Here is a 133,384-nt window from a genome sequence, read left to right on the forward strand (position 1 = left end):
AAGCGCTATACACATACACGTTGTTAGTTAAATGGAGGGGAGATTTGGATAGCATTATCGGTAAAATCTATCTGCCCCAAATCTATCTCCGCTAGCTTTTAGCTGGCCTGGGCGATTGAGAGGAAGATTAATCTAAACGTCTGTTCCTATCCTGTAAAAACGATGCAGCTAATCTACTTTGATTTGCAGCCATTTGGAATTCTTTTTGATGTATTTATGTGACAGAGAAGTGGCAAAATAATCCTTGGATTTAGATCTAAAGTCAGTGTTAATCAAGGGAGCAAATGAGCCTCAGAATGTAACCTGAGGCCACATTCGTACAAACCTTGTGGGACATTAAAATAAAAGCTTTATGGTTTTCTGAGATCCCACCAGCCCACAGAGTGGCAGCAACCGCAGTGTCTGAAAGCCACAGTTTCTGATCAAACCATTCATGTTCTCAGCTCATTAAGTAGCTGGTAGCTTCGTGCAGAGGTTACTGCTGACTGCTCACACAGCCTCCAAAAACAAGTTCTGAAACCAGCAAAAAGAACAGCTTGTAGCTACAGCCCTGAGTTTGCACATATACAGCTAGTGAGCGATCTATCTGTGGGGCAGTCCCTGAGGGAGACAGCGGGAACACTTCGCCAAGAGGAAGGAGCAGTGCTCCGAAAGCTCGTGATACCAAATAAACCTGTTGGACTTTAACCTGGTGTTGTGAGACTGCTTTCTGTGTTTACCCCAGTCCAACACCGGCATCTCCACATCATAATAGGGTGACCAGAACTGCACACAGTATTCCAAGTGTGGCCTTATCAAGGTCATGTATAACTTCAACAAGACGTCCCAACTCCTGTATTCAATGTTCTGATCAACGAAACCAAGCACGTTTGACTAATTTGGTGGAATTCTTTGAGAACATTACATATGCAGTGGACAATGGGGAACATGTGGATGTGGTGTATCTGAATTTCCAGAAGGCATTTGACAAGATGCCGCACTAAAGACTGCTACGTAAGATAAAGGTGCACGGTGTTACAGGTAATGTATTAGCATGTTTAGAGCATTGGTTAACTAACAGAAAGCAAAGAGTGGGGGTAAATGGGTGTTTTTCTGGTTGGCGATCAGTGATTACTGGTGTGCCTCAGGGTTGAGAACGCAATAGTTTACGATTTACATAGATGATTTGGAGTTGGGGACCAAGTGTAGTGTGTCAAAATTCACAGATGGGTGACAGAGCAAAGAGTGCAGAGGAGATTGAAAGTCTGCAAAGGGATATAGATAGTCTAAGTGAGTGGGCGAGGGTCTGGCAGATGGAGGACAATGTTGGTAAGTGTGAGGTCATCCATTTTGGTAGGAATAACAGCAAAATGGACTATTATTTAAATGGTAAAAAATTGCAGCATGCTGCTGTGCAGAGGGATCTGGGTGTTCTTGTGCAGGAATCTCAATGAGTTGGTTTGCAGGTGCAGCAGGTAATTAAGAAGATAAATGGAATTTTGCCCTTCATTGCTAGAGGGATGGAGTTTAAAAACAGTGAGGTTATGTTGCAGCTGTATAAGGTGTTGGTGAAGCCACACCTGGAGTACTGTGTACAGTTTTGGACTCCTTACTTGAGAAAGGATATACTGGCACTGGAGGGGGTGCAGAGGAGATTCACTAGGTTGATTCCGGAGTTGAGGGGGTTGGCTTATGAGGAGAGACTGAATAGACTGGGGCTATACTCATTGGAATTTGGAAGAATGAGGGGAGCTTTAATAGAAACATATAAGATTATGAAGGGAATGGATAAGATAGAAGCAGGGAAGTTGTTTCCACTGGCGGGTGAAACTAGAACTAGGGGGAATAGCCTCAAAATAAGGGGGAGCAGATTTAGGACTGAGTTGAGGAGGAACTTCTTCACCCAAAGGGTTGTGAATCTGTGGAATTCCCTGCCCTGTAAAGCAGTTGAGGCTACCTCATTGTTTAATGGCATGGATAGATAAATTTTTGAACAGTAAAGGAATTAAGGGTTATGGTGAGCGGGCAGGTAAGTGGAGCTGAGTCCACAAAATGATCAGCCGTGATCTTATTGAATGGCGGAGCAGGCTGAGAGGCCAGATGGCCTTACTCCTGCTCCTAGTTCTTATGTTCTTATTTTCTTATGCTCAATGCCTTCTTCATTACTCTGACTCCACTTTCAAGGAGCTATGAACACATGCCCCTAGATCTCTTTGTTCTATAACTCTCCCCAGTGCCCGACCATTAATTGAGTAAGTCCTGCCCTGGTTCAATCTACCAAAATGCATCACCTCACATTTATCTCAATTAAACTCCATCTGCCATTCATCAGCCCACTGGCCCAATTGATCAAGATCCTGCTGCAATCAGAGATAGCTTTCTTCACTATCCAATCTTGGTGTCATCTGCAAACTTACTGAGCATGCCTCCTATATTCTCATCCAAATCATCAATAGAAATGACTAGTGGGGTATTTGGAGACAAGTGTGAGAATGTAACCAGTGACAACTTTGTATTGGATATAATGTGACCAATGGGGACAAGATGTAATGGTCAGCTGACCCAGAGAATGGAACCAATTACAGAGTGATGTAATAGCTGACCAGATCATTCACTATAAATAAGGAACTGTGTAGAATTGTGGAGAGCTTGGAGTGGCCCAGGCCGAGGCCCCAGGTTTGGAGTAATGATGTATTTTTATTAAACCCTTTCTTTAATTTATAAGTTGGAGTAAACTTTGTTGTATTTTCATTAGCTGCATTTTGAAGAGTTCCTTCTGAAGAAACAACAAGACTCAGGCTGGGTGGAGCATTCTGAGAGGAACAGGTGACTTTAACTATGGAGGAATGTTACTCTAATTTGTAAGTGGCTGGAACTCTAACCCCGCCTCACCTGCCACGGACTCGGAGTGGGCGAGAGTCCAACAATGCAAATCTTCGTTGACCTCGGGCAGGGATTTCCAGTATCGCCCGAGCGAGACTGTTAAATTCCCCCCCAGTGTGTCAGACTGAATACTGGTGTGGGTTGCTCCAGATGCACTGCCAAGTTTCCAGTCCAGATTTTCTACACAGAAACACCTGGGGTCGTGGTTGGCACCATCAGCCTGGTGATTGGGTCCTGTTAGAGTTGGCAAGGCATCATCTTTATAGGGTGCTCCAATCAACATTGAAACTATATTCCTCCCCTCCCAGTTCCATTCACATAAGAACATAAGAAATAGGAGCAGGAGTAGGCCATCTAGCCCTTCGAGCCTGCCCCGCCATTCAATAAGATCATGGCTGATCTGTCGTGGCTCAGTTCCACATTCCCGCCCTCTCCCCATAACCCTTAATCCCCTCTCTTATCAAAAACCCATCAACCCGCATCTTAAAAATATTTAGCGAGGCAGCCTCCACCACTTCAACGGGCAGAGAATTCCAGAGATTCACCACCCTTTGAGTGAAGAAGTTCCTCCTCAACTCCGTTCTAAACCGCCCCCCCTTTTATCTTGAGGCTGTGCCCCCTAGTCCTACTGAGCGGGAAGAGTCTCTCCACCTCTATCCTATCCATCCCATTCATCATCTTATACGTCTCAATGAGATCTCCCCTCATTCTTCTAAACTCTAACGAGTGCAAGCCTAGTTTATTCAGCCTCTCCTCATAGCTCAACCCCCTCAACTCCGGTATCAGCCTAGTAAACCTCCTCTGCACTCCCTCCAAGGCCAAAATATCTTTGCGCAGGTGCGGCGCCCAAAACTGCACACAGTACTCCAGCTGCGGCCTCACCAATGCCCTATACAGCTGCAGCAAGACCTCCCTACTTTTATATTCAATCCCCCTCGCTATGAAGGCCAGCATCCCATTCGCCTTCCTGACCACCTGCTGCACCTGCAAGCTGGGTTTTTGCGACTCATGCACAAGGACCCCCTACGAGCATCAGGGTGACCCTAACCCACCCCACGATAACATAGCGGACACTCTCCACTCCCCCCCCACCCCATATACAGGAATCAGCCCCCCAACCCCCCACAGACACACAAAGGGAACAACTTTTTCATGAGACTCACCAGAGGCCACACCTCTGATACTGCCAACCTATTCCAGGGCAGTACCTGAGAGAAGTGCTGGGGGGGCAGTGCCCGGGCATGTCTCTCTCCCCCCTCCCCACCCAGGGGCTATACTTACCTGGGCACCCCCAGCAGGACTCCCCCCCGCCCCCCAGTTAATGATAGGATGTTGGGAAGACTTACAGAGCAAAGAGATCAAGGGGTACAGGTTCATAGCTCCTTGAAAGTGGAGTCACAGGTGGACAGAGTGGTGGAGAAGGCATTCAGCATGCTTGGTTTCATCAGTCAGAACATTGAATGCAGGAGTTGGGACGTCTTCTTGAAGTTGTACAAGACATTAGCAAGGCCATACTTGGAATACTGTGTGCAATTCTGGTCACCCTATTATAGAAAGGATATTATTAAACTAGAAAGAGTGCAGAAAAGATTTACTAGGATGCTACTGTGTCTTGATGGTTTGAGTTATAAGGAGAGGCTGAATAGGCTGGGACTTTTTTCTCTGGAGCGTAGGAGGCTGAGGGGTGATCTTATAGAGGTCTGTAAAATAATGAGGGGCACAGATCAGCGAGATAGTCAATATCTTTCCCCAAAGGCAGGGGAGTCTAAAACAAGAGGGCATAGGTTTAAGGTGAGAGGGGAGGGAGACAAAAGGGCTCAGAGGGGTAGTTTGTTCACCCAGAGGGTGCTGAGTGTCTGGAACAAGCTGCCAGAGGCAGTAGTAGAGGCGGGTACAATTTAATCTTTTAAAAAGCATTTGGACAGTTACATGGATAAGACGGGTATAGAGGGATAAGGGCCAAATGAGGGCAATTGGGATTAGCTTAGCGGTTTGAGAAAAAGGGCAGCATGGACAAGTTGGGCTGAAGGGCCTGTTTCCATGCTGTAAACCTCTATGACTCTACGACTATGACCCTCAACTGAATCTAATTCTTATATACCAGTTCTGTTCTTGCAAACACCACACCATGTTGGCGAGGTACGAATATTTAGTGAGGAATTTATTGAAATTAGCTTCCTGTCCTTTTTACCCAGGAACTTTATTTCGTCAGCGAGATGGAGTGGGGAGAACGAGATCTCGCTGTCGAGAATCGACTTTCCTGAATCTTGTGGGATTTTGGGCCCAGGATTCCCAAGTCTCTCCTCCATTGGCCGTTCCTCAACCCGTGTCCGGGTCCATTGCAAACACTCTGATAGGGATTTAAATCCATGTGATTGGTCGATCACTGGGGAACATGGTAATTAAGATGGTGGAAAGTGAAAGTGGGGCCCCAGCCTTTCGTCACCTCACCATCTCCATCTTGCACTGAAAACATTTATTCATCTCCTTTCACAACCGTTAGACGTCGCAAAGTTTCACACACAATCATTTTCAAATGGAGAAAGTGCAGAACACAGCAAGCTCCCACAAACAGCCATGGGATGATGACCAGTTAAAGTATATTTTTGTGGTGTTGTTTGAGGGATTGTAGACCTTTGTGGATTGGGATATTGGCCAGGACTCTGAGAATAATTCTCATGCTGTTCTTAAAAATATCACTGCGGGATATTTAATGTTCGCTCACTTGATAATGTTCTGTCGCCGTTCCTTCACTGTCGCTGGATCAAAATTCTGGAACTCCCTTCCTAACAGCAGTGTTGGTGGACCTACACCTCAGAGACTGCAGCGATTCCAAAAGAAAGCTTCCCGGGACAACTAGATTGGGCAATAAATGCTGGTCCAGCAGCAACGCCCACATCCTGTAACTGAATGAAAAACACGAGCGTAGAAATCGAGACTGGCACTCCAGCACAGGACAGGAGTCACATAGAAACATGAGACAGGAGGAGGCCATTTGGCCCTTCGAGCCTGCTCCGCCATTCATTTTGATCATGGCTGATCATCAAATTCAATATTCTAATTCCCCCCTCCCTCCCCTATATCCTTCAATCCCTTTAGCCTCAAGAGCTATATCTAGATTTCTTCCTGAAATCAGACAACATTTTGGCCTCAACTACTTTCTGTGGGAGTGAATTCCACACATTCCCCACCCTCTGGGTGAAGAAATTTCTCCTCACCTCTGTCCTAAAAGGTTGACCCTTTATCCTCAAACTCTGACCCCTAGTTCTGGACTCCCCCACCATGGGGAACATTCTATCTGAATCTACCCTGTCTAACCCTGTTAGAATTTTATAACTTTCTATGAGATCCCCTCTCACTCTTCTAAACTCCAGTGAATATAATCCTAACCGATTTAGTCTCTCCTCACATGATGGACCTGCCATCCCAGGAATCAGCCTGGTAAACCTTTGCAGAACTCCCTCTATAGCAAGAATATCCTTCCTCAGATAAGGAAGCCACCCCTTCCATTTGAATGAACTGAGATATTAAACCTAAATATCCACCTTGGTTCCTGCCTCTGAATGAGAAACTTTGGGGTTTGAGCCTTGGAACCGCGGTAGAATTTTACAACAGCAGACAGAGATCCTTTGGCCCATCGTACCTGTGCTGGCTATTTGAAAGTATCCAGTTCATCCCAGTTTTCTACTCCATCCCCGCTCACTCAGCACTTTGGTTTCTTTTTAAGCTTTTATCCAATTCCCTGATTGAAAATCATTCTTTCATCTGCTGCCCTTTCAGCTCCCAACAAGTAACTGTGTGGAATAAGAATCCTCTCACTCTGTTGCTAATTACCTTCCGCCTGTATCCCCTGTCCCTTCCTGCTGTTTGAGTGGATCGTTCCGCTGCCACTCCCAGTGCAGTACCGAGGGAGTTCTACACTGCCGGCAGTGCTGCCTTTGGATTGAGATGTTGAACTGAGGTCAGCTGTCGCAGGTAAAGATCCCACGATTACAACCTTGACAAAGAGCAGAGGAGTTCGAACCAGTGCCCTGGGCCAATATTTACCTTCAGTCAGAATCACTGAAACAGACTCTCTTCCCATTACCCCATGTCCCTGGTCCCTGGCTGTGCACTAACCGACTGTCACATTTCCATAGGTTACAGCCTATCTTGTTTTGTTGGGTGGCACAGTGGTTAGCACTGCTGCCTCGCAGCCCTAGGGACCCGGGTTCGATTCCCAGCTTGGGTCACCATCCGTGTGGAGTTTGCATGTTCTCCCCGTGTCTGTGTGGGTTTCCTCCGGGTGCTCCGGCTTCCTCCCACAGACGTGCTGATTAGGTACATTGGCCATTCTAAGTTGCCCTTAATGTCCTGAGATATGTAGGGTAGACCGATTAGTGGGGTAAATGTGTGGGGTTACGGGAATAGGGTGGGATTGCTGTCGGTGCTGAGTTGATGGGCTGAATGGCCTCCTTTTGAGCTATAGGGATTCTGTGATTCTAGTGGAGAGGGGATTTGAATAAAGAATATTGAGTTATTATTGTCACGTGTATTAGTATACAGTGAAAAGTATTGTTTCTTGTACAGACAAAGCATATCATTCATAGAGAAGGAAAGGAGAGAGTGCAGAATGTAGTGTTACAGTCATAGCTCGGGTGTAGAGAAAGATCAACTTAGTTCCAGGTAGATCCATTCGAAAGTCTGACAGCGGCAGGGAAGAAGCTGTTCTTGAGTTGGTTGATTTGGAAGGTGGTATTTATGTTTGATGTGGGTGGGGTAAGGGAGCAGTGTGGGTGTGTTGTGGGGGAAGTGTCCTCTGAATCAGAAGCTCGGTATTGGCGCTGGGTCCTGGGGGTCGGCGGGGGGGGGAGGGAGGGTAATCACAACAGGCCGACCGGTTAAATCTCAACCTGTGGCTCCCTCCGACACACGCCAATGGCGGGAGAGCTCCCAGCTCAGCCAAGCGACGGAGTCTCAACCATCAATACCCACACCTCCAGACTATGACACGCACGTTGCCACAGCGACTTGGATTCCCCGAGTGAACTGTGTCTCACCGCCAGGTATCACCGTGACAACGTGGCAAGTGTCTGACACGATCGAGGGCACCTGTGCCACCAGCTCCACCTATTGGTAAGCCACAGCAGGCCCAGGGGTGAGACTGGGGAGAGCATTCGGGTAAACGTGCTGATGGTTAGGTGGAGATGAGTTTCGCTTGTCGTCTGGAGCAAGGATTCTGTCCCTTTAATTCCGAGCCACAGGATTCCTCGCTGAAAATGGCAGTAAACGTGGGGGCGTCCAGAACTGTCAATAGCGCCGAGCGAGAGAGCTTTACAGACAAGCCTTCCCTACCCACACACAAAACACACTCTCAAAATCACATTATCACTGCTGAAGTGTTTTAACCTGCATTTATATTCCTCTCCCTCAAGTATTCTTCCACCACTCTCTAGCTTTAAGTGGCACAGCCTGATTCTCCATAAAATGGGTCTGGTCTATTTCTGCCCACATTCTGTCACTATTCATTTTTCAAAATGTGAACCGAGGATTAGTTGCGATGCTTCTCCACCCACCACCACCACCCCCCCCACTCCCGCCCCCACCTCCAGTCTGTGTCTAGGTTTAGCTGTTGTGCAGCACAGGGAGGTTTGCAGAACCAGCGCCAGGTTTTGGATGTCGATGGAGAACATTAACTGATATCAGGGCACTGACTGCAACGCAACTGAGCGACACACTGGGCATCACAGTTAATAACAAATAATGAGCGAGGAGTCAATCAAATTAACAATTAACATTCCTTGTCAGCGCGCAGCCTTTTTATTCAGGGAAACAAAACGCAAAGAAAGAGATTTCGACAGCAGCGGATTCACTGCAACAGCTCAGCTTGTCTTTATCAGGGCCACACCCCAAACCGCGACAGCTCGGAAACCCACTTGTAAATTTCCCTCCAGGTCACACACCTTTCTGACTGGGAACTGCATCACCGTTCCCTCACTGTTCCTGGGTCAACATCCTGGAATATCTGATTTAACAGCACTTGTAGGGGTCTAAGTACAAGGGACACCACCATCACCTCACAAGCAGCACTTAGGGATGTATCTTGCCAGCTGTATCCACGTCAGTTGTACAGCAGCGAACTGGATATATCCCTGGACCACTAAACCAAGGTGTTGCGAACCAGGTCTAACAGGCCCGTGTGTTCAGATCTCAGAATAGGTGCTTTGTGAATCTGAATTCACCTTAAATAATCTGGAAATAAAAATCTGATCTCAGTCCCATGAATCTGTAGTAACCCAGCTGGTTTACTAATACCCTAATGGGAATAAGACTCATTGTCCTCCCTCGAAACGCCAAACAAAGCACTCTTCCAAGAAGAAAGCACAACTTCTGGAGCTGGGAAAGAAATACTGGCCTTGCCAGTCCTGATATTGAATAAAACTAAAAGAAAACAAAGGATGAAATGCCCAGAGTCCTGAATCAGGGCTCCACAGGGTTCCTCCTCTTCAATGAATCTGAAAGGTATTGGGTTGGGTTGGGGTTGGGTTGGATTGGTTTGGAGTGGCTTGGATTGGATTGGGTTGGATTCAATTGGGTTGGATGGGGTTGGGTTGGATTGGATTGGATCAGATCATGTTGGATTGGATTGGGGTTGGGTTGGGTTGGGTTTAGGATTGGGGATGGGACTGGGTTGGGGTTAGCATTGGGGTTAGGTTGGGTTGGGTTAGGAATGGGGTTGGGGTTAGGTTGGGTTGGGGTTAGGAAGGGGGTTGGGTTGGGTTGGGGATGGGGTTGGGTTGGGGTTGGGTTAGGGTTGGGGTTGGGTTGGGGGTTAGGATTGGAGTTGGAGTTGGGTTGGGTTGGGTTGGGGTTAGGATTGGGGATCGGGATGTGTTGAGTTGGGTTGGGGTTAGGATTGGGGATGGGGTTGGGTTGGGGTTAGGATTGGGGATGGGTTTGGGTTGGGGTTAGGATTGGGGATGGGGTGGGGTTGGGTTGGGGTCAGGAATGGGGTTGGGTTGGATTGGGGTTAAGATTGGGGATGGGGTTGTGATGGGTTGAGTTGGGGTTAGGGTTGGGGATGGGGTTTGTTGGATTGTGTTGGGTTGGGTTGGGGTTAGGATTGGGGTTGGGCTGGTTGGATTGGGATTAGAATTGGGGCTGGGGGTTTGTTGGGTTGGGTTGGAGTGGGTTGGGGTTAGGATTGGGGTTGGGCTGGGTTGGATTGGATCAGATTGGATCGTGTTGCGTTGGGTGGATTGGGTGAAACTAAAAGACTCTGAAAATTGGTAACTTTTACAGGATGAGTTGGATTTTTTTCTGTGATCTCAGGATGTCCCAAGCACTTTTCCGACAAGGAGGCACTTTTCAAAGTGTGATCAATGTTGTGATGTAGCGAAATGCAGTAGCTACATTGTGCACAGCATGATCCCACAAACAACCATGTGATCATGACCAGAAAATGTGCTTTAATTATAAATGCAGGTTGGGACACCATAGGTTTTCACCCATGTTTCTTTGCCTGAGGAGGGGGCGAAAAACAGCACCGCTGACAATGTGGCACTCTGGGTACTAAACTGGAGTGTCAATAGTCAAGTCTCTGGAGTGGGTCTTGAACCTTTAGACTCTGAATGGAGGTGGTATCCACTGAGGCAGGACTCCCACCTGCCCACTGACATTGAACTATTCCTACACCCCTGACAGCAGGTGTTAGAGCGTGAGTCAGTCCCTCAGCAGAGGTCAGAGATACACATATCGGCCCACCTCCTCACAGTGCCCTTGGGGTCATGGGAGAGGGAGGCAGATTGAATCCGTTCTCAGAATAAGACGGGAACAGAGAAATCACTGACCGGGTGAAGACAGAAACGAGCAAGCAGGTCGCAGGGAAGCGTCTGAACAGTTGCCTAGAAACACAAACAGTGAATGAGAATGGGCAGCTATGAATTAACTGCAGCACACGTTATAAAACCGAATAATAGGACTAAACATGAAGGAGATGAATAATAACAACATTAGAGAGTTCGGAGTGCACAGAGTCCCAACCCAATCAGCGCCATCAGCGTTTCTAAAGAGATGGAAACGAAGAGAATTCTGTGCCCTGCTCAGATAGAAAATCTCTCAACACCTCTACACTGCCAGAAGAGGTGCTGGAAGCAGGCACATTAGCAACACTAACAGGTATCTGGGTGGGTGCATGAATAGAGGGGGAATGGAGGGATTTGGACTGAGTAAGAGCCCAAAGTTGTTTGAGTTCATTTATTGCATCGTGATTGACACAGTCTTGAAGGCCCAAAGGGCCTGTTCCTATGCTGCACTTTGCTGTTTGTTGATCCTCTTGGGTAAGTATAAATGTGGCAGCCCTTGGTCCGAGCCGACAGGAGTTTAACTATTTTGGATCCAATGCTGGCTTCAGCCCAATGCTGATTGATGGTGGGTCTCAGTGCTGGTTTGCCATTGACGTTCGAACTCTCTGCAGTGACTGGTGGCTCAGACGTAAGTCCAATACGGTGAGGACTCCACTGATCCCAAATCGAGACCTGATCTCCGATCGGGGGGGGGGGGGGGATGTGTCTGGGTAACAGTGAAGAAGGTAGAAGGAGACGCCTCAGTGAACAGCTTTATAAAGAGGGTCCTTTTCGCTGCCGTGGATTTCCATTCACAAACACAAGACTCTCCCAGCAAGGAATATTTGGATGTCACATTCAAAACTGTCACATGATTCCCGAGTTTTCTGCAGTCGGTGAAGGAGAAAGGAAAAACAATGTCACATCAATCCTGATTTTGGAACCACAATTTACTCTGTCGTCACAACAAAGAACAAAGAAAATTACAGCACAGGAACAGGCCCTTCGGCCCTCCAAGCCTGCAGTAATTGAACTAAAACCCCATACCCTTCGGAAACTATATCCCTCCATTCTCATCCTGTTAACATATTTGTCCAGTCGCCCCTTAAAAGTCGCTACCGTATCCGCTTCCACTACCTCCCCCAACAGTGAGTTCCAGGCACCCACCACTCTCTGTGTAAAAACTTGCCTCGTACATCTCCTTTAAACCTTGCCCCTCGCACCTTAAACCTGTGCCCCCCCCACCCAGTAAATGACTCTTCCACCCTGGGGGGGGGAAAAAGCTTCTGACTCTCCACTCTGTCCCTCATCATCTTGTAGACTTCTATCAGGTCTCCCCCTCAACCTCCAGTGAGAACAAACCAAGTTTCTCCAACCTCTCCTCACAGCTAATGCCCCCCGTACCAGGGGCAACATCCTGGTCAATCTTTTCTGTCCCCTCTCCAAAGGAACACATTGTTCCGAGTCTGGAGTCACAATTAGGGGTGGTAGGCTCCCTTCCCTAAGGGGCATTGGTGAACAAAATAGGTTTTTCCAACAGTCTGGCAGTTTCTTAGTCACCATTTACTGGAACCAGCCTTTTATCCCTGATTTAATTAACTGAATTAAAGATCTCTAACTGCTGCGGTGGGAATTGAACCCATACCTTCAGGGTCATTGCTAAATTAGCTCGCTAATTAACTGAAATATTCTATATTGAAGCTGCAACGTAGCGATTCTTCCCTGAACAAAAGCTTTGGAGCTTGAAGAGTTACTTGAGCAAGGAGAAGTGTTGTGTTCTGAGGGAACTACCCACCCACCGGCACCACCACCCCCCCCCACCCCGCCCCCACCACCACCACCACCACCCCCCCCCCACCCCGCCCCCCACCCCCCCCAACCCCCCACCACCATGACTGACTGAATCAGCCTCAGTTGACCTCAGTACCCTGCTGTATGAGAGGAAGACTATGGGGGCCATCGCCTGTAGCTGGAAGGTGTGTCGCACTCACAGATTTTGGGCAGCAAATGAATCCAGGTGCCCCCTTTCCCCCCATGGTTGAATTGCCTGCAGAAGATTATTAGGGAAAAATCCAGCCGGAAACATCCTCCCCCCCCCACAACCCCACACCCCCATTCCCTCAGAAGGATGGCGGGTAAATGTATCTTCAATGCTGGGGCCCAGCTCCTTTTGTGCTTTGTGCCCCACAGGGAGGGAGAGAATTTGGTGAATTAGTCTCACCGTCTGGGCCCCTGCGTGAGGCGAGGTCCCAGGTGAAGGTTGAGCTGCTCCGTCAGGAGGCAGAATCAGAGAATATGAAGGGGTCAGAGAGGCAGGAACAGCCCCTCAATACTGAGCATAAAATTCCACCCGTGTTCAAAACAACATTTTTTGAAAAGGAATCAAAGGAATTAAAAATCTGTTATTAATAAAAGTCCAGACCAAACTGGGAAAACTGTGGGGACGAGGATATTAGCCTCGAGCTGCCTCAATCTCTCTGCTTTACAGATTCCATCATTTACACTCCCATAAATGCAGATAACAAAAACCATCGACACCCCCCTCACTGCCACCCCCACTCCAGCCCGATTTCAGACACAAAACTCCCATTTCTCACTGGCTGCTGCGATTCTATTTCCAGATTAGTGCAGGTTAGTACACCCAAACCCCACTGTGTACACCCAAACCCCACTGTGTACACCCAAACCCCACTGTGTACACCCAAACCCCATTGTGTACACCCAAACCCCACTGTGTACACCCAAACCCCATTGTGTACACCCAAACCCCATTGTGTACACCCAAACCCCTCTGTGTACACCCAAACTCCACTGTGTACACCCAAACTCCACTGTGTACACCCAAACCTCATTGTGTACACCCAAACCCCACTGTGTACACCCAAACCCCTCTGTGTACACCCAAACTCCACTGTGTACACCCAAACCTCATTGTGTACACCCAAACCCCACTGTGTACACCCAAACCCCACTGTGTACACCCAAACCCCACTGTGTACACCCAAACCTCATTGTGTACACCCAAACCTCATTGTGTATATCCAAACCTCACTGTGTACACCCAAACCCCACTGTGTACACCCAAACCTCATTGTGTACACCCAAAGCCCACCGTGTACACCCAAACCCCACTGTGTACACCCAAACCCCACTGTGTACACCCAAACCTCATTGTGTACACCTAAACCCCAATGTGTACACCCAAACCCCACTGTGTACACCCAAACTCAATTGTGTACACCCAAACCCCACTGTGTACACCCAAACCTCATTGTGTAGACCATAACCCCAACTTGTACACTCTAACCCCATCCTGTACACCCCAACCCCATCCTGTACACTCTAACCCCCATCCCGCACACTCTAACCCCCATCCCGCACACTCTAACCCCAATCCCACCCTCAATCGTTCCGCCCTCCCCCGACCTCCCCCCGCAATATAATCTCCGCTGTCCTTTAGTGTAATGTGTGGATGGTAAGCCATTACTGGACCTGGATAAAATCCATCAGCTGGAGGCTGCAGCCGCCACCAACAAGGGGTTCCGTGCTCCTCCCCACCAGGAACACAGTGTGCCCTGAATGGGCAGTTCTGGTTTGCAGTGAAACAGGCCGCGTGCTGTGGAAGAAACACCAGAGGTTATTCTAACCCTCGGGCCTCATTCACATCTCACTGATCAGATTATTCAAACTATCGGGAAGGACAGAGGAGAGATCTGCCTCTGGGGTCATCTCACAATCTGCAAAGGCTCTGCGGCTGTGGGAAAGGTTAGGTACAATCTGTTCGAGCATCGCTACACAGTGCCTACAAACAGCTGTCAAAGGGTTTTTTTATTCATCGTGGGCCATTGGCATCGCTGGCTGGGCAGTGTTTATCACCCATCCCTAGTTGAGGAGGTGGTGGTGAGCTGCCTTCTGGAATCGCTGCAGTCCCCGTGCTGGGGGTCGACCCCCAATGCCGTTAGGGAGGGAATTCCAGGATTTTGACCCAGTGACTGCGAAGGAACGGCCGATATATTTCCAAGTCAGGATGGTGAGGGGTTTGGAGGGGAACTTGCAGGCGATGTTCCCAGGTATCTGCTGCCCTTGTCCTTCTAGATGGAAGTGGTTGTGGGTTTGGAAGGTGCTGTCTGAGGATCTTTGGTGAATTGCTGCATCTTGTAGACAGTACACACTGCTGCTACTGAGTGTCGGTGGTGGAGGGAGTGGATGTTTGTGGATGTGGTGACAATCAAACGGGGCTGCTTTGTCCTGGATGGTGTTGAGTTTCTTGAGTGTTGGAGCTGCACCCATCCAGGCAAAGTGGGGAGTATTCCATCACACTCCTAACTTGTGCCTTGTAAATGGTTGAAAGTTGAGTGAGTCAGTATTTAAGATGGACTAACCCATTTAAATCTCAATGTTTTACTGGGGAGCACTCTCTTACAGTTTAAGGTTAGAAATCATAGAATCATAGAAAGAGGCTATTCGACCCATCAAGTCTGCACCAAACACAATCCCACCGAGGCCCTACCCCCATACTCCTACACATTTCACCCATTAATCCCTCTAATCTTCACATCTCAGGACACTAAGGGGCAATTTTAGCACGGCCAATCAACCTAACCTGCACATCTTTGGACTGTGGGAGCAAACTGGAGCTCCCTGAGAAAACCCAGCAGACACGAGGAGAATGTGCAAACTCCACTTAGACAGTGACCCAGAGCCAGGAATCGAACCCAGGTCCCTGGAACTGTGAAGCAGCAGTGCTAACCACTGTGCTACCATGCCATAATAAAGGTTGATTTATTAGTGTCACAGGTAAGCTTACATTAACACTGCAATGAGGTTACTGTGAAAATCCCCTAGTCACCACACTCCCTCGGGTACACTGAGGGAGAGTTGAGCTTGGTCAATGCACCTGACCAGCACATCTTTCAGACTGTGGGAAGAAACTGGAGAACCCACAGGAAACCCACGCAGACATGGGGAGGATGTGCAGACTCCACACAGACAGTGACCCAAGCAGGGAATCGAACCCTGGCACTGTGAGGCAGCAGTGTTAATCATTGTGCTACCGTGCCGCTCCACATTTTGGAGTCAAAAGGCTGTGAGTTCAAACACCACAGGACTCGAGTCACTCCCTGGGCAGTGACGCCCACTGCTGTTCCTCTTGTGTGGAACTCCAATCTTCCAGATAAAACACTCATTTACACACCCGTTATCATTTGTTACCGGAATCTTGTGTACACACTGACTGTTTCCTTCACAGCAGGCAATACAACAACAGCAAGCTGCATTTGTATAAGGCCTTTGGCAGAGTAAAATGTCCCAAGGTGCTGCACAGGAAGATAAATTTGATGCTTCGTCACACAAGGAGATATGAGGAAAAAGGCAGAAACTTTGGCCCTTGGGAACATCTGGAAAGGGAAGAGGGAGGCAAAGGGTTTTGGGGAGTGAATTCTAAAGCAGAGGCAGTACTCAGAATCAGAGACCTCCTGAGGTTAGGAGAGGGTTTAACCAGTCCAGCATTGGAGTAAATCTAAACGTGGACAATTCACAGAGGCTGCTCTGCCCTGGGGGGGGGAGGGTGGCAGGGTGGGGCGGGGGGAGGGGGCGGGGAGATGGCTGCTGGCGATTTACAGTGAGAAGTCTTAAACCTGGTGTTGTCAGCCTTCTCACTGTGTTTACCCCAGTCCAACGCCGGCAGCTCCACATCATTGCTGGTGAGTTAACCCAAGGGTCAGCGCGCCCCAGGCGAGGGGCATAGTTGAGAATGCCCTCACCCGGAACGGGAAATTGAACCCACTGTGTTGGAGTCGCTCTGCATCACTAACCGGCCACACAGCATTACGGCGCTCAGGTTTCACTCCCTCCTCCACACCCCCCACCCCTCCCCGCATCCCCCCCCCCCCCCACACAACCTCCCCCCCTCACATCCCTACACCCCCATCCCCAACCCCCCACCCCCACACCACCCACACCCCCGCAGCCCCCACACCCACAGTCTCACATCCCCCCACCCCCAACCCCAAAGCCCCACAGCCCCCACTCCCCACAGGGCCAGTCTGTCATGCGTTCTTTGCTTTCACAGGGCACTGACCCGTGTCAGCACGTTCTGCCACTTCACCTTTAGTCAGTCTTTAGTTTTTAACCTTACCATTAACACTCCCTTTGTCTTGTGTCCATGACACCTTTGACAATCTCTCCTGAGCTGCCACCTATTGCTGACTCTCTCTCTTGCTCCACCTTCTCTTCAACATCACAAAATCCACCTCGTTCCTCCCTCTCTTCAACTGCGAGGGGTTAAACTTTGCTTCTCTCTCCACAGATGCTGCCGGACTGGCTCAAGCCTCCCAGTGTTTCTAGGTTTTCCCTCTGCAAGTTCAGCAATACTCCAACCATCTGCCCCCCCCCCTCCCCCGGGAGACCTCCACAGACCGATTTCCACAAAGGGTTAACCCAGCATCTAAACATAAGGAGCAATTCAGAAGAACTGAAGCCGCCCTCTGCCTGTCCCCCAGCTGAGTGGAAGGTCACTCTGGGGCAAGGTCGCTGAGTCCCAACAAGGCCAGAGTGCTGATTCCCCACCGGGGTACAGTGGTTAGCACTGCCACCTCACAGCGCCAGGGACCTGGGTATTGTGTTAGGATGAAGGGGCCAAAGCTTGAATTTAACCAACTCTTTGCACATTCTCCCCATCTCTGCATGGGTTTCTCCGAGTGCTCCGGTTTCCTCCCACAGTCCAAAGATGTGTGAGTTGGGTGGATTGGCCGTGCTAATCTCAAAGATCTTCACACGACCAAACTCCTTGTTGACTCTGGTCTTGTAAGCAGCAAGAAATCAGCTAATGACTGATTCAACTGTTTGACTGGGTCTTTGGATCACCTGATGGTGGCTTGTCCCAGCTGTGTGAGTTTGTCCATCTACAGTCACTCCCACCACTGTGTTTATCTGCTTTTTCGATGACTTCCTGTAGTAACTTCAGTGAGGGCGGCACGGTGGCACAGTGGCTCGCACGGCTGCCTCACAGCGCCAGGGACCCAGGTTTGGGTCACTGTCTGTGTGGAGTTTGCATGTTCTCTCCATGTCTGCGTGGGTTTCCTCCAGGCGCTCCAGTTTCCTCCCACACTCCAAAGATGTGTTGGTTAGGTGGATTGGCCATGCTAAGTATTGACCCTAGTGTGAGAGGATTACCAGGGTGAGCATGTGGGGTTACGGGGATAGGACCTGGGTGGGATTGTGGCTGGTGCAGACTTGATGGGCCAAATGGCCTCCTTCTGCACTGTAGGGATTCTATGATTCTGTGAGGCTTAAGTGGTGGGCCTGATGGACTATACGCTCCCTGACTGAGGTAATGGTTGCCTGCCCAATCAGAGAGTCTCACCTGTAGATAAATTTTGAAATTGTCTACTGTGTTTTTATTGGTTTATCTCTCTGTCTACTCGCTTAGCTGGCCTGCCAAACTTTACCCTCCAAAGATCTGTGGCCCATGTCCTAATTTACACAAAATCCCATTTTCCCATTGCCCCTGTGTTCACCAACCTACCCAGATGTCCAGCCCAGCAATGAATCCATTTTAAAACTGCCACCTCTCCATACCTGCCCCCCTTTCCTGTCCCTGTAACCCCCTCCAGCACCCTACAACTCTTCGAGATCCCTGACCTCTTCCAATTCCTCCCTCTTAAACATCCTCAATTTTAATCGCTCTACCATTGGCGCCATGCCTTCAGCTGCCTGAGCCCCGAGCTCTGGAATTCCATCCTTGAAGCTCTCCATCTCCAGCTCTCCCAAGTCCAGTAAGCCGCTCCTTAAAACCCAGACTTCCCTGAGCACAGTTTTGGTGGTGTGTGCTAATATCTTCTTTAATGTGGCAACCCCCCGGTTCTTCCCCATCAAGTTCCCAGTTTGTTTGATGGTTGATCACACGTCAGTGAAGAGGAAAGGAATCTAGAAAACGTGGAATTTTCGTCAGGATACTAAAGGCAGCTCCTGTCAGGCAGCACACAAACTCCGGCCAATTCTATTTCTGGAGCTGGCTACATATCAGCAGTCAGGGGCTCACATTCTGGAACTAAATCGCAGAGTGCAACATCAAACAGCAGCTTTCCACCAAGGGAGAGGCCACGGAACCAGCAAGTTTCATCCTTCCCTCTTCAGCCGGGTTTGCTACTCTGAGTGTTGTTCACATTCCCATTTTCAGGAGGTCGTTCCCTCCTCTGTTACCCCTCCCTCCCTCCACATCTCTTTTTTTACAAAAATATTCCATAATATTTACAGAAACAAGCCCCTGAACTGGTGTTTGTATTCTACATGAACCTACTCCCACCCATCCCCACTACACCCCTACTCCATTACACTCCATCTCCATTACATCCCAACTCCATTATATCCCATCCCCATTACACCCCATCTCCATTACACCCCATCTCCATTACACCACACTTCCATTATATTCCACCTCCATTAAACACCATCCCCATTACACCCCGTCTCCATCACACCCCAACTTCATTACATCCCATCCCCATTACATCCTACTTCCATTACACCCCATCTCCATTACAGCAAACCTCCATTATATTCCACCTCCATGAAACACCATCCCCATTACCCCCTGTGTCCATCATACCCCAACTTCATTACATCCCATCCCCATTACACTCCATCTCCATTAAACCCCATCTCCATTCCACCCAACTTCATTACATCCCATCCCCACTACACCCCTACTCCATTACATCCCATCTCCATTACATCCCATCGCCATGACATCTCATCCCCATTACACCCCATTCCCATTACACCCTGTCTCCATTATACCCTATCCCCATTATATCCCATCCCCATTATACGCTGTCTCCATTACACCCCATCTCCATTACACCCTGTCTCCATTTCACCCCATCTCTATTACATCCCAACTCCATTACATCCCATCTACATTACACCCCATCTCCATTACATCCCAACTCCATTACATCCCATTGACATTACACCCCATCTCCATTACACCACAACTCAATTACTTTCCATCCCCGTTAAACCCCATCTCCATTACACCCCAGCTTCATTACATCCCATCCCCATTACACATCATCTCCATTACACCCTATCCCCATCTGCAGTTCTTTTTACCCCTTTCGCACACATATCTAGCCTCTCTTTAAAAGTATATTTTCTGCTCATCTCCACTTCTCCCTTTGGCCGCAAGCTCCATGTTCTCAGAGTAATCAGGTTTCTCCTGAATTTCCTGTTGGGTGTGTTTGTGAATATTTATAGTCACAGGTTCCAGTCTTCAACCAAACTGCAAACATTTTCTCTGCACCAGCAATCAATCATTGCAAATAATCTCGAATATGATTCTAAGCTCACCCTTCAGGCTCTTTTCTACAGCAGGGAGAGCGCGCCAGTTCAACCCTTCCAGATTGCTACAATCTCATAGCTCTGTTACCATTCTAATCATTTTAATGAATTTCCTCCCATCAAACTTTCTGCAGTGGAATCAAATTTTATTCATAAATCCCCACCCCAATTAAACACTCACAGAGTGGGAACCAGATGCAGAGTGAAGCTCCCTCTACATTGTCCGCATTCAAACACTCCCAGGACAGGTACAGCACGGGGTGAGGTACAGAATAAAGCTCCCTCTACACTGTCCCCATCAAACACTCCCAGGACAGGTACAGCACAGGGTTAGATACAGAGTAAAGCTCCCTCTATACTGTCCCCCATCAAACACTCCCAGGACAGGTACAGCACGGGGTTAGATACAGAGTAAAGCTCCCTCTACACTGTCCCCATCAAACACTCCCAGGACAGGTACAGCACGGGGTTAGATACAGAGTGAAACTCCCTCTACACTGTCCCCCATCAAACACTCCCAGGACAGGTACAGCACGGGGTTAGATACAGAGTAAAGCTCCCTCTATACTGTCCCCCATCAAACACTCCCAGGACAGGTACAGCACAGGGTTAGATACAGAGTAAAGCTCCCTCTATACTGTCCCCCATCAAACACTCCCAGGACAGGTACAGCACGGGGTTAGATACAGAGTAAAGCTCCCTCTACACTGTCCCCATCAAACACTCCCAGGGCAGGTACAGCACGGGGTGAGATACAGAGTAAAGCTCCCTCTATACTGTACCCCATCAAACACTCCCAAGACAGGTACAGCACGGGGTTAGATACAGAGTAAAGCTCCCTCTGTACTGTCCCCCATCAAACACTCCCAGGACAGGTACAGCACGGGGTTAGATACAGAGTAAAGCTCCCTCTATACTGTCCCCCATCAAACACTCCCAGGACAGGTACAGCACGGGGTTAGATACAGAGTGAAACTCCCTCTACACTGTCCCCCATCAAACACTCCCAGGACAGGTACAGCACGGGGTTAGATACAGAGTAAAGCTCCCTCTATACTGTCCCCCATCAAACACTCCCAGGACAGGTACAGCACGGGGTTAGATACAGAGTGAAACTCCCTCTACACTGTCCCCCATCAAACACTCCCAGGACAGGTACAGCACGGGGTTAGATACAGAGTAAAGCTCCCTCTATACTGTCCCCCATCAAACACTCCCAGGACAGGTACAGCACAGGGTTAGATACAGAGTAAAGCTCCCTCTATACTGTCCCCCATCAAACACTCCCAGGACAGGTACAGCACGGGGTTAGATACAGAGTAAAGCTCCCTCTACACTGTCCCCATCAAACACTCCCAGGGCAGGTACAGCACGGGGTGAGATACAGAGTAAAGCTCCCTCTATACTGTCCCCCATCAAACACTCCCAAGACAGGCACAGCACGGGGTTAGATACATAGTAAAGCTCCCTCTACATTGTCCCCATCAAACACTCCCAGGACAGGTACAGCACAGGGTTAGATACAGAGTAAAGCTCCCTCTACATTGTCCCCATCAAACACTCCCAGGACAGGTACAGCACGGGGTTAGATACATAGTAAAGCTCCCTCTACATTGTCCCCATCAAACACTCCCAGGACAGGTACAGCACAGGGTTAGATACAGAGTAAAGCTCCCTCTACACTGTCCCCCATCAAACACTCCCAGGACAGGTACAGCACGGGGTTAGATACAGAATAAAGCTCCCTCTACACTGTCCCCATCAAACACTCCCAGGACAGGTACAGCACGGGGTTAGATACAGAGTAAAGCTCCCTCTACACTGTCCCCATCAAACACTCCCAGGACAGGTACAGCACAGGATTAAATACAGACTAAACCTCCCTCTACACTGGCGTATTGGAATCACTGAACAATGAGAACAATATTTACTTGAATCTTAGAATCCCTACAGTGCAGAAGGAGGCCATTCGGCCCATCGGGTCTGCACCAATCACAATCCCACCCAGGCCTTACCCCCATATCCCTACATATTTACCCGCTAATCCCTCTAACCTACTCTACGACTCTAAGGGGCAATTTTTAGCATGGCCAATCAATCTAACCTGCACATCTTTGGAGGAAACCGGAGCCCCTGGAGGAAACCCATGCAGACACGAGGGGAATGTGCAAACTCCACACAGACAGTGACCCAAGCCAGGAATCGAACCCAGGTCCCTGGAGCTGTGAAGCAGCGGTGTTAACCACTGTGCCACCATGCTGCCCTGATACAGTGCTGGGAATTTTTTGACTGGGAATCAGTGCTTGAATAGGTGAATGTTTAGGCAACCTCACACTTCCATCTGTATCTTTTAAAACCCAAAGTCTACCCAAACCATTGAGTTTAATGAGTTTGATTCAGTTTGGATTGGCCAGACTTGCTCACGTCCTTTTGAATGACTTCAGTGAGTCAGAATTACAAAGGAGGATTGACAGTATTTACTGTGTCACATGCATGGACCTACGACACTCACATTTAAATTGATTCTCAGTCACACTAACAAACCAGTCAGAATCCAGATTAATTGTGAGAATCTCACACAGCCATGTTCTCAAGTTCCTTCCCTCTCCAGCAGAGAGTGAGAGATACACACAAAGACAGAGAGAGAGAGACAGAGAAAGACAGACACAGAGAGAGAGACAGAGAACATAGGAAAACTACAGCTCAAACAGGCCCTTCGGCCCACAAGTTGCACCGATCATATCCCTACCTACTAGGCTTACCTATAACCCTCAATCCTATGAAGTCCCATGTACTCATCCAGAAGTCTCTTAAAAGACTCTATGGAGTTCGCCTCCACCACCACCGACAGCAGCCGATTCCACTCACTCACCACCCTCTGAGTGAAAAACTTACCCCTAACATCTCCTCTGTACCTATTCCCCAGCACCTTAAACCTGTGTCCTCTCGTAGCGACCATTTCAGCCCTGGGAAATAGCCTCTGAGAATCCACCCATCAATACCTCTCATCATCTTATACACCTCTATCAGGTCCCCGCTCATCCTTCGTCTCTCCAAGGAGAAAAGACCGAGCTCCCTCAACCTATCCTCATAAGGCATGCCACCCAATCCAGGCAACATCCTTGTAAATCTCCTCTGCACCCTTTCAATAGCTTCCACATCCCTCCTGTAATGAGGCGACCGGAACTGAGCGCAGTACTCCAAGTGGGGTCTGACTAGGGTCTCATAAAGCTGCAGCATTATCCCCTGACTCCTAAGCTCAATCCCTCGATTGATGAAGGCCAGTACACCATACGCTGCCTTAACCACATCCTCTACCTGCGAGGCCGATTTAAGAGTCCTATGGACCCGGACACCAAGGTCCTTCTGATCCTCTACACTGCTAAGAGTCTTACCCTTGATATTGTACTCCTTCATCCCATGGGACCTGCCAGAATGGATCACAACACATTTATCTGCGTTGAAGTCCATCTGCCACTTCTCCGCCCAGTCTTGCATCCTATCTATGTCCCGCTGCAACTTCTGACATCCCTCCAGACTACCCACAACACCACCAACCTTCGTGTCATCGGCGAACTTACTTACCCATCCCTCCACTTCCTCATCCAGGTCATTTATGAAAATGACAAACAGCAAGGGTCCTAGAACAGATCCCTGGGGCACTCCACTGGTGACTGACCTCCATGCAGAAAAAGACCCATCCACAACCACTCTCTGCTTTCTGCAGGCAAGCCAGTTCTGGATCCACAAGGCCAAAGCCCCTTGGATCCCATGCCCTCTCACCTTCTCAAGAAGTCTTGCATGGGGGACCTTATCAAACGCCTTGCTGAAGTCCAGAGAATGACAGAGACATACACACACAAAGACAGACAGAGAGAGAGAAAGACAGAGAGAGAGACAGAGAATGACAGAGACACACACTCACTAAGACAGACAGAGAGAGACACACACACAGAGAAAGATAGAGAGAGACACACACACACACACAAACACACACACACAGAAAGAGAGGGAGAGTGGCTGGATTTTCCCATTCTGTTGACCACGGGAATCGTAGCATTGCAACACAGACAATGAAAAGGTCCATTAACCTCGGGTGAGATTTTCCGATTTTAAGAACATAAGATCATAAGAAATAGGAGCAGGAGTAGGCCATCTGGCCCTTCGAGCCTGCCCCGCCATTCAATAAGATCATGGCTGATCTGTCGTGGCTGATCTGTCGTGGCTCAGTTCCACTTTCCCGCCCTCTCCCCATAACCCTTAATCCCCTCTCTTATCAAAAACCCATCAACCCGCTTCTTAAAAATATTTAGCGAGGCAGCCTCCACCACTTCAACGGGCAGAGAATTCCAGAGATTCACCACCCTTTGAGTGAAGAAGTTCCTCCTCAACTCCGTTCTGAACCGCCCCCCCTTTATCTTGAGGCTGTGCCCCCCAGTCTTTTTTGAGCGGGAAGAGTCTTTCCACCTCTATCCTATCTATCCCATTCATCATCTTATACGTCTCAATGAGATCTCCCCTCATTCTTCTAAACTCTAACGAGTACAAGCCTAGTTTATTCAGCCTCTCCTCATAGCTCAACCCCCTCAACTCCGGTATCAGCCTAGTAAACCTCCTCTGCACTCCCTCCAAGGCCAAAATATCCTTGCGCAGGTGCGGCGCCCAAAACTGCACACAGTACTCCAGCTGCGGCCTCACCAATGCCCTATACAGCTGCAGCAAGACCTCCCTACTTTTATATTCAATCCCCCTCGCTATGAAGGCCAGCATCCCATTCGCCTTCCTGACCACCTGCTGCACCTGCAGGCTGGGTTTTTGCGACTCATGCACAAGGACCCCGAGGTCCCTCTGCACCGTCGCCTGCTGCAGTTTTTCGCCACGTAAGTAATAGTCCTTCCTACCATTCTTCCTACCAAAGTGGACCACCTCACACTTGCCAACATTAAATTCCATTTGCCATTTCCTGGCCCATTCGCCCAGCCTATCTAGATCCTTCTGCAGACTCTCCACACCCTCCGCACAATTTGCCTTTTGGAACGAGTGTGGCCAGAAAATCCCGAGACAGGGAGAGAGAGACACACACTCAGAGAGAGAGGGAGAGAGACACGCACGCAAGAGAGAGAGAGAGTGACAGACATGCACACAGAGAGAGAGAGAGGGAGAGGCACACACGCAGAGAAAGAAAGAGAGAGACAGAGACACTGAGAAAGGCAGAGAGACACAGAGAAAGACACCGAGCAAGACAGAGACAGAGGGAGACACACACAGAGGAGAGACAGACAGACAAAGAGAGAGAGAGAGATAGACAGACAGGGAAAGACAGAGAGAGATAGAGAGAGGCACAGGGAAAGACAGAGGTAGGCACACAAAGGGGGGAAGGGAAACACATGGAGAACAAGATAAAGGAAACTCAAGAGATATATGGAAAAAGGGATAAATATATTTATATTATATGTGATAAATAGAGAGAATATGAGAGATGAAGAGAGTGTGAAGTAGGTAAAGAGAGAAAGAATGAATTAAATATATCAATATATATCTGAGAGAGAGAGATTCCTGATCTCTCAGCATGTCTAATCCTCCATTCTCCCAGCTAGTAAATGGTAGACATCGAAGCTGATCTGATTTTGGCCTTGGAGGGAGTGCAGAGGAGGTTTACTAGGCTGATACCGGAGTTGAGGGGGTTGAACTATGAGGAGAGGCTGAATAAACTAGGTTTGTACTCGTTAGAGTTTAGAAGAATGAGGGGAGATCTCATTGAGACGTATAAGATGATGAATGGGATGGATAGGATAGAGGTGGAGAGACTCTTCCCACTCAGAAAGGACAGTAGGACTAGAGGGCACAGCCTCAGGATAAAGGGGGGGGCGGTTTAGAACGGAGTTGAGGAGGAACTTCTTCACTCAAAGGGTGGTGAATCTCTGGAATTCTCTGCCCGTTGAAGTGGTGGAGGCTGCCTCGCTAAATATATTTAAGACGCGGGTTGATGGGTTTTTGATAAGCGAGGGGATTAAGGGTTATGGGGAGAGGGCGGGAATGTGGAACTGAGCCACGACAGATCAGCCATGATCTTATTGAATGGCGGGGCAGGCTCGAAGGGCTAGATGGCCTACTCCTGCTCCTATTTTTTCTTACGTTCTTATGTAATTGGAATTGTGTGACCTTTATCTGAGTGTGTGTGCTGAGAAATTCTATCAGAGGTATAACTCACATCTTGAGCTGTTGGGACAAACAAGGATCCAACTTTAAACAGAGTATAAACAGATAGAAGTCTACAAGATTGAGAGGGGCATGGACAGAGTGGATAGTCAGGAGCTTTTTCCCAGGGTGGAAGAGTCAATTACTAGGGGCGCACAGGTTTAAGGAGCAAGGGGCAAGGTTTAAATGAAATGTACGAGGCAAGTTTTTTACACAGAGAGTAGTGGGTGCCTGGAACTCACCGCCGGGGAGCTATTGGAAGTGGATACGATAGTGAGTTTTAAGGGGCGTCTTGACAAATACATGAATAGGATGGGAATAGAGGGATATGACCCCCGGAAGGGTAGGGGGTTTTAGTTCAGTTGGGCAGCATGGTTGGTGCAGGCTTGGAGGGCCGAAGGGTCTGTTCCTGTGCTGTAATTTTTTTAGTTCTTTGTTCTTTATTTCCAGGGAACAACTGCAGGGATCTGGGTTCGATTCCCGGCTTGGGTCACTGTGCTGAGTCTGCACTTTCTCCCCACGTCTGCGTGGATTTCCTCTGGGGCGCTCCAAGTTCCTCCCATACTCTGAAGATCGGCCATGTTAAATTGACCCTAGTGTCAGGGACATTAACAGGATAAAAGAGGGTTACGTGAATAGGCCCTTGGTGGGATTGTGGTTGGCACAGACTCTATGGGCCGAGTGGCCTCCTTCTATGGATTCTATGGAACAGGCTCTAATCCTGCAGTGGGTTGATAGTGCGCAGCACACCAGGACGGCTAGAACACACTATCAACCTTCCTGTAGGAGATCGACTACTGATAACGTTTGCATTGAAGCTTTACACAGATCTTAAAAGAACCGAGGGCAGCAGATCCTCAGGGGTGGGCGTCCTTTAGAAGAAGATAATTAAGTTCTGCAATATTGCGACACCCAAAAGCAGCCAGTGGCAATGCAGGAGCGATGACACTGATTTCCCTGCAGCAAGATCCCACAATGCAATCTTGGTGATGAGAGACAAACCCTGGGGAAGATGTAATGACTTCAATCAGGCCATTGAGGTGGGCCTATTGGAGTATGAGCTCCCTGATTAAGGAGTCAATTGACAGGCCAAACAGGGAATCTTTTCCTTGCATTTAATCGGGAGTGTCAGTTCCTCTGGCGCCCCCAAAGATAGACTGCTGACTGCGAGCACTCTGTGTACTGCTGTTGGAATTGTGAATGAAGAGGTTCCGGTAAAGGGATTTCTGCCTCCGAAGGTTTATTACAGGAGGCCTCCCAGGGAGACAGCCACAGCCAGGTTTTGACATCCCGACTGGACAACAGAGCCACCTCCCCCCATCCCCCACCCCCCCACTTCCCCACCCCCGCCCACAAGGTGTCAAATCCTATTTCGTACTCAGGTCATCCGAGTAGGAATTGGGCACTAACCCTGTGATCCAGTTCATCTTCTCGAAACCAATGAGCTCCCTCTGAACTGGTTTCTGTTGCTGATGTAACTTCAGAAATTAAACCTACAAAGCGCTGAAAGTCTTTGTGAAGGAGTCGGCGATTACAGGGAAGGAGTTACTGGATTGGATAGAAGCCATTGTTAGGATGAGATTACCAATCCAGAACTTTGGCCTCACCAATTAGAAGTTACGAATTCAAATCCCATCACAGCGCCAGGGAGTTTAATTCAATTAATTCATAAAATCTGGAATATAAAGCCGATCCGGGAAACTACCAGGTTGTCAGGAAAACCCATCTCCCTCTACCAGCCCTGGACAGTGTCTGACTCCAGATCCACCACAATGTCGCTGACTCCTCACCACCATCTGAAACGGCCAAGCAAGCTTCTCAGCCGTGAAGGAGATATCTCACAACCCTCACCCCCATGGCTATTAGGGTTGGGTAATAAATGCTGACCTTACCCACGGCGCAGACGGTAACGATCACTCGGCAAACTTCCACCAACAGCGACCTGATCAAAGCACATCATCTATTTTTTTTTCACATGATGTTGAACATTGGACAGTTCACCGGGAAGGAGCAACTGGGAGGTAATGGCCTAGTTGTATTATCATACAGGTTTACAGCATGGAATCAGTCCCTTCAGCCCAACTTGTCCATGCCAGCCTTTGTTTTTTTTTAAATCTCTAAGCTAATCTCAATTACCCATATTTGACCCATATCCCTCTATACCCATCTTACCCATGTAACTGTCTAGATGCTTTTTAAAAGGCAAAATTGTACCCGCCTTTACTGCTACCTCTGGCAGCTTATTCCAGACACTCACCACCCTCTGTGTGAAAACAACTGCCCCTCTGGACACTTTTGTATCTCTCCCCTCTCACCTTAAACCTATGCTGACTTGTTTTAGACTCCCCTACCTTTGGGGAAAGATATTGACTATCTAGCTGATGTATGCCCCTCATTATTTTATAGACTTCGATAACATCACCCCTCAGCCTCCTACACTCCAGAGAAAAAAGTCCCAGTCTATTCAGCCTCTCCTCATAACTCAATCCATCAAGTCCCAGTAACATCCCAGTAAATCTTTTCTGCACTCTTTCTAGTTTAATAATACCCTTTCTATAATAGGGTGACCAGAATTGCACACAGTATTCCAAGTGTGGCCTCACCAATGTCTTGAACAACTTCGTCAAAATGTCCCAACTCCTGTATTCAATGTTCTGACCAATGAAACCAAGCATGCTGAATGCCTTCTCCACCACTCTGTCCACCTGTGACTCCACTTTCAAGGAGCTATGAACATGTGCCTCTAGATCTCTTTGTTCTGTAACTCTCCCCAGTGCCCCACCGTTGACTGAGTAAGTCCTGTCCTGGTTCAATCTACCAAAACGCATCATCATGCATTTGTCTAAATTAAATTCCATCTGCCATTCATCAGCCCACTGGCCCAATTGATCAAGATCCTGCTGCAATCCAAGATAACCTTCCTCACTGTCCACTATGCCACCAATCTTGATGTCATCTGCAAACTTACTAACCATGCCTCCTATATTCTCATCCAAATCATTAATATAAATGACAAATAACAGTGGACCCAGCACTGATCCCTGAGGCACACCGCTGGTCACTGGCCTCCAGTTTGAAAAACAACTCTCTGTAATAACCCTCTGGCTTCTATCAACAAGTCAATTTTGTATCCATTTCGATATCTCACCCTGGATCCCATGAGATTTAATCTTATGCAACAACCTACTGTGTGGTACCTTCTCAAAGGCCTTGCTAAAGTCCATGAAGACAATGTCAACTGCACTGCCCTCATCTACCATCTTGGTTACCCCTTCAAAAAACTCAATCAAATTTGTGAAACATGATTTTCCACTCACAAAGCCATGCTGACTGTCCCGAATCAGTCCTTGCTTCTCTAAATCCCTGTAGATCCTGTCTGTCAAAATACCTTGCAACAGCTTACCCCACCACAGATGTGAGGCTCACCGACCTGTAATTCCCTGGCTTTTCCCTGCAGCCCTTTTTAATTGCTAGACTATTAACCCAGAAACACAGCTAATGTTCTGGGGACCCGGGTTCGAATCCCTCCACGGCAGATGTTGATATTTGAATTCAATAAGAACAATCTACTGATGACCATGAAGCCATTATCAATTGTTGTAAAAATCCATCTGGTTCACTACCCGGACTGGTCTACATGTGACACCAGAGACACAGCAATGTGATTGACTTTCAACTGTCCTGAACTGACTAGGGATGGGCAGTAAATGCTGGCCAGCCAGCGATAGCCATGTCCCGTGAATGAATTTTTTAAAAACTCCCCAGTTTGTCCTAACAATTATGAGCCATGAGATATTTTACACACACCTGAGCAGAGATCCAGAGAGTTCAATATCTCACCTGAAAGACAGCACCTCTGACAGTGTGGCACTCCCTCAGTACTGACCCTCTGACAGTGCGGCACTCCCTCAGTACTGACCCTCTGACAGTGCGGCACTCCCTCAGTACTGACCCTCTGACAGTGCGGCACTCCCTCAGCACTGACCCTCTGACAGTGCGGCACTCCCTCAGCACTGACCCTCTGACAGTGCGGCACTCCCTCAGTACTGACCCTCTGACAGTGCAGTGTGCCCTCAGTAGTGAAGAGGGATAAGGACTTGAGTGTTTGCTGAGGGTATGGTGAGTTACAGGGTGTGCTGGCGAGAGGAGTTTGTTGCAGTAAATTATGCTGCGTGCGAATGCTGACACTCTGAGGTTAATGATTTTATTTTTGTGTTGTTTTTTATCCTGGTCAGATGACACCTTTAGGCTGTGACCATAAAGAGCAAAAATTACTCCTCTGGTTGATGCGATCCACATTCATTCTCACCTTGCTTTCAATCACTTTCATGGTTATCCCTCTCTCCCTGTCTATTCAGACCTTGTTTTAACACCGTGTCCCATCCTTTCCTTTGAACATACCTCTGTCTGATCTCTATCCTTTTCCCGCAATCTTTTCCTTTCTCTCTTGTTTACACCTTTTCTCTCTATCTGGGGAGCTGAGCTCCTGAATCTGCTTGTACTTCTGCAGCCGTTACCTGTCCTCACGTGGGGAAGTCCCTTTGGACCAGATCACAATCTGTGTGGAACCAGCGGAAGCTGAAAGAGAAACTCCTACAGCAACAACAAACATCAGAATGCTGCTGGCCTCTAAAGAACAGAACCTGTATTATATCAAATGTCTCTCCAAATTCATTCAGGTGGTACGCCGGTTCCATGATGGCCAGAGTACTGGATGGCGGAGAATCCTCTGAGCCATTCCCGGTCATCAAACAGGGCTGTGTGCTCGCACCCACACTGTTCAGCATGATGTTTACTGCCATGCTGAGCGATGCCTTCCAGGACAGTGTTGCTGGAATTAGCCTCAAGTTAAGAGTGGACGGGAAGCTCTTCAACCTGAGGAGACTTCAAGATATTACCAAAGTGAAGGAGACTGCTCTGAGAGATTTCCTCTTTGCCAATGATATACTGGCTCAGAGCCAGAGATGCAAGTCAGTATGGACAAATTTTCCACGGCTTGTGACAACTTTGGACTCACCATCAACATTAAAAAGACCAAAGTTATGCACCAGCCTGCTCCTCATGCACCGTATACAGAACCCATAATCATAATCAAAGGGCAGAAACTACAGGCAGTGGACCAGTTCACTTATCTTGGCAGCACCCTTTCCCGAGCAGTGACTATTGATACAGAAGTTAACTACAGAATAGCAAAGGCAAGTTCTGCTTTCGGTAGACTGCGCTCCACTGTATGGAAACATCGAGGAATCAGCCCAGCAACAAAACTGAAGGTCTACAGCGCCGTGGTACTCACTACCCTCCTGTATGCCTGTGAAACATGGACTGTGTATCGAAGGCATGCAAGACAGCTCAATCATTTCCATATGACTTGTCTTCGCAGAGTATTACGCATCCGATGGCAAGACAAAGCGTCACTGTCCTTGAGGAGTTTGCATGTTCTCTCTGAATCTGCGTGGGTTTCCTCCGGGTGCTCCAGTTTCCTCCCATAGTCTGCAAAACATAGGTGCATTGGCTGTGCTAAATTGCCCTTTAGTGCATGAGTGTGGTGACTAGGGGATTTTCACAATAACTTCATTGCAGTGTTAATGTAAGCCTACTTGTAACACAGATAAATAAACTTCATAAACTTTAAACTAATGACATTACCCAAGTGTTGAACTGTCGCAAAGCCCTGACAGTTCTGTAATATCTTTAAGGGATGGCACAGTGGTTAGCACTGCTGCCTCACAGCGCCAAGGATCCGGGTTCGATTCCCGGCTTGGATCACTGTCTGTACAGAATCTGCACATTTTCCCCGTTTCTGCATGGGTTTCCTCTGGGTGCTCCGGTTTCCTCCCACAGTCTGAAAGACCCGTTAGTTAGGCACATTGACTGGAAGAGGCACCAGAGTGTGACAACTAGGGGAATTTCACAGTAACTTCAATGCAGTGTTAATGTAAGCCTTACTTGTGACACTAATAAATTAACTTTAACGAAGAGGAGGGCCTCTACGTGACTCCAGTCCCACATTAATGTGGTTGTTCCTTGAACTCCCCTCCAAAGGCAGGATCTGGATATTGATTTGGATGATCAGCCATGATCAGGATGAATGGTGGAGCAGGCCCGAAGGCCTCCTCCTGTTCTGATTTTCTACGTTTCTATGAAATGGGTCAGCAAAGAGCTTCATCAGCAGAAGCCATACCATCCTGCCCAAGGCATGAGGGGTGGGTAACCAGCATTGCAGCGGCAGAACGTGCCACTCCCCTGGCCAAGCTCTTCCAGTACGGTTACAACACTGGCATCTACCCAACAATGTGGAAAGTTGCCCAGGTACGTCCTGTACCTGAAACAGGACAAATCCGACCCGGCCAATTACCACCCAATCAGTCTACTCTCGATCATCAGTAAAGTGATGGAAGGGGTTGTTATCGAGCACGATCACTGCAGGAGTTCCTCAGGGTTATAATGAACCATCTTCAGCTGCTTCATCAATGACCTTCCTTCCATCATAAGCTCAGAAGAGGGACGTTCGCCGATGACTGCACAATGTCTGCAAGTTCTCAGATACTGAAGCAGTCCATGTCCAAATGCAGCAAGACCTGGACAAGAAACCAAAATGGCAAATAACATTCACATCACACAAGTGCCCTTCCAACATTCTGGGGATTCCTATTGACCAAAAACTGAATTGGACTGAGTCATATAAACACACTGGCTCCCAGAGCAGGTCAGAGGCTGGGAATTTTGTGGCAAGTAACTCACCCCCTGACTCCCCAAAGCCTGTCCACCATCTACAACACACAAGTCAGGCGTGTGAAGGAATACTCCCCACTTGCCTGGATGGGTGCAGCTCCAACAACACTCAAGGAACTCAACACCATCCAGGACAAAGCAGCCCCGTTTGATTGGCATCACATCCACAAATATTCACTCCCTCCACAACTGACACACAGTGACAGCTATTAGATACACTGCAGGAATTCACCAAGGTTCCTCGGACAGCACCTTTCAAAGCCGCAACCTCTACCACCTAGACAGACAAGGACAACTGATACATGGGAACACCGCCATCTGCAAGTACCCCTCCAAATGCTCACCATCCTGACTTGGAAACCTATCGCTGATCCTTCACCGTCACTGGGTCAAAATCCTGAACTCCCTCCCTAACAGCACTGTGGGGGCACCTCTTGTTTTGTTCATTTGTGAGACACGGATGTCTCTGGCTGGTCAGAATGTATTACCCATCCCTCTTCGTCCTTGAACTGAGTGACTCATAAGAACATAAGAAATAGGAGCAGGAGTAGGCCATCTAGCCCTTCGAGCCTGCCCCGCCATTCAATAAGATCATGGCTGATCTGTCGTGTCTCAGTTCCACTTTCCCGCCCTCTCCCCATAACCTTTAATCCCCTCTCTTATCAAAAACCCATCAACCCGCGTCTTAAAAATATTTAGCGAGGCAGCCTCCACCACTTCAACGGGCAGAGAATTCCAGAGATTCACCACCCTTTGAGTGAAGAAGTTCCTCCTCAACTCCGTTCTAACCCGCCCCCCCCTTTATCTTGAGGCTGTACCCCCTAGTCCTACTGTCCTTTCTGAGCAGGAAGAGTCTCTCCACCTCTATCCTATCCATCCCATTCATCATCTTATACGTCTCAATGAGATCTCCCCTCATTCTTCTAAACTCTAATGAGTACAAGCCTAGTTTATTCAGCCTCTCCTCATAGCTCAACCCCCTCAACTCCGGTATCAGCCTAGTAAACCTCCTCTGCACTCCCTCCGAGGCCAAAATATCCTTGCGTAAGTACGGCGCCCAAAACTGCACACAGTACTCCAGCTGCGGCCTCACCAATGCCCTATACAGCCGCAGCAAGACCTCCCTACTTTTATATTCAATCCCCCTCGCTATGAAGGCCAGCATCCCATTCGCCTTCCTGACCACCTGCTGCACCTGCAAGCTGGGTTTTTGCGACTCATGCACAAGGACCCCGAGGTCCCTCTGCACCGTCGCCTGCTGCAGTTTTTCGCTGGAACATTTTAGAGGGCAGTTAAGAGATGGGTAATAAATGCTGGCCAGCCAGTGATCGCCGCACTCTGGGAAATAATAAATAAAATCAGCATGGTGATACAGGGATATAAACTGGCATTTTCAATTTACGGGCCGTATTTAATCATTTGGATTCTAAGTGCTGGGCAGGCTTGAAACTGGGAGTGTTTCAGATCCGACTTTTAGACCCCTTCTCAGGTGCCCCCATATGCAGTCTGCCTGGAAAAATTATCAGTGAGTTTGAATGACTCCTGCAGAATCCTGTGGATGGGGTTTAACACACCCGAAATCCAGCAGCTCCCATCGGTGCGTCCTACTGCACACGCGCAGAAAAACAATGATGGGATGCGGCTCCTCTGTCACATCGCACCTGGGCCAGATAGTTCCTTCCCCCTGAACCCCCACAGACGTTGACCCACCCCCACAACATTACTGACCCCATTACCCCCACCCCCGCCATCCAGACCGATCACACTCACCCCCTCTCCCCCCGTCCCCCCACACCAAAGAGCCATTGGAGGTTTGGCGTTTAGCTCCTCACTAACTGCACCGTTTAGATCGGACTTCTGGGGACCGTGTCTGTTTCGCGCTGATTTCGGACGGGTGGTAGAGGGGGGAGTGCCGGGAAGGTTGGGTGTGCAGCTCATTAAGTCAATTTAAATGCGTGCAAATGTATTTAAATGGCCGTCGCGCCCGTTTTGGGCGCGGTCCCGAACGCTGCCATTTTTGGGCCTTGGTAAAGGGGGATGTGGCGTGGAGGTGGGCGCGGATTGTGATACTCGCCTCACACCCAAATTTACCAATGTTTTTTGCACCCGGAAACGGGCGCAACGTGATGATAAAATCGGGCCCAGCGGATTTGGAAAGAAGGAATCTTTCTCCAACTGCCCCTCCCTGACGATGCTGTACATCAGCGCTCAGGCCTGGGATCTCCACAGCTTCCAATCGAATAGAACATTCGAAAGAAGAAACTCACTGGTTCAGTCTGTGACACCCTCATCTCACAGTTAAAGCTCTCACAGCCTGTAGGTATATAGCCGAGGTATTTCGGTAAATATGTAGGTATGTAGCCTGTAGGTATATAGCCGAGGCTAACACTCGCATTGCTGCATTACCAGCTGGTCATCGCCATTACAATAATACCTTACATTTATATATAACACACAAGGAGACCATTCAGCCCATTGCATCCATGCTAGCTCTCTGTAAAACAATCCAGCCAGTTCCTTTCCCCTCATTATCGCCACAGCTCCAGTACATTTAGTTCCCTCAAATGTATTTCCAATATCCTTTTGGGATCTTTGGTTATCTCTGCTGCCGCTGGCTTTATCAACAGTGAGTTGCAGGTTAGAACGGAGATTCATAGAAGAGTTACAGCACACAAAGAGGCCAATCAGCCCATCGTGTCCATTCCAACCAGGAGCCCTTTCTAATCCCACCATCCTGCACCCGGTCCATATCCCTGTCGCTCACAGCAATCCAGGTCCTTTATAAAACACCACCAACTCAGGAAGCAAATTCCAGGCACCCAGCAGCCCCTGTGTAAAAAAGTTCTTCCTCATGTCCCCTCTACACCTGCTGCCACTTATCTTGAATCCATGTCCCCTAGTTCTAGAATTTTCCACCAAAGGAACCAATTTCATCCTGCCCACCCTCTCTCCTCCCCTCGTAATTTTGTACACCTCAATCAAGTCACTCCCTCATCCTTCCAAGGGAAAAATAACCCCAACCTAGCCAATATCTCCTCGTAGCTACACTTCCCTAGCCCTGGCAACGTTCTTGTGAACCTCCTGTTACCGTTCGCTGTGTGAAGAGAACTTTCTTCCTCAGATTCCCCCGCTTTTCATCTCTATGTCGATACCTTCAACCCTGGTCCTTGTTCCGTGGTGCTGCTTTTAGGCTGAGATGTTATACAAAGAACAGCACAGTACAGCACAGGAAACAGGCCCTTCGGCCTTCCAAGCCTGTGCCGCCCATTGGTCCAACCAGACCATTCGTTTGTATCCCTCCATTCCCAGTCTCTTCATGTGACTATCCAGGTAAGCCTTAAACAATCCCAGCGTGTCTGCCTCCACCACCCTACTTGGCAGCGCATTCCAGGCCCCCACCACCCTCTGTGTAAACAACGTCCCTCTGATATGGGAGTTATACCTCTCCCCCCCCTCACCTTGAGCCCGTGTGACTGTCACCTCGGATCTGGGAAAAAGCTTATGTTGAGGCCCCATCTACCTTCCCAGAGAATCTGTAAGATCCCACAACATCTCTGAAGGAGAGGAGCTGGGAGTGATGTCCTCGTTGTTCAGGCAAGCAGAAAGGATTGACAGGCGTTTGATGCATCGCGCAGAGTTCTTGCTTTCATAGCTGGGATTTTCAAAGGAGGGTCAGAGCCTGACACCCTAAGGAACTCTGGACCCCCACATCACCTCACAGCTGAACTGCGTTGCCCTCGCGACGCTATTCTGAAACGTGAATGGGTTGTTGGGACCGCAGGCGAGGCCAGTGTCCAATGAGAGGTGCCGAGCACCTGGAGGAGCTGTCGGCCTGGCACCAACAACAGGGATAGGCGGCGGCCATATTGGCGACTGATGTGTAGAAGGTTGTTCAGTTTTATTTGGAAAAAAAGATGGAAAATACAATTCTTTTCTTGATAGCTGCCTTAAAAAACTTCTGAAGGAACTTAAGTGTAGGGATAGGGATATTTTGCTACAATTATATAGGGTATTGGTGAGGCCACACCTGGAATATCGTGTGCAATTTTGGCGTCCTTATCTGAGGAAGGATGTCCTTGCTATAGAGGGAGCACAGTGAAGGTTTACCAGGCTGAATCCTGGGATGGCAGGTCTGATATATGAGGAGAGATTAAGTCGGTTAGGATTATATTCATTGCAGTTTAGAAGAGTGAGAGGGGATCTCATAGAGACTTATAAAATTCTAACAGGGTTAGACAGGGTAGATTCAGAAAGAATGTTCCCCATGGTGGGGGGAGTCCAGAACTAGGGGTCAGTTTGAGGATAAGGGGTAAACCTTTTAGAGCTGAGATGAGGAGAAATTTCTTCAGCCAGAGGGTGGTGAATGTGTGGAATTCACTCCCACAGAAAGTAGTTGAGACCCAGAATGTTATCTGACTTCAAGAAGAAATTAGATATCGCTCTTGGGGCTAAAGGGATCGAGGGATATGGGGCAGGAAAGGGGGATCAGGATATTGAATTTAATGATCAAAATGAATGGTGGAGCAGGCTCGAAGGGCCAAATGGCCTCCTCCTGCTTCTAGTTTCTACATTTCTATGACCATTAATTTGATTTGATTTGATTTATTATTGTCACATGTTTTCGCATACCATGAAAAGTATTGTTCCTTGTGCGTTACACAAGGCATTCCATTCATAGAGAAGGAAAGGAGAGGGTGCGGAATGTAGTGTTACAGTCAGAGATAGGGTGTAGACAAAGATCAACTTAATGCGAGGTAGGTCCATTTAAAAGTCTGACAGCAGCAGGGAAGAAGCTGTTCTTGAATCAGTTGGTACGTGACCTCAGACTTTTGTATCTTTTACCCAAAGGAAAAGGTGGAAGAGAGAATGCCCGGGGTGTGTGGGGTCCTTAATTATGCCGGCTGCTTTGCTGAGGCAGTGGGAAGTGTAGACAGAGTCAATGGATGGGAGGCTGGTCTGTGTGATGGACGGGGCCACATTCATAACCTTTTGCAGTTCCTTGCGGTCTTGGGCAGAGCAGGAGCCCAGACCAAGCTGTGATACAACCAGAAAAAACACTTTCTAAGGTGCATCTGTAAAAGTTGGTGAGAGTTGGAGCTGACATGCCAAATTTCCTTACTGAGAAAGGTGACATGTTGATGGGCTTTCTTAACTATAGTGTTGGCATGGGGGCGACCAGGACAGGCAGGATCCCCCCCACAACTCCCCAGAGGCCTTTAACAATAATGCTCGCAGAGGTTGTAGGATCCAGTGCTGCCACCTGGGAACACAGTTTTCAATCACACCCACAGCTATCCCTGCCCCCACCAGCAAATGAAAATCCTGGATTTAAAAACTGGGAATTCATTAGATCTGGAAAATGATTTTAGATTGGCGGAGGCTGGGGGAAGGAGGGCGGCAATTTGTTATGCGGGACAGCTGGGGAGTCACAGAGAGCGAAAGGTGATCTTATATAAATGGGCACAAGTACAAAACCATTCAAATGAATGGCGGTGGAAAATAAAAGTCTGGCAGTGAAAGTTGGGTACAATGTGGCAGTGGATGGTGTTGAGTTGTCTGGAGAGGGGTGAGGGTCTGGAGAGGGGTGAGGGTCTGGAGAGGGGTGAGGGTCTGGAGAAGGGTGAGGGTCTGGAGAGGGGTGAGGGTCTGGAGGGGGTTGAGGGCCTGGAGAGGGGTGAGGGTCTGGAGGGGGGTGAGGGCCTGGAGAGGGGTGAAGGGTCTGGAGAGGGGTGAGGGTCTGGAGAGGGGTGAGGGCCTGGAGAGGGGCGAGGGTCTGGAGGGGGGTGAGGGTCTGGAGAGGGGTGAGGGTCTGGAGGGGGGTGAGGGTCTGGAGGGGGGTGAGGGTCTGGAGAGAGGTGAGGGTCTGGAGAGGGGTGAGGGTCTGGAGAGGGGTGAGGGTCTGGAGAGGGGTGAGGGTCTGGAGAGAGGTGAGGGTCTGGAGAGGGGTGAGGGTCTGGAGAGGGGTGAGGGTCTGGAGAGGGGTGAGGGTCTGGAGGGGGGTGAGGGTCTGGAGAGGGGTGAGGGTCTGGAGAGGGGTGAGGGTCTGGAGAGGAGTGAGGGTCTGGAGAGGGGTGAGGGTCTGGAGAGGGGTGAAGGGTCTGGAGAGGGGTGAGGGTCTGGAGAGGAGTGAGGGTCTGGAGAGGGGTGAGGGTCTGGAGGGGGATGACGGTCGGGAGGGGGGTGAAGGGTCTGGAGAGGGGTGAGGGTCTGGAGGGGGGTGAGGGTCTGGAGAGGGGTGAGGGTCTGGAGGGGGTGAGGGTCAGGAGGGGGGTGAGGGTCTGGAGGGGGGTGAGGGTCTGGAGGGGGGTGAGGGTCGGGAGGGGGGTGAGAGTCGGGAGGGGGGTGAGGGTCTGGAGGGGGGTGAGGGTCGGGAGGGGGGTGAGGGTCTGGAGGGGGGTGAGGATCTGGAGAGGGGTGAGGTTCGGGAGGGGGGTGAGGGTCTGGAGCGGGGTGAGGGGTTGATAACATTATTCACACACTGAAGCTGCCTCTTGCACTGAAACAAAACCCTGTGGTCATATCGTGCCTCAGGACATCACAGAATCACCAAACTCCTACAGTGCAGAAGAGACCATTTGGCCCATCAAGTCTCCACCATTCAATGAGATCATGACTGATCTGATGTGATAACCCTCATCTCCACTTTCCTGTGCTATCCCCCTAACCCTCAATTTCCTGACTGATTAAAAATCATCCTTGAACATATTTAATGACCAGCCCTCTGCGGGAAAGAATTCCACAGATCCCCTACCCTCTGAAATAAAGTCCCTCCTCATCTCTGTCTTCAATGGCCCCTTACTCTGAGATTCTCTCCTCTGGTCCTCGACTCAGAGCAGCTGAAGGCACCAAAGGTGGTGAAATCAAAATCTAAGAGAGCTGAGTGAACAGGGCTGAGACACACGGCCCGATTTTACCATCAATCAGCTGCTGTATACGGCCAAGAAAACTTGGTAAAGTCGGGTGTGAGGTGAGGAGCGCGATCCGTGCCCACCTCCACCTGGTAAAGGTTCTCCCTTTACCAAGGCCCAGAACAGGCACAAAGGCCATCTAAACGCATTTGCATCATGCCCAACTTTATACCAACACTTCCCCCTTTGCCACCGTGTTTACCCATCTGGAATCGGCGTGAAGCAGACATGCTCCATATAATTCCAATTGGGATGCTCCATCAGTCAGAGTTAGTGAGGATATAAGTGCTGAGGTCCAACAGCTCTCTGCTTTAGATCAGTGAGGGAAAGAGGGGGGTCCACTGCCACTCTGCCAGAGATCAGTGAGAGGGAAGGGGGAGATTTGTTCGTAAGTTTGCGGACGACACAAAGGTTGGTGGATTTGCAATTAGCGATGAGGACCATCAAAGGATACAGCAGGGTAGAGATTAGTTGGAGACTTGGGCAGAGAGATGGCAGATGGAGTTTAATTGGAACAAATGTGAGGTAATGTATTTTGGAAGGTCTAATACAGATAGGAAATATAAGAGTATTGATAGGCAAAGGGATCTGGGTGTACAGGTACACAGGTCACTGAAAGAGGCAATGCAGGTGGAGAAGGTAGTCAAGGAGGCATACGGCATGCTTGCCTTCATCAGCCAGGGCATTGAGTTTAAAAATTGGCAAGTCATGTTGCAGCTTTATAGAACCTTAGTTAGGCCACGCTTGGAATATAGTGTTCAATTTTGATCGCCACACTACCAGAAGGATGTGGAGGCTTTGGAGTGGGTACGGAAAAGGTTTACCAGGATGATGCCTGATATGGAGGACTTTAGCTATGAGGAGAGATTGGAGAAACTTGGTTTGTTCTCACTGGAACGATGGAGGTTGAGGGGCGACCTGATACAAGTCTACAAGATTATGGGGGGCATGGACAGAGTGGATAGTCAGAATCTTTTTCCCAGGGTGGAAGAGTCAATTACTAGGGGACATAGGGTTAAGGTGCGAGGGGCAATGTTTAAAAAAGATGTACGAGGCAGATATTTTACACAGAGAGTGGTGGGTGCCTGGAACTCGTTGCCGGGGGAAGTAGTGGAAATGGATACGGTAGTGACTTTTAAGGTGTGTCTTGACAAATACATGAATAGGATGGGAATAGAGAGACATGGTCCCCAGAAGGGTAGGAGGTTTCAGTTACATTAGCCAGCATGATCGGTGCAGGCTTGGAGGGCCGAAAGGCCTATTCCTGTGCTGTAATTTTCTTTGTTATTTGTTCATACTGTTCATTGTGAAGGAAATGAGAGAGTGCAGAATGTAGTGTTACAGTTACAGTTGGGGTACAGAGAAAGATCAACGTAATGCAAGATAAGTCCATTCAAAAGTCTGACAGCAGCAGGGAAGAAGCTGTTCTTGAGTCAGTTGGTCCATGACGAAGGAAGAAGGTGGAAAAGAGAATGTCCAGGGTGCGTGAGGTCCTTAATTATGCTGATTGCTTTTCCGAGGCAGCAGAAAGTGTAAACAGAGTCAATGGATGGGAGGCTGGTTTAAATGATGGGTTGGGCTACATTTACGACCTTTTGTAGTTTCTTGCGGTCTTGGGCAGAGCAGGAGTCATAGCAGACATGCCAAATTTCCTTAGTCTTCTGAGAAAGTAGAGGCATTGTTGGGCTTTCTCAACTATAATGTCAGCATGGAGGGACCAGGACAGGTTGTTGGTGATCTGGACACCTAAAAACTTTAGAGTTCTTACTGTGCCCACCCCAGTCCAATGCTGGCATCTCCACATCATAGAGATTTACAGCATAGAAACAGGCCTTACGGCCCAACTTGTCCATGCTGCCCTCTTTTTCACCGTCCCAGCAGAGAATAGAAACTGGTGGGTCACTCTTACCCAGAAGCAGCAGATATTTTAAAATGAAGCTTGTCAGATAATGACCAATATCAGCTCTGCCTGTTCCCATCCTTCCATGGAAAGCACTCACATGTACACACCAGAACTCTGCAGGTATTCTGCCAATGGGAGAAGTACATGTGGCTGGTCCATATCCACCTGCTCACCGACACACACCTGAGGCAGGTGACAAAAACCACAGACACTAAACTCTCCTCATGTCCAGACAGACAAACTAGGAGAAACTTACCTTTTCATATACCAGCTCTCCTTGCTGGAGGTATCCCATTGCCATTCTTCACATTGCGACTTGCACACTGATTGCGGGCAAAATATTTTGGGTGGGATTTTCCAGCTGCGCTGCCCCAAGTCTGGAAAATCCCACCCAAGGTCATGGCCTGCCGAATTTTCTGTTCTACGATTCCCGTGACGGGTGTGATGGGAAAATTCCGCCCTTTATCCGAGTGGGATGGGGTTGGGGGGGGCGGGATTAACAACATCATCGCTAAGCCTGGTCCCAACCTCATGCCTGCGCAGGTGTATGGGTACCTGGGGTGAGGGGGGAAGGTACCCTAACTGGCCTCTTCTCCTGTAATAACCCCCCGGACCTGCATGGGGAAATCATTGATTAATTGAATACGAGCTCCATGAGGATTGTTAATTAACTAACCAGGTGGAGCCCTGTATAAAGCAAGACCCTGAGCAGGTCCTCTGTTGTATTCTGTCGCTTGGGACCTAAAATCGTAGAACCTGACAGTACAGAGGCAATTCGGCCCATCAAGTCTGAACTGACCACAAATCCCCCCAGGCCCTATCCCCCTAATCCCATGCATTTACCCTAGCTAGTCTCCTTGACACTAAGGGGCAATTTAGCATGACCAATCCACCTAACCCCATACATCTTTGCACTGTGGGAGGAAACCGGAGCACCCAGAGGAAACCCACACAGACACAGGGAGAACATGCAGACTCCTCACAGGCAGAATCAAACCCGAATCCCTGACTCTGTAAGGCACCTGTGCTAACCACTGTGCCACCCTCAATGATTCTATGACCAGTTTGTGTTCACCCTCAGGCTTGTGATTTTTGCTTTAATTTATTTTGCACAATAATGGACTGGACAGCACGGTGGCACAGTGGTTGGCACTGCAGCCTCAGAGCATCAGGGTTCTGGGTTCAATTCCGACCTTGGGTCACTATCTGTGTGGAGTCTGCACATTTTCGCTGTGTCTGCGTGGCTTTCCTCTGGGTGCTCCGGTTTCCTCCCACACTCCAAAAATGTGCAGGTCAAGTGATGACACGATGATAAGTGGAAAAACAAATTGTGCGGAGGGTGTGGAAAGTCTGCAGCGGGATCTAGATAGGCTGAGCGAGTGGGCGAGGACCTGGCAGATGGAGTACAATGTTAGCAAGTGTGAGGTTATCCACTTTGGCAGGAATAATAGTAGGAAAGGATTACTATTTAAAGGGTGAAAAGCTGCAGCATGCTACGGTGCAGAGGGACCTGGGGGTCCTTGTGCATGAGTCGCAAAAACCCAGCCTGCAGGTGCAGCAGGTGATCAGGAAGGCAAATGAGATGCTGGCCTTCATAGCGAGGGGGATTGAATATAAAAACAGGGAGGTCTTGCTGCAACTGTACAGGGCACTGGTGAGGCGCAGCTGGAGTACTGTGTGCAGTTTTGGTCGCCGCACTTGCGCAAGGATATTTTGGCCTTGGAGGGAGTGCAGAGGAGGTTCACTAGGCTGATACCGGAGATGAGGGGGTTGGACTATGAAGAGAGGCTGAATAGACTGGGCTTGTACTCGTTGGAGTTTAGAAGGATGAGGGGGGATCTTATAGAGACGTATAAGATAATGAAGGGGATGGATAGGGTAGAGGTAGAGAGATTCTTCCCGCTCGGAAAGGACAGCAGGACTAGAGGGCACAGCCTCAAGATAAGGGGGGGGCAGTTTAGAACGGAATTGAGGAGGAACTTCTTCACTCAAAGGGTGGTGAATCTCTGGAATTCTCTGCCTGTTGATGTGGTGGAGGCTACCTCGCTAAATATATTTAAGACACGGGTTGATAGGTTTTTGGTAGGCAAGAGGATTAAGGGTTATGGGGAGAAAGTGGGAAAGTGGAACTGAGTCACTTCAGATCATCCATGATCTTATTGAATGGCGGGGCAGGCTCGAAGGGCTAGATGGCCTACTCCTGGTCCTATTTCTTATGTTCTAAGTGGATTGGCCTTGCTAAATTACCCCTTTGGGGGATGAGCAGAATAAATGTGTGGGGATTACAGGGATAAGTTCTGAGTGGGATTGTTGTTGGGGTAGGCTTGATGGGTCAAATACTCTCCTTTTGCACTGTAGGGATTCTAGGATTCTATCCTTGATGCCTGGGGTTATTATATCTCCCTAACCCCAAAGGTACTGAGGCCAAAAGTAATCTTCCTCACCTGGAGATACCTGAAACCCCTTCTTGATATTTTTTGGTGTATCTGTACACACTTCTGAACCAGCTGAGAGTGGATTATGTATTTGGAAATTGCGACTGACACACGATGACTGGGATTTGATATTAATTTAGTGGGGCCAGTAGGAGGTTTGATTCTTTTTGCCATCGAACCCTCCGTCGGGGTTTGTCTGTACGACTGGGTGTGCGTGCTTCGCCGGTGAAGGGTCTGTGCTTCCTATCTGTGTTAATTTATAAAATAAAAAGATAAAAGCAAGCAGAATTGTCTCCCTTTTTTTGGGAAGAGGTACAGACAGAAGCTGGGCTGCACATGACAACCAATGTGAGGTGGATCAGAAGGGGAGGGTTAAGAAGTTTACAGCAAACATTGGTAAGGTGATTGGCCAAAAGTGGGTCAACTCCTCCTCCCCCACATGACTTGGCTCTGGTTCCCCTGCAGTCTTAGAGTGACAGAGAGAAAGGCGTCAATGTGTTCAGTGGCTGGCAAACCACCATCAGCACACAGAGACAGACAGACAGACAGAGAGAGAGAGACAGCGCGAACACACAGACAGACAGAGAGAGCACACAGAGACAGAGAGAGCACACAGAGACAGAGAGAGAGAGAGAGCACACAGCGATACACAGACAGAGCACACAGAGACAAACAGAGAGACAGACAGAGAGAGAGAGAGAGCACACAGACAGACAGTGAGAGACAGAAAAAAACAGAGGCAAACAGAGAGCGCAAAAAGAGAGACAGAGAGCACACACAGACAGCAGACACAGACAGACAGAGAGCACAGACACACAGCCAGAGGATCAGTCTCAGTCTCCATCCCTGACTCCAGCTGATTTTCTTTGGGGGGGTGGAATGGAAGCGAATTGAAGGGTTCGGTTCACAGACTCAATCTCAGGGATTCTCTGATGTGTCTGTACTCTGATCTCCCCGTTTGCAGTTTAATAGAATCTTTAATTATTTAATTACAGTTTTTTTTCCCTGCATTCTGGATAAGGGCTGTATTTTTGGGGGTTTCTTTTTGGAAAATGTCCCGGCCGATCTCTTTAAATTCCCGTTTCCTGCCTCCGACACACGGAGTCCTGAAATCCCTGCTGGAAAAACCGGTGAAACTGCCTCTGCGCCGAGAGGAAGGTAAAGATTCAACCCGGGGAGAGGGAGAGGGGAGAGGGGCTGGGGGGGAGAGGGGAGAGGGGAGAGGGGCTGGGGGGATGGGGGATGGGGGAGAGGGGCTGGGGGGGAGAGGGGAGAGGGGCTGGGGGAGAGGGGGTGGGGGAAGAGGGGAGGGGGAATGGGGGGAAAGGGGAAGGGGAGAGGGGATGGGGGGGAGAAGGGGATGGGGGGGAGAAGGGGATGGGGGGGAGAAGGGGATGGGGGGGAGAGGGGCTGGGGGGAGAGGGGATGGGGGGAGAGGGGATGGGGGGATGGGGGGAGAGGGGATGGGGGGATGGGGGGAGAGGGGATGGGGGGATGGGGGGAGAGGGGAGGGGGGCTGGGGAGAGGGGATGGGGGAGGGGGGTGGGGTGAGAGGGGTGGGGGGGTGGGGGGAGAGGGGATGGGGGGAGAGGGAATGGGGGGAGGGGGGAGAGGGGCTGGGGGAATGGGGGGAGGGGGGAGGGGGGAGAGGGGCTGGGGGAATGGGGGGAGGGGGGAGGGGGGAGAGGGGCTGGGGGGATGGGGGAGGGGGGTGAAGTGAGAGGGGTGGGGGAAGAGGGAATGGGGGGAGAGGGGCTGGTGGGGAGAGGGGAGAGGGGCTGGGGGAAGGGGAGAAGGGATGGGGGAGAGGGGCTGGGGATCGGGGGGAAGGGGAGAGGGAATGGGGGGAAAGGGGAAAGGGGAGAGGGGATGGGGGGGAAGGGGCTGGGGGGGAGAGGGTATGGGGGGAAGGGGATGGGGGGAAGGGGAAGGGCGGAGGGGATGGGGAGAGAGGGGCTGGTGGGGGGAGGGGCTGGCAGGAGAGGGGAGAGGGGCTGGGGGGCGTGGGGAGGAGAAGGGTTGGGGGGAGGAGAGGGGCTGGGGGGAGAGGGGCTGGGGGTGGGAGAGGGGAGAGGGGCTGGGGAGGAGAGGGGCTGGGGGGAGAGGGGCTGGGGGGAGAGGGGCTGGGGGGAGAGGGGGAGGGGCTGTGGGGGAGAGGGGCTGGTGGGGAGAGGAAGAGAGGGGCTGGGGAGAGGGGCTTAGGGGAGGAAGGCTTGTGTGGGAGGGAGGGGGAGAGGGGGCTGGGGGGGAAGAGAGGGGCTGGGGGAGAGAGGGGAGGGGGAGAGGGGTTGGGGAGAGAGGGGAAGAGAGGGGCTGGGGGAGAGGGGAAGAGAAGGGTTAGGGAGCCAGAGGAGAAGGGGTGAGGGAGGGAGTGGGGGGGCTTGGGGAGAGGGCCAGTGACAAGGAAGGGGAGTCAGAGGGGAGGAGGTGAAGAGCCAGGGGAGAGTGGGAGAGGGAGAGGGATGTTGGAGAGGGAGTTGAGCTGGGGTGGGACAGACAGCTGGAGGGGGGGGGGGGGGGGGGCGGTGGCTGCTGGGGTGGGGGGGGTCAGAAGAGTGATGGTGGTAGCTGAGAAACAGGGTTTAGGAGAATGGGGAGGGTGGTTGAGCTATGGAGGCAGGGGCTGTGCTGGGGATGTGAGTGTGGAGCAGTGTGGAGGGGGCTGGGGGGGGTGGTGGTGGGTGTAGGGCAGTGTTTGAATGGGGCAGTGTGGAGGGGGCTGGGGGGTTGTGGTCGGTGGTGGGTGTAGGGCAGTGTTTGAATGGGGCAGTGTGGAGGGGAGTGGGGGCTGGTGGTGGGTGTAGGGCAGTGTGAAGGGGAGTGGGGGGGGGTGGTGGGTGTTGGGCAGTGTTTGTATGGGGCAGTGTGGAGGGGGCTGGGGGGTAGTGGTGGTGGGTGTAGGGCAGTGTTTGAATGGGGCAGTGTGAAGGGGAGTGGGGGGTGGTGGTGGGTGTAGGGCAGTGTTTGAATGGGGCAGTGTGGGGGGGTGGTGGGTGTAGGGCAGTGTTTGAATGGGGCAGTGTGGAGGGGGCTGGGGGGTGGTGGTCGGTGGTGGGTGTAGGGCAGTGTGAAGGGGAGTGGGGGGGGGTGGTGGGTGTAGGGCAGTGTTTGTATGGGGCAGTGTGGAGGGGAGTGGGGGGGGTGGTGGGTGTAGGGCAGTGTTTGTACGGGGCAGTGTGTGTGTGTGTCCCTGTTGAAGAACCATAGCGTGTTATTACAGTTTGTGATCTGGAATGTGCTGGGACCTGGTTGTGATGCTGTGACTCTGAGATGATTTTCACTGTGATGATTTTCTGTGTTAGAACACTGTCTGGGTGCCTGTGTAGCGTGTGTAGGTTTTTGGCGGTGTTGAGGGGGTTTAGTGACGGGTGCCATCTTGGTAAAGGAGATCAGAAACCAGGCCCTGATTCCCACAGTGCCGGCTCGCTCCGATTAGAGAAACTACAAACCATTCTGGTGGCCAACGCTTCGAGTAAAACCCCCTCCCCTGGGAGCGGCTGTTTGAGAATAAACACAGTGTCGGTGTCAGTTTTGAGCGCTATTTGAAGGGACTCTCATGGTTACTAATGCAGGAGCTGTAAAGTGAACCATGGAACATATCGGGAGAGTTTACACAAATTGTAAATGCCTGGGCTGTCACAGAGCATGCTTTTGGGGCTTTTGTTGCAGCCTCAAACTGAGCATCGTGTTGGGTCTGGACATTGGACTTTGGGAAGATGTGAAGACAGAGAGGGTGCAGTAAAGATTGACCAGGATAAGGACCTGAATAGATTGGAAAAGCTAGAACGTTTACTTGGAGCGTGGGTTGGTACTTGGGACTATGATGTTGTAGCCATTACAGAGACATGGTTAGAACAGGGACAGGAATGGTTGTTGGCAGTTCCAGGGTGTAGATGTTTCAGTAAGAGCAGGGAAGGCGGTAAAAGAGGTGGAGGAGTAACATTGTTAGTAGCATAAGATGGGGACAGAAACTGTCAGGTGTGGGCACAAACGAAAAGTGGAGCTTGTTCAAGGAACAAATACTGCGTGTCCTTGATAGGTATGTCCCTGGCAGGCAGGGAGGAAATGGCCAAGTGAGGGAACCATGGTTCACAAAGGAGGTTGAATGTCTTGTTAAGAGGAAAAAGGAAGTGTATGTAAGGATGAGAAAACAAGGTTCAGTTGGGTCGCTTGAGGGTTACAAGGTAGCTCGGAATGAGTTAAAGAAAGGGCTTCAGAGAGCTAGGAGGGGGCATGAGAAGTCCTTGGCAGATCAGATAAAGGAAAACCCCAAGGCTTTTTACTCATGTGTGAGAAATAAAAGAATGACCAGGGTGAGGTTAGGGCCGGTCAAGGATAGTAGTGGGAACTTGTGCATGGAGTCAGAAGAGATAGGAGAGGCGATGAACGAATAGTTTTCTTTAGTGTTCACCAAGGAGAGGGGCCATGTTTTTGAGGATGAGAGTGTGATACAGGCTGATAGGATGGAGGAGGTAGATGTTCTGAGGGAAGATCTATTAGCAATTTTGAAAAACCTGAGGGTCGATAAGTCCCCTGGGCCAGATGGAATATATCTTGGGATTCTTTGCAAGGCAAGGCATAAGATTGCAGAGCCTTTGGCTTTGATCTTTGGATTCTCACTGTCCATGAGGATAGTGCTGGAGTGGTGAATGTTGTTCCTCTCTTCAAGAAAAGGAAATAGGAGTGACCCTAGTAATTATAGACCTGTTAGTCTTACTTCGATCGTCAGTAAGTTAATGGAAAAAGTCCTGAGGGATAAGATTTATGACCATTGGAAAGATGCAGTTTAATCCAGGATAGTCAGCACGGATTCATGGAGGGTAGGACTAGGGGGCACAGCCTCAAGATAAAGGGGAGGCGGTTTAGAATGGAGTTGAGGAGGAACTTCTTCACTCAAAGGGTGGTGAATCTCTGGAATTCTCTGCCCGTTGAAGTGGTGGAGGCTGCCTCGCTAAATATTTTTAAGAAGCGGGTTGATGGGTTTTTGATAAGAGAAGGGATTAAGGGTTATGGGGAGAGGGCGGGAAAGTGGAACTGAGCCACGACAGATCAGCCATGATCTTATTGAATGGCGGGGCAGGCTCGAAGGGCTAGATGGCCTACTCCTGCTCCTATTTCTTATGTTCTTATGTTCTTATAAGTCCTGCCTCACAAGTTTGATTGAATTATTTGAGGAGGTAGCTAAGTGCATAGATGAAGGTAGAGCAATTGATGTCATATATATGGATTTTAGTAAAGCGTTTGATAAAGTTCCCCATGGAAGGCTCATGAAGAAAGTGAGAAGGTGTGGAATAGGGGGAAATTTGGCCAATTGGATAAGTAATTGGCTGTCTCATAGACAACAGAGGGTGGTGGTGAATGGAAAATTTTCAGACTGGAGACCAGTCACCAGAGGTGTACCACAGGGATCAGTGCTGGGTCCCCTGCTATTTGTGATTTTTATCAATGACTTGGAGGAGACAGCTGAAGGGTGGGTTAGTAAATTTGCTGCTGACACCAAGATTGGTGGAGCAGTGGATGAGGTGGAGGGCTCTCGCAGGCTGCAAAGAGACATTGATAGGATGCAGAGTTGGGCTGAAAAGTGGCAGATGGAGTTTAACCCTGATAAGTGTGAGGTGATTCATTTTGGTAGGACAAATTTGAATGAGGATTACAGGGTCAACGGCAGGGTTCTGAGGAATGTGGAGGAACAGAAAGATCCTGGGGCTCACATCCACAGACCTCTGAAAGTTGCTACTCAAGTGGATAGAGCCGTGAAGAAGAGCTATAATGTGTTAGCGTTTATTAACAGGAGGTTCGAGTTTAAGAGCTGTGGGGTTATGCTGCAACTGTACAGGACCTTGGCAAGACCGCATTTGGAATATTGTGTGCAGTTCTGGTCACCTCACTATAAGAAGGATGTGGGAGCATTGGAGAGAGTGCAGAGGAGATTTACCAGGATGCTGCCTGGTTTGGAGGATAGATCTTATGAGGAAAAGTTGAGGGAGCTGAGAATCGAAGAGGATGAGAGGTGACTTAATAGAGGTTTATAAGATGATGAGGAGGGGTAGATAGAGTGGATGTTCACAAAGGAGGATGTAGCTGTTACTAGGGGGCATAACTATAAGGTTCATGGTGGGAGATATTGGAGGGATGTCCAAGGTAGGTTCTTTAGTCAGAGAGTGGTTGGGGTGTGGAATAGACTGCGTGCTGTGATAGTGGAGTCGGACACTTTAGAAACTTTCAAGTGGTTATTGGATAGGCACATGGAGCGCACCAGAATGATAGCAAGTGGGATAGCTTGATCTTGGGTTCAGACATAGTTTGGCACAACAGTGAGGGCCGAAGGGCCTGTAACGTTCTATATTCTATGTTTCTCCTTGGGGAAGAGAAGGTTGAGAGGCAACCTGTCCAAAATTGGTAGGGTTTGGGGCAGGATAGATGGGGAGAAACTGCTCCCATTGGTGGATGGATCGAGAATCAGAGGGCAGCGCTTTAGGTGAAAGGGCAAAAAGACAACAACAACATGAGGAGAAAGTGTTTGATATGATGAGTGGTTAGGAACACGGGGGGATCTCATAGAGACTTATAAAATTCTAACAGGATGAGACAGGGTAGAGACAAGGAGGTGGGGGGGAGTCCAGAACCAGGGGTCACAGTCTGAACATTCAGGGTAGACTATTTAGGACAGATGTGAGGAGACATCTCTTCACCCAGTGAGTCTGTGGAATTCATTCCCACAGGAAGTAGTTGATACCAAAACATTGAATATATTCAAGAGGTGGCTGGATATCGCACTTGGGGCAAATGGGATCAAAGGTTATGGGGAGAAAGCAAGTTGGATGATCAGCCATGATCGTAATGAATGGCGGAGCAGGCTCGAAGGGCTGAATGGCCTCCTCGTACTCCTATCTTTTATGTTGATTTGAAATGCGCTCCCTGAGAGTCTGCTGGGGGCAGGTTTAATCATGGCTTTCAAAGGAGAATTGGGATCAGTAACTTGTTGGGCTCTGAGGAGAAGGGGATGGAGTGGAACCAGCACAGAGCGGATGGGCCAAATGGCCTACTGTGCAGTAACCGTTCTGTGATCCAACGTTTGAAGGGCTCTGTCCCTGAGTGGGTGGGGCAGTGCTATGGGAGGGAGGTGAGGGGGGAGGTATGTGGAGATCACAGTAAGAAATGTGCACTTTATTATCTTTAACTCGAGTTATCTAAGGTTCCAATTTTTCACCTTTTGCAGGTTTCAATAAAGACGAGAAGGAAAAGCAGTTGGAGGATGAAGCAGCTGGAAGCACAGTCCCACAGTTGGCTTTTCTGGGACCCACGCTGTGGGACAAGACACTGCCTTATGACGGGGACACTTTTCAGCTGGAGTACATGGACCTGGAGGAGTTCCTGTCCGAGAATGGAATCCCACCCAGTCCGTCCCAGCAGCAGCAGCAGCAGCAGGAGCCCAGCCAGCACCCATCCCTACAGCAGCCTGCCATCTCCCAAGGGCCACCCATGGACCTCAGCAAGGCAAGCACCTCCGTGCACTTGAGCCTCAGTCCTCAGAACCTCCTTCAGAGCCCCGTCCGAGCAGGTAATCCCCCGAACCCTCAGCAGCTGGTAAATACTGCCCTCCCCTCCACCCCCCCCGCAGCAGCACTTAATCTGATCAAATGTAACAGACGAGCTTATTGCTATAACCTCAGCGTATCCCAAAGCACCTTACAGCCAATGACGTACGTGTACAAGTGTAGTCGCCGTTGAAATGCGTGAAAGACAGTGACCAATTTGTGCACAGCAAGATCCCACAAACAATGATATGATAATCAGGTAACCTGTTTTCAGTGAGGTTGATTCAGGGATGAATATTGGCCTTGTACAATAATTATGACTGGAGTTGTATCAGTCCCCGAAGACGGCAGGCTGGGTTTAATATTGTGTTTGAGAGACTGCACCTCCGGCAGTGCAGCACTCCCTCGGTGGTGGGATGTAGGTTACGTGCTCCAGTCTCTGGGGTGACCCACCACCTGGGGACTCAGATGAGCCTTTATCAGTTGGGGTATACATTAGCAAAGCAGAGAGATCATGATGGAGTTGTGTAGATCTTTGGTGAGGCCACAGCTGGAGCACTGTGTGCAGCTCTGGTCACCACATTATCGGAAGGATGTGATCGCACTGGGGGGGGGGGTGCAGGGGAGATTCACCAGGATGCTGCCTGGGATGGAACATTGAAGCTACAAAGAGAGGTTGGAGAGGCTTGGGGTGTTTTCTCTGGAGCAGAGAAGACTGAGGGGGGGACCTGATCGAGGTGTCCGAGATTATTCAGGACATGGACAGAGTGGATAAGGAGCAGCTGCTCCCCTTAGTTGAAGGGTCAGTAATGAGGGGGACATCGGTTAAAAGTGAGGGGGTGGGAGGTTTAGGGGGGGATTTGGGGGGAAACCTTTTTACCCAGGGGGTGGTGAGGGTCTGGAATGTGCTGCCTGGGAGGGTGGTGGGGGGGTGGGATACCTCACCCTTTAAAAAGTACCCAGATGAGCACTCGGCCCGTCGTAACATTCAGGGCTGGGGGGCCACGTGCTGGCAAGTGGGATTAGGGGGGGCAGGTCAGGGCCTTTCATGCGATGGTATAGACTGGATGGGCTGAAAGGCCTCTTCTGCACTGTGTGATTCTGCGATGGTTGATACCCTCTGGCCTCGCCGTTCCAGCTATGCTGCTGGACTGAGATAAACTGGTTCACTGTGTAGAGTGCAGGCTAAGAAATATAACCCTTGTGTTTCTAACCAGGAGCAAATTGTGTTGCCCCATTCCAATCCTCACAGCAATCGGGGAGCAGTCATTCCCTTTGCAAATTTCAGGCTGGATCTTCAGCAATGACACATCCCGTGTTTGCTTTGGGATTGTTTTGTGGAGTTATTGGTTGCGTTTGTGCAGGATAATAGCTTCCTGCCCCAGTTCTGTGCCGAGGCTGGGCTCTCGCTGCAGCTCAAGCTTCCTCTGGGTCTGAGGAGCTGTGTGAACAGGAACAGCTCCCCCCTGCTTCCCACAGAGGTTTCTGCAGCCGTGCCTTTGGGCTGTGCTTACCTGCCCATCAGGGTGCCACAGGACAGTGAAACAGGCCGGGTGTGTGGGATTCTCGTTCATTCTGCTTACTGTAACTGATGCTGACCTTCTCTTGTTGTTCTGTTCTGTGTATAGTGTGAATTCACCCTAGCATTACATAGTATTTTTATTTATTTACTAATTCTTCATGGGATGTGGGTATCATTAGCAAGACCGGTCTATCCATGGTGCTGTTAGGGAGGGAGTTCCAGGAGTTTGACCCAGTGACAGTGAAGGAATGGCCGATATATTTCCAAGTCAGGATGGTGAGTGACTTGGAGGTGGACTTGTCGGTGGTGGTGGTGTTCCCAGGTATCTGCTGCCCTTGTCCTTCTAGGTGATTGAGGTCATGTCAACATATGGTACAATACAGTGGTTAGCATTGCTTCCTCACAGCGCCTAGGGACCCAGGTTCAATTCCGGCCTCAGGTCACTGTCTGCGTGAATTTGCAGTCTCTCCCTGTGTCTGCGTGGGGTTCCCTCCGGGGTATCCCGGTTTCCTCCCACAGCCCAAAGACGTGCGGGTTAGGTTGATTGGCCGTGCTGAATTGACCCAAGTATCAGGGGGATTAGCAGGGTAAATATGTGGGGTTACGGGAATAGGGTCTGGGTGGGATTGTGGTCAGTACAGTCTTGATGGGCCAAATGGTCTCCTTCGTACTGTCGGGATTTTGCAATGAATTCAGAGCAGGAGAAGGCCATTCAGCCCCTCGAGCCTGCTGCTCCATTCAGTGAGATGGTGGCTGAGCTGATTGTAATCTCAACCCCACATCCACCCACTCCGAAAACCTTCGATTCTGACAAATAACCCATCTATCTTTGCCTTAAAAAATATTCACTTACCCTGCCTTCCCACTCTCTGGGAAAGAGCGTTTCAAAGATTCACAACCCTCGTGAGAGAAATGAATTCCTCATCTCTGTCTTAAATGAAGCCCCTTGTTTTTAAATTGCGTCTTCTTGTTCTAGTCTCTCCCACAAGGAGAAACATTCTTACTGCATTTCACCCTAAGTCCCCTTGGGATCTTGTTTGTCTCAATAAAATCATTCTTCTAAATTCCAATGGATACAGACCCAACCTTCCCTCGTAGCCAAGACGAGGAGTTGTCCAATCAATCCAGCAAACCCTCCCCGAACAGCTTCTACCGTGTTTATGAACTTTCTTAAAACAAAACTCTGCACAGTATTGGAGGGATCTTGTAGTGAGGCATTATGAGTGGAGCTGAGGAATAAGGGTGAAATCACCATGTTGGTTGTGTACTATAGACCTCCCAATAGCCCGCAGGAGGCAGAGGGGCAGATGTGTAGTCAGATACAGGAAAGGTGTGAAAAAAGGATAGTTGTGATGGGTGATTTTAACTTCCCCCATATTGACTGGGAATCCCTCGCAGCCGGGAGCTCAGAGGGGGAGCAACCAGGGAGGGGGTAATTTTGGACTTGATTTGGGGAATGAGCTGGACTAGGTGATATTTCCGTCAGGGAGCATTTTGGGCTTAGTGACCATAATTCCGTAAGATTTCGGGTGGTCATGGATAAGGAGAAGAGTAGCCCTCGGGTGCGGGTGTTTAACTGGGCGAGGGCCAATTGAGGCAGGAACTGGGGAATGTGGATTGGGAGCGACTATTTGAGGGCAGATCCACATCTGGCATGTGGGGGGCTTTTAAAGACCAGTTGACCCACAAACATGAAGAATACAAATGGTAGGGTTCGGGAACCATGGATGACGAGGGAAATTGTAGACTCAGAAGGAAAAAGGAAGCTACAACGGGCCTAGGCAACTAAAAACTGATAAAGCTCTTGAGGGGTACAGTGAAAGTAGGAAGGAAATGAAACACAGGATTAGGAGGGCTAAAATGGCTTTAGCAAACAGGATCAAGGAGAATCCCAAGGCTTTTTATGCATTTATTAGGAGTGAGAGGATAGCAAGAGAAAGAATGGGCCCGTTCAAGGACAATGGATGGAAGTTATGCATGGAACTACAGGAAGTGGGGGACATCCTTAATGAGTACTTTGTATCAGTATTCACTGAGGAGAAGGACACGATGGATGTTGAGGTCAGGGATAAGTGTGTGAACACTCTAGAGAATGTTAATATATCAAAGGAGGATGTGCTGAGTATTCTAAATTGCATTAAGATAGACAAGCCCCCGGGGCCAGCTGAATCTATCCCGGGTTACTGCAGGAGGCAAGGGAAGAAATAGCTGGGCCCTCAACAGGTATCTTCACATCCTGTTTGACCACAGGCGAGGTTCCAGAGGACTGGAGAATAACCGACACTACTGCCTTGTTTAGGAAAGGAAGCAGGGATAATCCAGGAAATTATAGACCGGTGAGCCTGATATCAGTGGTGGGGAAGCTTTTGGAGGAAACTGGACTAGTTAGTGACAGGCAGCATGGTCTTTTTACAGTAAGATCATATCACATCAACTTGATTGAGGTTTTTTGAAGAGGCGCCAAAGAAAATTGATACAGGAAGGGCTGTGGATGTAGTTTATATGGACTTAGTAAAGCACTTGGCAGACTGGCGCAAAAACTAAAATCACGTGGGCTTTGGGGTGGGCTGGCTAGATGGATACAGAACTGGCTTAGTGATAAAAGACAGAGAGTAGTGGTGGATGGGTGTTTTTCAGAATGGAGATCTGTAGTTCGTGATGTTCTGCAGGGATCGGTGCTGGGACCCCTGTTTGTAGAATATATAAATGATGTGGAGAAAAATGTGGGCAGTCTGATTAATAAGTTTGCGGATGACACGAAGATTGGTAGAGTTACCAGTAGTGCTGGGGATTGTCAGAGGACACAACAGGATAGAGAAAGATCGGAGACTTGAGCACAGAAATGGCAGATAAAGTTTAATCTGGACAAATGTGATGTGATCACTTTGGAGTATCAAATGTAGGTGTGAATTATACTGTAAATGGCAGAACCTTTAGGATACCCTTAACATACAGACGGATCTGGGCGTGCAGGTCCACAGTTCCCTAAAAGCGACAACACAGATGGCCAAGGTGATTAAGAAGGCATATGGCATTCTTGCCTTCATCAGCTGGGGTATTGAGTACAGGAGTTGGGAAGTCATGTTGCAGCTGTATAAAACCTTTGGTTAGGCTGCATTTGGAGTATTGCATGCAGTTCTCCAAATGCGGTCACCACACTACCAGAAGGACATGGAAGCTTTGGAAAGAGTGCAAAGGTTCACCAGGATGTTGCCTGGTCTCGAGGGTGTTGGAAATGAGGAGAGGTTGAATAAACTCGGATTGTGTTCACTGGAAAGACAGAGGCTGAGGGGAGACCTGATAGAGGTCTACAAAATTATGAGAGGCACAGACAGGGTGGATAGTCAGAGGCTTTTTCCCAGGGTGGAAGTGTCAGTTGCACAGGGGGCACAGGTTCAAGGTGAGAGGGGGGGGATGTTGAAGGGAGATGTGCGGGGGGAGTTTTTCCCACAGAGAGGGGTGGGGGCCTGGAACGCGCCGCCAGAGGAGGGGGTGGAAACAGGCACATTAACAACATTTAAGGGACATCTGAATGGGTACAGGAATAGGGAGGAAATAGATACGGACTGAGAAAAGGGCAGGTTTTTTTAGTTAGGGCATCACGATTGGCACAGGCACAACACCCTGTACAACTATAGCAAAGCTTCTTTAACATACGTATCCCATTCCCCTTGTAATAAACAAGAACATTCCATTTCGTTCCTCATCGCTTGTAATACTTGAATGTTAACATCCCCTGATTAACGCATCAGGACACCCAGATCCCTCTGCACTTGAGTTCTGCAGTCTGCCTGTGCCACTTTTCTATTCTTCCTGTTCAATGAACACGTTCACATTTCCCCACATTATACTCCACCTCCTAAATCTTTACCCATGCTCTTAACCTATCTCTGTCCCTTTGCAGACTCCTTATATCCTCCCCACAACTTAGTTTCCTACCTATCGTTGTGCCACCAGCAAATTTAGCAAACATTCATTTGGTTGCTTCAGCCCAGTCATTGATACAGATTGTAAATATTTGTGGTTCCTGCACTGATCCCTGTGGCACCCCATTGTTACAACTCGCCAACCTGAAAAAAAAGACCCATTTATACCTACTCTCCGTTTCCTGTTAGTTAACCAACCCTTTATCCATGCTAATATATTTCCCGTACACCATGTGCTCTTATCTTCTGTAACAGCCTTTGCTGCGTCGCCCTGTGAAATGCCTTCTGGAAATCTAAGTATAGTACATCCACAAATTCCCCTTTATTCACATCGTTTACTTAAAGAACTCTAATGAATCAATTAAACCTGATTTCTCTTCCACAAAACCATGTCGGAGTCTGCTTGATTGTGTTGAGATTTTCTCAGTGTGCACTCTAACAGCCTCAATATCAGATCCCAGCAATTCCCACACAGCAGGTGCTAAGTTAACCGGCCTGCGGTTTCCTGTTTTCTGTCTCCCTCCTTTCCCGAATAGAGGAGTCACATTCGTTATTCCGGTCGGATGGGACCTTTCCAGAGTGTAGGGAATTTCAGGAAATTAAAACAAATACACCCACGATCTGAGCAGCCTCTAACATACTAGGATGATTCCATCGGGACCTGGGGACTTGTCAGCTTTTATTTGTAATTCTTTTCTTAGTATTGTTTCCCTGGGGATTCTCATTGTTTTAAGCTCCCTCCCTCTCGCCCTCCCTCTCGCCCCCCCCCTCGCCCCCTGACTGGCAGTTATTTCTGCGATGTTATTTCTATTCTCTACAGTGAAAACAGACACAAAAGCCGGAGTTTTCACATTTTATCTGCCACAGGAACCGTAGCAGGCTGGACACGGACCATGCAAAGGTCTGTTGACCTTGGGTGGGATTTTCCAGCCTTGGGGCAAGCATTGGTCGGAAAAACCTGCCCAAAATATCTGCCATTTAATCCTTTTCCATTATTAATTCCCTATTTTCTCTCCAGACTAGAGGAACGACACTCCTGTTAGCTGTAGAAACGCTTGCTATTTTTTATATTTCTCTCGATGGCTCTCTTTCTCACTCCTTATTAATCCTTTGGTCATTTTTTTGTTGTTCTTTATATTTTGTCCATTCTTATATGACCTGCCACACACACAATCCCTGCAGTGCAGAAGGAGGCCATTCAGCCCATCGAGTCTGTGCTGACCACAGTCCCACCCAGGCCCTATCCCCATACATTTATTCTGCCGATCCCCCTGACACTAAGGGTCAATTTAGCATGGCCAGTCAACCTGACACGCACACCTTTGGAGTGTGGGAGGAAACTGGAGCACCCGGAGGAAACCCACGCAGACACGGGGAGAATGTGCAAACTCCACACGGACAGTGATCCAAAGCCGGAATTGAACCCAGATCCCTGGCACTGTGAGGCAGCAGTGCCAAGCATTGTGCCACCCTGTACATTGGACAGGGAAAGTACTCACCTTTGCAGAGCCATACACTTACACTGCCTTTAACTTTAATTAGATGATGCATCCTTCCCTTAAAGTTATTCTTTTTGACTGGAATGTTCCTTTTCTGATTATTCTGAAATATTTCCTCAAATGCTGCATCTCTACTGACCTTTCATTTAATGTCATTTCCCTGTTCACATTGGGCTGTTCTGCCTTCACGTCCCCCTAATTGCCCGAACTTAAGTTTAAAACACTAGTCTTTGAACCACTCTTCAGGTTCTGCTTTTTAATTTAGCCCCTAGCTGCTCATAATCCCTCATCAGAACCTCTCTCTGAGCCATGTCACTGATTCCTCAGATAAGGACACCAAAACTGCACACAATACTCCAGATGTGACCTCGCCAACGCCCAATACAATTGCAGTAGAACATCCCAATCCCTATACGCAAGTCCTCTCGCTATGAAGGCTAATACACCATTTAGCTTCCTTACTGCCTGCTGTACCTGCACACTTACTTTCAGCACCTGATGCACGTGGACTCCAAGGTCTTGTTGAGTATTCACCTCTCTCAATTTACACCCATTCAAATAATAATCAGTCTTCCTATTATTGCCACCAGAGTGGATAACTTCAAATTTATTCACGTTATAAAACATCTGCCGACACACCCAGCCTGTCCCAATCAAACTGAAGTATCTCTGTATCCTCCCCACAGCTCACCCTCCCACCCAGCTTTGTGTCATCTGGAGATAATACATTCAGTTCCTTCTTCCAAATCATTCCTTTCCACCTCAGGTATTTATCCAGCTTCCCGGCGATTTGCCTCAACCACACTTAGAGTGGCAAGTCCCACAGTCTCACCACTTGTTTGACAAAGAAGATTCTCCTCAATTTCCTGTTTGATTTAGAAGAAATTTTTTATGGATAAAGCTTGAGGGAAGGTCCAGAAATATCACCATAAAGTTGACAAAATCGACGGGGGGGGTGCTGCGGTTAGAGAGTCGGGGCCGGGGTGGTGGTGGGGGGTGGGGGGGGGGGGGGGGGTGGGGTGCGGGGGGTGCTGTAGATTAGAGAGTCAGGGTGGGGGTAATTAGAGAGTCAGGACAGTGGGGATTAAAGTCAGGACCAGGGGAGGGGGGTGGGGTTAGAGAGTCGGGATGGGGTAGGGGCTAGACAATAGGGAAGGTGGGGGAGGGTACAGTGTCGAGACAGGGTAGGGGCTAGACAATAGGGATAGTAGGGGGGATTAGAGAGTCGGGACAGGGTAGGGGCTAGACAATTGGGATGGTGGGGGGGGTTAGAGTGTCAGGACAAGAAAGGGTGAGAAAGTCGGGGTGGGTTTAGAGAGTGAGAAGGGTCCTGTACCAACATTTTCTTGAATATGTTTCCTGGAAATGTTGCCACATCGGAGCCCAGTTCCTAAAACCTGGTGTTGTCAGACTTTTTACTGCGTCTCGTCGTTGGGACAGTTTTTGAAATTGGATCCTTAGTTTCGCGATTCCTTTTTACAGTGAGTTTCAGAGAGGTCAGACAGATCTGTAATTAACTGATAAAATCAGCACAACAGATCGACAGTTAGTAAGTGGATCACGGTCGTCAATGATGTAATTTAATCAGTGGTTAATCAGTGATACATCACCACCTCCTCTACTCCAGCATTCCCTCTCTTCCATTACACAGGATCTGCAGCTGACTCTGTCTCCCTGAGGACCCAGTGCCCAAATTTACCCTGTGGGTGAATTACAGAAAGGAAAGGGGGAAAGGAACACCAGTTTTACACCAAGGAATCTATACGTACCAGATACATATAGAATAACTTGCATTTGTAAGTTATATTCACGTACAGTCTGTAGAAGCATAGAAGTGGAAGCAGAAGGAGGCCATTTGGCCCTTTGAGCCTGCTTGACCGTTCATTATGATCATAGCTGATCGTCCAACCTGATCCTACCTCCCCCCCCATAACCTTTGATCCCTTTACCCCAAGTGTTATATCTAATTGCTTCTTGAGAACATGTAATGTTTTGGCCTCGACTACATTGTGATAATGAATTCCACAGGCTCACCACTCTCTGGGTGAAGAAATGCCTCCTCATCTCCAACTCTACCCTGAATCATCAGACTATGACCCCTAGCTCTGGACTCCCCCACCATTGGGAACATTCTATCTGCATCTACCCCGTTCGAATTCTATAGGTTTCCATTGAGACAAAGAACAATACAGCACAGGAACAGGCACTGATCACATGTTTCTAACTAGACCGCCGACACAGGGAGAACGTCCAGACTCTACGCAGACAGTGACCCAAGCCGAGAATCGAACCCAGGTCCCTGACGCTGTGAGGCAGCAGCGCTAACCACTCTGCCCCCGTGCCTTGGTGAACCAGCTGTGAATGATATTAATTTCAATAGTGTGAGGGAACACATTTCCACCGCAGGAATATGGAGGCTAAACACTTCTGAGAGTCTGTAAGGGGTTGAGAAGCAGAGGGATCAGGAGAGATGCAGTAAGAATAGCAGCGTGTGTTAACCGGCTGTGCAGTGAAAAAGCTCGGTTCATTCCCAGCAGCATGGGTTGGTATATTGTTATGTTGTAGGACCTTAATTAGTCCACACTTGCAGTACTGTGCGCAGTTCTGATCTCCAGAAAAGATACAGAGGCTCAGATAAAGATGAGAGCAGGTCTGGCAGGTTATATCGGTAAAGGTTGAACAGGCTGTGGCTCTTTGGGGCAGAGAAGGCTGAGGGTGATTGGATAGAAGCCTACAAGAATGTGAAGCAGTTTTCAGCTTGTACAGGAAAACCAGAGATCATAAATATAAATTAGAATCACTAACAAATCCAAAAAGAATTCCGCTGAAACTTACTAACCTGGAGACTGATTAGAACATGGAACTCACTCCCAGTGCGACTGAGGGGAACAGAAAAAGGAAAGCTGGATAAATTACACGAAGGAGCGAGAGAGAGAGAGAGAGGTATGTGAATAGAATGAGATGAAATAAGGTGATTCCAGGCTGGTGGGGAACATGGTTGGGTGGCACTGCTGCCTCACAGTGCCAGGGACCCCAGGCCCCATCCCCAGATTGGGTCAGTAACTGTCTGGGGTTTGCACATTCTCCCCGTGTCTGCATGGGTTTCCTCCGGGTGCTCCAGTTTCATCTCTCACTCCAAGGATGGGTGAGGTTGATTGCCCATGATAAAGTAACCCTAGTGTCGGGGGTTAGTAGGGAAGTAAGTAAGGTTATGGGAATAGGGCCTGAGCGGGATTGTGTTCAGTGCAGACTCGATGGGCCAAATGGCCTCCTTCTGCACTGCAGGGATTCTATGAGCACAATTATATGCTTACTTTTGTTTAATCATTCGTGGAACATGGGCATCGCTGGTTAGCATTTATTGCCCATCCCTAGTTACCCTTGGAGGGCAGTTGAGAGCCAACCACATTGCTGTGGCCCCGGAGTTACATGTAGGACAGACCAGGTAAGGATGGCAGATTTCCTTCTCTAAAAGACAGTGAGACAGATGGGTTTTTCCGACAATCAACAATGGTTTCATGGCCATCAGTGGGTTCTTAATTCCAGATATATTTCATTGATTTCAAATTCCACCGTCTGCCGTGGCAGGATTCGAACCCACGTCCACAGAACAGTTTCTGGATTAATAGCCTAGTGATAATATCACCAGGCCATTGCCTCCCTGATGTTGGGTGGATTGGTTCATTCCTGTGTCGTACGACCTTTGTAATATTATGCAATGAGGCTTCGGGATCTGTTTGATTGGTAATGTCCTGCTCTGGTGCTGGTGAGATATGGAGGGTTACTTTGTGTTGTGACGTTGGTTGGACAGATCTGAAAAGGGGCCTTGCAGAGGCTTGGCGCAGAGTGAGGCAACGTGACACCTCACGACTATTCTTCATGTTTACGGCTCTTATTTCAGATGTTATGGAGCAACACTAAACAAACGTCCAAAAAATGGCAAAAGGTGCCTGATTCCCGGGAGAGCCTGATTCCCGGGAGAGTCTTGTTTGGCCAATTTTCTAGTTGTTCATGTTTTGAATTGGGAATGGAGTGCGCGGGCCTTGGGTCCCGTCCTGGGCCCCGGGTCCCAGTCTGGGTGCAACTCCCCGTTGCCAGCTCTGTGCTCGCTGAGATAATTTGGGCCCTGCTTGGGAAATCCTTGTCAGGATGTTCAAACTCCAGTGTGGACCCCGTCCTATCCGATAACTGAAACCTCCTCCAGTCCTACAGAAAGAACTCCACACTCCTCCGAACACTCGCCGTTCGCACATCCCTCATTTTCATCCCTCCACCGAAAGGCTTTCAGCTGCTTAGATCCTAAATTCTGGAATTCCCTCCCGAAATCCTGGGCCGTTAAAGGCACTACATCGATCCAAGTTGTTGGGAAAAAACAGCCAGAAGTCGAACTCCATCTGGTAGTTGGGTGCTGGTTGAGGACAGGGGTCAGTTTACCCGTTACCCTGGCACAAGCACTGCGGCACAGCTGCCTATCGGGCATGCCAGTGTACCAGGCGTCTTGACGTGGCGTCTCAGTGTTCTCCTGTACGCTACCCCTTCGAGGGTCGGATCTGAATGCCCTACAGTGACCCCACTCTGCAGGGAGTTGGCACATTCACGCTCAGTGCCTCACCGCCACTCCGCGCTGTCTCCAGTTTGTACACTGCTGGGGGGGGGGGGGGGGGGGGGCGGGTTCTGCAATGACCACATTCCATAACGATGCCTTGCCCCCAGAGATGTGATGGTCTTACCCTTCTGCCTGAGACTGCAGTGTCTGGGTGGATGGCAGTTCCTGGGGTGGGGAGGAGCGGGTGATCAGTGAAACCTCAGCTTTGGATTGGAGATAGCGGGTTGGGTGGGGAGGGGTTGGGCGGTGCGGGGGGGGGAGCAGGGCTATGAAATGTGAGTTGCTGTCACACCACTTTAACTTGGACAGCAGGGTGTGGGTGAGCTGTAGGTCAGGGGGCATGAGGCAGATACCGTGCCCTCCTCAATGCTCCTGCCAATACCAGCTGCCACGGACGTTGTTGCAACTGAGCCCATTAGACAATCATAGAATCCCTACGGTCCAGAAGGAGGCCATTCGGCCCATCAAGTCTGCACCAACTATCCCATCCAGGCCCTATCCCAATGACCCAACATATTTACCCTGCTAATCTCCCTGACATTGAGGGAGAATTTAGCACGGCCAATGCACCCTAACCAACATGTCTTTTGGACTGAGGGAAAAAAACCGGAGCACCCGGAGGAAACCCACGCAGACACGGGGAGAATGTGCAGACTCCACGCAGACAGTGACCCAAGCCGGGAATCGAACCCGGGACCCTGAGGCAGGATGTGAATCTTGGGCTTGAATCCTGACACTCGGGGTTGCTGGTGTCTGTGGGGGTGGGGTGTGTGGGGCGAGGGGTTGGTGACGCAGTGGGTACGCACAGTTCTTCACATTCACCGGCCTGCCCCCAGCAGAGCGAGGTTCAGCTGCTGGGACCTGGGGGGCAGGCGATGGGAGTGGACCCCCCCTCCCCAAAGGGAGCACGATGGCCGAGACCCCAAGTGCTGCACCCAGGATGGTTATCACCCCCTCGGCTGCTCCAGTTCCCTCCTCGCTCAGCTTGCAGCCAGTTCCACTGCGGTGGCTTTGCTCCAAACAGTGACTCTCTCTTTTTAAGAGCTGGCATCTGGCTGGAACCCGTGCTTCCCTCTCGGGCTGTGTTCCCGACAACTCAGCCAACTGGGAGCAGAGTTCGTGCCGGATCAATGCTTCATTCATGGAATCGAGGAGGCAGCTGAAGTTTCCACGCTGCCAGTCTCGAAGGGACAGGAGCCGGGCAGATCGCAAATTTCCCCACTCACCCCGCCAGCAAACTCCACCCTCCCACTCTACCCCGGGCTGCACATACACAGCCCCCCGACTCCCCCTAAACCATGTCCTCCCCCCGCCCCCCCCCACTGCTCATACACAGCCCCCCGACTCCCCCTAAACCATGTCCTCCCCCCCCACTGCTCATACACAGCCCCCCGACTCCCCCACATCCTCCCTCCCCCACGTACTGCCCCCCACTGCACATACATACAGCCCCCCGACACCCCCTAAACCATGTCCTCCCCCCCCCCCACTGCACATACACAGTCCCCGACTCCCCCACGTCCTCCCTCCCCCACGTACTACCCCCCCACTGCACATACATACAGCCCCCCCGACTCCCCCACGTCCTCCCTCCCCCACGTACTACCCCCCCACTGCACATACATACAGCCCCCCCGACTCCCCCATGTCCTCCCTCCCCCACGTACTACCCCCCCCACTGCACATACATACAGCCCCCCGACTCCCCCACGTCCTCCCTCCCCCATGTACTGCCCCCCACTGCACATACATACAGCCCCCCCGACTCCCCCACGTCCTCCCTCCCCCACGTACTGCCCCCCCACTGCACATACATACAGCCCCCCGACTCCCCCACGTCCTCCCTCCCCCACGTACTGCCCCCCACTGCACATACATACAGCCCCCCAACTCCCCCACGTCCTCCCTCCCCCACGTACTACCCCCCCCACTGCACATACATACAGCCCCCCGACTCCCCCACGTCCTCCCTCCCCCACATACTACCCCCCCCACTCCACATACATACAGCCCCCCGACACCCCCTAAACCATGTCCTCCTTCCCCCACATACTACCCCCCCCACACTGCACATACATACAGCCCCCCCCAACTCCCCCACCACCATGTCCTCCCTCCCCACGTAATACCCCCCCTCACTACACATACATATAGCTCCCCGACTCCCCCACCATCATATCCTTTCCCCCCCCCCACCCCACCCACAAACATCCCCTCCCCCAAACACCCCCTCAGTTTATGCCATTCCACAGTCTGCAGAGGGATGTTCGTGCGAAGAGTCAGTTGCGGGGAGGGGGTTGTTGGGGGCTCTGCGGATGGCAGTGCCGAGCTCGCTGACAGGAGCTCCGGGTCAGACTGCCGTTTTACACGCTGTTATGACACTTTGAAACTTTTCTGTCCAAAGTCATTTTGTTTGTTAAGGAGTTGTAACTGGGAATTAAACACACGCTCCCAGAGAGCAACGGAGCAGACACCACCCAGAGTGACGGCCGTACTTATTGCTTTCCATAACAGTCACTCTAACGCCTTGTTGCGATCCGCTGCTGCTTTTAAGATGCCAGTGAACTGAGCAATTAGCAAAGATTTCTGCCTCTGGGTTAACCAGCGAGAAGTATTTTTAATCTATCTTGTGACCCAGGGTGGAAGAAATGGGCTGCTGTTTAATCCTTTCCTACAGCGGTTTGGTGTGGTCTTGTTTTCTCCGGTTGTGTCCTTGGTGTGGATTTTCCCCTCGGTTTTTTTGCCTTCCCAGACGTACCCCATTGCCCCAAGCGAAGGGAGCGGAGTGAGATCCTCCGCTGTTTCTCTGCCTTCCTCACTCCACTCTGTCCTTGGGAAAGACCTCGAGAAAACACTCCTTATTTCCAAAAGGAGCAGTCAGAGTAAACCGTGGCTTAACCCCATGGTTCCCGACCAGTGAGAACTCCCCGAGTGTGCTGCGGAGATTCCAAATAATTAAAAATGTGCATAATTAAACTAACCTTCAGCTTCAGCTCTGTGGCTGATGTCTCCGAGACGCGATGAGGGTCTGGCCCCCTGAGAGAGAGCCACGTGCCTGGTTTTGATTTTTTTTACGTTGGTCAGGCCTTTGGAGATGACTGACACACTTTGTATTCTGCCTTGTCCAGTTAACCCGTGCCAATAAAACAGGCCCCATCGTGGCAGGTTCGAGGGATACCCCAGGGATCTGTGCAGGGGCCCCAACTGTTCACATTATACATTAATGATTTAACAAAGGGGGAACTGAACGGATTATCTTCACATTTGCAGTGGGAGGGTGAGACATAGAAACTAAAAGCAGGAGGAGGCCATTTGGCCCTTCGAGTCTGCCCCACCATTCATTATGATCATGGCTGATCATCAAATTCAATATCCTGATTTCCTCCCATATCCCTCGATCCCTTTAGCCCCAAGAGCGATACCTAATGTCTTCTTGAAAACAAACAACGTTTTGGTCTCAACTACATTTTGTGGGAGTGAATTCCACACAACACCCTCTGGGTAAAGAAATTTCTCTGCATCTCAATTCTTAAAAGATTTACCCCTTATCCTCAAACTAATATCCTAGTTCTGGACTCCCCCACCATTGGGAACATTCTTTCTGAATCTACCCTGTCTAACCCTGTTAGGATTTTATAAGTTCCTATGAGATCCCCTCTCACTCTTCGAAACTCCAGTGAATATAATCCTCACCCACTTAGTCTCTCCTCATATAACAGACCTGCCATCCCAGGAATCAGCCTGGTAAGGGTGCAGAGATGCTTCAGTGTGATTTGGACAGGCTGAGTGAATGGGCAGATGCAGCATAATGTGGATAAATGTGAGGTTATCCACTTTGGTAGCAGTAATAAGAAGACAGATTATTATTTGAACGGGTGCAAGTTGAGAGGGGTGGATACTCCTTGAGACCTTGGTGTCCGTGTGCATCAGTTGCTGAAAGTAAGCGCACAGATACAGCAGGCAGTAAAGAAGGAAAGTGGTGTGCTGGCCTTCGTAGCGAGAGGATTTGAGGATGGGGATGTTTTGCTGTAATTTGTACAGGGCATTGGTGAGGTCACACTGGAGCATTTTGGTGTCCTTATCTGAGGAAGGATGTTTTTGCTCAGCGGGAGCACAGCGAAAGTTTACCTGGCGGATTCCTGGGATGGCAGGTCTGTTATATGAGGAGAGACTACGTCGGTTAGTCTCGCGTTCAGAAGAGTGAGGATCTCATAAAAACTTACAAAATTCTAACAGGGTTAGACAGGGTAGATGCTGTGTTCCTCAATGTGCTCCAGAGTGTTTACACCAGCGTTTATAAGAATATAAGATACAGGAGCAGAATTAGGCCACTCAACCTATCGAATCTGCTCTGCCATTCAATCATGGCTGATATTTTTCATATTCCCATTCTCCTGCCTTTTCCCCATAACCCCGATCTCCTTATTAATCAATAACCTATCTGTCTCTGTCTTAAAGACACTCAATGACCTGGCCTCCACAGCCTTCTGCGGCAAAGAGTTCCACAGATTCCCCACTCTCTGGCTGAAGAAATTCCTACCTTAGCCTGAGCCCTATATTGGGACTTGCAGACACACAGAGACCACGTGTGCTGCAGACTCATGTTGAGAGAGCTGTGTATTGAATCACGCCTCCCACCCGTTGACCTGAGGGTAAATGAGGAGTTTGTCACAGTGCGGGGACGGATGGTGGGATTGGGTTTTGGTATCTGACAGCAGATTTCCAATTGCCGGAGTTTAGCTATGCCTGAAATAGCTTCAAAGGAAGTAACTTGTTGATCTCTATGGCAACACGTTCTGACTGGCTGTTAGTCTGAGATTCCTGGGGGAGACTAGATGGTGGGGGGAGAGGAGAGGAGGCGTTCCCGTATCCATCAGAGGGTCAGCTTGAGACCTTTCAGAGTTTAATCCAGACAAGTGTGAGGTGCTGGGAGATCAAATGTTAAGGGTAAGTATCCAGTTTAATGGCAGGACCATGAACAGCACTGATGTACAGAGAGATCTTGGGGTTCAAGTCCGTAACTCCCTGAAAATGGCCACACAAGTTGGTAGGGTGGTAAAGAAGGTGTATGGCACTCTTGGTTTTATTGGTTAGGGCGTATTCAAAACCTTAGAATGATCGTGCTCGGCCCTGAAGTCATGCGCAGTCTCGAGGAGACGCAGCTGTGTGGTGGGAGCCTGCCCGAGTGGACCCCTACTCGGATGGAATTTCACACTGACCCCAAATGTAGACCTTGTTTCCACCCCCCCACCCACCCCCCCCGAAATGACACGCCCTACTTGCTATCCTGCAGAGTCTGTGAACCATGTCTACATTAGACATGTGGCACAGCAAGGGGGCACTAGGGTCCGCTCCCGCACGGTGCAGAGTCCGCTCTGACACGGCGTTTGCGGTTGTGTAACCAGCATGGCGAATGGATCCGGGGATGGCCTGTGTGGGTTGGCATTAATACAACACAGTCTGGGCTCAGAGACAGTGCAGGAGTCACAAGACCCACAGAAGCGAAAGCTGCATCGAATCGATATGAGAACAGGTCCGGATCCCGCAGGATCTGTCCGTCACACCGAGAGGGGGGAAACCTTTAACCCTCGCCTCTCTGCGGGGGCCCCACCCAGGTTCCCTTTGACATCCTATCCGCTTGGACCCTTGGGGAGTGTCTGTCTCTAGGGAGGGACGATAAATATTGACGTCACCAGTGATGTCTGCTTCCCTCACTGAGTTTTAATAGTATCCTGCGTGCTCTGTGTGAGTTCACATCTCCGTGTCCCTGCCCCTTTCCCCTCCCAACTGCCCATGAATCTGTCTCTGTGTTTGTCTCTGGAATTGGCAGAGGAATTTATCCAGGCCCATTCACTGGCCATTCAGGAGGCTGGGTGGAGATCAGACGGGGCTTGATGTTGATGCACCTTGCAGTCGAATAGCCTATCTGGTCAGCAAGTCTCACAGACCAAAACTAGGTGTTAATCCTCTTAAAGGCCAATGGATAAGGAGGAAACCAAAAGACAATCTTTACTCATCCTTATTTACAAAGTGAGACATTATAAGTGTATAATTCCTCACTCTGCACCCCATTTCCCGTGGCAGTAAGTGTGTTGTTTGCCCCTCTGGCATCACAGTGACACAATGGTTAACATCACCGCCTCAATGCGCCAGTGACACGGGTCCAATTCCAGCCCTTGGCTCACTGTCAGTGTGGAGTTTGCATGTTCTCCTCGTGTCTGCATGGGTTAGAACATAGAACATTACAGCGCAGTACAGGCCCTTCGGCCCTCGATGTTGCGCTGACCAGTGGAACCAATCTAATGACCCTCTAACCTAAACTATTCCAATGTTATCCATATGCCTATCCACTGACCATTCGAACACTCTCTTAAAGTTGGCGAGTCCACAACTGCTGCAGGCAGGGCATTCCACACCCTTACTGCCCTCTGAGTAAAGAACCTACCTCTGACATCTGTCCTATATCGCCCCTTAATTTAAAGCTATGTCCCCTCGTGTTGGGGTTTCCTGTGGCTGCTCCGGTTTCCTCCCACACTCCAAAGATGTGTGGGTTAGGTTGATTGGCCATGCTAAATTGGCCCTTAATGTCTGGGGGACTGGCTAGGGTAAATGCATGGGGATGCAGGAATAGGGTGGGGTTGTGGTCAGTACAGACTCGAGGGGCCAAGTGGCCTCCCCCCGCACTGTGATTCTAATAATGCGTCACATGTGAAAGGAGGACGAACCGGTGCCGCTGACACAGTGCAGACCCCCTGGCACGACCAGACTGTGGAAGGCCTCAGTTGTACCAGTGGGGCCCTCCCCAGGGACAACCTAGTCAGCCGTAACCACAGGAGACGGTCAGGCTGAGAGCCCCTCGACTGGCCAGGCCTGAGACAGGCCCCCACACAGCCTGGCTGAGGAATTGCCCCACAAGGATACCCACTGACCTCTCACCTCCCCCACACCGGATGGACAATGTATAAGAAGGGGGTGATGTTGGAGGAGGAGCTGCCATCTCTCGCTCTGTGCAACACGGGGTCCTCCAGGGCACAGAGATTACAGGCAGCGAGGAAGAGTCAGTGAATGGACCGGACCAGCAGGGTGGAAGATCTTCCACCACAATTCTCACTGGACCAATCTCCCCCCCCGCAGTCACCATCCCTAAAGCAAGCCCTGGCCTCCAGCAGGATGGAATGCCACAGGGTGGACAAGGAAGGTGTGCAACCAGGGCCCATCCAGAAACCACTCCATACTGAGTGGGATAACTCAAGGGATTTCCGAGAGACGGCTCCGATTATGGGGCTGCTGTTCCCAAGGAAGAGGTTTTTGGGGCCCTGGTGTCCAAATGGGGTTCAAAGGTGCAGCAGGCAGTAAAGAAGGCAAATGGTATGTTGGCCTTCATACCGAGAGGATTTGAGTACAGGGATAGGGATGTTTAGCTGCAAATTTATAGGGTGTTGGTGAGGACACATCTGGAATATTTGTGTGCAGTTTAGGTGTCCTTACCTGAGGAAGGATGTCCTTGCTATAGAGGGAGCACAGCGAAGGTTTACCAGGCTGATTCCTGGGATGGCAGGTCTGATATATGAGGAGAGACTGAGTCGGTTAGGATTATATTCACTGGAGTTTAGAAGAGGGGATCTGATAGAAACTCATAAAATTCTAACAGGGTTAAACAGGGTAGATTCAGAAAGAATGTTCCCCATGGTGGGGGAGTCCAGAATTAGGGGGTCAGAGTTTGAGGATAAGGGGTAAACCTTTCAGAACCGAGGTGAGGAGAAATTTCTTCACCCAGAAGGTGGTGAATGTGTGGAATTCACTCCCACGGAAAGTAGTTGAGGCCAAAACATTGTTTGATTTCAAGAAGAAATTAGATATCGCTCTTGGGGTTAAAGGGATATGGGGAAGAAGGGGAAAACCAGGATATTGAATTGGATGATCAACCAAGGTTGTGATGAATGGTGGAGTAGGCTCGAAGGGCCAAATGGCCTCATCCTGCTTTTAGTCTCCGCGTTAATCTCAATGGGACTGGAAGATCCTGCCGGAATGACTGGACAATATTGTCCAATGTTTTCCATATGTACCATATCCAGAATGTCACTGTGTGCAAACCAGTGACTGTGTGTGTGTGTGTGTGTGTGTGTGTGTGTGTGTGTGTGTGTGTGTGTGTATATCCGTTTACAAAGGTGTTGTACGGGTAAATGCATCCCCCGGACAATCATTGGAGGGGCTGTTGTCCCTGGTCCTCCACTAGATAATGGTTTCCTGATGCTAAGCTCTGGTCTCACTGTTCTCCGTACTGGCAACACTGATCCCAATGTTTCCAGGAATCTTGGTGCTGAAAATGTGCCGTCATCCTATCCCCCACTGTGACAGTTTTATCCCAGTTGCTATTCCCTGGATCTCCACAGACCCCGATGCCCAGTAACCAGCAGCTGATGGACATGCCAGCATTTAATCCTGTTCCCTCAAACACTTCCCATCAAAACCAACCTGCATTTATATTATTTATCAGTGTCACAAGTAGGGCTTACATTAACACTGCAATGAAGTTACTGTGAAAATTCCCTAGTGGCCACACTCCGGTACCTATTCAGGTACACTGAGGGAGAATTTAGCATGGCCAATGCTCCTAACCAGCATGTCTTTCCGACTGTGGGAGGAAACTGGAGCACCCGGAGGAAACCCACACAGAGAACATGCAAACTCCACACAGACAGTGACCCAAGCTGGGAATCGAACCCAGGCCCCTGGCGCTGTGAGACAGCAGTGCTAACCACCGTGCCTTTAACACAGAGAAATGTTCCCTCAGCATTTCACAAAGAGTGTTATCAAACACTGAATCACATGGGGAGACATTAGATATGTGATCAAAAGCTTAGTCAATAAGGTCTGTTTTAAATAGCGTCTTAAAGGAGTAGCAGGGTTGGTGAGGGTTAGGGAGAGGCGGAGGGGCTCAGACATGTTTGCTGTTCTGGTGATGGAGTGAAGGGGTGGGTCTGTACAAAGCTAGCAATAGAGACGTGCAAATTGGAAATACTTCTTAAAAACCATTGAACACACATTTCACTAACACACAAGGTCAGCTCGCACTGAGCCGAGCCTGGATTATAACTCGGATTTGCTCTGGAGCGAGACGTTCTTCTCCGGGATTTTGTTTTCCCTCTTTCTGAATCCGTGATTGTTGTGCTGAGCGCCTTCAGTAGAAAGCGTCTGAGAAAGTTCTGGAAAGAGTAGGAATCCCTCGCCAGTTTATTTTGTGAACTCTTCTTGTAAAGTGACGTCTCAGAGCCCCAGTGTCGGCACTCTGACTGACTGCGCAGGAGACAACCGTGACTGAGCCGGCAAACAGACCAATCCCTGCAGTATTCCCCGGCCTTTGCTGAGCTTTGTTCCGTGCCCGACAGGTTTTCCTTCCTTCCCTGAGCTTCCCAGATTCCGGGTAAAATCTAAAGCCTTTACGGTGAAATGAAATTTTTTTTTAAAAGTGTTTTAGAGAGGGGCTGTGGGGGGGAGCGATCAGCATCGAGCAAGAAGTAGAGAGGGTGGTTGTTTAGATGAGAGTGTTGGTCACATGGGCCTGACATGTGAGGGGGGGGTGGTGTGTGGAAAATTACTGCAAGGCTAGACTCCACACTCAGTACAAATAGGAAGAGAGATCAGTCAGTGTGACAGAGCCACTCCAGCCACTTCATGGACCTTCTGGGAAGCTGTGAGTGTGTGCCACAGATGGACCATTCATTCTGCAGGTGGTCACATTGTGGGATCTTCCGCACCTTCCTAGAGTTCTGGGGCAGAGGGTCTGGACTTTGCGTCCCCAAGCTGGCTCCAGGATGGATTTATTTCATGCCCAGATATGTGTAATATAACACTGTACAGATATCGCTGTTCAAATCAGCTTCCTTTATTTAAATATAAACAAAAGATGGTTAACACCGACTTTGCCCGGGGCTTCTGGGACCCAAAGAGAGGGCGGAATGTTGGTTAGCGCTGCTGCCTCACTGCGCCAGGGATCTGGGTTCGATTCCCGGCCACGGGTCACTGTCTGTGTGGAGTCTGCACATTCTCCCCATGCCTGCGTGGGTTTCCTCTGGGTGCTCCGGTTTCCTCCCACGGTCCAAAGGTACAGAGATTAGGTGTTGGGCAATGGGAATAGAATCACAGAGGGGGACCTGGGTAAAGTACTCTGTCAGGGTACACTCGATGGACTGAATGGCCTCCTCCGGCACTGTAGCAATGCTGAGTGCAAAAAAATTAAAATCACTCGTCTGTCTATTTTAAAAACAAAGATTGCAAGAAAATTAAACTCCTTCGTCATTGTGAGCTTTTTCCCACAACACCCACAGTCCGTCCTCCCTGAGCTCCAGCACCTAGTCATAGTCATAGGATCCTGCAATGCAGAAAGAGGCCATTCAGCCCATCGAGTCTGCACCAACCACAATCCTACCTAGGCCCTATCCCCATAACCCCACATATTTACCCACTAATCCCTCTAACCTACACATCCCTGGACACTAAGGGGCAATTTAGCATGGCCAATCAACCTAACCCACACATCTTTGGACAGTGGGAGGAAACCGGAGCACCCGGAGGATACCCACGCAGACACAGGGAGAATGTGCAAGCTCCACACAGACAGTGACCCGAGCCAGGATTCGAACCCAGGTCCCTGGAGCTGTGGGGCAGCAGTGCTAACCACTGTGCCACCATGCCACCCACCTGACATGTGTCCCGTTAAGATGTATCCAGTACCTGACGCGTATCCAGTTAGGGTATACATTTGCCATCTTCCTTGGTCCTGGATCTCACTAAAGACCACACTGGCACAGTTATTAGCACTGCGCCTCTGCAAGGGATTCGAGTTCAATTCCTGGCTTGGGTCACTGTCTGTGTAGAGTCTGCACGTTCTCCCCGTGTCTGCGTGGGTTTTCTCTGGGTGCTCCAGTTTCCTCCCACAGTCTGAAAGACGTGCTGGTTAGGGTGCATTGGTTGTGCTAAATTCTCTCTGAGTGTACCCGAATAGGTCCTGAGTGTGACAACTAGGGAATTTTCACAGTAACTTCATTGCAGCGTTAATGTAAGCCTAACTTGTGACACAAATAAATAAACTTTAAACATGAACTTTCTCATTGGCCCCTTGCCTTCAATGCCTCCTGCTCTCATAATGTCTTTATTAAAAAATACTCTGTTTTCAGATCCTTTCCCCTCACTGTAACTGTCCCTCACCCAGAAATCTTCCACTCTCTGTGTCCCTGAGCTGTTCCATCCCGATCCCTGGAATTCTCTTCAGAATACCCTTTGCCTTTCTCCCTCTGAAGACACTTGCGTACCTGACCACTTTGTCACCTATCCAGCTGTCTCCTTATGTGGCTGGGTGCTAACCTTCCTTGATAAGACATAGGAGCAGAATTAGGCCACTCGGCCCATCGAGTCTGCTCCACCATTCAATCATGGCTGATATTTTTCTCATCCCCGTTCTCCTGCCTTTTCCTCATAACTCTGATTAATCAAGAACCTATCTATCTCTGTCTTAAACACACTCAATGACCTGGCCTCCACAGCCTTCTACAACAAAGAGTTTTACAGATTCACCACTCTCTGGCTGAAGAAATTTTTTCTCATCTCTGTTCTAAAGGATCATCCCTTTAGTTTGAGGTTGTGCCCCTCTGGTTCTAGTTTTTCCTACTGGTGGAAACATCCTTTCCATGTTCACTCTATCCAGGCCTCACAGTATCCTGTAAGTTTCAGTAAGATTCCCCCCTCATCCTTCTAAACTCCAATGAGTACAGACCCAGAGTCCTCAACTGTTCCTCATACGCCAAGCTCTTCATTCCAGGGATCATTCTTGTGAACCTCCTCTGGACCCTTTCCAAGGCCGGCACATCCTTTCCTAGATACGGGGCCCAAAACTGCTCTCAATCCTCCAAATGGGGTCTGACCAGAGCCTTATACAGCCTCAGAAGTACATCCCTGCTCTTGTATTCTAGTCTTCTCAACATGAATGCTAACATTGCATTTGCCTTCATAACTGAACCTATACATTAACCTTAAGAGAATCTTGAACAAGGATTCCCAAGTCAAAGAACAAAGAACAACCCAGCACGGGAAACAGGCCCTTCGGCCCAACGAGCCCGCGCCGCCGCATCGCCCTACACCTATTCTACCCTGCGTATCTACAAATAGAACCCCTGACTTAGCCAGATTCAGGGGAGAATAGTGTCAATTTGGTAAAACCAATCAGCCTAAGAGCACATCTTTGGGGTGTGGGAGGAAACCGGAGCGCCCGGAGGAAACCCACGCAACCACAGGGAGAATGCACAAACTCCCACAGACACAGGCCCAAATCCATGTATCTGCACAGCTAGCAGTGCTAGTCACTGAGCTGTTGCAGCGCCCGTCTACCGGTCCAGGATCAAGCACACACACCGACACGAAGTACTAGGCCACTCCCAGAACCTCCAGGAGTAGCCCACGCACGACCCACCGTGTGCATGCCCCTCGTTTGACAACGAGGTGGACCTCCACCTGCGGAGTGAAAAGACAAAAACGTTAATCACAAGCCTGCCTTTCCGGTGTCTCCCAAGGTTCTAACCCTTATTCAATAACCCCTACCATAACCCTCCATCCTCGTTTCACTCATGTGCCTATCTAACTGAACCTTAAATGAGTCCAACGTTCCCGCCTCCACCACCCCACTCGGTAGCGCGTTCCATACCCCCACTACTCTCTGCGTAAAGAACCTGATTTCCTGAGCATTAGCCCATTTAGAAAACAGTCTCTGTCTCCATTCCTTCTTCCAAAGTGCATACCTTTTCCACATTGTATTCCATCTGCTACTTCTGTGCCTACTCCCCGAGCCTGTCCAAGTCCTTCTGCAGCCCCCCGCTTCCTCAATACTACCTGTCCCGCTACATATCTATTGTAAACCCAGAGGAGCACTTTGGAATGGTTTACGGTACTGAGGGCACTACATAGATGCAATAAGTTGTTGTTGAGTGCAGATCTGGCCTATGAAACCCGAGCTAATAGCTCACCAGCCCCTGGGACACGACTCCTGCTTTCTCCTCCCCAGAGGAAGGTTTCCATTTGAAACAATAAAGTAGAAAACAACAGGGATCGGGAGAGGGGTGACTGGGTTCAACATCAAACACATCAACCAACAATAAGCTTTTTATTCAGAAATGTCCCCATTGACTGACGAAATCAGCTGTTAATTTGTACATGAATGTTCTCAGATGGCTGTTGCTTCTATCTTCTCCATGTTCACCTCTGTTTATAAACCGTTCCTGCGCAGCCTGAACCAAAACCATTTAACTGTGGGCTTTGATCTGTCCGGGCAGCGTACAGACCCCAGTGTGTGTTGTTCATTCATTTGTGGGACGTGGGCATCGCTGGCTGGCATTTATTGCCCATCCCTAGTTGCCCATGGAGGGCAGTTGAGAGTCAATCCATTGCTGTGGCTCGGGAACCACGTGTAGGCCAGACCTGTTAAGGACGGCAGATTTCCTTCCCTAAAGGACATTAGTGATCCTGATGGGTTTTTTCCGACAATGGGTCATCAGTAGATTCTTAATTCCAGATTTTTTTTTATTGAATTCAAATTCCACTATCTGCTGTGTGGCGGGACTCGAACCCGGGTCCCCCAGAACATTAGCTGAGTTTCTGGATTAATAGTGAAGCGATAATACCACCAGGACCATCACCTCCCTGCTCATCAAGGCAGTTTTGGGGTGTAATGTAATTAGCTTTTAATGTCCCTATGTTAGGGAAAGTGGGGAGGAGGTGTGAGCGAGTGTGAGTGTGAACGTGAGCGAGTGAGTGTGAGTGGGTGTGCGAGCGAGTGTGTGTGTGAGCGAGTGAGCTCATAGACGACAGAATCGCATCCAACTGTCATGCGCTCCCAAGTCGAATAGTTTGCTGGAATTTTGGGAGATTTTCAGCTGGCCTCCCGAGCAGGTAAATGTGACAGCCTCTGTCATTGGCAGACCAACCACGTTTGCCAAATTTACACCCAGAGAGTGAACCATCCCTTGCTGTAAAACATCCCAAAACCCTTCCACTGACACAAGATATTTCAGGCAGGTTTGATCAGAGACGTCTTTTTTAAGGAGTGTTTAGAAAAGGAGACAAGTGTAGAGTTTTGGAGTGGGAATTCTCGAGCTTGGGTTCTTAAGCGACCGTTCCTACGATGGAGATTTTTTAAATTGGGATGCGCAAAGCGGCTAGAATTGTCGGAATGCTGAAGTCTCAGATAGTCAGGGGGGTTTACAGAGCTGGAGCAGGCAACGACCGAGAGAGATTAGAAACTGATTGTAAATTTGAGGTGTTACCAGAAGTGGAGGGAGTTAGACCACTGACCGGAAGGGGAATGGGTGCACAGGACTCGTTGTGGGGTGTGGGCAGCGGATTTTGGATATGCTGGGTGAATGACGGTGTGAAGGAGGTTGGATCAGCAAGGACACGGTCACTAAGGGGAGGAGTTGAGAGTGACACCGTCAGGACACGGGATGGTAATCCGGTGTCGCACGTGTGTGTGTGTGCACTAATCCAGGCTTGGTTGAATCTTATCCCTGTCCTGTCTCTCCCTGTCCTCTATGCCCTCTCTCTCTCCCTGGCCCCCCTGACTCTCCCTGGCTGTACGTTCCCTCTCTTCCCCCCGACCCCCTCTTCCCCCGCCGACCCCCTCTCCCCCTGCGCCTGTTGCTGGTGTCCTACTCCCAGTAATTTGCTGATTGGCCTCATTGTAATGGTTCTGTATACATGCTCTCTCATGTGGTGGGACTCGCAGATACACTCACTGCCACACAGTACAGAAAGCCTTGTATTTAGCCCTTAACTGTGGCATCTCCCACAAGTGAAAGCATCTCTATTTGTAATCTATTAAACACAAATAATTTTAACAGAGTTCTATCGGGTCGCCACCTCTGTAAGGAAAGGTTAAATCTATCGTTAGATTTCTGCTGATCAAAGGTGTTTCTGTGTCTATAGAATCCCTACTGTGGAGAAAGAGGCCATTTGGCCCATCGGGTCTGCATCAACTCTCCGACAGAGTTCCTTACCCAGGCTCCCTCCCCCACCCTATTTCAGTCACCCTACATATTCACCCCGCCAATCCTCCGAACCTTTTGATTTATATTATTATTGTCACTTGTATTAGTATACTGTGAAAAGTATTGTTTCTTGCATGCTATTTAGACAAAGCACACCATTCATAGAGAAGGAAATGAGAGGGTGCAGAATGCAGTGTTACAGCCACAGTTAGGGTATGGAGAAAGATCAATTTAATGTGAGGTAGGTCCATTCAAAAGTCTGACAGCAGCAGGGAAGAAGCTGTTCTTGAGTCAGTTGGTACATGACCTCAGACTTTTGTATCTTTTTCCTGATGGAAGAAGGTGGAAGAGAGAATGTCCGGGGCGCGTGGAGTCCTTGATTATGCCGGCTGCTTTTCCCCGAGGCAGCGGGAAGTGTAGACAGAGTCAATGGATGGGAGGCTGGTTTGTGTGATGGACTGCGCTGCACCTACACATCTTGGGGATACTAAGTGGTAATTCAGCATGGCCAATCCACCTAACCCGCACATGTTTGGACTGTGGGAGGAAACCAGAGCACCCGGAGGAAACCCATGCAGACTCAGGGAGAATGTGCAAACAGACAGTGACCCAAGCCGGGAATCGAACCCGGATCCCTGGTGCTGTGAGGCAGCAGTGCTAACCATTGTGCTACCGTCCCATTCCACCCCCACTGGAGCTGACTCTTATATATACAATCCTCGCTGCTTTTTCAGGTCTGAGTGCTGGTTAGAGCAGGATAAAATCTCCCGGAGAAGGAAGATTAGACTTGTTCAATGCCACGTGATGATCCAATTTGGGTGGGATTCTCTGATAAATTACCAACACATGGAGTTAAACTGGACATGGTGATTTGAGAAGGTAGGTCTTTATCAGGGAGCTGGATCTGTTTGTTAACTTTGGAAAAGGACATCTGTTCTATCCAGGGTTGGGGCAGAAATCATTTTTAGAATGAGAATGGGTGGTATGGCTGGCATTTATTGTTCGTTTGTGCTTGCCCAGTGAAGGAGGGTTGGCGTTGTGAGCAGCTAGCAGCAATATGCTACAATTACATGGATGACTGGACCTCTGGTTGCACTGGGGGAGGAATTACACACAGATTATTCTGGGAAAAGTGGATGGTTTTCTTCCTCCGAGGACGTGCGTTAACCAGATGAGTGTTTACCTCAATGCAGCACTCTGAAATAACAGCACCACGCTGCAGATGCTGGAAATCCGAAATTTAAAATGAAAAACACTGTATAAACTCAGCAGATCAGGCAGCTTCCTTAGTTAATGTTTTACGTTCACGTGACCCTTTACAGTGGTTACACTGCTGCCTCACAGCGCCAGGGACCCTGGTTCAATTCCAGCCTCGGTCACTGTCTGCGTGGAGTTTGCACATTCTCCCCGTGTCTGCGTGGGTTTCCTCCCACAGTCTGAAAGACGTGTTGGTCAGGTGGATTGGCCGTGCTAAATTGACCCTAGTGTCAGGGGATTAGCGGGGTAAATATGTGGGGTTCTGGGGATAGGGCCTGGGTGGGATTGTGGTCAGTGCAGACTCGATGGGCTGAATGGCCTCTTTCTGCACTGTAGAGATTCCATGATTTGTACAGAACTGCAGAGGGATAGAAATATGATGGATTATATACTAGGGGAGGGGGTTAGAATCGAAGGTCAACGATAGGTTGGAGCTAAGGAGAGACTGACAAGGATATCATGGAAAAGTGGGTGTTAATGGCAGCGTAAAGAGAGCAGAATGTTGGCCAATCGGGGAGTATCCTAGCTACATCTATCCTATCAGGCCCCTGTAAACAAAAAGTGTTGTAAATTTCAACTGGATCACCTTTATTTCATTTTCAGGGTGTGGGTGTCTCTGGCTAGGTTGGCATTTATTACCCATCCCGAATTGCCCTCGTAACAGTGATGGGTGAGCTACCGCCTTGAACCCGCTGCAGTCCCTGAGGTGTCGGTACACCCACAGTGCTGTTAGGGAGGGAGCTCCAGGATTTTCACTCAGCGACGGTGAAGAAACGGCCGATATATTTCCGAGTCAGCACGGTGAGTGACTCGGAAGGGAACCTCCAGATGATGGTGTTCTCCCAGGTATCTGCCGCCCTTGTCCTTCTCGACGGCAGTGATCGTGGGTTTGGAAGGCGCTGCCTAAGGAGCTTTGGTGAATTGCTGCAGTGCATCTTGTAGATGGTACATTGTGTTAGTGGCAATGGGAATGAATACAGTAAGAAATCTCAGGTTAAAGTCCAATAGATTTATTTGGAATCACAAGCTTTTGGAGCACTGCTCCTTCATCGGGCCACTCATCCAGTGATCCCCATTGTGTTGGACTGGCCCCAGTCCAACACCAGCAACTCCACATCAAAGGGAGTGAATGTTTGTGGATTGAGTGCCAGTTAAGCGGGCTGCTTTGCCCTGGAAGGTGTGGCACTTCCTGAATTGTCGTTGCACTCATCCATCGCGCCCTGGACCCCATCCCAATGCCTCAGAAAGCTGGGCGCCTTTGTCCTACACGAATACCCCTGGCAGGATTCAGCCCTCCCATTCCTGTGCACATTCATGTATGTCACTGAGTCACTTGGTGATTATTGATTCTGGAATGTACATCCTGTGGAATGTGGGAAGTCATGAATGCATTCCACCTCCTAGCCAAACATATTGGCACAACACATCACTGGCTAGCAGAAGCTGGAGTTCCAGTTTGAGAAGCCGAGTGAGTCTGGAGACAGGAGCTGCTGTTGAAGTTCTTTCCCAACTCTTGAATCTATTGTGAGCCCTCTTCTGTCTTTGATGTTGTTGTTTTTGATGTGGATCGTGGCTGCCTCCCCACCCCAGAAAGGTGCTCTGCAGCCCCTCTGACATTCTTCAGCTTGGCACCAGGGGGCAGCCTACATTCCTGGAGTCGCATCTAAGGCTGTGGAAACTCCCTTTTGTTCCCCTAATAATAAATCCCCATCAATATTGCTCTTCCACTCTCTTTCCCCCATCCAGTGAAGTCCAGTCACTCTCAGTGCCACAACCTTGGCTCTTGCCACACTGGGGAACCATTGTCCTCAGCGGCATCCAGAATGAACAAAGCGAGTGTGATTGACTCGGGGGGGGTGGGGGTGCCGGGGGCCTACTGTTCCCTCTCTGCCTCAATGCTGATAACCTGTGATCTGACTACCTCTCTAGACATGCTGTCCACATAGCCCTTGGCCTTTTGAGGTACATCACAGTGACTCCAGACCCACTGGGCTTCTCAAACCTGGAACTCCAGCTTCTGCAAGCCAGTCACGCTTTGTGCCGATGCGTTTGGCTAGGAGGCGGAGTGCATTCGTGACTTCCCACATTCCACAGGATGTACATTCCACTCTGCCAAGCTGCCCTGCCAGACCTTAATTATTTACTGTCAGTAGAATAACTTCCCAGTTACCCACGAATCAGCTCCTTCCCCTGTACTGACGTTAGCTGGGGGAGGAGTCACTGTGTGTCCCCAGCCCCCACGCAGCGGCCGCTGACCACCCCCAGTTCAAGCGGCCTGTATCCTGGAAAGTGCAATGAATTGTTCCTCAGGCACCGTGTGGGGGTGGAGTGGACAGCAGCTCTGATTGGCTCATTGCTGCTGTCTATCGTGTGAACTGGTCATCATTCATTGGGCAGGAGGTCCGTGTGCAGTTATTGCACTGAATGATTTGATTTACTATTGTCACGTGTATTAGCATAAGGTGAAAAGTATTGTTTCTTGCACACTATACAGACAAAGCATACCGTTTATAGAGAAGGAAAGGAGAGAGTGCAAAATGTAGTGTTACGGTCATAGCTAGGGTGTAGAGAAAGATCAACTTAATGCGAGGTAGATCCATTCAAAAGTCTGACAGCAGCAGGGGAGAAGCTGTTCTTGAGTCGGTCGGTACGGGACCTCAGACTTTTGTATCTTTTTCCCGATGGAAGAAGGTGGAAGAGAGAATGTCCGGGGTGTGGGGGGGTCCTTAATTGTTCTGGCTGCTTTTCCGAGGCAGCAGGAAGTGTAGACAGAGCCAGTGGATGGGAGTCTGGTTTGCGTGATGGACTGGGCTACATTCACGACCTTTTGTAGTTTCTTTACTGTCTTCAGCATTACTACAAGGCTGTACACGTTCTGAGAACCATCTGACAGCCGACTGTATTAAACCTCTGATACTGAAGGCTGAGATTCCCCCTCCACTCCTTCCCAGGGAGTATTGCACTTGTCCCTCAGTGCCACTTTCGGACCTGTGTAGTTTTCCTGCCCAGTATTCCCCACAAGCAGGTCATTTGGTGAATGTCACATTGGTGTCAGTGGGAGTTTATTGTGCACCGATTTGTTAGTTTCCTCCTGTACAGCAGTGACTGCATCGCATTGTCCATCAAAAGTTGTGAAAAGGATAAACAAGACTTTCACCTTAAATCAAAATGTCTACTGAGTTTTAATGTTGTTGGTGTGAAAGTTTCATTCGGGGGGAAAAGGTTGATCCCCCTGCCCTGGGCACTGTGTCCCCCCCCCCGCACCCTCGCAGTTGCTCATGAGAAGGGATCCAGGTTTATCGAGCCAGTGTTAATTGTTTAAAGTTACTGTGAACATCTCCAGGTGGTCACGCTCCGGACAGCTCCTGTTGGGAGAGACCGTTAAACCAGGAGTCAGGTGCTGCTCAGAGCAAAATGGGCCAAATCTGTGCAAAGGTTCGTGGAATTAGACCGCGATTTCGACAATCGCTTCCCTCAGTGCCGGCTCATTCCCAAAACCGGGCACCCTGCCAAATGGGAACAGTGGCGTTGGCGACTATCCTACGCTGCTTAAGCAGGCTTGCCATTTTTATACGGTGCTGTCACTCACATTGTGTACTGAATAAATTAAAATAAATTTAATCCCAGTCTGCTCAGTGTACTTAGGATGGGGCACAGGGCAGTGAAACACTCCCAATGAAATCACACATTACTCAGATTAAAATAACTTCCCCTTAAAACATCTGCATCAGTGAATTTAAATTAGTCAGATTGGTAACTTAAAGTTTGTTTATTTGTTAGTCAGGAGTAGGCTTACATTAACACTGCAATGAAGTTACTTTTATCATTGTAGCAGTAAAGCACGCAGCAGTAAAGGTTTGTGTAGAGAGAGCAAAGTGTCCTTATCCGTAACTTAATTAAAGTAAAAATTTTTAAGTTTATTTATTACTGTCAGGAGTAGGCTTACATTAACGCTGCAATGAAGTTACTGTGAAATTCCCCTAGTTGCCACACTCCGGCGCCTGTTCAGGTACACCAGGGGAGAATTTAGCACGGCCAGTGCACCTAACCAGCCTGTGGGAGGAAACCAGAGCACCTGGAGGAAACCCACGCAGACACGGGGAGAATGTGCAGACTGCGCACAGACAGTGACCCTAGCCAGGAATCGAACCTGGGTCCCTGGCGCTGTGAGGCAGCAGTGCTAACCACTGTGCCAGCATGCAGCCCCTGTTGTTATTATTATTCATTTCAGTAATTTAAGATTCATCCCCAAACACTTCATTCAGTAACTATCCCACTCTGCTCATTCACACTGCCCTGCCACACTGACGGACCAGAATTCCGAGGTTTGGGTTCTGCCAATGAACAAAGAAAATTACAGCACAGGAACAGGCCCTTCGGTCCTCCAAGCCTGCACTAATCATGCAGCCCGACTGAATTAAAACCTCCTACCCTTCCAGGGACCATATCCCTCCATTCCCAGCCTATTCATGTACCTGCTTCCACTACCTCCCCCGGCAACGAGTTCCAGGCATCCACTACTCTGTGTAAAAAAGAAATCTGCCTCGTACATCTCTCTTAAACCTTACCCCTCGCTCTTTAAACCTGTGTCCCCTAGTAATTGACTCTTCCATCCTGGGAAAAGGCTTCTGACTATCCACTCTGTCCATGCCTCTCATAATCTTGTAGATTTCTATCAGGTCACCCCTCAATCTTCTTCATTCCAGTGAGAACAAACCAAGCTTCTCCAATCTCTCCTCGTAGCTAATGCCCTCCATACCAGGCATCATCCTGGTAAATCTTTTCTGTACCCTCTCCACATCCTTCCGGTAGTGTGGCGACCAGAATTGAACACTATATTCCAAATGTGGTCTAGCTAAGCTTCTACAAAGCTGCAACATGACTTGCCAATTTTTAAACTCAATGCCCTGGCCAATGAAGGCAAGCATACCATAAGCCTTCTTAACTACCTTCTCCACCTGCATTGCCACTTTCAGTGACCTGTGTACCTGTACACCCAGATCCCTCTGCCTGTCTATACTCTTAAGGGTTCTGCCATTTACTGTATATTTCCTATCTGCATTAGACCTTCCAAAATACATTCCCTCACATTTGTCCGGATTAATCTCCATCTGCCATCTCTCTGCCCAAGTCTCCAACTGACCCAAACCCTCTGGTCCTCATCGCTATCTGCAAATCCACCAACCTTTGTGTCATCCGCAAACTTACTAATCAATCCCAGAAACTAATTCCAGAAACTGGAACCATGACTTCAAATTGGAAAATCGATGCATTTGGGTGAAATTTGCAAATTGCGTTCAAAACAGAAACTCGAGCCCCTGGTCACAGCCAGGGTGGAGTTTCAGCTGTCCCATCCCAGGACGGGATCACCTACTCCCGGTGCCTGCGCCGCCAGGGGGTCCGGTGCCTGTGCCACCAGGGGCCCTGGTGCCCGTGCTGCCAGGGGGTCCAGTGCCAAGGGAGTACTTGCATTGTCAGAGGGTCACATTTTAAACTGTGGTCCATCTGCTATTTCTGGTGGATGTTAAAGACTGAGTGATGTGATTTTGAAGGAAAGGGCAAGAATGATCCCACCGCTGGTGTTTATGCCTCAATCAACATGAGCAAAGTAGATCTTATGGTTTTTTAATTTTGCTGTTTTTTTGGAGCGTGTTTTCCACAAACTGGCGTTTTTGGCATTTCAATGGATTTTTTGGCATTTGAATCTGATGCTGGGGTGGTTCTGAGGTTGTGAAAGTCGCTACAGAAATGCAAATAAAGGCTGAGGGATCAGCCAACTGAGGCCTTTATATTTTATGAAGCAGTTTGATGTGATGTTTCCATGTGTAAAGGGGGGAGGAAACCCCGAGCTATCAACATAAAACAATAAACCCAACTGCCCCATTGGGGAAAGACTTCATTACCCAGTGGTTATAATATACAGCTGCCTATCGCAAGGAGCGGTTTGAGGTGAATAGTGTCGATGCTCGTGAGGGAGTGCAGTGAAGGTTCCTGCAAACATTACCCAGATATTTTGAGAAAGGAGTGAGGGAGGAAATAGGGGACGGTAAAACAGTCAATGTGACGTCAGGGGGAATTCTGGAATTTATTTTCAGGGATGTGGTCGTACAGCAGTTAGAAAACAGTCTTTGCTTTGGAAGAGTTACCGTGGGGTAATGAAAGAGAAAACGCTGGAAAATCTCAGCAGGTCTGGCAGCATCTGTAAGGAGAGAAAAGAGCTGATGTTTCGAGTCCAGATAACTCTTTGTCAAAGCTTGAAAATAATGAAAGGGAAATAGTGTTTGTCAAATCTGTTACAGGGTGGTTGAAACTGGAGCCAGTGGGATAAAGGAGGAAAAATGAATGAAGCTTATTTGGAGCTTCAGAGAAATGATGAGATACCACATATTACTTTACAAATGAGGGCTCATGGGGTTGGGGGTAATATATTAGCTTGGATTGAGAATTAATTAATTAATGGATGTAAAAAGTAGGAATGATTGGGTAATTGTGAGGTTGGCAGGCTGTAACAAACTGTTTGATTTGATCATTATTGTCACATGTATTAACATACATTTAAAAATATTGTTTCTTGCACGCTATACAGACAAGGCATACCGTTCATAGAGAAGGAAACAGGAGAGTGCAGAGTGTAGTGTTACAGTCATAGCTAGGGTGCAGAGAAAGAGCAATGTAATCCAAGGTAAGTCCATTCAAAAGTTTGACAGCAGTAGGGAAGAAGCTGTTCTTGAGTCAGTTGGTGCTTGACCTCAGATTTTTGTACGTTTTTCCCAACGGAAGAAGGTGGAAGAGAGAATATCCAGGGTGTGTGGGGTCCTTATGCTAGCTGTTTTGCCGAGGCAGTAGGAAGTGTAGACAGTCGATGGATGGGAGGTTGGTTTGCGTGATGGATTGGGCTACATTCATGATCTTTCGTAGTTCCTTGCAGTCTTGAGTATCAGCTGTTTACAGTCTGTACCATAGGCTTAAACGAGGGGTCCAAATGTAATGAATCCAGGTTTGTTCCCAATACAAAGAACAAACAGGAGGCAGAGTGGACCATTTGGCATCTCCAACCTGCCCGACGTCCATTGCGATCACAGCTGCTTATTTGCCCCTTGATTCTACCTTACAGCCCGGTCTCATTCCCCTCGGTTCTCTGAGAGGTCTATCGATCTTGAATTGAACTCAACGTGGAACTCGCCCCCACACCCCCGCCTTGAAGTTGAGCCAGAATTCTCTGGTGAACATACCGTGGGGAATTGTGATGTTGTCCGCTGTGGTGGGAGAATGGAAAAGCAGAGTATTTTTAGAATAGTCTAATTGTTGAGTGTCCTCATGCACACGGGTGAACGTGGGAGCTACAGCAACCAATTAGGAAGACAAATGGTGTGTTAGCCACTGTTACACAGGGTCAGAGCACAGCAGTGAAAAAGCATTAATATAATTATATGGACCTTGGTAAGCTGTAGACTATTGTGTGCCGTTCTTATCTCCTTAGCGATGGAGAGATTGCCCTTTCCTCCAATGAAGATTAACTGGATTGATTCTGAGAAAGAGAGAATCCTCTGATGAGGGGAGGTTAGGTCTATATTCTCTGGAATTTAGAAAGATAAGCAATCTAACTGAAACATACAGAATTCTTAACGACCTGACAGGTAGATATTTCTCTTGGTTGGGGAGTCTCTGGAACTCGAGGTGACGGCAGTCAGAGGTCACAAGTCAGCTGTTGGGAAGTGAGCTGAAGGATTTCTTCACTCAGTTGTAATTCCCTGCCCCAGAGATCGGAGGCAGCTCAGTCATCGCCTATATTCCTGACTGAGATGACACAAGAGGGAATGAAGGGATATGGTCAGTGGTTAGCACTGCTGCCTCACAGTGCCAGGGACCTGGGTTCGATTCCTGGCTCGGGTCACTGCCTGAGTGGAGCCTGCACGTTCTGCCCAGTTTCCTCCGGGTTCTCCGGTTTCCTCCACGCCAAAAATGTGTAGGCTGGGAGGATTGGCCGTTGGAAATGTGTGGGGTTCCAGGGGTAGGATGAGGGAGAAGGGGCTTGGGTAAGATACTCTCAGGGGGTCAGTGCAGACTCGATTGGCTGAATGGCCTCTCCTGAGAGTGTGGGAAGGTAGAATTGAGGTTAAAGATCAGCCAATGATGATACTGAATGGCCTCAAAGAGACGACGGTTTTTCTGATGCATTGGGATTGGATGTCAAGGGGATGGGAGGAGGTTTGTGTTGAATATAATCACCGGCAATAGACCTGTTCCTGTTCGATCACACTCCATCAAATTCTCTTGCCTTTTGTATATTTGCAGGACAGATACTGCCTCCAGCTCGCAACACACCCAGTCCCATCGACCCTGAAAGCATCCAAGTGCCTGTCAGCTATGAGCCAGACCCTGCTGACCTGGCTCTGTCCAGTATCCCAGGACAGGAAATGTTTGATCCCCGCAAACGCAAGTTCACGGACGAGGAGCTGAAGCCTCAGCCAATGATTAAAAAAGCTCGGAAGGTCTTTGTTCCGGATGAAATGAAGGTAAGTTGGAACTGGTTCAGCACGCGGGGAGGGGCAGTGTAAAAGGTGCTGGGGTTTTGACTGGAGCAGGATTGGAGATTTGGTTGTTAAGCCAGAATTCTTGGCCACAGGAATCAGTAATGGAAGCTATGGAGCTGTGACGCCATCAGGCCCAGTGGCTCCTCTGATAACTGGGCTGGTGCTTGCAGCACTCAGGCAGGTAAATCAGGAAGGTCCTGGTGTCCAGTGCTGGGTCTCTACTGATTAACAGAACAGTTGGTGCAGTGGTTAGCACTGCTGCCTCACAGTGCCACGGACCCGGGTTCGATGCTCGGCTTGGGTCACTGTCTGTGCGGAGTCTGCACATTCTCCCCGTGTCTGCGTGGGTTTCCTCCAGTGGAAACTACATAGGATTACGCTGGTAGGACCTGGGTGGGATCATCATCACTGCAGACTTGATGGGCTGAATGGCTTCCTTCTGCAATGTAGAGATTTTAAAACAATAAATGTTGGGAGGTTAGAGAAGCAGGGATTGTCCTCCTTAGAGCAGGGGACATTTAGTAGAGGTGTTTAAAATCGTGAGGAGTCCAGATAGGAGAAACAACGAGAAATTCTACCTCCCAGAGGACATGGATTTTAGATAATCAGCAAAATAACCAAAGGATCCGCAGGAGAAGTGTTTCTCTCTCCATATTCCTGGTGGAAGCAGGTTTCAATCGAGATTTCCATAAGGATTTATTAAGAGGAAATATTTACTGGGCTACAGGGAACGGGATTAATCAGAATGTTCCTCCAAAAGCGGCATAGGCACTTTCGGCTGCCTCCTGTTCTGGAAGTTTATCATGGAATCCCTACAGTGCAGGAGACCATTCGGCCCACTGAATCTGCACTGACCACAATCCCTCCCAGCCCCTTTTCCTGTAGCCCTACCTATTTACCCTGCTAATCCCCTGACAGTAGGGTCAATTTAGCACGGCCAATCCACCTAACCTACACATCTTTGTGGGAAGGAACCGGAGCACCCGGAGGAAACCCACGCAGACACGGGGAGAACGTGCAAACTCCACACAGGCAGGAATTGAACCCGGGTCCCTGGTGCTGTGAGGCAGCAGTGCCACCGTGCCCGAAACATGACCTTGTTGGAAACACAGTTAAGGAGAAATGTAATGAAGAGAGGAAGGGGTGGCAGCAACCAGTGGAGTCTTTGACTGAGTGGCATCTCGTCTCTGATTATAGCAGCAGTGAGCCAGAGTTCAGTGCCCAGTACTCCCTCGCAGAGTTGCTGTGATCTGTAAGCAGATTACTGTGAGCTGCTGATTCTCTGATACATGTGATTCCCAAATGCTGCGTTAAGTTCCCTTCGCGTCAGGATTAAAGGATTTAATTTCTATTTGGTGAAACGTGGAGAGACATGGGCTGCAGGAGCAAATTTGATTGGGTCTGGAGAAAGAAAAATAAAATGGCAATGCGTCCTGGTGAGAGCTAGCTTCCAACTGGGAAGGTGTCTGGGAGCAGGGAGCAGGATTGGGAGCAGGGAGCGGGGGCAGGATTGGGAGCGGGGGCAGGATTGGGAGCAGGGGCAGGATTGGGAGCAGAGTGTGGGGGCAGGATTGGGAGCAGAGTGTGGGGGCAGGATTGGGAGCAGAGTGTGGGGGCAGGATTGGGAGCGGGGAGTGGGGGCAGGATTGGGAGCAGAGTGTGGGGGCAGGATTGGGAGCAGGGAGTGGGGGCAGGTTTGGGAGCGGGGGCAGGATTGGGAGCAGAGTGTGGGGGCAGGTTTAGGAGTGGGGGCAGGTTTGGGAGCGGGGAGTGGGGGCAGGTTTGGGAGCGGGGGCAGGATTGGGAGCGGGGAGCGGGGGCAGGTTTGGGAGCGGGGAGCGAGGGCAGGTTTGGGAGCGAGGGCAGGTTTGGGAGCGGGGAGCGGGGGCAGGATTGGGAGCAGGGAGCGGGGGCAGGATTGGGAGCAGGGAGCGGGGGCAGGATTGGGAGCAGGGAGCGGGGGCAGGATTGGGAGCGGGGGCAGGATTGAGAGTGGGGGCAGGATTGAGGGCAGGATTGGGAGTGGGGGCAGGATTGAGGGCAGGATTGGGAGCGGGGAGTGGGGGCAGGATTGGGAGTGGGGGCAGGATTGGGAGCGGGGGCAGGATTGAGGGCAGGATTGGGAGCGGGGAGTGGGGGAAGAAGTCCACATGGAGTATAAACAACAGCATTGACCAGTTTCTGTCCTGCCGATTCTACACGACATTAAACTGAATGAATAAAGGGGATTGAATCCAGCGTGACTCACAGTTGCGTGTGTGTCTCAATCTGTCCTTAGAGAGACTCGGGTACTGAAATGTGAAACATAACATCAAGGATTGAGATGAGAATGTTCTTCATTCGGAGGGTGGTGAACCTGTGGAATTCTCGACCACAGAAAGCTGTGGAATCTCTGAATAAATTTCAGAAGCAGATAGACTTCTAGACAGTGAATGGGAATGGGGAGAATGCAGGAGTGTAGCATTGAGGATTAGCCAGGAACACATTGAGTGGCGGAGCAGGCTTGGAGGGCCGAATGGCCTATTCCTGCCCCTATTTTCTATATTTCTATTTTGTGTGTGTGTGTTAATTTGTGACAGTTATACTACAGAACACAGGTAAAGGAAGTATGTATTCCCCAACTGGGACCCTTATCCTTACCTGTATCTCAGTGCTGTGACCTGAGTTCCCTTTGTCACAGAGAGTCGGACCAATTTTGTTGCAAATCATTGAATCTCAGCAGTGCTGAAGGAGTCCATTCGGCCCATCGAGTACAGAGCATTTCAACTCGGCCCTATCCCTGTAACCCCGTGTATTTACCCCACTAATTCTGGTCACCCGATTATAGAAAGGATATTATTAAACTAGAAAGTGCAGAAAAGAATTACTAGGATACTACCGGGACTTGATGGTTTGAGTTAAGGAGAGGCTGGATAGACTGGGACTTTTTTCTCTGGAGCGTAGGAGGCTGAGGGCTGATCTTGTAGAGGTCTGTAAAATAATGAGGGGGCACAGATCAGCTAGATAGTCAATATCTTTTCCCAAAGGTAGGGGAGTCTAAAACTAGAGGGCATAGGTTTAAGGTGAGAGGGGAGAGATATGAAAGTGTCCAGAGGGGTAATTTTTTCACACAGAGGGTGGTGAGTGTCTGGAACGAGCTGCAGGAGGTAGTAATAGAGGTGGGTACAAGTTTGTCTTTTAAAAAGCGTTGGGAGGTACATGGGTACGATTGATATAGAGGGATATGGGCCAAAGGGCAATTGGGAGTGGCTTAGTGGTTAAAAACTGGGTGGCATGGACGAGCTGGGCCGCTGTAAACTTCACTCAGGCGAGACTCGTAAAATCTCGCTGGAGGCCAACAGCGAGTTCCATTCTGCCAGTCTCCAGGGCAGGCGTGCCAGGAAAATACCAGCCTATGACTCTAACCCCCACTAACTTGCACATCTTGGGACATTAAGGGGTAATTTGGCATGGCCAATTCACCTGACCCACACATCCACGGAAGGGTCTGTGCTGAATCTGCAAAAGCACCTTTGACAGGCCGAACGGACACTAGTGTCAATGGTCTGGGGAAATGAAGCATTTATTTAACTCTCTCTTGTGGGACAGCAGTATTTGCTCGTGGGTCAGCGTACAGACACCTCCACACGTGGGCCCTCACATCCACACTTGTACAATAATAACTCGAGGGCACTTACTTGAGAAAGGATATACTGGCACTGGAGGGGGTGCAGAGGAGATTCACTAGGTTGATTCCGGAGTTGAGAGGGTGGCTTATGAGGCGAGACTGAGTAGACTGGGGCTATACTCATTGGAATTCAGAAGAATGAGGGGAGATCTTATAGAAACATATAAGATTATGAAGGGAATGGATAAGATAGAAGCAGGGAAGTTGTTTCCACTGGTGGGTGAAACTAGAACTAGGGGGAATAGCCTCAAAATAAGGGGAAGCAGATTTAGGACTGAGTTGAGGAGGAACTTCTTCACCCAAAGGGTTGTGAATCTGCGGAATTCCCTACCCAGTCGGGGCTCCCTCATTGAATATTTTTAAGGCAAGGATAGATAGATTTTTGAACAGTAAAGGAATTAAGGGTTATGGTGAGCGGGCGGGTAAGTGGAGCTGAGTCCATGAAAAAAATCAGCCATGATCTTATTGAATGTTGGAGCAGGATCGAGGGGCCGAATGGCCTTACTCCTACTCCTAGTTCTTATATCACACATTCACGCTGATTTAAACCCTCACTGGGAACTCGCCCCCGTCACACGGTGGGGGTTCTCACCCTGGGGGAGTTGTTTGAATGTGGAAGGAGTTAATCAACAGGTCGCTAGTGTGGAAATGGAAAAGGTCAGGGGTGCCAGTCCATAACCACCAAGAGCAAGAGCTCCTGTCCCCCCCCCCCCGCCCCCCCAACAATGTCTCTCCCTCCTTTTTACTAAATCTAACATCCATCCCTGTCTAATTCAATCTACGAGCAGGATGAAAAATACTGGGCACGGCGCAGGAAAAATAACATGGCGGCCAAGCGATCGCGGGACGCCCGCAGGCTGAAGGAGAACCAGATCGCGATCCGCGCGGCCTTCCTGGAGAAGGAGAACTCTGCCCTGCGCCAGGAAGTGGCCGACCTGCGTAAGGAGCTCAGCAGGTGCAAGAACATCCTGTCGAAGTACGATGCCTGATGCGGACCCCCCCGCCCCCCACCCCACCCCACCTCTGCCCACACCCATCCACCCCCACCACCCCCCTCACCCACCCACCCCCCCCCCCGGTGTGGGCACCGGTACTGAACAGCTGCCAGGTGGATGAATGCCCCACTCTCTCAGGTGGCACTCACCAACCTCCCCCCCCATCACCACCACCACCACCACCACCATTCCCTGCCACTCTCACCCCTCCACCCCACAGACACACACACACACACACACACACACACACACACACCTAATGTTCTTCCACTGGAAGAGAGACTCATGGACTCTGTACATTGAATTCAGCGGGAGCAAACCCTTGTCTCACTTTTCGAAAAGGGCCCTGTATTTTTACCAGGAAAAACTCACAGTACGATTTGTTTGAGTATTGACCCTTTCTCCCCACCCTCCCCTCCCCTCCCCTCCTCTCTCCATTCGCCCCCCCCTCTCCCCCAACACACAAAAAAAAATGATTTATCAGATATTGTATTTCGTGTTTTTAAAAGGAAGAACTGTTTATCAAATATCTCTTGAGTTTTATCAATCACCACAAATGCAGTTAACCAGCCCCTGACGTTAGACCCCTGGTCTGAATCCCAGCTCCTAACTGAACTTTCTGGGAATCTGGGTCCCCCCCCCACCCCCACTACCCACCCCCCCCCTCCCCTCCCCCAGACGATACATCCTCTGAGATGGTTATATATAATTTAAATTTTTTTTTTTGTTAACTCGTGTTTCCATTTCCTGTGACGTGGTTCTGATGTGTTTCTGAGAGTGAAGCAGCGAATTTTTTGTTTCTTTTCCCCATCCTGGGTGGTGTTCGCCTTTTTCAGATGCATGCTTGTTTATAAAAAGCTGAATAATTTCCTGTCATTTTTAAATCCCCCGCGCCTCTCGATGCAGCGCCGCGTCCTGGTCTCCCCCGGCGTCGGTGGGGGGGGGGCACGGTGCGCTGGGTTTGCTGGGGATTTGGTTTTTTTTTTATCCTTTCTAACCGAGAGCAATAATTGTGACTAATGTCAGTGAAGGCGAGTCAGCGGTGCGCAAAATAAATGGAAGCCCCCCCCTCCCTCCCTCCCTCGGGCAGTACCTCGAGTCTCCGGGTGAGGCCTGAGGAACAAGAATGCCATGGAGCCTTTGGTGGTGGGGGTGTTCTCCCCGAGAATGTAGAAGAGGGAACTTGTTTCTTCCCCCCCCCTCCCCTGCCCCCCCACCACACCCCCCCCAAACAAACACGATAACTCCTGACGAATCTATCGGGTATCGTCACCTGCCAGATAACCGAGGGCTCCCGAGGCCAAATAGCCGACAGAACCACCCGCTTTGTTAAGGCGTGGAAGGATGAGTGGGTTCAGCGTACGCCCGAGACCACCCCCCACCCCCACCTCTCCGCAGAGAGCCAACGCCCCAAAGGAGGGTCCAGAAGATCTTCCCTCGTTGTGTTTTTTTTTTGTTTTAATGTATAACTAATTTGGGTTTTGTTTGCAGGCCATGTGGGTATGTGGATTTGTTCCGATGAATGTAACGGTGGCTAGGACGGGATTAGCAAATGGGAATGGTGTTGCTGTATATGGTGATTAATCCCAGTTTTTGCCTATTTTGTGGCCACCAAGAGAACAGGTATTCTATACGATAACATTTATAGAGAGAATTACAAAGGTCCTTTTTTTGTACAGTATTTTTGGAATGGAATACTGACAAGTGTATTTTAAGAAATAAAGTTATATTATATATAGTGTATATTATAAAGAGACGTATAGATGACAGGACAGTATATTTCACTTTTCAATGAATTGACAGTGCGAGCGAGAGGCTTTGCGATGAATGTTTGCTGTTCGGGTAGGTGCCTGTATTTTTTAAAAGTCAGTGCTGCTCATTATTTTCTCGACGGAAGGGTATTTTTAAAAAACAGTTTCTCTTCAGCACAGCTCCCCAGCACAGGTCTGAGCTCTGTCAGTGTTTACGGAGCAGCCGATATGTGTATTGGAGGATTTTCACACCAACTCAATAAAATTTGGGTCAGTGTATCTATCTGTCCTGGGAGTGTTTGATGGGGGGACAGTGTAGAGGGAGCTTTACTCTGTATCTAACCCCGTGCTGTACCTGTCCTGGGAGTGTTTGATGGGGGGACAGTGTAGAGGGAGCTTTACTCTGTATCTAACCCCGTGCTGTATCTGTCCTGGGAGTGTTTGATGGGGACAGTGTAGAGGGAGCTTTACTCTGTATCTAACCCCGTGCTGTACCTGTCCTGGGAGTGTTTGATGGGGGGACAGTGTAGAGGGAGCTTTACTCTGTATCTAACCCCGTGCTGTACCTGTCCTGGGAGTGTTTGATGGGGACAGTGTAGAGGGAGCTTTACTCTGTATCTAACCCCGTGCTGTACCTGTCCTGGGAGTGTTTGATGGGGACAGTGTAGAGGGAGCTTTACTCTGTATCTAACCCCGTGCTGTACCTGTCCTGGGAGTGTTTGATGGAGGGACAGTGTAGAGGGAGCTTTACTCTGTACCTAACCCCGTGCTGTACCTGTCCTGGGAGTGTTTGATGGGGGACAGTGTAGAGGGAGCTTTACTCTGTATGTTACCATGTGCTGTACCTGTCCTGGGAGTGTTTGATGGGGACAGTGTAGAGGGAGCTTTACTCTGTATCTAACCCCGTGCTGTACCTGTCCTGAGAAAGTGCCTGAAAGTAATTGAGTGGGAAAAGTAACATGTCCCATTCCCTGAGATCCCTCACCTTGACTAATGCGACTCCAGTACTATTTCTAGTCTTGTGCTACGGTTTGACTCCCTAAGGAAGAATTTTAAACATTAGGTGCCGAAATATTGAGTGCCCTGGTAGATTAGTGCCATGATAATGTAGGTTTGCTGTGAACTGTAAGACGGTTGGGTACATAAACAGATGGAACCAACACCTGATGTTGAACACATGCATCTCAGCAAACACCCCGAGGTCTGAGAAAAAAGCGTGTTCAGAATTTACAGGGGCTCAGTCAACATTTAAAAGGGAAACATTTGGGTGGGACCCACCGTTAGACAGAGCACAGTCAGGCTGGGGAAAGGCCAGTAGGAGTGACGAGGAAGTCGCAGCAAAGAGTGAATCAGTGTTCAGCCACTTTAACTGTGATTAGAAAGAGGCAAATCAGGTCTGATGGAGGATTCCCAAATCTTTCAGCTGTCCTTTCTCCATCGGACATTGCGCGGCTTGCGCCGTATTTCCAGCACTTTCTGTTTTCATTGCACAGTGTGAAAGGAGGTTGAGGACTCTTGTTGGATTTTAACTTCCCTGGTTAACCGGGACTGGAGGTGCTCATGTCCCAACGCCTGGGCTTAGAGGCTCCAGGTTCAAACCCCGCTCCAGGACTTGGTGTATTCATTATCGGTCTGTACATCTTTCCACTGAGCCTCCAGTGACAGGCAGCGACAAACCACCGGGGTAGCTTGCCAGACAATCACAGAAGTCTATCATTTCCAACAGCCTCTTAGGAGCCGGTACCTGAGGGAGGATTAGTCAGGGAGGTTTGATTAACTGGGGAGATTTGGTCAACTGGAAATAAAAGCACATTTGCTTTTCCACACAGTTTTGTTTTAAACCCTGTAGAAATGTATTTGTGACTTAGACACTCCTTGCACACTCCTCCTAGTTTTGCACAGAATTGCCACTGAGTTTGTCTTGTAGAGAATAATGAATTTTCCCTAGGGGATGAGGTGTGATGATGCTACCTCAATATTGGAGAAAGTTTGGGGGGGGGAGGGGGGAGAGACTAGGTTCAGGATTTGCACAGGAGAGTGCAGAGATCTGCATTCTTGATATAAAAGTAGGATTTGTATATTTAAGGAATGAGAAACTGTGGAGATTGAAGATATGAAATCGAAACAGAAAACACTGGAAATGCGCAGTAAATCCACCAGCCTCTAATGGTAATGACAGTTTGCCACACAACTCCACAAAGAGTTTCCAGCTGTCTTTTCTTTATCACAGATGACAGCGCCTGTTGTGTTTAAATTTTTTTATTGTATATTCAGTAATCTGTCACGATGAATGAGCACATTTGTTGAGAAGCTTTGTAAAGAGCTTCCAATCCAATTGTGAATGCTGTCTAGACCAATGGCTTCAGGCTTACTAATTTTTAATAAGTTTACAAATGAAATGTTTTATTTTGCGGTGGAATGATTTTTTTTTCCAAAAGAGGTCAACCATTGTATTACTGGCAAAAACGGAGAGGTGGTTATTCAGTTAAGAGCAAGGAAATAGAATTACTTTCTGCTGTTTCTGAATGGATTGCACTTACTGTGCAGCCCAATTCCAGCTATCTGTATTTGTAAAAGTGTTTAATAAATTCTTTTGCTGGCTCCATGATGCTGCTATGTTTATTTTCCCCTTCATTAATCGCTCTGTGCCTTGTGGGCCCTGGAATTTTCCATCTCGGGGACGCTTACACATGCCAACAACATGGAACACTTACTGATAACATTGAACACACTTGCTGACAACACGGAATGCGCACACAGAAAACACGGAACGTGTGCACACACGCACACAGACGACATGGAACATGGAATGCGCACAGAATGTGCACTCAGCACTGACCCTCTGACAGTGCGGCACTCCCTCGGCACTGACCCTCTGACAGTGCGGCGCTCCCTCAGCACTGACCCTCTGACAGTGCGGCACTCCCTCAGCACTGACCCTCTGACAGTGCGGCACTCCCTCAGCACTGACCCACTGACAGTGCGGCACTCCCTCAGCACTGACCCTCTGACTGTGCGGCACTCCCTCAGCACCGACCCTCTGACAGTGCGGCACTCCCTCAGCACTGACCCTCTGACAGTGTATTATCGAGGACTTTCTCCGTGCTGTCTGTGTTGAAGTCTCTGGAGTTAGCTCAGCAGGAAAGGTACCTTGTTTGCAGAGGAATTTCCAATGGAACCTGATCCAATCACTGTACTGTGTCCACATTAACGCAAATATTCACCATCCACTCTTCCGATCTGCTGTTTTACGCTCATCGGCAACAACATCAGCAGCCAAGCTTCACCAGAGACCCTTACCCACTAATCTTCACTCTGTCACTGTCAGCCTCCCCGTGTCTGACACCTAGTCCTCCAGGTGTGTGCTTTCTGCCCTCACTTTCCCCCTTCAAACTTTCCACCTGTTCACTGCTGCTGGGAACAGTGGATCCAGTCAGGAATTCTGTGCACTCCAGTGAAATGCTATTCTCCACATTGTTCCTGGATTATCGGTTGGAGAGACCAGTGACCAGAATCACAGGATCCCTGCAGTGCAGGAGGAGGCCAGTCAGCTCATCATGCCCACACCAACCACAATCCTACCTAATCCCGTAACCCCACATATTTACTCTGTTAATTCTCCTGACACTAGGGTCAATTTAGCCTGGCCAATCAGCCCAACCCGCACTTCTTTGGAGTGTGGGAGGAAACCGGAGCACCCGGAGGAAACCCACGCAGACACAGGGAGAATGTGCAAACTCCACACAGACAGTGACCCAAGGTCGGAATTGAACGCAGGTCCCTGGTGATGTGAGGCAGCAGTGCTACCCCAAAGGTAAGCCCCAGTTGTTTTTTTTAAATAGCTGTGGGGGTCAGTGGCGCGGTGATTTTGTCACTGGGCTAGTAATCCAGAGACCCAGGGTAACGCTCTGGGGTCCAGGTTCAATCCCAGGTGTAACGTTTGAATCCAGTTATTGTAAAGATCCACTAACATCCTTCAGGGAAGGAAATCCTCCATCTTGTGAGACCCACAGTAATGTTTGTATTTATTAGTGTTATAAGTAGACATACATTAACACTGCAATGAAGTTACTGTGAAAATCCCCTAGTTGGCACCCTCTGGTGCCTGCTCGGGTACACTGAGGGAGAATTTATCACGGCAATGTACACCTTTTAGACTGTGGGAGGAAACCCACGCAGACACGGGGAGAACATGCAGACTCCACACCGACAGTGACCGAAGCCGGGAATTGAACCCGGGTCCCTGGTGCTGTGAGGCAGCAGTGCTAACCACTGTGCCACCAAGGTTAAATAGCTGGGGTAAGGGAAAATCATCCTTTATATTTGAATTTGATTTGATTTATTATTGTCACATGTATTAACATACAGTGAAAAGTATCGTTTCTTGCATGCTGTACAGACAAAGCATACCATTCATAGAGAAGGAAACGAGAGGGTGCAGAATGTAGTGTTACAATCATAGCTAGGATGCAGAGAAAGATCTACTTAATGCAAGGTACGGGTGTGGAATGCACTGCCTGCTGTGATAGTGGAGTCGGACACTTTAGGAACTTTCAAGTGGTTATTGGATAGGCACATGGATGATCCGCCTTCCCCTTTCTCCTTCCTGCCTGTTCCTTCTGTCCCCACTTTACTTTCCTCTGACTTCCCGCATCGGTTCCCGTCCCTCTGTGTGAGGATTGTCTGGGGCTGGGGGAAAGACGGTGCAGCAAGGAGGGATTCCAGAATATCCCCTTCAAAAAGTCAGCCAGAGGCTGCCCAGACTACATTTGCAGATGACACCAGGATTGGGAGGCGGGTTAATAATGAAGGTTACAGGAAGATATCGCTGGGTTGGTGAGCACGGCAGAGCAGTGGCAGGTGGTATTTAACCCTGACAAGTGTGAGGTGCTGGACTTTGGTGGGAGTAACAAGACAAGGAAGTATTTAATGAATGGCAGGACACTGGGAAGCTCAGGAACAGAGAGATGTGGGGTAATTATTCACTGATCCCTGAAACAGGCAGAGCGGGAGAACAGGACAGTCAAGAAGGCAGATGAGACACTTCATCTTATCAGTTATGACGTGGAGTATGAGACCATGCAGACACTACCACAATGGATGAACGGACATCAGTGGACCATCATCCGGCAAGAGTGTTCCCTTCCCGTTGGGAAACATTTCAGCAGTCGTGGGCATTCAGCCTCTGATCTTCAGGTAAGCGTTCTCCAAGGCAGCCTTCACAACACACAACAGCGCAGAGACACGGAGCAGAGACTGATAGCCAAGTTCCGCACACATGAGGACGGTCTCAACAGGGATCTTGGGTTCATGTCGCACTATCTGTAACCCCCACCATTTGGCCTGGGCTTGCCAAATCCTACTGACTGTCCTGGTTTGAGACAATTCACACCTCTTTAACCTGTGATTATCCCCCTCTCCACTCGCACTGTCTGCATCTGTAAAGACTTGATTACCTGTAAAGACTCACAATCCAACCATTATCTTGTAATTGAGTTTGTGTCTGTGTGTGCCCTGTTTGTGGACCCAGCTCGCCACTCACCTGAGAAAGGAGCAGCACTCTGAAAGCTCGTGACACCAGATAAACCTGTTGGACTTTAACCTGGTGTTGTGAGACTTCTTACTGTGGAGTATGAGATAATACTGGAGTTGTCCAGAGTGTTGGTGAGGCCACAGCTGGAGCACTGTGTGCAGTTCTGGTCACCTCACTATAGGAAGGATGTGATAGCACTCAGAGGGGGTACAGAGCAGATTCACCAGGGTGTTGCCTGAGACGGAGCATTTGAGGAGAGAGACGTGGACTATTTTCTTTAGAGCTGAGGAGGACATGATTGAGGTGTGTAAGATTCTGAGGGGAATGGACAGGGTGAACAGGGAGCAGCTGTTCCTCTTGGTTGAGGGGTCAATAGGGGTCACCAGGGGACAGAGTTTTAGGGTGAGGGACAGAAGATTCAGAGGGGATTTGAGAAAAAAACTTCCACTCAGAGGGTGGTGGGAATCAGGAATGCGCTGTGTGGGAAGGTAGTGAAGGCCGGAAACCTTACAACCTTCAAAAAATATTTGGATAAGCACTTGAAATATCAGAACATTCAAGGATAAGGGAAAAGTGCAGGAAAATGGGATTGGTGCGACTTTAGTGGTATCTGGCATACATATAATTCCCTAAATTTCCACCCCCTTTATTGTGGCGTTCCACTAGAGGTAGATAAAAATATCAATGATCGCCGAAAGACTTGCCTTTTCTGCACTGTCTGACTCTGTAACAGCTGGAACCAGGAGGCTGAGGAGGGGCAATGGAGGGTTCTGGGATCAAAGTGGAGGAGGTCCTTTAAATACCGGGGTGAGGGGTGGTGGGGAGGCTCCTGCCTGCCTGACAGCCCCCTCCCCCCCCCCCCTCCCCCCACCCCCACTTCCCAGACACCCAATAACTGAGGTTAATAAACTCCAAACACAATCCTGAATCCCATCCACAGATCAGCCATGGGATTCAGGTCACTAATTCACCACGGAACCGGCAGCACGGACCAATAAAGATCCAGTCAAAGATTTCATGCCTTAATGTGAAGCTTGAATAAAGAAGTGCCTTTATTAATTAAACTGAAACCTCTGAGGGTTCCGATTAATGGTATCTATTTGCTGTATTCCATTATGAGGGAGGTTACAAGGTACAGCCGGAGAACACTCTGTGATGTCAAACACTCAAAACGATATATTCCATTCCTAACCTGGACCAGTTTAGCCGATCTGAGTGAAGGGATGGGATGTGGGGGTGGAACATAGAGAGGGGCTAAATCATGATGTGGAGATGCCGGCGTTGGACTGGGGTAAACACAGTAAAAAGTCTGACAACACCAGGTTTTAGTCCAACCGATTTATTTGATAGTAAACTCACAAGCTTTCGAGGGGACTGCCTCTTCGTCAGGTGAATGGAGAGTTCTGACCTCGGACAGAGCATATAAAGCACAGACAGTTTAGAGATTACTGATTAGAATGCGAATCTTTACACCTAACCTGCTGTTCAAGTCCTAAAGTGGCCGACAATGTGAGTGGAAGGAGCACTGATCACAGGTTAAAGAGATGTGTATTGTCTCCAGACAGTACAGTGAGTGAGGTTTTGCAAACCCAGGCAAGTCACGGGGGTTACAGATAGTGCGACATGAACCCATGAATGAACATCGCTCGACAATCACCAGGCAAGACTGTTCCCTTCCTGTTGGTGAACACTTCAGTGGTCATGGGCATTCAGCCTCTGACCTTCGGGTAAGCGTTCTCCAAGGCGGCCTTCACGACACACGACAGCGCAGAGTCGCTGAGCAGAGACTGATAGCCAAGTTCTGCACACATGAGGACGGTCTCAACAGGGATCTTGGGTTCATGTCGCACTATCTGTAACCCCCGTGACTTGCCTGGGTTTGCAAAACCTCACTCACTGTGCTGTCTGGAGACAATACACATCTCTTTAACCTGTGATCAGTGCTCCTTCCACACACATTGTCAGCCACTTTAGGACTTGAACAGCAGGTTAGGTGTAAAGATTCGCATTCTAATCAGTAATCTGTAAACTATCTGTGCTTTATATGCTCTGTCCGAGGCCAGAACTCTCCATTCACCTGACGAAGGGGGAAACCCGTCGAAAGCTTGTGAGTTTACTATCAAATAAATCGGTTGAACTAAAACCTGGTGTTGTCAGACTTTTTACTGTGTTTACCCCAGTCCAACGCCGCATATGCACATCATGGCTTGGGGAAAGGCAGGATGTAATACCGCACTGGGCCACACGATGGGGCTGATTCTCTCTCAAACCGCTCACTCAGGCCTCTGCTATCATCGAATCCCTGCAGCGTTAACAAGGCCATTCAGCCCATCCAGCCTGGACTGACCCTCTCTGATAGAGAGGGTCTTACCCAGGCGATTTCCCCACCCTATCCCCCTAACCCACACATTTACCTTGGATAATCCACTAAATCTCACACACCTTTAGACTGTGGGAGGAAACCGGAACACCCGGAGGAAATACATAGAATCTGACGGCTCAGAAAGAGGCCATTCGGCCCATCGCGTCTACACTGACCACAATCCCACCCAGGCCCTCACTCCATAACCCTAATTATTTACCCAACTAATCTCCCTGACACTAAGGGGCAATTGAGCACAGCCAATGTGGCTAACCCACACGTCTTTGGACTGTGGGAGGGACACAGTAAGAAGTCTCACAACCCCTTCGTCACCTGACGAAGGGACAAACCCCGAAAGCTTGTGAGTTTACTATCAAATAAATTGGTTGGACTTTAACCTGATGTTGTGAGACTTCTTACTGTGTTTACCCCAGTCCAGCCAACACTGGCATCTCCACATCATGACTGTGGGAGGAAACCAGAGCACCCGGAGGGAACCCACGCAGACATGGGGAGAATGTGCAAACTCCACACAGACAGTGACCAAAGGCTGGTATCGAACCCAGGTCCCTAGCGCTGTGAGGCAGCAGTGCTAACCACTGTGCCACCGTGTCAGTCATGGTGAATCTGTGTCTGGGGGAGAATGAGAGAAGCTGTTAACTTGGAATCTGAAGGACAATCAGCAGGATTCCTTTGACCAGGTTAAACATGAAGCCATTTTATTACCATTATATAATTAATGTTTAGCATCATTAGCGTAAATAAACATCAGACCAGTGTGACAGTTGTTGAACGGATCTCATCCTCCAGTGGGCTTAAGCAAATCTTGCTCCTGACATATACGGTGTAGATTTCATTTACTAATCCCAATATCTATGCTTCCCTGATCACCTTGATGCATAATATTCCTTGTTCCTCTAATCCTGTATCAATTAGAATCAAATTGGATGCTCATTTAGCTGTATTGAATACAGGTGAGTATTATTCAAGTAACCTGACTTTCCCATGCATCATCTGTCATTGAAAAAAATCTGCTTTTTCACACTCCTTTGTAAATCCCACTGTCCTTCCTTTAGGTTTCCTGAACAATTGGGTTAATTGATCCCATATTAAAGGAAACGGGTCAAGGGAGGTGTAGGAAAAATACATTGTTAAGATGGCGGCACGGGCTCGTTGGGCCGAAGGGCCTGTTTCCCGTGCTGTGTTGTTCTTTGTTCTCTCCGCTTCTGAAAGTGATTCAGTTACACATTGCTGCACCTTCGGTCTATTGTCCAGCTGATCGTGATTCATCCACCAAGGGAGAGAGTGAAGCTTTGCAGCCATTTAGACTAAATGGCCCTTATCAACAGCCACGAGCAAACACTGTCCAGCGGGCACTGTCCAGCAAACACTGTCCAGCAAACACTGTCCAGCGGGCACTGTCCAGCGGGCACTGTCCAGCGGGCACTGTCCAGCAGGCACTGTCCAGCGGGCACTGTCCAGCAGACACTGTCCAGCGGGCACTGTCCAGCAGACACTGTCCAGCAGGCACTGTCCAGCAGGCACTGTCCAGCAGACACTGTCCAGCAGACACTGTCCAGCGGGCACTGTCCAGCAGACACTGTCCAGCGGGCACTGTCCAGTGGGCACGGTCCAGCAGACACTGTCCAGCAGACACTGTCCAGCGGGCACTGTCCAGCGGGCACTGTCCAGCAGACACTGTCCAGCAGACACTGTCCAGCGGGCACTGTCCAGCAGACACTGTCCAGCGGGCACTGTCCAGCGGGCACTGTCCAGCGGGCACTGTCCAGTAGACACTGTCCAGCAGACAGTCCAGCAGACACTGTCCAGCAGACACTGTCCAGTGGACACTGTCCAGTGGGCACGGTCCAGTAGACACTGTCCAGCAGACTGTCCAGCGGGCACTGTCCAGTGAGCACGGTCCAGTAGACACTGTCCAGCAGACACTGTCCAGCGGGCACTGTCCAGCAGACACTGTCCAGCGGGCACTGTCCAGCAGACACTGTCCAGCGGGCACTGTCCAGCAGACACTGTCCAGCAGACAGTCCAGCAGGCACTGTCCAGCGGGCACTGTCCAGCGGGCACGGTCCAGTAGACACTGTCCAGCAGACAGTCCAGCGGACACTGTCCAGTGGACACTGTCCAGTGGGCACGGTCCAGTAGACACTGTCCAGCAGACTGTCCAGCGGGCACTGTCCAGTGAGCACGGTCCAGTAGACACTGTCCAGCAGACACTGTCCAGCGGGCACTGTCCAGCAGACACTGTCCAGCGGGCACTGTCCAGTGGGCACGGTCCAGTAGACACTGTCCAGCAGACACTGTCCAGCAGACACTGTCCAGCGGGCACTGTCCAGTAGACACTGTCCAGCAGACAATCCAGCAGACAATCCAGCAGACACTGTCCAGCGGGCACTGTCCAGTGGGCACGGTCCAGTAGACACTGTCCAGCAGACACTGTCCAGCAGACACTGTCCAGTGGGCACTGTCCAGTGGGCACTGTCCAGTAGACACTGTCCAGCAGACAGTCCAGCAGATACTGACCAGCGGGCACTGTCCAGTGGGCACGGTCCAGTAGACACTGTCCAGCAGACACTGTCCAGTGGGCACTGTCCAGTGGGCACGGTCCAGCAGACAGTCCAGCAGACACTGTCCAGTGGGCACTGTCCAGTGGGCACGGTCCAGTGGGCACGGTCCAGCAGACAGTCCAGCAAGCACACAGGAGAGTGATCTGGACATTATAAAAGTCTCTGGGCTAGAGAACATTTCACAAACTCTCTGGGTCAGTTTTCTGGCCACACTCACCCCAATACCAGGAAATTCTGCCCACTGGACCTTTGCATGTCGTGTCCTTCCTGCTACCGTTCCCAGGGTGGGCAGATAAACTGCTCCAAAGAGTCCCAAAGACAAACCAGTGAAATATTTTTGAAATGACACCCTTGTCATCTAAAAAACGTGGCAATGGATTGGGTGGCACGACGGTTAGCACTGCTGCCTGGGTTCAATTCCCAGCTTGGGTCACTGTCTGTGTGGAGTCTGCATGTTCTCCCCATGTCTGCGTGGGTTTCCTCCGGGTGCTCCAATTTCCTCCCACAGTCCGAAGATGTGCGGGTTAGGTTACTTAGCCATGATAAATTGCCCCTTTGTGTTGGGGGACTAGCTAGGTTAAATGTATGGGGATAGGGCCTGGGTGAGAATGTGGTCAGTGTAGACGTGATGGCCCAAATGGCCTCCTTCCGCACTGTAGGATTCTATGGAAGTTCAAACCCCTCTTGCTTTACCTCGAATAGTGTACAGGGTGGGAGGGGGTCTTTTATGGTGATTGCAAGGGTCTCACTTCAACATCTCGCCCAAAAAGCAGCACCTGTGCCACTGCAGCACTCCCTCAGTATTGCCTAGAGATTCAGAGACAGAGCCGAGGTTACTATTCATTGGGCCAAGACCGACACATGTCTTTGTGACTCTATTGTTGTGACGATACTGTGCCTGTAAGAAATGTGTTTCAATCATGTTTCTCTACAGGCGTTTCAAGCAGCTTCTAGCATTTTACTGGCACCGCGTTGTCTGGTGTCCTGTATTGTTACTGAGGCAGTATGAATGACATCATGTTTATTTTTAAACACAGAGTCCTGGGGTTTTATGGTCCTTTGGGGATTGGTGAGTGGAGCTTGATTTTGGGATGATTGACAGATGAGGTGATATCTGGGGTCAGTTTTCTTTCCACAGAAAAGTCCAAATTTTTAGTTTTGCTATTCAGAGGTAGCCTGAGTTGGAGTCTAGTGACAGCACTTTTCCCCTCTCTGGGGCTAGAATCTTTCATTTCATTTTTCTCAGATGCAGTTTGGATTGAGACAGAAAGCAATGTCTCTTGTTTTTTCCTCTCACTGGAGTTGGAAATTCTATTGTCTGTGAGTTACTGTTAGGAGCTGATGGAGACAGGCAGTATCCCTCTCTCTCTCTATCTTTCTCTCTCTCCCCAGAAAGTTCCAGGACTGGGAAGCCTCAGAGTTTTGATCCAAGATTCAAAGGACCAATTTAGAGCAGGTGTTAAAAAAGCTGCAAAGTCCAGCATCACGGGAGCATACGTGCTTTGTTTGCCAAGTTTAGAAAGGGCAGTATGTCTCTGGGATGGTGTTTGACTTGGAACAACATAGATAGCTAGCTGTTAAAGTTTAAACTGTATCATGTTTGAATCTTGTAATTAGTAAAAGTTATGCTAATTATTTTTATTATAGAACATAGAACATAGAACACTACAGTGCAGAACAGGCCCTTCGGCCCACGATGTTGCGCCGACCAGTTAAAAAACAATGACCCACTAACCTAAACCAATCCCTTTTCGTCCATAAACCTATCCACGAATCTCTTAAACGCCCCCAAACTAGACGCATTTACAACTGCAGCAGGCAGGGCATTCCAATCCCTCACCACCCTCTGGGTAAAGAACCTACCCCTGACATCCGTCCTATAACTACCCCCCCTTAATTTAAAGCCATGCCCCCTCGTGCTAGCTTTCTCCATCCGAGGAAAAAGGCTATCACTGTCCACCCTATCTAAACCTCTAATCATCTTATGTGTCTCAATAAGATCCCCTCTTAGCCGCCTTCTTTCCAGCGAAAACAACCCCAAATCCCTCAGTCTCTCCTCATAGGACCTCCCCTCCATACCAGGCAACATCCTGGTAAACCTCCTCTGCACCCTCTCCAAAGCCTCCACATCCTTCCTGTAATGTGGGGACCAGAACTGCACACAGTACTCCAAGTGCGGCCGCACCAGAGTTTTGTACAGTTGCAACATGACGCTGCAACTCCTAAATTCAATCCCCCTACCAATAAACGCCAAGACACCGTATGCCTTCTTAACAACCTTATCTACTTGATTCCCAACTTTCAGGGATCTATGTACACATACACCTAGATCCCTCTGTTCATCCACACTATTCAAAGTCCTCCCGTTAGCCCTATACTCGACACATCTGTTATTCCTACCAAAGTGAATTACCTCACACTTCTCCGCATTAAACTCCATCCGCCACCTCTCGGCCCAGCTCTGCAACCTGTCTAAGTCTCCCTGCAAACTATGACACCCTTCCTCACAATCTACCACACCTCCGACTTTGGTGTCATCAGCAAATTTACTAATCCACCCAACTATACCCTCACCAAATCATTAATAAAAATTACAAACAGCAGTGGCCCCAAAACAGATCCCTGAGGCACACCACTCGTAACCGAACTCCATGACGAATATTTACCATCAACCACCACCCTCTGTCTCCTATCTGATAGCCAATTCCTGATCCAATTTCCTAGATTACCCTCAATCCCATACATCTGCATTTTCTGCAGAAGCCTACCATGGTGAACCTTATCAAACGCCTTACTAAAATCCATATATACCACGTCAACTGCCTTACCTCCATCCACCTCTTTGGTCACTTTCTCAAAAAACTCAATAAGGTTAGTAAGGCACGACCTACCCGCTACAAAACCATGCTGACTATCTCCAATCAATTCATTACTCTCCAAAACCATGCTGACTATCTCCAATCAATTCATTACTCTCCAATTCATTTCTCTCTTCATTATATTTTAACTGTGTTCTTAAATAAACTTTGTTTGGTAAAAGTTTCCTGGTGGATCACTTGAATCATACCTGGAGTGAAACACCTTATGCTCATCCGTGCTAAAATCAAATGTAAAAGTTAGAGTCTAGGCTAACTCCATAAAACACCCAGGCATTTCTGGTCTGGGTCTTAACACTTGTCATTTAAATTTTGGCCTTTCCCACTCAGCCACAAGGAGAAACTTTCAGCACTTTCTCATGGTGATATAATAGTCACAGTTTAAAACTGGGCAATCGCTGAACTCTATGTTGTAATCGTAGTAGAGGTGAACATTAGGAGGAGAATGGGGGGGTCCACCATAGAATCCACATTCCTCCAACGACAGCTCCAGTGGGAGCAGGGACTCCGGGGAGTGAGACTGCTCCTTGAAGACACTGAGTCTGGTGCTCGCAATGCCGGTCCGATCCCGGATTCGGTCAATCAGTCCGGACACTTTCATGTGGGAATAGATCATCTCTTGGAAGTGGCCAGGATGGGACTTCATACTGTTGAAGGTCATGATCTGGAGTTGCAGAGAAATATACCTAGTGGGAGGGAAGTGATAAAGATACAAGCTGGTGATAAAAACGGGCAGAAAATGGACAGTGTTTAAAGCAACCCCACTGAGATATTCACAGCCACGGTAACGGGTATCCCCCTCCCCTAATAGCACCCAGTTCATTGTCTGAGGCTCGGAGGTGGATTTGGAGGTGTGGAAGAAGAGAGAGAAGGAAATGAGGCTGAGGCAGCTCACTGTGCTATTCTAGGTCAGGGGGGTGTATGGAGCAAGGTGTGTGTCATTGGCCTAGTATTGCAGAGACCCAGCCTGAGGACATGGGTTCAAATACCATCATAGGGTATTGACCAATGACCACTAAACACACTGCCAGGGACACGTGGAGAGTCTTGCCCTCTATGTAACCACCCTTAGAGATTGTTACACATCCCAAAACAAAACCCCAGGACATTGGCTCTTCCTGACAACCCACACTCCTGATCCCGGCCTGGTTACTCTCCCTGGGACAGCAGACCAATGAGCCAAGCAGCCCAGAAACCAGCAGCTCACTTTCCCAGAATGTGAGGACACTTTATCCACACCAGGTTCTATCCAAATACCATTGCAGATTAACCAGCGATTCTCATTTCAGACTGAAGAGGCTGGGCATTTCTGGGCTTGTTTTTGAGGTCATGCTACATAAAAGTACCATCAAAACACTACATGGACCGCACCTGAATTCGGAGATCTGTGTAGGTTTCCACAGTCCCAGCCGACACCCTGGACAAGGTGTCAAGACTTCCTTCGTAATTGTCAGACAGTTTTCAAATTCCTTTCTCGTTTCACGTTCCTCCGTATCTTCCCTTACTGTAATTTTGGCATTGGTTTCTCCTACATCTTCCGTTTCACCCTCTTCCTCCTCTTCTTCACTACTATTCTGAAGTAACCTTTAAGGAAGATTTCAGTCTTAAATTTGTAGATAAGAAGCAGTCACCGGACATTACAATGAGGTTACTAGATCGGTGTGCAATCTGATCTCGCAGACTGAGTGTATTTAAGTGCAGCATTAGTGCAAGCTTACTGTAACAAGCAGGTACAGTTTACAGGCAGCCTGTAACATGGAGCGAGGGAATCTGATTATGCAATGCCCAAAGTCAGTTTAGGCCTTAATTCTAGATTTACACCCCAAGGATTGGCATTAGTGCCACTGTAAATCTATAATAAACCTGTGATGTAAATGCGTCCAGTGATGCACAAACTTGTGGATGGCCTTTTACACCCAGGAATCAGTCAATAAACTTCAAATATGGCTAGAATATTTGTCCAAGTCTCAAATTCTTAGACACTTGCATTTCCAATTCCAAGTAAGGTAAAATCGTTTCAGTTTCCTGATGGCTTATTGCATTCATTGTGTAACCATAAAGTTAACATTTGATTCTCTGTGCCTCAATTGATTTTAGTTGGGAATGTGGCTACCATTACATTTTCTTTGAAAGTGTGTGGGTTCCACAGAGGCAGGGTGAAGGGGAAAATGACACCGTGTCAAATGAGGAAGGACAGTCTTCAGCAGCAATAGTCTATAAAATAATGAGGTCTATAAAATAATGAGGGGTATAGTTAAGGGAGATAGTCAACATCTTTTCCCAAATGTAGGGGAGTCGAAAGCTAGAGCGCAGAGCTTTAAGGTGAGAGGGGAGAGAGATACAATAAGATCTTAAGGGGCAATCTTTTCATACAGAGGGTGGTGAGTGTCTGGAACAAAGTGCCAGAGATAGTAGTAGAGATGGGTACAATTTTATCTTTTAAAAAGCCTTTAGAAAGTTACATGGGTAAGATGGGTATAGAGGGATAAGGGCCAAACACGGGCAATTGGGACTAGCTTAGTGGTTAAAGAAAAAGGACCGACATTGACAAGCTGGGCCGAAGGGCCTGTTTCCATGCTGTAAACCTCTATGACTCTATGACTCTACCGTGTTGCATATCTTGCCCTCAGTCACACTTTGTACTCACGACTGGAAACTGGCCTCTTGCTGAATGAAAGGTATCTTTGAAACTGTACCCAAGCAGCATTAACCAATAGCTTGAAAGTGGTCACAAGTAGGCAGGGTGGTGAAGAAAGTGTTTAGCACACAGGCCTTCAACGGTCAGAGCACTGAGTACAGGAGTTGGGATATTACGTTCCAGTTGTATTCATTATTGGTGAGGCCGCACTTACAAGTATTGTGTCTAATTTTGGTCGCCCTGTTATAGGAATAACATCAATAAGCTGAAAAGGGTGCGGAAAAGATTTACCAGGATGTTGCCAGGACTAGTGGGCGCAAGTTATACAGGGCAGTTGGCCAGACTAGGACTTAATTTCTTGGAACGTAGGAGAATGAGGTCTATTGAGGTGTATAAAATCATGAGGGGCATCAATAGGATGAATACGTATTGGACAGAATTTTACAACCTCGCTCGTCCCAAAACTGTAAAATCCCACCCAAGATCAATGGACCTTTCCACGTCCACCCCTCGCCCGCTCCAATTCCGCAGGATGGTAAAATTCTATCCATAGTCTTTTTCCCAGGGTATGGGGATTGAAAACTAGAGGACATAGATTTAAGGTGAGAGGGAAGGGATTTAAAGAAGACCTGAGGGTAACTTCTTCTTGCAGAGGGTGGCACATGTATGTAATGAGCTGCTGGAGAAAGTAGTTGAGGCAAGTACAATAGCAACACTTAAAAATCATCTGGATAAGTATGTGGATGGGAAAGGATTAGTGGCTCAGAGGCCCCTTATGAGGGGCATCTGGACAAATACATGAATAGGATGGGAATAGAGGGATATGGCCCCCGGAAGGGTAGGGGGTTTTAATTCAGTTGGGCAGCATGGTCGGTGCAGGATTGAAGGACCGAAGGGCCTGTTCCTGTGCTGTATTGTTCTTTGTTCTTTGAAGTAATCTTTGAATCAAATCCTGAGAGAAAGATATGATTGTAAATGTGGAGTCTCAATGTCTATGGAGTGGATATTTGATATCCAAAATGCTTGGTCTCAGGTTTTCTAAATGTTCCTGCAGTCAATCACATCGCTGCCTGATCTCAAATACATGAAGGTACTTGCCCAGCCCTGCCTAGTCCTGCGCCCAGTTCCGCATAGTCAATGCTCCCATTGTTGCCTCGATCCAACAGTTTGGCCAAGATATGAAGCTGAGTTTCCACGCAGGGAATGTTCAAATCCCGCATTCCTGGAAGATTGGAGAGATGTTTTATTTCCATTTTCACAGTACACTATGTGTTTCTCAATCCATATTTTAAAACCCAGGCCAGAAACACCAAACTGTTTCATGAAGTTAGCCTAGACCTTAAGTCTTACATTTGATTTTGACATGGGTGAGCATGAGATGTTTCACTCCAGGTATGATTCAAGTGAGACACTAGGGAGCTTATTTAAGAACACAGTTAAAATATTATAAGAAGAATTAGCGTAACCTACAAGATTCAAACATGATATAATATAATCCTTAATAGCTAGCTATCTATGATGTTCCAAGTCAAACACTATGCCACCACCTAGACTTTGTACAAAAAGCAAGTATGCCCCCGTGATGCTGGATCTTCAGCTTTTTAACATCTGCTGTGAATTAGTCCTCTGAATGCTGGATCAATTCTTTGGAACTCCCAGAAAGCCTCTGGAGAGAGAGACAGACAGATACCCTGCCTTTTTCCACCAGCTTTTATCAGCGACTGAGAAACGAAACTAAAAATTAGACTTTGCTGTGGGAAAAAAAGTTATCCCAAGGCATATCACCTCACCCACCAATCATCCCCAAATCAAGCTCCACTCAGCAATACCCAAAGAACCATTAAATCCCAGGACACTGCATTAGTCCAGATTAAAATCAACCTGATGTCCATTACTTTACCTCAGTAACAATATAGAACACTAGTTACTGACCTCATGGCATCAATAAAATGCTACAAAGGAACATGGTTAAAATATGCTTCTAAAAGGCACAGTGCTGTCACAATATTCACACTTTGTTGCTGGGAGGATCCCCTGTCTCTGAGATCGAGAAACCAGGTGGGAGGCTGCGAGCCCAGTGTCTGATGCAACAAAGGCTGGTGAGAATAGGGAAGGGATGAAGAATTAGTGAAGTCAATGATCCAAAAGCCGGGTTTTAAAATCTTATACTTTATAGCAAAGGGCAAAGTCCAAGAGAACAGAAAGAAGAGGGTTCTAGAATTTTGAGAAAGCATTTTTATTTCAACCCAACTGAGAACACTGATCTCCACTTGGAGAGGCAAAGCTTGATCAGGGAGAGTCATCTCGGCTTCGTCAGAGGGAGGGCATGCCGAACAGATTGGATTGAATTTTTTGAGGAGGTGACCAGGTGTGTAGATGAGGGTAGTGCAGTCGATGTAGTTTATATAGATTTCAGTGAAGCCTTTGACAAGGTCCCACATGGGAGATCTTGGTGGTAAATTCACACAGGATACAGGGTCATTTGATAAAGTGGGTTCAAAATTGTCTCAGTTGTAGGAGACAGAGGGTGATGACAGAAAGCTGCTTTAGTGACTGGAAGCCATTCCACAGGGATCTGTGTGGGATCCCCTATTATTTGTCATTTATATAAATGACATGGATGGCTATGTGGGGGGGTTGCGGGGGTGGGGGGGGGGGGTTGTAAGATTAGTAAGTTTGCTGATAACACAAAGATTGACCAGGACTTCTTCAGAGTGGTGGGAGTGTGGAATGAGCTGCTGGTAAAGTGGTAAATGTGGGGTCACTTTTAACATTTAAGAAAAACTTGGACAGGTTCATGGATGAGAGGGGTGTGGAGGGATAGGGTTCAAGTGCAGGTCAGCGGGACTAGGCAAAAAATAATTCAGCACAGACAAGAAGGGCTGTGATTTTCTGAGCTGTAATTTTCCATGGTTCTATGGTGGTTGACAGTGAGGTGTCCTGGGTTACACGATGATACAGATGGAATGGTCAAATGGGGCAGATAAGTAGCAGATGGAATTTAACACTGAAAAGTATGAGGTGACACTCTTTGGAAGGAGTAATTTGGCTAGAAAGTATTCAATGAAAAGTAGAACACCAGGACATTCTGTGGAACAAAGGGAGTTTAGCGTGTTTATCCATAGATCTCTGAAGGCAGAAGGGCGAGTTAGCAGGGTGGTGAAAAAGACAAAACTAAAAGGCAGGGAAAGTGGGAGATATTTATACTGCAGGGGGAGGGAATGAAAGGTGAGTCATAGCCACAGAAACCAGGAGAAAAGACTGCTAATAGCTGTCCACAGAGAGAATAAAGGGTGTGAATGGCCAAACAGTAAGCAACACCAGATGAAGATGTTGGAGGGAATGAGACAGAGATAGAATGTAGAAAAGGGGAAGTGTGGGGGGGGAGAAAAGGTAAGGGAAGAGGGATGAAGTGGGGGAAAGAATGAGGGAGGAAGAAAAAGAAAAATGACAAGAGACAATAAAGAAATAAAAGGTTGAGAACAGTAAAAAAAATTAAATAAAATAGAATGAAAGCAAAGGGAGCCGAGGTGGAGTAAAGCAAATCATCTAAAGTTGTTGAATTTGATGTTGAGACTGGTAGGCTGTAAAGTGCCTCACTGGAAGGTGAGATGCTGTTCCTCCAGTCAACGCAAACTTTAAAAAGTACCTGGATGAGTACTTGGCACGCCATAACATTCAGGGCCATGGGCCAAGGGCTAGCAGATGGGATTAGACAGGAGTTTCAAATGTTTCTAATGTGTCGGTGTAGACTCGATGGGCCGAAGGGCCTCTTCTGCACTGTACGGTTCTATGAACACGGTAAAGAAAGGAGAAAGAGGCAGCAGGACAGCGTTTGAAGAAAAGAAACTAATTTAGCGAAATAATATAAACTAAATGATAAAGCCATGAGACTGTGATGAAGAAAGGGAGGTGAATAGACTTTACCAGGGAATAAAAAAAGCAGTACTTCAACATTAGTCAAGTGTTTTTTTTAATATAAATCTAACTCTGAAGGAATAGAATGATAATTTGCATTTTTATAAAGTTTTCAACATTGTAAAATATCCTCAAGTGCTTCACAGGAGAAATCAGAAATAGGTTAACGGGTGAAAATTGGTGTTGTAAATAGTGAGAAGGAAAACCTTAAAGGCTGATATAAACGGGGCTGGTCAGAATAGCAGCAAATAGAATTTAATCCTGAAAGGTGTGAGGTGATGCATTTTGGGAGGACTAACAAGATATGGGGGTAGAGCCTGGGTGGGATTGTGTTCAGTGCAGACTCGATGGGCCGAAGGGCCTCTTTCTGCACTATAGGGTTCTATGATTCTAAGGCAAGGGAATACACAATGAACATCAGCGGGACACTGGGGAGTATAGCAGACCTTGAGGTACATGTCCACAGATTCCCCAAAGGGAGTAGGACAGATAGATAAGGTGGTTAGAAAGGCATATGGGATACCTGCCTTTATTAACAAAAGCATAGAATATAAGATCAGATTATTATGGTGCTGTGTAAAAAACTCATTAGGTCACAGCAGGAGCAATGTGTGCAGTTCTGGTCGCCAGTCTACAGGAAGGATGTGATTGCACTGGGGAGGGTGCAGAGGAGATTAGCCAGGATGTTGCCTGGGCCGGAGTGTTTCAGCTGTGAGGAGAGGCTGGATAGACTGGGGCTGCTTTCCTTAGGCCGAGGGGGGACCTGGGTTTTTATTCTGCACCTTCTGTGGTGTTGGATTAATGTGAAACTCTGCAGTGTATTTGCTAGCTGTAAAGAATAATGAAGGATGGAGATGGGAAGGAACTTTTGTCCTTTGTACAGGAATCAATAACCAGGGACCATAGAGTTAAAGGAAAGGGCTGGAGATTTAGAGGATTTGAGAAAAAACTTTAACATCCAGAGGGTAGTGGGAATCTGGAACTCACTGCCTGAAAGGATGGTAGAGGCAGGAATCCCTCACAACATTTAAGAAGCATTTAGACGAGCACTTGAAACATCCATAGCATACAAGGCTATGGGCCAAGTGTTGGAACATGGGATTAGAATAGATAAGTCCTTGATGGCCAGCACAGACACGATGGGCCGAAGGGCCTCTTTCTGTGCTGTAAAACTCTATGACTTCGGACGATATTGGGATTGGTGGCTAAAAGCTTCATCAAACAAGTAGACTGTAACACTACATTCTGCACCCTTTCCTTTCCTTCTCTAAGAACGGTATGCTTTGTCTGTATAGTGCACAAGAAACAATACTTTTTACATGTGCCATTAATAAATCAAACAAACTTCCTCTGAGCAAATTAATCTGCTATCATTAAACCGTAAATAAGGAAGCGTCATTACCCAGTTTAAATTCCTCGTACTGCAGAATCCCGTTCCCAACCTTGTCGTACTTGCAGAAGAGCTCCATTGCCTGTTGGTGGTGGGTCTTTAGCCAATTGTCCATTCGATTCAGGAAGAGTTCATACTCTGCTACGTTACTGCGGAACTCTGCTGCTGCCTTCTCGAGCTCCTCCTTTTCCAAAACACGTGAAACACAAGTTTGATTTGCTGCTCAGACTATCTTCCCTGTCGCCTGGATCGGGTTTGTATCTGGAAACACTCAGGAGGCACCAGTTCTGTACCTGGTGTTTCTATGCACAACTGGATACACTGGCTCCGTATGGCATGGGAAGAAGTCTCACAACGCCCGGTTAAAGGTTTATCTGGTACAAAATTTTGCTACCAAATAAACCTGTTGGACTTTAACCTGGTGTTGTGAGATTTCTTACTGTGCCCACCCCAGTCCAACACCGGCATCTCCACATTGTCTGTATGATCTGTACAGGACGAGTATCTCCACATACAGCGGGGTAGGTGGGCCTGCATTTCCCTTTCTCTTCTGGGACAGGACCCGGTGTTGGGGGGGTCTGGGTGAATGGTGAACCCACTTGCCTCCAAATAACAAGCCTCTCGGACATGTTGATGGACCAGGGTGACCAGGGCACGTGGCATCCTCGGACTGGCATGGACAAATGGGCTGAATGGACAAACGGGCTGAATGGCCTCCTTCTGTGCTGTAACTTTTCTATGGTTCCGTGGACTGTATTTGATTTTGGCAAATCCTGCTGTTGGGTAGGGAGCGGGGAAAGTGAACATTTTTTGATGATTAAAATTAATCGGGCATTCGGTTAGTTTGCATTGGATCATGCACAGTACCATAGATTCCCCCCCCTGCCTCTTGCATTTATTCTGTTGGGAGCTGCCTGCTCTCTTCAGCAAGACACTGGCAAACTCCATCATGGCTTCTGCCTGCCTTTGCTGCTGACGCTCTGCAGAAAGTTCCCACTTTCTGGAGCTGCTTGGCACCACTAACACCAGGGTGGCACATCAGTGCCTTCTCCAGAGCACTCAGGATGGACAATGAATGGTGGCTAGAACAGTAACACACGTATCCCAAAAACCAACACATATTGGTCGGAAAAATAAGGCCATTCTCACGTTGGCAGGCTGTGATTAGAGAAATACCACAAGGGACCCAGCTGTTCACAATATATATCAATGATTTGGATGTGGAGGTCAAATGTAATATTTCCAAGTTCACGGATGAGTAGGCAGAAATGTGTGTTGTGAGGAAGATGTAAAGAAGTTATGGGAGGATTTGGACAGACTTAGTGAGTGGGCAAGAACATGAACAAGAATGGCAGATGGAATATAATGTGGAAAAATGTGAGGTAATCCACTTTGGTAGAAAGAACAGATGTGCAGAGTATTTCCTAAATGGTAAGAAATTAGAAAGTGTAGATGTACAAAAAGTCTTTATCTATAAATCACTGAAAATGAATATGTAGGTCCAGCAAGTTATTAGGAAGGCTAATGGAATGTTATCCTTCACTGCAAGAGAATAAGAGTACAGGAGTAGTGAAGCCTTATTTCATTTGTATCGGGCTTTGGTTAAACTGCACCTAGAGTAGTGTATGTAATTTTGGTTCCCTTACCTTAGAAAGGATATTATTTCTATAGAGGGAGTGCAATATAGGTTAACCAGACTTGTTTGGGGGATGTCTTATGAAGAGATTGGACAAACTGGGATGTGATCTCATTGAAACCTGCCAGATACTGAGGAAAGGAAGAGACAGGGCAGATGCAGATAAGATGTTTCTATTGGTTGGGGAGTCTAGAACCAGGGGGCACAATTTCAAAATAAGGGGGCTACCATTTGGGATAGAGGTGAAGGGAGATTTGTTAACACGGAAGGTAGTGAGTAATTGGAATTCTCTACCTCAGAGAGCTGTGGAAACTCAGTCATCAAGCACGTTTAAGGTAGAGATTGATAGATTTCTGATTCACAGTGTAAAGGATTATGGGGATAGTGGTTTAAAAGGCACTGAAGTGTTCGATCAGCCATGAGCACATTGAATAGCAGAGCAGGCTTAATGGGCTGAATGGTCCATTCCTGTTCCTAAGTTCCTACGAGAAGCAATATTAGATAAAGAATACCATTTCTAAAACACTGATTCTGGCTCAGCTGTGTCCCATTCTGGAAAACAACTTTAGGAAGGATGTGAAGGTAGTTAAGAGATGTGAGAATGGTTTCAGGGATGAGGGAGTTCAGTTCCAGGGATAGATGGGAGACGCAGAGCTGTTCTCCTGAGAGAAGAGAGGTTTGGGAGATTGGAGAGATACTTAAAGACAAGAGGGTGTAGACTAAGTGAGGGGAAGTATATTTGCATTGGTGGAAGGGTTAGGAACCGGGGACAAGATGAGGTGAAAAGCAAAACAACTAATGCTGATATGTGAACGATCCAATCCTCTTGCAAAGAATCCTCAATCTTTCTGACCTTGATGTGACAGACCTAACTATTGGGCAAAGCCAACACATGTACCTCCCGGTACCTGTTAAATAAAAGGATCATACTTACCATTTTCCTTTTCTCTTTGGTCAGCGCTTTCTTTGATTGTTTTTTCTGCTTTTTCTTTGCAGTTCTTTGGGGCCTGGCTCCAGTTTGGCCCTGGGCTTCCTTGCTTTTGAGAGTTGTTGCTGCATCTGCAGTCTTCGTATCAGAGGCAGGAGTAGAACTTCTGAAAAAAAGCAATAAGCAGCATTTTTAATTCCTTCAGGAGAATCATTCAAATACTGAACCATCAAAGGTGGACTCCTATTTGTAATCTTAACTCCATCACTAACCACAATCTGATCATTCATCCTGAGTAAAGCAGGTACAGCACAGGGTTGGATACTGAGTAAAGCTCCCTCTACACTGTCCCCCATCAAACACTCCCAGGACAGGTACAGCACGGGGTTAGATACAGAGTAAAGCTCCCTCTACACTGTCCCCCCATCAAACACTCCCAGGACAGGTACAGCACGGGGTTAGCTACAGAGTAAAGCTCCCTCTACACTGTCCCCATCAAACACTGTAAAAAGTCTGACAACACCAGGTTTTAGTCCAACCTATTTATTTGATAATATACTCACAAGCTTTCGGGGTCAGTCCCTTCGTCAGGTGAATGGAGAGTTCTGGCCTCAGACAGAGCATATAAAGCACAGACAGTTTAGAGATTACTTATTAGAATGCGAATCCTTACACCTAACCTGCTGTTATCTTGTCTGCTTTCTTGCATCTCTGTAAAAACTTGATGTCTGTGTCGATAGCGCAATCGTCTTGGAGATCGTCTCCACTTTGATCCTGCAGTTTGTGGTGTCGATAGTAGTCATTGCGCATATCGACACAGACATCAAGTTTTTACAGTGATGCAAGAAAGCAGACAAGATAACAGCAGGTTAGGTGTAAGGATTTGCATTCTAATCAGTAATCTCTAAACTGTCTGTGCTTTATATGCTCTGTCTGAGGCCAGAACTCTCCATTCACCTGACGAAGGGACTAACCCCGAAAGCTTGTGAGTATATTATCAAATAAATAGGTTGGACTAAAACCTGGTGTTGTCAGACTTTTTACTGTGTTTAAGCCAGTCCAACGCCGGCATACCCACATCATCCCATCAAACACTGCCAGGACAGGTACAGCACGGGGTTAGGCACAGAGTAAAGCTCCCTCTACACTGTCCCCCCATCAAACACTCCCAGGACAGGTACAGCACGGGGTTAGATTCAGAGTAAAGCTCCCTCTACACTGTCCCCATCAAACACTCCCAGGACAGGTACAGCATGGGGTTAGATACCGAGTAAAGCTCCCTCTACACTGTCCCCATCAAACACTCCCAGGACAGGTACAGCACAGGGTTAGATACAGAGTAAAGCTCCCTCTACACTGTCTCCATCAAACACTCCCAGGGCAGGTACAGCAGGGGGTTAGATTCAGAGTAAAGCTCCCTCTACACTGTCCCCATCAAACACTCCCAGGGCAGATACAGCACGGGGTTAGATACAGAGTAAAGCTCCCTCTACACTGTCCCCATCAAACACTCCCAGGACAGGTACAGCACGGGGTTAGATACAGAGTAAAACTCCCTCTACACTGTCCCCCCATCAAACGCTCCCAGGACAGGTACAGCACGGGGTTAGATACAGAGTAAAGCTCCCTCTATACTGTCCCCATCAAACACCCCCAAGACAGGTACAGCACGGGGTTAGACACAGAGTAAAGCTCCCTCTACACTGTCCCCATCAAACACTCCCAGGACAGGTACAGCACGGGGTTAGATACAGAGTAAAGCTCCCTCTACACTGTCCCCCCATCAAACACTCCCAGGACAGGTACAGCACGGGGTTAGATACAGAGTAAAGCTCCCTCTACACTGTCCCCATCAAACACCCCCAAGACAGGTACAGCACGGGGTTAGATACAGAGTAAAGCTCCCTCTACACTGTCCCCCCATCAAACACTCCCAGGACAGGTACAGCATGGGGTTAGATACAGAGTAAAGCTCCCTCTACACTGTCCCCATCAAACACCCCCAAGACAGGTACAGCACGGGGTTAGATACAGAGTAAAGCTCCCTCTACACTGTCCCCCCATCAAACACTCCCAGGACAGGTACAGCATGGGGTTAGATACAGAGTAAAGCTCCCTCTACACTGTCCCCATCAAACACTCCCAGGACAGGTACAGCACGGGGTTAGATACAGAGTAAAGCTCCCTCTACACTGTCCCCATCAAACACTCCCAGGACAGGTACAGCACGGGGTTAGATACAGAGTAAAGCTCCCTCTACACTGTCCCCCCATCAAACACTCCCAGGACAGGTACAGCATGGGGTTAGATACAGAGTAAAGCTCCCTCTACACTGTCCCCATCAAACACTCCCAGGACAGGTACAGCACGGGGTTAGATACAGAGTAAAGCTCCCTCTACACTGTTCTCCATCAAACACTCCCAGGACAGGTACAGCACGGGGTTAGATACAGAGTAAAGCTCCCTCTACACTGTCCCCATCAAACACTCCCAAGACAGGTACAGCACGGGGTTAGATACAGAGTAAAGCTCCCTCTACACTGTCCCCCCATCAAACACTCCCAGGACAGGTACAGCACGGGGTTAGATACAGAGTAAAGCTCCCTCTACACTGTCCCCATCAAACACTCCCAGGACAGGTACAGCACGGGGTTAGATACAGAGTAAAGTTCCCTCTGTTCTTGTTTGCTGTCACCCGTTTCTCTATCTTTACCTGTTTAATTCTGTCATTGTTTCTCTCCGGTCCGTTTGCTGTCACTATTTCTTTTTTATCCAGAGCTCTCCTTCTGCCTGTCTTTTTGTTAAATTTTTACCTGTGATTCTCTCTTGCCAGTCTCTCTCAATTCCTGTTTTCTCACTATCAATCCGTCTCTGTTTCCTCCACTCTTGAGTCTCCCTGAACCGTGGCTCCCTGTCTAATTCTCTAACTCTGTTTCTCTCCCACGCTAGTATCTGATTTGGACTCCCTGCCTTGTACCCTCTCTCTCTGCCTGTTGTCCTGTGCACAAACTCACCCCCTCTTTCCGCTTTTCTTCCCTTTGCCTTTCGGCATTTTGGAAATCTTTTGCACCAACGATCCCCGATAGATGGGAAAACAGCTAAAAGGGGCAGTCGTGCGGGAGCTGGCTCTGCAGAGGACGGTTGTTAGGGACGCGTTGTCAGGACGCGCTGAGCGCTGTTCTCTCTGAGATGTGTTCAGCTCACACAGTCCCACACTGCAGCTGTTTCAAAATTCACCCCCACCGGAAAACCCCAGCAGCAGAATTGAAAGAATCAAAACTCCAGAGAACTTTGACAAGGATACAGGTCGCTCCTCTTGTTAGAAAGCAGCGTGGTGTCTGGCTAACACAAACTGCAGGACTCAGAATATTTGCGTCTGTCCTTCCTGCTGCTTCGCTTCCACTCTAGGGTGACACAGTGATTAGCACTGCTGTCTCACAGCGCCAGGAACCCAGTCTGTGCGGAGTTTGCACATTCTCCCCGTGTCTGCGTGGGTTTCCTCTAGGTACTCTAGTTCCCTCCCACAGTCTAAAGACATGCTGGTTAGGGTGCATTGGCCGTGCTAAATTCTCCCTCAGTGTACCCAAACAGGAGTGTGACAACTAGGGGATTTTCACAGTAACTTCATTGCAGCGTTAATGTAAGTCTAGGCTTAGGCCATGCTAAATTGACCCGAGCGTCAGGGGGATTAGCGAGGGTAAATATGTGGCGATGCAGGGATAGGTCCTGGGTGGGATTGTGGTCAGTGCAGACTCGGGGCCAACTGGCCTCCTTCTGCACTGCAGGAGTTCTATGATTTACACAGAACTGCAGAGCAATAGAAGTGGGATGGATTATATACTGGGGGAGGGGGTTACGGGAAAGGCTATGCTAATTTGCCCCTTAGTGTCCCAGGTTGTGTAGGTCAGGCAGATTGGCAATGCTAAATGCACAGAATTATGGGGGATAGGGTGGGTCAATGTTCCTGGGTGGAGAATCAGTGCAGACTCGATGGGCTGAATGGCCTCCTTCTGCACTGTAGAGATTCTATGAGGAATAATGTTGGAGGGTTGAAATAAAATTTTTAGTCCTTGTTGCTGGGTCTCATCTGTGAATGAGTGTTATATAGAGAGAGGAATAACTTCTGAGAGACCAGTGTCCCTTCACTAAAACTCATTCATTTACATTGGTTTGCAATCCCCAGGCAGGTCCCTCCCTGTACAGAGTGTTCACCCCCGCGTGCCAGTGACTCAAACACCCCACATTGTATGTCTTTTAGACCTCCCTCACTGGGCAGTCATCAGAGGCCCCAATTAGGGAGCTCATATTCCAACTCATGGACCTCAGTGAAGTTATTGAACAGGACTGAGGAGAAGCAAAAGTGAGGAAAAGAGCACTGTAGGACAGCGTATACACCAATAAAAGTAATGCAGGCTTGAGAGAAAGGTAGAGCATTAATCATGGTTAGTTTTAATCTGGGCAACATGGTGACACAGTGGCACTCCAGCCTCACAGCGCCTGGGATCCGGGTTCGATTCCCGGCTTGGGTCACTGCCTCTACGGAGTTTGCACATTCTCCCCGTGTCTGCATGGGTTTCCTCCGGGTGCTCCAGTTTCCTCCCATAGTCCAAAAGACATGCTGGTTTGATGCATTAACCCAATCAGGCACAGGAGTGTGGCGACTAGGGGATTTTCACAGTAACTTCATTGCAGTGTTAATGTAAGCCTACTTGTGCCACTAACAAATAAACTAAAACTTTAATCTACATTTAATGTACATCTGAGTCTACATGGGTAGAACAGAGAAATAAGAAGGGGGAAATCACTTTGATAGGGTTGTACTATAGGCCCCCAAATGATCATCGGGAAATTGAGGAGCAAATATGTAAGGAGATTACAGGTAGCTCCAAGAAAAATAGGGTGATAATAGCCTGGGATTTTAACTTTCCCAATGTTGACTGGGACAACCATAGTCTTAGAGGGTTGGATGGAGAAGAATTTGTTGTGTGTGTTCAGGAGGACTTTCTCATTCAGTATGTGGATGGGCCAATTAGAGAGGGGGCAAAACTTGACCTCCTCTTGGGAAATAAGAAAGAGAAGAGATACTGAGGGATCACTTTGGGACCAGAGATCATAATTTTATTAGTTTTAAGATAGCTATGGAGAATGATAGACCTGGCCCAAAAATTAAAATTCTAAACTGGGGCAAAGCCAGGCAGGAACTTCCAACAGTTAATTGGAGGAGCCTGTTAGCAGGCAAAGTGATGTCTGGCAGGTAGGAGGCTTTTGAAAGCATGTTAACCTGGGTTCAGGTTAAGCAGATTCCTCTTAGAGTGACGGGCAAGGCTGGTAGAAGTATGGAACCCGGGGCGACTTGGGATATTGAGGCCCTGGTCAATAAATTAATCAACTACCTCATAGTGGAGGAATCCCTCGGTATCCGTGATCCTATTATGATTGAATGCCACATTCAGTTTGAGGGAGAGAGGAATGGATCTAAGATCAGTGTCTTAAACTTAAATAAAAGCAAATTATGAGGGTGTGAAGCAGCCTAAAGTGAACAGGGAAATTGTGTTAAGGGATTGGTCAATAGAGATGCAGCAGCAGACATTTGAGGAAATATTTCAGAAAACTCAGAAAAGATATTCCAGTCAAAAAGAAAGATTCTTAAAGAAAGGATATATCATCTGTGGCTAGCTAAAGAAGTCAAAGCTAGTGTCTAATTGGAAGAAGGGTGTAATACTGCAAAAATGAGTGTCAGGTTAGAAGATTGAAGAGAATGTAAGGAACAGGAAAAAAAACTAAAAGATTAATAAGGAAGAAGGAATTAAGTGTGTAAGAGAAAGCTAGCCAGAAATATAACATTAAAAATGCATTTAAAAGGAAAATAGTAAATTAAGTGAGCATTACCCCCAAAAGAATTAAAGAACAAAGAGAAGTACAACACAGGAACAGGCCCTTCAGCCCTCCAAGCCTGTACCAATCATGATGCCCTAACTAAACTAAAAAAAAATCTCTTGCCCTTACTGGGTCTGTATCCTCTATTCCCTCCCTATTCCTATACCCATCCAGATGCCTCTTAAATGTTGTTAATGTACCTGCTTCCGTCACCTCCTCTGGCAGCACGTCCCACCAATCTCTGTGTCAAAAACTTCCCCCGCACATCTCCCTTAAACTTTCCCCTCCTCACTTTGAACCTGTGTCCCCTTGTAACTGACACTTCCACCCATAGAGTTATAGAGTTTTACAGCACAGAAAGATGCCCTTTGGCCCATTGTGTCTGTGCTGGCGATCAAACACCTACCTATTCTAATCCCATTTTCCAGCACTTGGTCCATATCTTTGTGTGCTATGGCATTTCAAGTGTTCATCTAAATGCTTCTTAAATGTTGCTTCTTAAATGCTTCCGCCTTGGGACTTGGGCCCCCCTTGAGCTTCGTCAGAGAGAGGTCTTCAATACGCCACATTTCCGTCGCCCCTCCCAGGTGTCGGTCCACCTTGTTGTCTAACGAGGGGCATGCACACGGTGGGTCGTGCGTGGGCTGCTCTTGGATGTTTCGAGAGTGGCCTAGTACTTCGCATCATTTGTGTACGCTTAAAACTGGACCAGCAGATGGGCACCACGACAGCTCAGTGACTATCACTGCTAGCTGTGCAGATACATGGATTTGGGCCAGTGTCTGTGGGAGTTTGCGCATTCTCCCCGTGGGTTTTCTCCGGGTGCTCCGGTTTCCTCCCACACCCCAAAGATGTGCTCTTAGGAAGACTAAGACAAGAAGGATTATAATGCTCGACAACACTTAAAGATACTGACAGCTATACACATAATATCACATGGCCCCCAAAATACCTACGTTTATCTGAACTCTGAGACACCCCTTTTCCCAAACGACGTCCAATATTAAGTAAATCTATGAACTAACTTCAGCAAATAATTGCCTCAACCAGGTGGGGTGGCACAATGGCATAGTGGTTAGCACTGCTGCCGGGGACCCGGGTTCAATTGCGGGCTTGGGTCACTGCCCTTGTGGAGTTTGCATGTTCTCCCCGTGTCTATGTGGGTTTCCTCCGGGTGCTCCGCTTGCCTCCCACAGTCTGAACGATGTTCTGATTAGTTGCATTGACCCGAACAGACACTGGGATGAGGTGACAAGGGGAATTTCACAGTAACTTCATTGCAGTGTTAATACAAGCCTTACTTGTAACTAATAAATAAACTTTAACTTTAAGCCGGCCACATCCAGGTATTTAGTCTTCCGGTTCAGCCAAAGTGGGAAATGGCTGCTTCTCTCGGGAATTGCTTTCTGCAATTCTGATGTTACCAGTCTCTCTCTCCCCTTTTCTTTCATTCTGACAATTATTTATTCCCTAATCGAAATTACAATGCAACAGGTTATCTGATCATTATAAAATTGCTGTCTGTGAAAGTTTAAAGTTTATTTATTAGTCACAAGTAGGCTTATATTAACACTGCGATGAAGTTACTGTGCAAATCCCCTATTCGCCACACTCTGGCACCTGTTCGGGTGCACTGAGGGAGAACTTAGCACGGCCAATGCACCTAACCAGAACGTCTTCCAGACTGTGGGAGGAAACCAGAGCACCCAGAGGAAACCCACACAGACACGTGGAGAACATGCAGACCCCACACAGACACCCAAACTAGGAATTGAACCTGGGTCCCTGACACTGTGAGGCGGCAGTGCTAACCACTGTGCCACCGTGCCACCGTGCCACCCCTGTTTACTGTGCACTTCCCTACATTCCAACAGTAATTATATTTCCAAATGACTTCATTGGCTGGAAAGTATTTTCAAACACTCAAGAGAAGTGCGATATCAATGCAAGTTTTTTTTGTTAAGCAGTACCCATAATTTCTACAGTTGGGGGGCCAGATCAGAAACCTCTATTTGAATTTTCAGCCAATTGTGCCAGCAGCATAAACAGAGTCGTGTCTGTAATACTGGGCCCTGGGTCTCTTTTATCCAAGGTTCAGTTGTCACCGGGTGCATCGGTACTGGGGGTGAATCTGGGGGCACAGTGGGTGTGACTTGCCCTGGGAAAGATGGTGATGGACCCCAACCCTCGATTCGCGTAACATACAGTTTAGCTTTCTCTTCGAACTCACCCCAGTTTGCATCCTCTCTCTCCTCTTCCTCTACTGTCCCGAAGCTTCACATGAATCCGTTTTGAGCTGGAGCACCGTAACCCCTTATTTGAGAGGGAGGTAGGTGACCAACATGCCTCCAGCACCAATAGGCATGGCCATTGGGTACACACCCAGCAATCAGTGCGGCAGCACCCGATTGGACCTTATCGATCAGGGTGATCAAATCCTGATTGGCAACGGCCAAAAAGAGTGCGAAAACCAACGAGGTATAAAGGGTGTTGCACAACCAAGAATCTCTCTCTCTCTCTATCACCCCATGAATGAGCTACAACAACGGTGACCATCGCCAGCAATGACCAGCTGGAGGAGAGCCACCACACCCAAGAAGGAAGGAGGACCAGAACCAGAGTGTCAGACCAGAGCAAAGGACCAGACTACGCAGGACCCCACAAGTCCTTTCATCCCGAAACAACAGGAGGCACGGTCAGGGACAAACCAGACAGCCACCCAATGGACAGACTCAGCCATGAGAATTTATGTAGATGGTTCATCCACCATAGAGAATGGGACCAGAATCACAGGATGTGGAATTTATATGGAAAATCAACAGGGACAGCCACGAATAGAACTCGCTGTCAAACTACCCGGCTATTTGAGTGCTCAAGCTGCCGAACGAGCAGCGGTCGCATGTGTAGTGAGTCACCCAGACCTATTTCCAACCCCTGTCAGCATACACTCCGATAGTATGTACGTGTGCAACAGCCTGACTGAGTTCCTACTGTTATGGGGAGCTGGAGGCTTCGTATCTGTGGACGGAAAGCCCCTACTGTCAGCCCCCTTACTGAAATATGTTCTCCAGGCCACCGAAGGCTGCACATATGGAATTATTTAAGTTCGAGTCCACCGCTGGACCTCCCTACCTGGTAACTGTACGGCTGATACACTAGCCAAGATTGGTGTCCGTAAGAGACAGTTTTATGCAAGTCCGAGATATCCAGGTCTGCACACCATCACTGGGAAAATAATTAGGAGAGTGAATAAACACCGTGATGATAAACCAAACTAATGTAGCTGATCTGGTCCGGGCGCAGCGCACTGACAGGTTCCTAAAACAAATCTTAGAAGGTGTCTACCCAGCCCTATATGAGAAATGGAAGGACAAAATACAGATTCAGGATGGTTTGATATTACAGGCAGGCAAATACATAGCTCCTATCCAGGACAGGAATCAGCTCATCTACAAATACCACCATGGACATGAACATCAGGGCTTAGAGACAGCAACCAAGTGATCAAAAGAATTATGTTGGTGACCCAAACTACATGATAATGTCACCAAATCTATCGAGAATTGCTTCATTTGCGCTCAAACCAACCCTGATAGGTATTCCAGGAAAGTAGAGCTAAGGCACACACACCCAGTAAAGGGTCCCTGGACAAAGCTCCAAATTGATTATATCGGCCCAATACCGCCACGTGGGAATGGATTGAAAGACGTCCTGTTAATAATAGACACTTTCACCAAATGGGTCGAGGCTTTTCCCCATTAGATCCAACACAGCGAAGACCACCACAATGATATTAGCCCAGCAGGTGTTTACACAATGGGGTCACCCCCGCAGCATAGAGTCCGACCAAGGGACACATCTCACTGGGCGGGTGATGCAGAACGTTATGGCTATGTTGGGCATCAAGCAGAAATTCCAGTGGAAAGGTAGAGTGCGTGAACCACACGCTAAAAGGGATCATTAGGAATTCTGTGCAGCAAAACAACCCAACATGGGATACAATGCTTCTCTTTGCCCTCATGATGGTACACAACACAGTTCTACTGGATTCACCCCACACTCCAAAATGACTGGCCAACCTATGGGGGGAGATGAATATTTATTAGGGTTTGATTTAACTGAGCCTGCTGTCACGGCGCTCACCCACGAGAAAGTCATCCGGCAGATAACCGAAAACATTAAAACAGCCCAGTTAGCAGCAGCTGTCCGATTAGGAGTTCAAAGGAAACAGAGCGAGACATATTTCAATAAAAGAGTACACCCAGTAGAATATATAATTGGCCAGCAGGTGATGATTTCCTTCTACAAGCCCAGGTCTTTCTTTTCCCCGAGATATGCAGGTCTGCACACCATCACTGGGAAAATAAGCCCCTCAGTGTACAAAGTCCTGATCGCCAACAGGAAAATTGGTTGGTTCCACGTCAATCAACTGAAAGCTTACGGACTCAGAATAATCACTTCCACCATCTCACATTGGAGATAGGGGAGGGTGATACTAGGGGATCGAAACAGCCTCACGCAAGAGTAGTATTTTCCGGGACACCTTCTCATCCACTTTCAGGTTCAGACCAGACCCTTATCCCTACCATGCTACAGCCCAGAGCCTCGTCCACACCTAATGTGTCCCTAGGGGTACTGATCGACCCGGACATAACAGGAGACTTGCGTTCGCTACAGGACTGGTGCGACTCGCTAGACATTGGCCCTTGCAGCATTACGGATTCTCCCATAAACATTAGCCTGAACACAGACCCCACAGAGCAGTCCAATGAACAGACATGGCTATGGAGGCCAGGTGAGGATGTAATAATGAGCCCCATGAGACAAATGATTCAGAGGATGAGTCTCTGTTGGGCTATTTGTTGATGGAAATGCTGAATGAAGGAATCTAAGGTGCTCCAAATAATGAAATTCAGCCTACAGTGCAGACCACTGCGAGGTAAGAATCTCTGATGGAAACACCCACTTACAAATCCTTCAATCTGCAAAGCCAGCGTGACTAACCTACATCAAATCGTTCACGGTTAAGTGCAACAATGCCACCCATATAATGCTTGTACGATTAACAGGTTTACTTATACAGTTCAATGCCATGCTCTTTGGCCACCTTCCTCTAGTTAAGACAAGACTTCCAATCAAACGGCACTAAATTTTCACATTCATAAGAACATAAGAACATAAGAAATAGGAGCAGGAGTAGGCCATCTAGCCCTTCGAGCCTGCCCCGCCGTTCAATAAGATCATGGCTGATCTGTCGCTGCTCAGTTCCACATTCCCACCCTCTCCCCATAACCCTTAATCCCCTCTCTTATCAAAAACCCATCAACCGCGTCTTAAACATATTTAGCGAGGCAGCCTCCACCACTTCAACGGGCAGAGAATTCCAGAGATTCACCACCCTTTGAGTGAAGAAGTTCCTCCTCAACTCCGTTCTAAACCGCCTCCCCTTTATCTTGAGGCTGTGCCCCCTAGTCCTACTGTCTTTTTTGAGCGGGAAGAGTCTCTCCACCTCTATCCTATCCATCCCATTCATCATCTTATACGTCTCAATGAGATCTCCTCTCATTCTTCTAAACTCTAACGAGTACAAGCCCAGTTTATTCAGCCTCTCCTCATAGCTCAACCCCCTCAACTCCGGTATCAGCCTAGTAAACCTCCTCTGCACTCCCTCCAAGGCCAAAATATCTTTGCGCAGGTGCGGCGCCCAAAACTGCACACAGTACTCCAGCTGCGGCCTCACCAATGCCCTATACAGCTGCAGCAAGACCTCCCTACTTTTATATTCAATCCCCCTCGCTATGAAGGCCAGTATCCCATTCGCCTTCCTGACCACCTGCAAGCTGGGTTTTTGCGACTCATGCACAAGGACCCCGAGGTCCCTCTGCACCGTCGCCTGCTGCAGTTTTTCGACCCGTAAGTAATAGTCCTTCCTACCATTCTTCCTACCAAAGTGGACCACCTCACACTTGCCAACATTAAATTCCATTTGCCATTTCCTGGCCCATTCGCCCAGCCTATCTAGATCCTTCTGCAGACTCTCCACACCCTCCGCACAATTTGCCGTTCCCCCAATCTTGGTGTCATCAGCAAATTTCGACACCCTACACTCGGTTCCCTCCTCCAGATCATCTATATAAATGGTAAAAAGCTGAGGCCCCAGCACCGACCCCTGGGGCACTCCACTAGTCACCATCCGCCAATCCGAATAGCACCCGTTGACCCCCACTCTCTGCCTCCTATTTGACAACCAATCCTCTATCCACGCTAACACCCTACCCCCAACTCCATGTCCCTCGACCTTCTGCAATAACCTCTTGTGAGGTACTTTGTCAAACGCCTTCTGAAAATCCAGAAAGACCACATCCACCAGCTCTCCTCTATCCACCGCCCTAGACACACCCTCATAGAACTCCAGTAAATTTGTCAGACACGACTTCCCTTTAATGAAACCGTGCTGCGTCTGCTCTATCAAGCAATTCCCTTCAAGATGCCTCGCAATTTCCTCCTTAATGACAGATTCTAACATTTTACCTACCACAGACGTTAAACTGTTCATCAAGCCCATTCATCAAGCCCATGGTGTTAAATTTTAAAATTGTCAAGGCAACTGTGCTATTTTTTAAATTCAGAGAGGCACTCGTGCTAAATTTTAAAGTTGTTTTGCCTTCAAACCCGCAAGGCACTCACGGAAGGCACACTTTATCTGACCCGTGTCCCACCGGACGTACCGATGCCAATTCTTCAGCTCACAACAGACTGACTCCAGTGCTAATCAAATCCTTAGGGCCAATGGTGACTGCTGCTGGAATAAAACAGGCAGCCTTGACCAGTTTAGACAAGTTGTTTTCAACTACCCTGTGACTCATACATCTTTTGAACTGAACAAAAATTTGGCAGTATTTCACAGTTAGAAAAACAACAACAAAGTGATACACTCGGGGCCCTCTTGACAACACCACTGTCTCATAGAGTCAGACTCATAGACGTTTACAGCTTGGAGACAGGCCCTTCAGCCCAACTTGTCCATGCTGCCTTTTTTCTAAAAAACCCTAAACTAATCCCAATTGCCCGCATTTGGCCCATATCCCTCTATACCCATTGTACCCATGTAACTATCTAAATGCTTTTTAACAGATAAAATTGTACCCCCCTTGACTACTACTACCTCTGGCAGACACTCAGCACCCTCTGTGTGGGCACTTTTGTACCTTTCCTCCCTCACCTTAAGCCTACGTCCTCTAGTTTTAGACTCCCCCTATCTTTGGGAAAAGGTATTGATATCTACCTTGTCGATGCCTCATTATTTTATAGACCTCTATAAGGTCACCCCTCAGCCTCCTACGCTCCAGAGGAAAAATGTCCCAGTCTATTCATTTTCTCTTTATAACTCAATCCATTAAGTCCCGGTAGCATCCTAATAAATCTTTTCTTCGCTCTTTCTAGTTTAATAATATCCTTTCTATAATAGAGTGACCAGAATTGCACACAGTATTCCAAGTGTGGCCTTACCAATATTGTGTTCAAAATAAAAACAGTGGGCGGTGGGGTGCACGGACAGTAGATACATGTAGATACATCAAATATTAACTGTGATAACAGCAGAAATTACACTGATCTCCTCAGGACTGCAACGGACAATGACAAAGATGCAACTTAGGATCTACCTCATTGGACTGACCATTGGGATAAACAAGCAGGGTACTCCATGCAAGACGAACTTTTGGTATCCCAGCTGCTTATGGTTTGCCCCACCTGACGCGGGGGAATATGACGAGGGGCTGTTTTAGGTGCGTCCCGATAAGAGTATAATGTTTGGGTGTAACAACCAGCCGCTGATAAACAAAAAAACCAAATGGCAGTTCAACTGAATGTTATCTGAGTGTCACCATAGCAGGGGATTGGTGGGGATTTTCAAATAACGGGTGCCCTGAAATTGGATGTGTGGCCAACAGCCCAGAATAAGGATTGGAGTTCGGGCAGCGGTGCCCTGGGACACTCATAAAGGGGAACTTTGTCTGCATGAAGTAAGAAATGGGCCGAAGCCAATCCCAAAGCCATCCCACTCGGTTTGTCCTGAAGCCACCCCTCCCGACCACAGAACGGATTGATACTAAAACACACAGGGGAAACCCTGTGTGACAACATCCACCACGAATTGGAACCTGTGGTGGTGGATAGAGTTGGGACCCAACTGCCAGAGTAGTACTCTCCCCAGTTTAAGAGATTGACTCGCAGACTGTTAGGACAGAAGACAGGAAAGATCCAAGATCCAAGTTAACGATATGGCCACAGCATACAGGGCAGGGGAAGCAACCATCAACACCCTTGATTTAACCGACCTGGAAAATAAACTAAGGATTCTGACCCTAAGGTTGGAACAGTAAGAAGTCTCACACTCCAGGTTAAAGTCTAAAACATTTATTTGGTAGCCTAAGCCACTAGCTTTCAGTGCACTGCTCCTCCATCAGGTAAGTGGGAGTTCTGTTCACAAACAGGGCATATAAAGACACAAACTCAATTTACAAAATAACGGTTGGAATGCAGGTCTTTACAGGTAATCAAGTCTTAAAGGTATGGAAAATTTAGTAGGGCGGCACAGTAGCGCAATGGTTAGCACTGCTGCTTCACAGTTCGAGGGACCTGGGTTCAATTCCTGGCTTGGGTCACTGTCTGTGTGGAGTTTGCATGTTCTCCTTGTGTCTGCGTAGGTTTCCTCCAGGTGCTCCGGTTTCCTCCCACAGTCCAAAGATGTGCAGGTTAGGTTGATTGGCCATGCTAAAAATTGTTCCTTAGAGTCCTGAGATGCGTAGGTTAGAGGGATTAGCGGGTAAATATGTAGGGATATGGTGGTAGGGCCTGAGTGGGATTGTGGTCAGTACAGACTCAATGGGCTGAATGGCCTCTTTCTGCACTGCAGGGTTTCTATGATTTCTATAACGATGTGAGTAGAGAGAGGGTTCAGCACAGGCTAAAGAGATCTGTATTGCCTCCAGCCAGGACAATAAGTGAGATTTTGCAAGCCCAGACAAGAGGTGGGTGATACAGGTAGTGTAACATGAACCGAAGACCACGGTTGAGGGTGCCCTCATGTGTATGGAGATTGGTTATCAG

The 133,384-nt window shown here is 48.7% G+C and overlaps 3 protein-coding genes and 1 long non-coding RNA gene across 5 annotated transcripts; 1 reads left to right on the top strand and 3 right to left on the bottom strand.

The window, feature by feature from the left end:
* Positions 1-44,687: 44,687 nt before the first annotated feature.
* hlfb (HLF transcription factor, PAR bZIP family member b) lies at positions 44,688-92,797 on the top strand. Of its 2 annotated transcripts, none has more exons than XM_080209281.1 (4): positions 44,688-45,361; positions 51,423-51,764; positions 87,879-88,099; positions 92,570-92,797. In XM_080209281.1, exons 1-4 carry the CDS (start codon positions 45,256-45,258, stop codon positions 92,771-92,773), a joined length of 873 nt encoding a protein of 290 aa, XP_080065407.1. In that variant the 5' UTR covers positions 44,688-45,255; the 3' UTR covers positions 92,774-92,797. The 2 variants fall into 2 exon arrangements, with proteins under 2 accessions (XP_080065407.1, XP_080065408.1); XM_080209282.1 differs by having other exon boundaries at positions 92,573-92,797.
* A 1,537-nt stretch (positions 92,798-94,334) lies between these two features.
* On the bottom strand, positions 94,335-97,129 carry LOC145356534 (uncharacterized). The gene is made up of 3 exons (XR_013889165.1): positions 95,376-97,129; positions 95,097-95,234; positions 94,335-94,814 (listed from the first exon to the last, which is right to left on the bottom strand). It is a non-coding gene; the product is annotated as an uncharacterized LOC145356534 (long non-coding RNA).
* Positions 97,130-108,030: 10,901 nt separating this feature from the next.
* Positions 108,031-109,459, bottom strand: LOC145356510 (uncharacterized). Its single transcript, XM_080209239.1, has 2 exons — positions 109,258-109,459; positions 108,031-108,572 (listed from the first exon to the last, which is right to left on the bottom strand). The coding sequence occupies exon 2, from the start codon at positions 108,545-108,547 to the stop codon at positions 108,233-108,235; it is 315 nt and encodes a 104-aa protein (XP_080065365.1). The 5' UTR covers positions 108,548-108,572; positions 109,258-109,459; the 3' UTR covers positions 108,031-108,232.
* On the bottom strand, positions 109,415-121,512 carry LOC145356562 (uncharacterized). The gene is made up of 5 exons (XM_080209332.1): positions 121,411-121,512; positions 118,403-118,562; positions 115,845-116,016; positions 111,619-111,746; positions 109,415-109,489 (listed from the first exon to the last, which is right to left on the bottom strand). Exons 1-5 carry the CDS (start codon positions 121,446-121,448, stop codon positions 109,415-109,417), a joined length of 573 nt encoding a protein of 190 aa, XP_080065458.1. The 5' UTR covers positions 121,449-121,512.
* Positions 121,513-133,384: the final 11,872 nt, after the last annotated feature.

The sequence above is a fragment of the Carcharhinus amblyrhynchos genome, chromosome 21, assembly GCF_965287045.1.
Source record: "Carcharhinus amblyrhynchos chromosome 21, sCarAmb.v2.hapA, whole genome shotgun sequence".
In the NCBI taxonomy this organism is placed as follows: Eukaryota; Metazoa; Chordata; class Chondrichthyes; order Carcharhiniformes; family Carcharhinidae; genus Carcharhinus; species Carcharhinus amblyrhynchos.

What these genes read in the sequence shown, in the direction of transcription:
- LOC145356510 (XM_080209239.1), bottom strand. Translation starts at nt 108,547, where the DNA reads ATGACCTTCAACAGTATGAAGTCCCATCCTGGCCACTTCCAAGAGATG.
- LOC145356562 (XM_080209332.1), bottom strand. Translation starts at nt 121,448, where the DNA reads ATGCCGAAAGGCAAAGGGAAGAAAAGCGGAAAGAGGGG. An exon ending in CCAAAGAGAAAAGGAAAATG is followed by an intron (nt 116,017 to 118,402) that starts GTAAGTATGATC and finishes GTTTTGGAAAAG; the next exon opens with GAGGAGCTCGAGAAGGCAGC. An exon ending in GTACGAGGAATTTAAACTGG is followed by an intron (nt 111,747 to 115,844) that starts GTAATGACGCTT and finishes CCAATCTTCCAG; the next exon opens with GAATGCGGGATTTGAACATT.
- hlfb (XM_080209281.1), top strand. Translation starts at nt 45,256, where the DNA reads ATGTCCCGGCCGATCTCTTTAAATTCCCGTTTCCTGCCTCCGACACAC. An exon ending in GCCTCTGCGCCGAGAGGAAG is followed by an intron (nt 45,362 to 51,422) that starts GTAAAGATTCAA and finishes CACCTTTTGCAG; the next exon opens with GTTTCAATAAAGACGAGAAG. An exon ending in TCAGAGCCCCGTCCGAGCAG is followed by an intron (nt 51,765 to 87,878) that starts GTAATCCCCCGA and finishes GTATATTTGCAG; the next exon opens with GACAGATACTGCCTCCAGCT.